This window comes from Typopeltis vanoorti, chromosome 5 (genome assembly GCF_054136105.1).
Source record: "Typopeltis vanoorti isolate ZY-2024b chromosome 5, IOZ_Tvanoo_1.0, whole genome shotgun sequence".
Classification (NCBI taxonomy): domain Eukaryota; kingdom Metazoa; phylum Arthropoda; class Arachnida; order Uropygi; family Thelyphonidae; genus Typopeltis; species Typopeltis vanoorti.
Genome location: NC_143553.1, coordinates 72,811,019 through 72,955,197, shown reverse-complemented (window position 1 = coordinate 72,955,197; position 144,179 = coordinate 72,811,019). Strand labels below are relative to the sequence as shown.

General features: G+C 35.6%; 1 protein-coding gene across 2 annotated transcripts; it reads right to left on the bottom strand.

The window, feature by feature from the left end:
• Positions 1-36,159: 36,159 nt before the first annotated feature.
• Positions 36,160-111,570, bottom strand: LOC150106526 (uncharacterized). Of its 2 annotated transcripts, XM_090392515.1 has the most exons (4): positions 111,136-111,570; positions 73,999-75,132; positions 46,007-47,231; positions 36,160-37,156 (listed from the first exon to the last, which is right to left on the bottom strand). In XM_090392515.1, the coding sequence occupies exons 2-4, from the start codon at positions 74,107-74,109 to the stop codon at positions 36,357-36,359; spliced, it is 2,136 nt and encodes a 711-aa protein (XP_090248641.1). In that variant the 5' UTR covers positions 74,110-75,132; positions 111,136-111,570; the 3' UTR covers positions 36,160-36,356. The 2 variants fall into 2 exon arrangements, with proteins under 2 accessions (XP_090248641.1, XP_090248642.1); XM_090392516.1 differs by lacking the exon at positions 73,999-75,132.
• Between the last annotated feature and the right edge of the window lie 32,609 nt (positions 111,571-144,179).

Genomic DNA, 144,179 nt, shown 5'->3' with positions numbered 1-144,179 from the left:
TCTATTCTTGGAGCTAATGTCTTGAATTCATATGGCCTTGCAATATTCTTCTTACAGTAATGTTGTTCTTGACATAATCTAACAAATTTTATTTTAATAGTGGAGTGTCATCCGCTCAATGCATGCACGAAGACGATATCCTGCAGCTGCCACGTTAAATGGATTAGTGTATGTCGTAGGTGGAGCTGACCACATATTTGGATCTTTCCACTCAGCAGAGCGTTACGATCCTTCAACTGACCAGTGGACTCTTGTTGCTCAAATGAATGAGGGCCGCAGTTCATTTGTTTGTATTTCGCTCAACGGTTTTCTGTACGTTATGGGAGGCTCCGACTACTTCACTTCTAGTACGAGTTCTTGTGAAAAGTACGACCCGAATAGCGATACGTGGATCAGCATCGCAAGCATGGCTGAAGAACGGAAAGACTTTGCAGCACAGGTAAGATAACAGAAGAGTAAATTGTATTGAGTTTAACGAAATAAAGTTACTGTTGCTTCGAAATACTTTCCCATTGACTTGCATCTCCTTAAGTAGAGTACCCAGAGTTTTCCGCCCCAATTTTTTGTTCTTTTTTCTTCTTTTCTTTTTTCAGTTAGCATTCTTTTGTAGTTAAGTATTTGATGAGGTGAAAAACATTTCCTTCAAATCCTATCGAACTGTCTGCAACAAAATACTAACAATCTCGCCTGTTTTCTTTGGGTGATATTCTGCAGTTACCGGGAAATAATCCTCTGGTGCAACCATTAAGATAAGCTTCTATCTACCAATTTGTAAACAAATAAAAAATTATAAACTGTTAATCTTATATGTTTATTAAGGGAGAACTTTACATTATTCATTATTCTAAAGTTACACGTAGACACAGCTGAAAAGAAAATATTCAATTACCATAGATTAACTACAAATGTATCGATACACGTATCGTGGATCAAGATCAGTGTAATGCAATTGGAAAAAAAAATTAAAAAAACTTAGATAAAAAACTATACTATTAGGATCCAGTGAAGTGTACGTGTGTGTGATTTAAAAAAAAAGCATATGGTAGAAACGTATAATAATAACTTTCCAGATTTTTGACATATAAAGAGTTTATTAAAGTTGAGATTTGAGCGATGCAGAAGTACTTCGGAACATTCTTTAAACGATGCTCATATTTATGGGAACATCTCTCGAAAATATGGTGTCATTTCAAATATGGTGAGTGCGTGACACATGCGCACTTCATTTGATTCTAATTATCGGCTTTCACCTCGCTGTCTCGCGACTTCATATAAAGAAAGATTTCATTCTCCACATACCTTCATTGTTGTTTAATTTTTTAAATTGCCAATTGTATTGCACTAATGATGATCTATGACACATGTATAGAAATATTTGTAGCTAATCTGTATTAATTAAATAATTTTTTGAACTATGAATACGTGTGACTTTAAAATAAACTGAATAAAGTTATAGGATCAACTTAAAGCTAAATGAAGAAACTGATTGTGAAGAATCTTTTCATTACAAATCTCTGAAAGCATGCGATCTTTTTTAGTTGTCTAACACACTGATTCCCCTCCAAAGAATAAAATAGATTAAAATACAATAAAAGAAACAAAAATAATTTTTCTATATTTTTCAGCAAAAACTTCTTAATGCTGCTAAAAACAGGGAGAAATATCGATACCACTACGTATTGGAAGATTTAAATCTTCAAATTGTGTGTGGCCACTGCTTCCAGCGAGTGATTCACATTTTTGATGGAAAAATATGTTGTGATCTGTTTTGTGTTTGCGATGTATTTAAAAACGACTGGACTGCTTCCATGCAACAGCGCCCTCTTATCATTCTTTCTTCTCATTGGAATTCATTATACTGGAAAAATGAAAGAAATAATAGCAGTAAAATTAAAAGAAATACAGGGTGGCCATAAAATAACTTTCCCTCTTTGGAGGCATCTGTAGCTAAAACCAATAAACGGAATGAGGCCAAATTTTGCATTGAGACTTTTGAAGGCATGGGGAGATGATTTCCGCGAACCACATAGACGATTATCAATGTGCTGACCTTTCTCGTGTACAACAAATTGCATCCGGTGTGCGACATGCTCTACACCTGAGCGTAAAGAGTCAGATTGGATGTTCATAACAGTCCGTTTTTGTTCGCTTTCAAGACATGCAAGTTGGTAACGCCACCAACATACACAAAGGATTTCAAGTACCCCCACAGCCAAAAGTCATATGGAGTCATGTCCGGGGATCGAGGGCGGCCATGCCGTCGGAAAGAACTGACTGATAACTGTCTCATTACTGAAATGCTGGCATAAAAGGCGCTGTACTGGACGTTCAATGTGTGGTCATGCTCCATCCTGCATAAAAATTATAGAATCCAAACATTGTCTTGCTGCAATGCAGGAATGTGGTCCAGGGGACCTCTGATAAATAAAACATTATTTTCTGCGAGTTCAATCACTACATTAATTTCTGTGTCTCTCGCAAGTTGTTTTAATTTAATTATTATTATTATTATTATTATTATTATTATTATTATTATTATTATTATTATTATTATTATAATTGAATGACGCGGCTGTCGCTTACACCGTCGAAATGTTATTATTCCATTTTATCTGCCTTTAATGTAATTATCCGCTTGATTTCGTCTCCGCCAGCGCCAAAATTTCCCCTATCGGCGACTTTTGGTACTTTTCTTTTTTTTTTTTGCGGAAATTATCTTCCTATGCCTTCAAAAGTCTCAATATAAAATTTGGTCTCATCATTCCGTTTATTGATTTTAGCTACAGATGCCTCCAAAGAGGGAAAGTTATTTTATGGCCACCCTGTACATAAAAAATCTTATCTCAAAAAAGTTGACTATTTGAAATATAATAATAAGATAGAAAAACTAACTACTACCGAACTAACTTCTAACTTCTACTGCATGCTTGCTTTCTACGATTCCAAACAAAAATCTGTATTTTATGCAGACGAATATGGGTTATCAATGGTGTCACAGAAATTCCGTTGCTCTTCGGTTGTTATCCTGTGAATCAAGAGCAAGATCAATTTTAAGTTTCCTAACAGTTAATGCAGATTAAAAGCAACATTTAAGCGCTCAGTTTACTCAACAGTAATCTGTCAATATGTTATAAATTGTACGTCATACAAACGCTTAAAAAAAAAATGTTTACTCATTTTACACGTTTTGTTTTATTGATTTCTGTTCTTAATATTATTTAATCATTCCAGGTGATCGATGGCCATATCTACGTTATGGGCGGCGCTAGAAACGGAAGAGCACTAGCTCAATGCGAATATTACGACGAAGTACTTGATGAGTGGTTTCCGTCAGCTCCTTTGAATTTTCCTCGTAGCGGATTATCAGCATCTACGATTTCGGGGTTGCCAAATGTTAGTGACTACATCCATCGCTGTTGAATATCTAATTCTTTCTCAAATTTAGAATTCCTATTTGAAATTGCCTTTTCTTGTAAGAAAAAAAAAATATTAAAAAAAATGTAATAAGATTGTACATGTGCGGGTTTCAAGAAAAAAAAAAATAACAAAGTTCCAAGTGCATAATCTTGTAATAGCAACTTTCAGTGCACACCAAATGGTGGACATTTTTAATTATAAAAGTTTGTAAAATTAACTTTTGCATTTAATTACAATAAATGATTTTTTTCATCTTAGTTGAAGCGTTTTTCATTCTGAGTTACCAAAAACTGAAAAAACGTTGGAAAGTGCTTGGCATAATTATGAAATGGTGACAATACTTGTAGTGTTGTGCACATTGCCCTTCGGAATGAGTCTTGAGAACAACCGGGAGGTGTTATGTCAACACAGATAGTGTGGAATATACCTGGGTATACAACATACCATGAAGGATCATGGGGGCATACATTTCCATAATTTAGAGGTGAGCTATTATTGTTTCAATCCTACAATATTCAATAACCCTCCAAAGTATTTCATTCTTACTTCTAAAGTAAACTACGAAAATATAAACACGAAAGCGAAAGACCTACAACCACTTGTGATTCAGTAAAGCATATTATTAAATTTTTTTCCACGTCTGTTAAATTCGCCTGTTTACTGACAATCAGTCCATTCTATTTTATTCTGTTCTATCCTCGTTTATATTCATCCATTCCTTTTACCTTGATCATAAAATCTCATCTATTATTTCATTTCTATTTTTTATTTAAATAAATTTGGTTTTTTTAATATTTAACTGGATGTTCAATTCACTAACATTTTCTTAGAACGACCTTTCAAATTAAAAAAAAATCGAAAATTATTTTAAACTTTTAACAATATATATACACATAAATATTGTTATGTTATCCATTTGTAAAGTTTTATAAATTTTGGATGCTTGACACCTCACGTTTAAATGCACTGTTATAAAAATGCTTTACGTGTCATATATTCTGTTGATTCTTGTCCTTTTACATCTAGAATATGAGGGTCTTCATGCTCACTATACTGACTGGAAAGTAAATCGTCTTTATATAATTCCATGTTTTACCACTACAGCACATTTTATGGATAATTTAATACTAAACCTACTCATTTTACAAACATAAAAGAACTAAAAATAACTTTTTGTGGGTGAGATTCACATAATATTTATTTTCAGTTCGGTAAATTATGAAGACTACAGCCGTGTTTGGAATAATTACTTTAATTTACCGACGTTTCGACCTTAATATAAAGGTCATCATCTGGAGTATACACATATATATACAAATACGAGCTATATTACATTTCAAACAGTAAGCCAAAGTGACAAGGATTTGATCAACCGTTATTCAACTGACCTGACCTCTAGTGAAAACTACATCAAAGCCATGTCCTGTTTATAATATCGTTAAAGAATAAATTCATATTAATTCATATTAAGACTTTTAATACAACAAAATTGGTGGCATAAGCAATGATTTACATAAGGAGGTTTGTTATATTAAAGCTAAGATCGTTGATTACTACAGTCCTAATTATAATTAACTCTCAGACCAAAAGGTTCAGTGGGTAGAATATGTGCCACCCAATTCTTAAGATTTTTAGACCACCACTGCTGTTAAGATTAGGGTGGTTGATAAGAATTTCACAGGCCTCCTTAAATTTTCTCTCATATCACGTTTTGGTGATGTAACAACATCTGCCTTTCCAGTCAATTCTATGTAGAGTATTCAGGGTATGATCAGAAAGGCCAGATTTACCACAGTTATTAAATTTAACATGTCGCTTATGTTCCTTTTTTATATAGGAATTGCGCGTCCTGTTTCACTTATACAGGGCAAATTACAGGTACAAAGAATACGGTATACTCTAGGGTAGGCCAGCGGAGGGAGTGAATCCTTGGATGAGTTGAGTAAGTTCTTTAATCATAAAAAAATTATTGTTTAATACTCACCTTATACAAATATTTTAACATTCTTTGCCTACCAGGTTCGCTAGCAAACTGTCTAGCTTTTTCAAGGCGTTGACGGAAAAGTATAAAAAATACTAGTAAATGCAAATTGAAAGGAACATTAAAAACGTTGTAAACACTCTAGTAGCTAAGGTTGCACGTTCGCGTGACAGAGACTGAGTGGACTTATTGCTCTTAATCATTATCACGAATGCGTGTTTGTTGTAAACGCATAATGTGATTACTAGCTAGCTGTAGTTCAGATGGATTTAGAGAGAGGATGAGGTTTTTCCACGAACTGTTAAGAATAGTACCCTGGTTTCTGTTGAGGTTTCCCCCAGTTTTTAACACTACTGCGGCTTCCTTGAATAAACGATGTCTATAATCGTCATCTAAATATGGCATGGAGCTATTTTGCCACTCTATCGTGTGGTTAGACGTACAGAAATGATGTGCTAAGCAGGAAGAAATACTTCTGTTGTGGTTTACATCACCAACGTGCTCTCTCTGTCTGATTTCCAAACTCCGTGAAGTTTGTCTGATGTAGGCGAGACCACAGGGGAAAGGAATGTAATATACTCCTGGATATTTGTAGAATGGCACCTTGTCTTTTGGTGATCCTAAAAAAAAACGTTTGATGCTGGTGGTTGGGTTGAAGATCGCTCTGATGTTGTCGGCTTTTATATTCTGGCTATTTGATAAGAAATTGACTTGATTAAGGGAATCACTACAGTAGAAATGTGCTGGGAGTTTGGTTCTTCTTGTCTGGGGTTGTCACCGTATAGATATTTTTTGATGATGTTCGGAGGGTATCCATTTTGTGATAATGTTTTGGCTATTAGTTAGTGAGATTTCAGTCGGTGTATCCTCTTCTTCTGATATAAACTTACGTGCTCTATTTTTCAACATATTGATAATGCTTAGTTTGTGTGTCTTGTGAAGGTTAGAAGTATAATGAAGGTATCTTCCAGTAGGCTTTCTGTAAATAGATAAATTGACACTATCTGATTGTCTTTTTATCAAGATGTCTAGAAAATGCAAATGGTTGTTGTTGTTTTCAACTTCCAGAGTGAATTTTATCTTGTTATGTATGGAGTTGATTTTATTCGCAGACGATTTTAGGTTTTCTAAGCTATCTTGCCATACAATGAAAATATCGTCAACATATCTCCACCATATAGATGGTCTAGGAGAGATTGTTGAGAGAATTTCTTTTTCAATTTTTTCCATGAAAAGGTCTGCACAAGATGGTGATTGCGAACTTCCCATTACTAGGCCTTCTAATTGTTGATATATGGTGTTATTAACCTTGAAGAAATTAGACTGAAGGTAGTGTTTACAGAAGCATATTGCATTCCTTGCTCTTGTGGTCTCGCCTACATCGGACAAACTTCACGGAGTTTGGAGATCAGACAGAGAGAGAGAGCACGTTGGTGATGTAAACCACACAACAGAAGTGTTTCTTCCGGCTTAGCACATCATTATAGACATCGTTTATTCAAGGAAGCCGCAGTAGTGTTAAAAACTGGCGGAAACCTCAACAGAAACCAGGGTACTATTCTTAACAGTTCATGGAAAAACCTCATCCTCTCTCTAAATCCATCTGAGCTACAGCTAGCTAGTAATCACATTATGCGTTTACAACAAACACGCATTCGTGATAATGATTAAGAACAATGAGTCCATCAGTCTCTGTCACGCGAACGTGCAACCTTAGCTACTAGAGTGTTTACAACGTTTTTATGTTCCTTTCAATTTGCATTTACTAGTATTTTTTATACTTTTCCGTCAACGCCTTGAAAAAGCTAGACAGTTTTTCTAGCGAAACTGGTAGGCAAAGAATGTTAAAATATTTGTATATGGTCAGTATTAAACAATAAGTTTTTATGCTTAACTTTCAAACGACCAAATATGTTTAATTTAAGTTCTTTAATTTTGCCGGAGGTGTAAAAGTGGCTTTAAGGTTGTATTTCTGTAGTACTCTGTTTACTTTATCTGATATAATGTATGAAATGGCTACAGTTTAATTGCAATAGTTTATTTTGGTTTTTAAATGGAGTATTGTGAAGAAGTTTGTTGATAGTAACTTGGCTGTAGTCATTTTTTCAGGAAGGTGTTGCTGATAACTTTTAATTCATGTTTAAGTCCTGTTTACTGGAGCAAATCTTCAAAGCCCTGTTTTTTAGTGTGTTAATGATCTCTAGTTTTTGTGCTGAGTGTGGGTAAGAGATCATGCGTGCGTGCGTGTGTGTGTGTGTATTGGTCAGGATGTATATGCTTACGGTAAACAGTGAAGAAAGGCGGAAGAAAGACGTGTGAAGAGTGTATCTAGATTTTTTTTTCCAAAATGAAGTGTGTTCTGACTTTCAATTCCAATTGTGAATTGTAAGCATTTGCGTTGTTTATTTTAGGTGGCGAAGGAAATGGTCTAATCATGGGATCATGACATGACATGACACCATGGGACCAGATAACAAAAACATCTTCAACGTATCTAAGCCAGACGTTTGGTTTTAAAGTAAAGGAATCCAGAGCACGCTGCTCAAAGGCTTCCATATAAAAGTTAACAATTCGGGGGATGGGGGATAACATCTGTGTTTTCTTTTTGCAGGTAAAAAGTATTTTGCCACAAAATAACCAGATCGTAGTACATGGAAAAATAATGCCGTGACATCTGTAAAAGAAGAATTGTATCATTGATTTGGACATTTGTGATAAGGGAAGAGACGTCAAAACTGACTAATAAATCATGTTTTTTAAGTGTGATGTCCTTAATTTTTTGTTTATGTTTAATTTTTAATTTATTTTATTTTCCAATTTAATTTAAATGTGGAAGCAGATATAAGTAATTTCATATTTATGGATCAAACTATAAAAAACACATAAGCCGGCTTAAGGAAGCATGTATTTAACAAGCAAACAGTCATCGCTTTAGTTGCTCCTCTTCATGCAGTATAGTATACATATCTTCAAGATTATGAAAAATCCTTACATGACCTAAAACATCAGCATCATTTGAAACCACAGTACAATCTTAGGCAATAAGCTGTTGAATTCGAACCTGTTTTGATTCAACGACTTATAATTATTTTTTAAAAAGAAGAAACCATTTTTATTGGCTACTTAATTTCGAAAATTTTGCATTTTTGAGTTTACTTATTGCATGCTCGCTGGTATTACTGAATTGAACTATTTTATGTGTACTCATGTTAACAGCATCCTGATAAAGAAATTAAAAAAAATTAACATTCTAATTTAAAAAATAATTTTAAAAGAAATAGTTTTATATACTTGTCGAGTTGAAGTTAAAGATTTCAATTCATTACCATCAGTCTTCTGATAGACACCACACAGGTTGGTGTGATTAGATTAAATACAACATGCTACACGATGAAATTTACATTATTACTAACTTCCTATTATTTCCCCCCCCCCAAAAAAATTATTCTGTTATCTGTGAGAATTTAGTGTTATATTTCGGTCTTCTGTGACTTTTCCAACCGTTCGCCCAGATCCTGGTCTTCCTTTCCTGGCATCAAACACCTGCCTTGCTAACCTGTCCTTTCCCATTCTGTTGAAGTGCTCGAATATTCTCGAATGCGAACAATGTCAGATACATTTTTAAAACGTGATTCTGCCATTAATTCCGTCTGTTTAATCCCCTATTTTTTCTCAAAACGTTCATATCTGTGGTCTCTAGTCTTTTACCAACTTTTTTTATTTCTATAATTATGCAAGACAATCCTTGTATGGTTGAAACGTACTATGACGGGGGGGGATCACATGTCGGGTAATAATTACAGAGCTGATGATGATGATGTAGTTTAATAATCATTTAGCTTAATAAAGGTATAATAATCACGAACAATAAAACAATAATAATATATATCACAGGTATCTGTTGTCCTCATCTTAATGAGAAAATAAATTGCATTCATGATTTTTTGACGTTTTCCTCTTTACATTTGAAGCATAGTGGAATTATGTGTATTGACTTACAAGAAGGGCATGTTTAAAATGAAATTATTAATTTGTTCTGGATTTTATTCAATCACAGAACTGGATGGCGAGTAATCGTACTGTGTATAAATTTGAAATTATTCGTAGCAAAGTATATTATTCTCCTTAATTTCTCTATAATTATTTTAATGATGGATTTCATGATTAAAATGATATGATACCTATATGACATCATTGCGTCTGAGGCAAAGATACCTTTTTCAAAAATTCACTCTACCTTTTCGTCACTGTTATCAAGGTGATTGAAAATCATGTGTTGATTAGAGATGTGATGAGTAATAGGGAGATAAGAACAAGACATAAAACACATCAGTAACCGCAACTGAAGGATGAACATAATTAGACTAATGATAATTCCGTCTAATTTTGTTCACTCTTCATTTTTTCCAGTTGAATGATCTTCGCTGCGCGTGCCAGTTTATTCAGGTAGGCACGTTTCTCTTCACCAGTAATTAGGTAAAGAAAAATGCACGCTTTGAGCTTAACACTGGAACAGTTCATGATGTAATTTCGTGATTTATGTCATTTTCATGGCTGGACAACTAAAAGATTATCTGTTGTTGATTAATGATTATGTCATAAAATGTGGTTCAAACCATATTATTGAAAAGAAGGCATGTATTTGATGATCGGTGAAAATAACGATATCATTAACCTACCCTGATTACGTGAACTTCTTGATGTACAGAAACGGTATGGAAATTAGATTAACCGTGTCGTAAAGTTACCTTTAAACTAAGAAAAATCGTGTTTGGTAAAAATTACGAAGAACTTTTAGAGCTATGAAAGAATAATGAATAAACCTTGGGACATGAAAAATTAATGTATATAAAAGCGAGAAGTAAAAGCGCTGGATATAAACCAATCATGTAAAAATTAATGAGTAAGCTTCGGGAAATAGAAGTAATAAGTTAAAAATTAAATTATAAAAATAACAGATAAAATTGAAGATATAAAAGCACTGAGTAACGCACAATAATGAGTAAAATCAGAGATATAAAAATTAAAGTATAAAATCCAAAATGTTGAAATGCGTAAAACCAAAAAAATAGACTAAGATGTGAAAGTACGTAAGCAATTTAGAAAGTTAAAAAGAATTACTTATGAAAATAAAAAATAATAATAATCCGATAATACTCTCAGCTACGTTTAAGTTCGTCACATATAAGATCTACCAATAATCCTCCAGACACTTAAGCAATTTACAATTGATACCAGCAGGCGAACCCTAATATCGGGTGTGTCCATCTTTGGCTTTGATTACTTCCTGCATCCTTTGAGGGAGGCTTCCCACCAATGTGCAGCAGACATCAGGTGGGATTTTTCTCCATTCTTCCATCAAAGCAGCACTGAGTTCGGCAACAGATCGAGGACGTGCTGTTCTGGACCTCAATCGCCACTCTAATTCGTCCTACAGGTGTTCGATGGGATTCAGTTCAGGACTCTGCGCAGTCGTTTAACAGCTGCGGCTATTGCCACAACGGCTGCAGCTTTGTGGCATGGGGCATTGTTGTCTTGATAGTATCACGGGCTGTTCCATACTTCACAGTGTAGGCAGCAACTGATTATCAAGGTATTGAGCTGCCTTCATCGAACCACAGACAACGACCAGTGGTCCACTCCAAACCAGCTGAATGTATCCCACACCATTACTCCTCCACCACCAAACTTCACTGCGGGTAGGATACAACACACTCCGGTAACAAGCGTTCACCAGACTGCTTCCACACACACACACACACACACACACACTGACGTCAGACTGGAACATGTGAACCTTGATTCATCGTTCCAGCGTACCGTTTTTCACTAGTCAAATGTCCAGTTTGCATGCTCTGCACCAGGTCAGGCGAACTGCCTTGTTCATTGTTGTGATGTTTGGCTTGGGTGCAGTTCTTGTCGTACATTATTAGTGCTCACCATGAGGTTACTGGCGTTCTGGAGCTCATCACAGATGATCTGTGCCGATTGTAGCTGGTTTTTTGGGTGCCATCCGTTTTAACACCCTCCTGTCCCTATCAGTCATTTTCGTCTGCCTCCCTGGGTGTTTTCCTGTACTAGTTATTCCAGAACGTGTCCATTTGTTCATCACATCGCCAACCGTTGATTCTGAATGCTCCAGTTGAGCGGCAATGACACGTATGGACATGCCACCAATGTGACAGCCCACAATGACCCCTCTCGAAGTCACTGAGTTTATGTCGTGCTGTCATACTACATGTATTCAATACTACGATGAAATACTGCTCCGTACTATATGTACATCGGTTTTTATGTTATTAACAAACCTTAAATGTTCCACAACATCAAATAACGGGGGTGTCCTTTCCTTCAATTTCGTGTAGCAGTAACACTTACACTAAGACATAATGCATTAGTATGTCGAAAAAAGTATGAATCCATCGATAAAACTGCTACCATGTAAAAAGTACTTCATTATCCAGAGGTGTTGCATATCTAGTCGGCTTTCATCCTTCCAGACACTGCAACAAAAGGCGTGAATCCATGCCAAGAGAATCAGCTTCGAGAATGCATCGGTCGTTCCCTTGCATAAGCATACTCGCTCGACCATCTGATTGGAAGATGGTGCAATTTTATTCTTTGCTTCCTATATTCATATACTTCCCAGCTCTTCGATTTCCGTACCACCCTTCTAAGTATCATTTGTCTCCTTGCTGTTAGCTTCCCGAGTCTCTTTGGCTGAGTGGGATACCCTTTTATTTTATTCGGTTTGATAATATTGTCTTCAGTTGATTTTAATATTTTTAATATTTAATATTACTTATAAGTAAATGAATAAACATTTATTTTAACAAGTAAATAAATAAGTATACAGTTGAATAAGTAAACAAACAAACAAATTACAGAATAAATTTATTTATTTATAAGGTGTTGAATAATTAGTTGTTTTTCCCAATTGATAATTTACATTTGATATTATCATGTAAAAATTGAATGCGATTTTTAAATGTCAAACTTTGTCTGACACATAATTTTTAAGCAACTTTCATTGATTTTTTTTTTTCGAAACAAAAATTTAAACTATGTTATTTATTGAATTAGTTCAAAATAAAATTTACTGATACAATTAATATAAATTTTTAAATGACATTATATTATTTAATAACCATTACATTTTTTTCATTCCGCAAACTAGCCCAATCCCGAACCCACGATTAGCAGACACAACTCTGCTCATGAAAATAATCACAATATCAGCAATATTTTATTCTCTCAAAATCAGAAGAAAAAAGATATTTTAATTATTAAAGTATTAATTTAATTCAAAATTGATAAGAATAATCAAATATCTCGAAAACCGTAAGAGATAATACGATACTATAAGTGAGGAGATTATTCATGTTATTATTGTCTAAAAATAGCAAAAGGGAAACTGGAAATTCTGCTGACAAGTTTTACGTTTGGACAGCTTCAAATAAAAAAAAAAAAACGATTTCTTATGAATGTTTATAATACATAAACTAAGCTATACACTTCAGTAATTCAATGCTCACGTCTTCGAATTTGGTGTATGAACTAGCCAACTTGAACACTTTTAAAATTCAGTGGATTTAAAAAATTCGAAGCTCTCTCTCTCTCTCTCTCTCTCTCTCTATGTGTGTGTGTGTGTGTGATTTCCAATTATTTAATCTGGCTAAATTTTAGTATACCTGAAGCAGTCTGTTTAATGGGATGATGGAATCTGCATAATAACGTGAAGATATAGATGACTTGCTACATCCTATTTGAATATCACATTTAAATCAAGTAGGAAATTTGGAGATTAATTAATTTCCTCAATTTAAACCATCGGTATCAATCAACAGCGCACGCTGCACTGATATAGTTGATGTTTGTTTTCTAGGCAGATGCTCTTCTACAGAATCGGAGACAGTAGAGAGCTATTTTCACATAATGTCCATCTAATAACCATTGTAGATTCTTCAACTTCCTGGTTGATTTTCTACAGTGCCGAAATTTCTTAATACTCTTACAAACATCCTATTAGCGTCTCGATACATCTTGACCGAGGAAGCACCCTCATATTTCGCCCGACTCACTTTTGATTCTCACACATCACTTTCATTTATGTGTTTCTATATGTGCGGCTTACGAAGAAAACAAGAAATAATAGATTCAGTTGAAATAATTTGAAAAAAAAATCCTCAGATCTCCGTATGAGACATCATAATGAGTCCATTTCAATCCAGGTAGGTGCTGGATAATAACTACAAAATAGATAGAATAAAAATAAGTAAATCCACTTTCTTTAGTCGTAACTTTCTGAAGATCGATCGGAAGTTTTTATCCTACTTTAACTATCATTCCTGGCAAGCTAGAAGTTTTATTGGTTTTATTTTAAATAATTCTTTTAAAAATTAGGTATTTATAGCAGTTGAAAACTCTGATTTTATATCACCCAACACACACTATCCGAATAGAAGAATTCATTCGCTGTCCAGGAAGAGCAAATCAACAAGGGTTGGTGTTCTCTACTCATAACTTCGAATGTGCATGACAAGGCTACATCAATTTCGGCTAATCTGTTGTCCAGTCCATGTTACTCATTCGCTTTCCAGCAAACTTGTAAATGGAGACATGTATTAATACGTATTGGCTCTTTCATTTTTTTTAAATTAGTGTTTGCTATTTCCCATCAATTTCTGAGAAAGAAATTTAACGAATTTAGAATAAGATCAGTTCACTTTTACGTTCTTGTTCGCTTTGCTGATGTTTGAATTTCAAATTCAAAGGCAATTTTCAATTTCAAATTGAATGCAAACCTGACAATTTCAAATTATCAGGTTTGCATTCAAAACAGAAACAACCCACCTAGAATAGCAGCAAGGAAGAAAGTATTATCTCAATTAAGAATCCGAGTTTATTCAAACTTGGAAACCGTTTGTCCATCCAAAACAACAAGGAAGTTTAAAAATCATTATTTATGAACAAAGTGAATTGTCATTTGCTCATTTATTAAGCCATTTTAGAATTATATTTGTAGAATATCGTAAAACGACTTTGTTTAGCTCTTGAAATCTTGGGAACGAAAAAAAATGGAAAGGAAAAAAATATCTTTGTAACTGGGATCATCCAGAAATCAGGAAAATCATAGATGGAAAAAAGGATGGCCTATAAAAATGGTTAAGCACAAACAAAATAGAGGACGAAATTGAATATAAACGCAAAACAGCAAAAAGAGAAACGCGTGAAAGAAATAGAGTTCAATGGAACAATTTCGTTACCAATTTAGAAAATAATATTTATAAATCTCAAAAACAAACACATAAATTTATAAGACACATGAATAATAACTTTAGAGAATTGATCAAGAATAATACGAAATTGAATAATAATAATAATAATAATAATAATAATAATAATAATAATAATAATAATAATAATAATAATAATAATAATTATTATTATTATTATTATTATTATTATTATTATTATTATTATTATTATTATTATTATTATTATTATTATTATTATTATTATTATTATTATTATTTGTCCAGCATTTACTCACCCACATAAAAGTTATCTAAATATCTGGCGTCATCGTTAAAAGCTTATGCGGGAAAATCTTCTTATATTAAAAACTCAACAGATTTTGTCTTTAAAATCAAGGACTTAAAACTCAAATCTTCTGACATCATGGTGAGCGTTGACGTGGTAGCCCTCTTTACCAACATTCCGACACAAGAAGTTCTCCATATTTTAAAGAACAAGATTAAATGTTCTCTCTCTCTGCTATCTCACAGTGTAAACTCTGGCTATTTTGAATTCAAGGTAAACTTTATAAACAGGTCAAAGGATTAGTTATGGGAAGCCCCCTCTCTCCTATAGCCAACATTTTTTTCAAGGATTTTGAACAAAAGGAAATCTCCTCTTTTAGTTTAAAACCAAGAGTTTGTCTTAGATATGTGGACGATATATTCCTCATATGGGAGCATAGTACTGAGAATCTTCACAGGTTTCTCAACCATTTAAACAACCTCCATCAGGATATAAAATTGACCATGGAGATTGAAGAAAATAGTTCCCTCTGTTTCCTAGATGTTAAACTCACCAAGACGCCTGAATCAATAAAAGTCTCTATATTTAGAAAGCCAACACACACGGACAGATATTTGCATGCGTCCTCACATCACCATCCAGCGGAAAAGTTGGGAATTATATCAACTCTTGCGAATCGTGCAAGATCTGTACTGTCAGATGAAGAAGAACTAAAAAAAGAACTACAACATCTTAAATGGACCTTTAAAAGCAATGGCTACTCTTTAAAAAAGTATCAACAAACAATTATCCCACCGTCAACGTAGCAACGTAGAGACACATGACGACTCCAAAGGTTATATCTCCTTGCCATATATCAGTACACTATCCAAAAATCTGAGTAGAATCTTAAAAAAATTTAACATACAAACGTGCTTCTCGACTCTTCCAAAAATAAGATCAAGTTTCAGCAACTACAAACAATCTCACAACCTTCTACAATTCCCAGGTGTATACAAAGTCACGTGTGAGTGCGGAAAACCTTACTATGGCCAAACAGAGAAATCTATCCTCCTACGTCTCGAGGAACACCAGAGAGACATTGTTTACAAGAGAACCAGAGCAACTGCCCTATCAGGCCATGTCCTGTTTTCAATAAACACGAACAACGAAAGCCGCCAACATGAAGCAAATTGGACAACAACTTCAAACCTACACATTTGCCATGATGAGGTATAACGCCGCATTGTCGAGTCAAAAGAAATTACCTTGGACCCTCTTCATATTAACAACAATCTCAGCTATAATTTGCCTGACTCTTTCAGCTCTACTATCAGATACTGGAGATCGCGTGGTTCCACACACGCACAAGTGTACAACAATAGAACTTTAACACTCTTTACCAACATTCCGACACAAGAAGTTCTCTATATTTTAAAGAACAAGATTTTAAATAAAATGTTCCCTCTGCTATCTCACTGTGTAAACTCTGGCTATTTTGAATTCGAAAGTAAACTTGACGGGTATAGCTCAAGTTTATAATAACTGTAATTTAGAGTCGAATATTATAGCTTTATAATTGTATAGCTTTAGAGTGTCTCAATGTTATTTTCAGTGTCTTTTAATATCTTTCTATGTTCTTAACGCCTGATGAAGTCAATCTCGACGAAACATGTTGCGTTTTCAAATAAATCTCAATTTGTTATAATTCTCGGTTTTTTAGTCAGTTTATATTAAAATTAACATATCCAACCTCCGAGTTAATAGTAATATATATATATGACTATTACTATTAACTCGGAGGTTGTATATATATATATATATATATATATATATATATACGTATAACAATAACCAAATTACAATGAAGATAGCCGCACGGAAATATGAATCACAGAACATAAATGCAGGTGCCCGACAAGGATGTAGTCTATCGCCACTCCTCTTTAATATTAATTTAATATGTATTAATAATAATATTATAAGAGAGTGGAGGAAAATATCCAGTTTTGGCATTCATGTAAATGATTACATCGACATCAATACAATTTTATTCACCGATGATCAAGTTCTAATTGAAGTTTTTTAAAAATTTATTACAGTGAGCAGCCTTTTCATTAAAAACACATAAAAACATACACATTTTGCTCCCAAACCAAGTCATGCATTAAAGCATGACTTGGGTTTTGGAAGCAAAATTGGCTCATATTAGAAGCAAAATTTGCACCAAGGATGATAATGATATAAAACATGTTAATTCATTCAAATCTCTAGGCTACCACTTGTCTTACGAAAGAGAGAAAGACATGCAACATAAAATAACCAGTTATATAGGAATAACAAAAACTAGCAATCAGATATTCAATCCAAATTTAATAAACAAGAAAACAAGAATAAGAATCCATAACTCAATAGTAAAACTTATCCTAACATATAGTTCAGGAGCCTAGACCATAACTCAAGCAGATAGAAAAGGACTGATAAGCTCTGAAATGAGATCCTGAAAACAGCTGATATAATAGATATAATAACATAATATGTAGTCTAAAACAAATATAATCTAAAGGAACTTCAGGTGATATCTGTTTTAGACTACATCGATCTTTATAGAGTGAGATGGAGACAATATACAGTAAAAATGAGGTGAAGGAAGATTCCCCGGAGATATACGGAGGTATCGACCTCAAGGGAGAAAGAATAGAGGACAGCCTTAAAAAGATGGGAAGAGATCGTAATAGCCCACTAGGCCTATTACTGGAAAGGAAGAAAAAGTTTGTTCATACATTAGAACCAAAGTAATTATAATTTCTTGCACACACACACACACACACGCACGCACGCACGCACGCGCGAAGTTTAATACCGCTTTATAACCTTTAATTTCTAACAAAAGTGTTTCTTCATTTCTGAAGGAAATGAGGAACTAAATGGATATGACGTTCACACAACAATAAAAAAAACCTCGATGTTACATATTTGCCATTATTCTTACAAATCAACATTGTTGTGCGTGTGTGAACAATTAACCTTAGGTAAATTGGCAAGCATTTCATTTTTATCGATTAATAGGTTACACATGAAAAATCTATGTGCTGTATTGTGAATAAAAATGGAAACAAATTCTGTACTTCAAAAAGAACCCTTAGGATTGAAAGCGCTTCTCGCTATTAATGAATTTCGTGAAGAAGGTTTATTTTGTGATGCTATATTGAGAACTGAAGACGGGAATACATTTGGAGTTCACAGGTGCATTATGGCCGCCTGCAGCCCATATTTTAAAGCACTTTTTACTACTAACTTCTACAAATGGGAACGTAAAGATATAACAATCCCGGGAGTTTCTGGAAAAGTCCTGAAGTGGATTATCGAGTATGCTTATACCCAACGAACCCCCGTCTCGTGGAAGATTGTGGAGGAACTTTTGCCAGCAGCTGATCAATTTAATATCTCCGACATTTTGCAATCTTGCTCCGATTTTCTGCAGGCCAATTTGACTCCAGAGAACTGCGTTGGAATTTGGAAATTTGGTCATGCATACAGTTGCTTATCACTGAAGATATCGAGTTTGATGTATGTATATTTTTATGCTAAATAACAGTGATATTTATTATTATTATTATTATTATTTTATTATTATGATATTTTGGGAACAAAGAGACAATAACGACTTTATATACACTGCGATGTCAGAACACAAAATACCGACAGCAAAACATTTATGTCACTATGCAGCTTTGCTGAAACATTATTTCGATGCCAACTACAGGACAGTCAGAAATACATACCGCATAACAAGACCTCAGACTACTAATTATATCACATATAAATACAATAATCACTACAGAAAGGCCACGCGAAACTTCTACATCCCAGACATGATCAACAAATTACCTTTTGAATACAGAAACCTTACAAACTACAATAGCATGAAAAGAGCTCTAAGGACATACTACGAACAAGAAACACGCACCCAAAATACTATACAAACTTAATGAAACACAATGTGTGTGTGTGTGTGTGTGTGTGTGCGTGCGTGCGTGCGTGCGTGCGTGCGTGCGTGTGTGTGTGTGTGTGTGTGTGTGTGTGTGTGTGTGTGTGTGTGTGTGTGTGTGTGTGTGTGTGCGTGCGCGTGTGTGTGTACGTGTGTGTGTGTGTGTGTGTGTGCGTGTGTGCGTGCGTGCGTGCGTGCGCGTGCGCGCGGGTGAAAATATCTCAATCAACGGCTACAGTGGAAATCAAGCCAATTAAATATAGATTTGATTTCATAGCTTCTCACCACAGCAAATAAACCAATAAGTAATAACTGGTGTCATCCTCAGATAAGCTCAGAAATAAGCTTCGAGGATGAAAGCTGAGAAAATACATTTCATCTCATCCAAGATAAAAATAAAATAAATAAATAAACAAAAAAATGTATCATCATGTAATCAAATGCATATAATGTACGTATCACATGTAAACAAATGTATGTAATGTTGTATTATAAGTAATGATAAGTATGTAATGTATGTATCATGTGTTATGAATTATTATAATTATTATTGCGAAAAAAATTTATTATTATTATCAGAATACATGAATGTATCAAATGCAAAGAAATGTATGTAATATTGTATCATACGTAAACAAATGCAAGTAATGTTGTTTCATATGTAAACAAATGTATGTAATGTTGTATCATACGTAATCAAAACTATGTAATGTATGTACCATATGTAATAAATTATTATTATTTAAAAAAATATATTATTGTTATTATTATTATTATTATTATTATTATTATTACAATTCATTTTTCTCCTGACAGGTATGTCTTGAAAAATTTTTCGGATGTGTTAACACTCAGTGAAGAATTCCTGGAACTTCCCATCGATGACGTCATTACAATTTTAAAGTGCAATCAGCTAAACGTGAAGGAGGAAAAGTGCGTATGGGAAGCCGCTGTGAAATGGTTGAACCACTCTCCAGAATGTAGGAAACAATTCATCGTCCCATTGGTTGAATGTGTGAGAATTGGACTCGTTGAAAGACAGTTCATCATTGATGACCTCTTAGACTGTTCCTGCGTAAAAGATAACAGCGACCTCCGTATGATATTGGATAATCTTCTTAGAAATGGAGCTATTTTTGCCAAAAAGGAAATGATGGAACCTCGAATAGCGCATGAATTAACTTTTGTAATTGATGGATGGACAGAACATCATGGAACAAATTCTGTCGAAGTCTATGATGTCAGAATGAACAAATGGCTTGAGGTAGGTTATTTCTTCCATAGTTTGAATCGCGATTTCTAAGCAGTTGTTTTCTATTGTCGAAGTGGATATTTTGTAAGCAATGATTTGATATCAATTTTTTTTTTGTTTCTACCATTTGATTATGGTTTGAATAATTATTAGAGTTAACAAACACATTGGCTATGTTTTTTTAAAAAAATTTTTCAAGGTTCCCAAAGCGAATGTGGCTGATGGACGTTGCAATCACGTATGCCTGGTTAGAGGATTTTACATCTACACCATCGGTGGAATAAGAAGGTCACGTTTCTTACGCACTTGTCGCCGTTTCAACACAGTAACTTTTGAGTGGCGTTTGATTTCGTCAATGAATGAAAAAAGGTGAGTACATAAGTTACGTGAAGTGTGGCTGACTGGATTAGTGTGTTGGTGTAAATGAGATTAAATAGTATTGGTAAATGCCCTTTCCAACTACATATATTCATTGGCTATGCATTCGTGATGTCGGCCTGGTTGGTCGAATGGTTAGCGTATCCGCTCTCCAGCCAAAAAGGCTGCCGGTTTGAATCCTGCCGTGGGCATGAATGTTTGTGATTGTCTGTAAAAATAGTGGTGGTGTACATATGAAGGTGGTTGCGGTTAGTGGAGTGCTGGAGACGGAGAGCTGAAGAGCAGGTACCCTCCCTCGATGAGTCTTTCGAATCCCTGGAGGTGCTATGTAATAATAATAACTTTAATATTTTCTTAACTGTGATTTCACATTTATGGCCATTATGCGTGGAGTATCTTCGTTGCGATATGTGAATATTTGTCGATTTCATTCACTTCCTCTTATTTGAAGAAGATATATTATTGTTTACACGCATTTCTGGCTGTGTATTTTGATCCAACGTCAGAATTATTATTATTATTATTATTATTATTATTATTATTATTATTATTATTATTATTAAAATACTACTCAATATGATCGTTTCGTCTTTTGGAGGAATTATTTAGTTTCATCTCAGATTTCCCTCTTAATGCGTTTTGTTCAAATAACCTGTCATGGGCAAGTAACTTGGCTTCATAAAAACCTGACTGTTAACAAGGCCCTGAATCGTATCTTCATAATCTTCAATACGTGTGAAGGAATGTATTCTTCATTTTGGCTTGTCAATTTGGCTCAATTAAATTGTTAGCAGGTTCCAAAGGAACTTCTAGCCTACACTTGTGAATTATTCCTATCACTCGAATCGAATACGGGATTTGAAGCAAATGTCAGACTGATGAATATTGGCTCTAATTGTATATCTAATTATTTTATATATTTAATTTAATTTAATTTTGTTTATTTTTTATTTTATTTGTTTGTTATTTATTTATTTATTTATTTTTTTGCAATTTATTACAGAGCGTACCATGCAGGTGTTATTCTCAACGATATTATTTACGTCATGGGAGGCGTTGATATGAATTTTGGTCTGCAAACAGCAGAGAAATATGACCATCGTATAAATCAAGTAAGTCTCGAAGTTGAAGATATAGTCTATAAAACAAATATTTAAATAACTCCTCTATCTCCTTTTATCTACGTAAGAAAACAGACGGATCCCTTCCGGCCTCACGTACTTTTAGAGCAGTAAAAAGGAGGTGATAAGACTTCATATATGAGAATACTTTACACCATCGTTTCTTAAATTGTATTTCTGTGGAATCCTAAGATTCCGCGAAAACTTCAAGGGGTTTCCCAGAGTATTTAAATATTTATAACTTGTATTAAATGTAGTTTCTGAAAGAAAAAAAAAAACTTCAGTGAATAAAGAAAATACAATCTGATGAACGTGTGTGTGTGTGTGTGTGTGGAGACAGTCTCCATTACTGTTAGAAGGTGTGATGCACTAGTTATTACGGAATAGGGAAGGCGTTAATCTGTAACTATTTATTAAATTTATTCACGAATATGATTTTGTAATGACAGGTGCCCCCGAGGAAGAGTTACTGTGGGTTTTGGACCAGTTCGGTTTCGGCCTATAAAATAAATTTTCTCTCTATGAATGAAGAAGATATGTTGGCAGAACATTCCACAGACATAACGTATTTAAATAACATATTTAATATTGAAACACACTAAAAGAATTGAAGAAAGAATAATATTAAAATGTGAAGAATGATTAATTACTTGAGAAATTTGGATAAAAATTCACAGCGAATATGGGCCTTTTAGTGAAACACTATTTAGGACCTCTCCTTACATGATTGCTGAGAATCTACTTTGACTTATATGCAAATAGATTCTCAGCAGCCATTAAATCCTTAATGAAACATTGAAATCGGTTGAATTTGAGGCCTGCTTTATTTCTAACAAACATTACATCAAGTGTTAATAATTTACGTCTTTCGATGCTAACTTATGTTTTCCTTGAAGATTTGTGTATTTACTGAGTGAATGATGTAGAACACGTATACGTTTGCTTATTTATAATATTGTGTATCATGTGGAAGAAAATACAGAGATATTCTTGGCAATGGAGCAGACTTTTTTTTTTTTTACGATTAGGTTTAAACAGTCGAATTTAATAAGATTTAAAAAGATTGATATTTTTAAGTTCACATATTTTTACATATAAGTTCACGTGCATTTTTAAGTTCAAAAAGGCATATTGTAAATTTGATTTTTTACAAAAAAATGTTACCTGTTATTAATTAATATTTTTTTGCGTATCTCATAAAAATTCCTAATGGTCTGGTTCTTTTATTAAACTGGATTTAACGAAGGAGAAAAATAAGAGTGGTGTTGTGTATTGCTACAATACTTGACGAAAGGGTTGCTACTGTGATTCTTAACAAAATCTCGAAATGTTTAGTAAAGACAACTACAAGAATTTCAAACAATCCTTACGAATAAGAACAACATTCCGATGTTCAAAAATTATCTTTTTTTTTTTTTTTTTTTTTACCTTTACCTTTACTGCTGCAGAGCACAGAATGTATATTTTTTAGTAATTGATCTATAAATATTTGAAGAAACCAAGTTTGCTGTTGTAATTTATCGATATACATACATATAATAATCTACTGAAACTTTTCATTGAATAGTGGAGCTTCATCAGCCCGATGCATGAAGAAAGACAAAATCCAGGAGCTGCTACGTTAAATGGATTTGTGTATGTTGTGGGTGGAGCCGACGACAATCGCTATCTCAACTCGGCCGAGCGTTATGATCCCTTGATGGACCAGTGGACTCTTATCACTCGCATGAGCAAGCGTCGCAGTTCTTTGGCTTGCATCTCCCTCAAAGGTTTCCTGTATGTTATGGGAGGCTCCAATGGCGCCTTCTGTTTACGCTCTTGCGAAAAGTACGACCCGGACAGCAACACATGGACCAATATTGCCAACATGACCGTACAACGGGAGAACTTTGCAACGCAGGTAAAAACACATACCTAGAAATAAAATTTATTTTAATGAAGCAAAATTTAAAACTGGAAAAGAGTTTTTTCCCATCGATCCTCAGTGGTTTACTCAAGAGTTTAAGTTTCCCGCTCTTAGAGAGCCAACAATCGTGATCTTTTAGAGAACTTAAACCTCCAATGGTCTGTTTCTTGAATTAATTTTGCTGTCTGAAACAGACTATTTGGCCATCTGGTGAGAATCATCAAAAATTGCTCTTGCACTAATCAACTGAATTCAAACTGTGATCATGACGTTTAGTAGACAAAACGATTCGCGACTAAACCACTAAGATTGTTCGTTCTCCTTCTTGAGTGTGCCAATGCTCATCATAAAAATGTCAATGCACACTTTTTCCTGCAATTTGCTAATAGTAATATAAAGGAGAAACATTTTTAATTAATGTATTATGAATTTATTAAGACATGTGTTAAGCTATTAATTAAATGAATCCAATACATTAAATAAAGACACTTTAAGAACATGAAAGAAATAGTAATATCTAAAAATGTGCAGCTATTTGGCCAATAGTGCTGCCTGACTCTCCAAGGGTGTATATAGAGTCTCCCCTTTCATTCACATTGGGATTCAAACTTACAGGCCTTGATTTAGAATCCCAATGGGGCATGGGAGTTTGTGGGAACCTTTAGACGATAAATGATTTTCACGAGCGGTGTGAACCTACAACTCCGATTACCGGAAGTCTGAAGTGGCTTGAAAAAGTATCATGCTTGTTCTGTGGTTTGTGTATTTACAGTACTAGCAGATAACCATAAGTTGACAACCATTTTTTACATGAAAAAAAAAAGAAAACAGAGATATTCTATTTATTTGTATGAATCCATTAAATGATCAATTAGATGATGCAAGCTAAAATCAGGACGCTTTTTGCTGTGGTTGCATTTTTTTCCAATTCGAATTCATCTAGCATCTGTCATGAAACACACTTTTTTATTTAATTATTTTTTGTTTAATTCTTTGGGATAATTTTTTAGCCTACCTGTTCATTTTTACTTTCACTGTTTTATTGTTCTTTTCTGTTAACATTATTTATTCTTTGCAGGTGGTCAATGACCAAATCTACATCATGGGTGGTATTGGTAGAAGAAGGGGAAAAATAACAGAATGTGCTTATTATGACGAGATCCAGGATCGCTGGTTTCAATCAGCATCTTTGAATATTCCTCGCTCCGGATTATCAGCCTGTACGATTTCAGGACCGCCAAATATTAGTCAGTACATACGCCGGTTTTGAAATGTGTTCGCTTGTTTCCTCAAATTGATAATTTCTATTTAAAATGATCTTCGGGTGTTAAGAAAAATTATAAAAATATAAAGAGGTTTTTTACACATGCAGCATCCGAAGAAATTAAAAAATAATAAGAGTTTCAAATTGTATAAATTCCCAAGCAACTCCCAGTGATCTCTTAAATAATTTTGTATTCTTTAAATTGTTCTTTTAAATTGTTTAAATTATTGAAAGAATTCTAAATTATCTTAACTGTTGAAAGTTACGTTAATAAATAGTTAATAAATAAATAAATAAAATAAATGATGTTGTATTATTTGGTAAGAATTCACGTTCGATATTGCATTTTTGCCAAACAGGATACTCAAACGAGAGCTTTTCAGCTTGACTAAAACGCACGTGCTTATCTGAAACTTCCAATGCTTTAAAAATCGCATGCGAACAAAACTGTATTTGAAATGTAATTTTTAGATTTCAATGGCCATTTAATTTCTCAGTTGATACGAAAATAAACGAGGCGATACATTTTGGTTTCGCGCTGTTTTCCAAGAAAAAAAAAAGTTAAATGCTCCTTTTTTTTTTTTGTGAGGGGAATTTAATAACTATTCCAGAGCTTTCCTAACAGTCGGTATCAACGATGTCCTCTGGTTGGTTGAAAACCTGGATTCAAATCCTGTAGAATTAGAAACATGACCCGTTATGAGGGATTTTTAAACTGAAGGTGATTTATTATTATTATATTAGTCTTATTATGTTGCATTTTTAACGGCTGAGGTTCTTTTTTTTTATCAAAGTTTCTGATTATTACCAATCATTGAAACATGTACGACATACCTCTAGGTATAACACTAGTCATTAAAAAAACCTGTTTTATTATTATTATTATTATTATTATTATTTTATTAGTGAAAGCCAACATTTTGTGTGTGTGTGTGTGTGTGTGTGTGTGTGTGTGTGTGTGTGTGTGTGTGTGTGTGTGTGTGTGTGTGTGTGTGTGTGTGTGTGTGTGTGTGTGTGTGTGTGTGTGTGTTCTTTCAATCTAGTGGTTGACATGGTAGCAATTCTACTTTATTAGGAAATTATTATAGAACAACTTGGTTTTCCTGTTGCCTTCTATATATGCCTACAACCCACACATACCTTCGTCAGACTTCCCGTGCTATTTCCTTAATGGAAGACACATCTCAAAGGTACCACTTTGAAAATGACCTTTTGAGTTTGTTTTCGGAACCATTATGTCATCTGTTAAAGCAATCATGAGAAAATGGTTCCACAAATGACCTGAAGAGTTTTACTACCGCTTGAAATATTATTTTTACGCAATGGAGAAAATGTATTGAGAGGAAGGAACATTATGTTGAGAAATGGGGTATGGAAATAAATTACAGACTTCAAACTTTGTTTATGTCATTCTTTTTGAAAGGAAGTTATCACAATGGATGCATAAGTTTCGGAATGTCCTCACATTCAGTGGTGTAGCTACAGTTTTTGTCGCCTGGGGAAGTCCCTGAGTTGTCGCCCCTTTCAATACACACCAAAAATACTACAAAAAGTCAAAACGACGTAGAGGGAAATAAATTAAAATACTATGTTTATTTTTGAAGTAAAACTTTAATTTCAACATTCTAAAATGTTATATTTTCTTGCTTTTCTGTTAGCAAAATCGTCGATGACATTGTCGAAGTCTATTTCATAGTAATGTAGGTAATTCTAATCAATTTTATTTAGAAAAACTCCTCTCACAACTAGCAACACTTACAGCAATTGTGAGGAAAATTCGCAGTAGTATTACAATATTTGGAACTGAGTTCTCGAGACTGTATTTGAGAATTAACTGCAAAAGTTCAAAAAGGTTCAAAGTGTCGCCTCCCTAGCTACGCCTCTGCTTACATTATATACTTAGTTATGAGATTATGCTAGTCTTTCATGTTTGGTTTAGTCTACCCACTTATCAAAAATTAGTGAGGTTCCAAACTTCTGACATACAACACTACGCTTGTGTCTGAGTTGTTTCAGTATTGTGCTCACAGAGGGCGTAGTGAGACAGTATTCCTCTATGATGAAAAGTAGCTAGCTAATGTCCTGATAACTGAACCGTTGAAGCCACATAAAATCAACTAAAAAAAAAATTGCAAAACAATATAAGTATGTGCTGCCATCTGATGACAGTGAAGGAAGCTATGATATCAGGACATTTATGATCGTGTCGGATTAAACAGATTCTTATTTGTAATGTTTAATTAAAACTATAGTATTTCAGAATCGTATGGGTTATATGATAATTCAAATTCGTTTGTTTTTTTCCAAGAGAGAAGGAATGGTATTTAGATAGAAACAATTTTTCGTATATAATATATTAAGGTATACATATCATGGGAAACTTCTCTGAAACGCAACCGTTCAATGAATGAATTAAGATATCAAAATCAAATAAAGAACTGAGGAATATATAAGAGCTAAACTGTTAAAGACTGCAGCAGATGAAGTGAACGAAAAAATAAAAATAAAATAAAGATAGAAAATAATAAATGCATGCGAGGGTAAGCGGCGTCTCCGCGGTTAGTCTAGTGGCTATTTTTTTTTTTTTTTTACGGCCTGTCAAGTTTTATTGACATTTATGATAAATACAATTTTAAGGAATTGCAATTAACTTGAAAGTTATTTCATATAGTGTTTGATGTGACAGAACAAAGCAGGAGGATAAAGAACAAAAATTCTGCAACAAGTGCAATAAAGGTAACATATACATTAATGCCATTTTGAATGTATCATTTGTTTTCTCTAATAGCTCGAAGGAGCAATATTAATAAACATTTAAATTATCTCCATTTTGGGGATTTGTATCAAAGTGACAAATAGAACACAACTTTTATATTATGCTAATATTTAATACACAGACTAAAGCATTTTCACAGCTTATAAAAAAATAATGGACAGCTATCAGACAGAACCTGAATAAGTGTATTGTACAGATTCAAGATGTTTAATGATGATACGTAATCACGTTATCTTACACTGATATACCAACAGGATTTAAAAGGCTTAAATAATCTTAATAACACGAAGGAATAAGGCATTTATACATTAGAATATGTATAAATTTAGACAGAAGTAAAATTATAACCCATCTCTCAAGTTTTTTTGAGATCACAATAAAATTAACATTCTAATTCAATATTAATTTATAGGAAAAGTTAAAATACAGACTTCAGTTGTATGAAACAGGTCTCATTTAAAAAAAAAGAAGTTAAAATAGAAATTTAACAAATACCTAAATTGATATGCTAAATTTTCATATATTCAACTAACAGTATTAATTCCTGCCTTTTCCTCTTTATGTTGATATCGTATTCAAAATGTTTATAGGAAAAGGAATGGTCTATGAACTAATGACACTTCGTACATACATGGGTACATATACAAGAGGGTTCATAGTAAAGTAGTTCACAGTCTTTATCACAACTGGATTTCAACTTCTGCTAAGGAAGTTTCATGTTCTGGAACTATAGAGGAGGAATGACAACCACCTAGCACTGCTGGTTCTATAAAGGCCACATCATTTGCAGAAGGTATGCCGTTATTTTGGGTTAGAAGAACTTCATCACCATCCACACCATTGTCCATAACGTCACACACTTCACTCATCATAACATCAGAGAGAACTTCACTTCTTCCTTCATTTATTTCAGCATTCCAGTCCATTTCATGCGCTTCGCAACCATATGCCTGGGGAAGGAGTAACCTGGGTTCAATTCCTGTCGCCGACGTGAGAAGTTTAAGGATCTTCCTTAGCCATAGCCAAGTTTGCCGGTCTTAGGTGTGGACAGCAGGGTTTTCCCCCCCAGTTTATCTGGGGTTTTTCATCCCGCAAATCAGCTCCGTGAACACACGGATCTACAGCCATAAATACTTAACCTCCCATGAGGGGGATCAACTCGTCCCAATAGGGACGGGGGAGAAAAGGGAGGAAACTTCATGTGAATAAATATAAATAAGGGTAAGCGGCACCCAGCATGCGTCAGAAGGAATGCACATAACTTTCGGAGTTTATAAGAGAAATAGTTTGGAGTAAAAAAACGTCGTGTGAGCATGGGGCCGATACCGATGGTTACAGTGTTACAGTTGTTTGAATTAAAAATGATATGATGGTAGAGTTTTCAGTGGTGAAAAAGAAGAATATTTTTCATCACTGTAAATTGCAGTTGTCACTTATTGTTCTATCTCGCAATATGCAGCTGATTTTTCTTCACTATTGTTTTTTTTTTTTTTTTTTTTTTTTTTTTTTTTTTTAATATTGGTCCTAAACACCAGAGAGTGGGAGAGTACAGAAATGCCGTGTGTGAGGTTCAGACGAGGGCTGAGATAGAAGTTTTTTTTTTTTTTTTTTTGTGAAGACTTGCAGTTTGTAGTTGTTTGAGAGTACTTCATGAGGAAGACTATTCCAGATGACAGAGGTAGACGGAATAAAAAAGAAAGACGAGAAGCAGGTTCTCTGTGTGTTTACAGTTGTACATAAAGGGACGTGGGTAGCGCAGCTGATACTCCTGTATTAACAATACAACAGAGAGTGGAAGAATGATGATTGCCGATTCACTGGAGTGACCATGGAAGTACCTGTAAAATAGACACAGGTTGAGGTTGAAGTGAATCTGTAAAAGAAGGATCATCTATGAGCCTACTTGCTCGAATTGAAGAATTTTGATGTGTCGGCGTGTGCTTAGCAAAGCTTTCTATAAATGGAGAGAGAGAGAGAGAGAGAGAGAGAGAGAGAGAGAGCTCATGTAGGTACCTAAAGGAGGGATTTCTATGACTCTCCTTCGAAACGAAAATATAACAAGTTAAAAGGAAGAGAACATTTATCCACACCATGCAGTATGTTCGACACCCCCAAACGACGAATCAGCCGAAATTTTGGTAACTTGTTCAACGTCAATCACTGATTTCATCGATACATCTTCCGATGAATCTCAGTTCGACACTCGCTGTGCACATATAAGGTTCGATACGAATTCTGATGCCTCTGTGGAAAGTAATTTCCAAACTCTCTTCCGAATCAGTAGAGTACGCCCACAGATTCGAGACCTTTCGACACTTCTGCCAAAAAAGAGAATCCATTCCGATAATAGGGTAATCAATCCGTCTTCTGGGATGAGTTTGTTTATCATTACAGGTCGGAAATCACGTGATTTCGCATGTTGGCGACCAATTCGTACATCTTTCATTTCTTTCTCCTCTTCAGCATGAATCGACTATTCTTGGCAGAAATCCAAGCGAAGCTCTACAAAGTGTGGGCGTACTATATCTAGTTGGTGTGTATCACGTGCGATGACTTCATTGGCTCGTTTATGTTGCGAAGCCATCTTAGAGATAACATTTATCTACGACTTATGGAAGACGAATTACCACTGCTATTCGATACAGTACCTTTGGCTAAACAGAGTCACTTGCGTAGTGAAAACTCATTAGATTCTCTTTGTCCTAGCTTCGGTCATGAAACTTTACAAAAATTGGCCATCCAGGTCTTCGGGCGTAACCTCGTTGAACTGTTGTCTGTAAGGGATGGATAAAAGAGTTGGTTTCCGAGACAAGACTTGACACACTATGTGTATTTCTCAATTGTCTTTTGGACGCTACAGTTCAAAAGAATAGTCCTAACCTTTGTTACCTGCGTATGAATGTATGTAATACATTCGCACCTGCAGGAGCTGTAAATTCTTAAATAAACATTTCACAATGTTTTATCACTGAAAACATGATGCCAATTTGTTTCATTAAAACGAAATAGTCGTAGCTCTTTAAATCATACGATATTGGATCTATTTTATGTTGTATTTGATACTCACATACATTCCCCAAATTATTCTTTCTGACTCATCCTGTTTATCTTGCAACGATATAAGGGAGTCTAAGGAAGCTTTATTCAGGGAAAGTTGCATGTTTTAATTTTTAAAATACTTTAAATTTGTGATCAAAGTGATATAAAATGACTGATAAATAAAAAAGAAGGGAGAATAGAAGAAAATAGATGAAAAATTATAAAAAGGAAAGTATATTTAAATCATCCAATATTAATCTATTTTATATTGTATTTGTTACGAACAGATGCAAAAAAAAAAAAAAAAAATCCGGGAAAGAAAGAAAACAGTTGTGAATGGGCATTTTGATCGAGAAAGAAAGAAAGAATCAAATGGTTACTTGAGGACTTGATTAAACTTGGAAAAGTTATCCTTAATATTCTTCCTCTATCTTTCTCTTTTGTTTCATAATACTAAATATTCTATCAGATTCGTCTCTCTCTCCCTTTGTCGCACGCACACACCCACACACCCACAACCACACACACACACACACAAATTTAAAGAATATTACTGTTCCGAAGTAATCAAAATGGGAAATTTGCTTTGTTTGTGTTAGCACTAATGGTTATAAAAATTTCCTTTAATCTCTCCTATGTTAACATGTTAAAAGTAATTTCTGGGGATAAGGTTTCTAGTAGCGAAACGTCATTAAATATTTATTACAATTAACCGCCAGCTGCTTTTCATTAATTATCTCAATAATTAATGAAAGCCGCAAAATGATCAAATGTTTCAGTCCAGTATGTAAAGATTCGACTTTTTTTTTTTTAGTTTAGTTTAGTTAAGGTACTAGAACTGTGCAAGGTGGCGTGCGGTATTAATGGTTGGATTCAAGAATATTTATAATATAGTGATTTTACAATATCGTCATCTGCTGACCAATGATCAGTATTGACACAGATTTGCGGCATAATATGAATATCAATCATAAATTTTTCTAACAGTGGGGGTCCAAACTTTTGTTTTAGGGAGAGAGGAGGAGTTGGTCAAATACGTATTAGGGTTTTTTTTTAGTATTTGTTTAATATTTGTCATTCTAGTTTGATGGTCTGATAACCATTCAGAACGTCTCTGATCTCTAAAAAAAACAGGCTATAAATCACTACGGCGATCGATAATTTTTAGTTACCCATATGAGATCAGCACCATGCTTGCTGGATGTCTGCTGTGGCTTGAGAAAGTACTATCTCTGGTAACTGCAATAATTATCGTATGGCACCGAAAGCTTCATATAGACCCATGTTGAAAAGACGCATGTTGAAAGCAGGAGAAGGGTAAATGCAGGTTTAAGAAGTAAGAGAAGACAAATATTTTTGCGAAGACATCCTTTTATTATTACTACTACTACTACTACTACTACTACTACTATTACTACTACAAGTAAAGAACACTGCCAGGTACTCAGGTACTCAGAAAACTCACTAAGGGCGATCTCCTCTAAATGAACTGATTAAACTCTTTCATCAACGGCACTCTCACCATCATCTTAGTCAGTGCGGTCCACACATCCGTCACTCTTCGTGCGAAAAGTTACTTGCTCAACCCTTCCTTCTGCATCATCTAAGGATAGTCAATTGCTCTTATTCTTTGAAATACCTTTCAGCAGATTACAGTTCCGATATCTTCTTGATTACTCATCTCTGCAGCTTTATAATGTTTCTTCATTTTTTCGAAATCCAGGCAACTAATCTGTGCACAGTAGTTCAGGTGTTATCTGATCAGGACCTTATATACCACCCCATCCTCATCTCTGCTACTCAACATGCTCATTATTGCAACTATCATCCTGATTGTCTTTTCCATCTTTGAAATTTGTCTTCAAAACTTTACCTTTCTATCGACCATTACCACAATATCTCTCCAAACATCCTCTTTGAAATAATTCCTCTAAGATTTCTAAAAATGCTTTCCCTTACTACCATATATTTGTTTTCTCTGTTCCATTTATATTGCCATGAGGTTTGATATGAACGTAGAAGGCTCTTTCTTTCAGGGAACTCAGCAAACGGAAAGAACACACAGGCAATTAACAGAAAAAAATTATTCTCCAATAAACTTAGTTATTTCGAAAATAATTCAAATAATCCAATCCTACTGTATCAAAACTGAGTGGACAAGATTCGTCAGCTAACATACGAACTTCTTATCCTTTTCTTCGCTCCAGTCTTCCAGAAATATTCTGCATTTTTCAACTTCTAATTCCTCTGAGAATAACAGTGTGTCAACCACCTCGAAATATTAATTCTAATTATTATCATCATCAATGGCCCTAATAGGTACTTAGCGTTCACGGCCTTTCGAGTATCGTTGGATTTCATAAGTATAATTGCAGGATAAGATGGGTTATCACTATGCCTATAAGTATTCTTAATATGGAATTTGTGTATATTCTTCTGGCTGGTCTGAGGAAAAAATACCCGAGTTTCCAGGAGGAAAAAATTTTCCACCTCCGTATGAGACTGGATAACTCACCTTCAGTTAAAATCCCTGATTAATACCAATTCCAGCAATCAACTAATCTAACAATCTTCTAGGAGACTGGCATTTTCTCCATTCCTGATCCACCTTGTTCCATTTTACAGCAGCTCATTTCCAATAACCATATTAACACTATACTCTTATATTCTTCCCAGGTCGCCGCTCTGCTGGGTAACATACCAATCTCCCATCAGCGAAGCCACACCTCTCATAAACTGTCTTGCTGCCTCATATCCTAACGCTTTTCCCTCGTTCATCATACTGATTTGCTCACGTAACACCAACCTCTCTCCTTGCCTATATTATCTCCCGGTTTAAATGTAGCCCATCACCGGATATTTTTTTCTATCATGAAATGCACTCAGGGCATCAACATATTCCAAACCCACACATTCTCGCTATGATGTCATTCATTATTACATTGGTTTCCTCAGTTTTCCATTATCATAGTGAAGCAACACACTCACTGTCCTCAGCTCACACACTTTTCTGCACAATCTTTACCATCACTGCTCTCCAATCCTAAGCTACCATGTTCTGATTACGTGATATTCATATCAAACACGTTCACACGATAAACGCTCTATCGTTTTCCAAATACCATCCCGGTAGCCATTCGATCTGAAAATCTGGAATCATTAAATCCCCACACCTTAATTCGTCACAACCTCATTCCGCTGACACTGGAATTCTTCACTCACTTTTCTCCCAACTTTTTTTCGGTGTTCTAATTATTACTCCTTCTGTTCTTCCACAACTCCTCTTCTTTTTTCTTCTTCTTCTCAATCTTCTCAATCTTCTCGACCATCTCTCTCTCTCTCTCTCTCTCTCTCTCTCCTTCTCATTGCTTTTTCTTCCTCTCGCTTGTATTCTTTCATTCCGTTTTCTCTACTTTCTGCCTTCCATGCTTCCATACTCCACTCCCTCTACCTTCTTTCCCTTTCCACCGAATCTCTTTTCGATCTCCCACCTTCAGTCTGCACTCTCTACAACGTCCTGCTCATCATCCTTACGAACTTTCTCAATTTCGGTCTCCTGTTCATTTCATGCATTCTCTTGTCCACTCCCTTTATTCCCACTTGTACTCAATATACTGATACTGCACTCTCTCTCTCTCTCTCTCTCTTCAGCACACACACACACACACACACACACACACACACACACACACACACACACACACACACACACACACACACACACACACACACACACACACACACACACACACACACACACACACACGCAATTATGCGGAATTTTATATCTCGTATTATTTTTTTCCTCAACAGGAACAACCCTAGAACAAGAGAACAGTTCACATAATTTATAAACTTCACTGCTTAAGTCCAAGTCGAGTTGAATCTTGAACACGTATTCTAAAATCCTTTAAGCTATTTGATGCAAGCCAAGTAATACTACTACGACCACCGATATATTTAACTAAACCATTTTTTTGGAAGGCTGCGATTTGGAGTTCTGCTGCTTCATATTTGGTTTTTGTTTTTTTTTTTTTCCTTCGAGAGATTACACCCACCGGCAACTGAATTAGAAACTTTAATTTAACACCGTGTTGGACCTTCTTTAATGCTGTCAATACTAATCCTATTCAATTCCCTGCGCATAGTTCGGTGAGATATGGGTCGGAACAGTCTTCGTTAAACTCATCGGTCAATTGCTGCACTCAGGAATTTCTGTTTATCCTACAAGCCTTCTCAGACGACGGCGATCTCTTTCCTGACAGAATGTCTCAGGTCCCGTTTTAGGATCAGTTACGCCTCTTAAACAAGCAAACGTGGGTTATTTTTCTACCTCGTTAAACACCCAGGATATCTTGCTTTTTGAGAAATCAGTTCAGCTCTGCTTTTTTTTCAAAATCGTGGCTACAGTCAGACGGGCACCGACAATAAGCGCTTTATCGAAAAACATGCGGTGACGCACGTGAAAGCTATTTTTTAATATTCGCTGCGTAAGTGACGTTGACATAAAGGTTTTAATTCAATGGCCGGTAGGTGTACTTTATGTTGCGATACAAAGCAGAGCATAAACTTCTCCATATTCTTATACACTAAAGTATACAAGGGATATGGGGAATCCCGGATGTGTGGAACCCAGTACCAGGGACAAACCATCCATACTCGAAATAGATACTTCCTGATAGCCTTAAATAAGTGTATATAAATTAGTAGATGCAGAAAGTTGCAAATGCAATGATGCAGTTGTTTAAGAGAGAAAGAGAGAGAGAGATGCTGAAGCTTCATCTCTACACTACACAAAAAACGAGTTATTAGTTGTATGTCTGTTCTAATTTTTCCCTCAAATTCTGGAAAGAATGTGCAGATGAATAGAATATTTATACAAATATTGATATTCAATAATTTGATGATGCGAATCAACAGAAATAATAACTGCGTTGTTTCTTCATTAGAAATGTATGTTAAATCACGATTAATGTTTACGACATCTAGCGATTCTGGTTCTTTTATTTTTCATAAACTATTATTTCAGCCATTACTATTATTCTTATCTTGCCCGAAGAGATCTTAAATGAAAGCTGCGATTCACTAGATTTATTTACAGAAAATATTCCATCTAAAAATTTACGAATGACAGCTTTATTTTTCGTGGGCTGTTTTTACACCCGGGCAGTAGTAAATGCCATGTTTAAGATGGTTGGAGTAGGAAATTTGAGTTGGAAATGAATATAACTGCACGTAAAACAAGGTGTACAGAGTGTTCTAATTTTTGTACGCTACTTAGCGATGATACTACTTCTGGTCTGTCAAACTGCATTCACTTGATGCTAAAAATGACAAGACTAAGACACAATTTATGCTAATTATTATTTTTTTAATAATAATGTCACTAGCTTCCCGATTTTAGCCAATACCTGATGCAAGATTTTCATTTTAAATGACTGAACAATTTTCTGATGTTGTCAATGGATCATTTGTGTTTAGTTTTAAAGTCTGAAAAGGAAAACTCACTCGATTTGGTTTAAACAGAACAAATTATTTATTCGTTTTTGGAGAAATAAAAGACAATAATAATAATAACAACAACAACTTTTTGAATGTTAGGAACAACCGGGTGGTCACATAGGACCACATAGCTACCTATAATTGAGCAGTGGTGAAATAAAGGTTAAAACTGATATACACATTTGATATGCACATACACACATCGAGTCATGAAGAAGAATAGTCGACTGGAAATCCGCGTTCGACCCGCTTTTCAGATCGCTTGCTCCTCGTCATAAACCATTCCATTTCTAGCACACTGTCTATGCTTCTCCTATCGGGATGGTCGGGAGCGGGCATCCTTTGGTCACTACGACGCTTCGGAAGTTTCGGAGGATACTCGTGGGCCGGGGGAGGGCACGAACTGCTGCTGGATGTATTTTGCCTCTGTCGCCTCATACGTTCTGGTGGTCGGGCGGGAAGAGGGGGAGGTTGCTCACGATGCTGCCCTCTCTCGGAAATTAAGTCGTATACGATTTCTTCGTAGACATGGAGATCCGTAGCTGTGCTGATGCAAGGCACAGCTACGGCGCTGAAGTCGGCTCCAATAACGCGAGTCGGAGGTACGGGGAGTGAATGGGAACAGGCAAGCGTTCCCGAGACACGAGATATGTTGGATGCTGCTATGATATGTCCGCTTACATGACTGCTACGTCCTTCGCGACCTCTTACCGAAGGTGCAGCATGTCTTTCCCCTAGCGACCTGTAGCCTGAGCTTTGGTCCGGAGATGCTGCTACGTACCTGTCGGCTTCCGTTTCGAGTCGAAAGTCCTCGATCATTTTTAGCACGTGCATCGCCGCTTCGGTTAACCTCGTCCTTGCCGACTTCTCGAGTTTGTCGACTTCTGTAGCCATAGCACCACATGAGTCACCGCTAGGTGGCGCCTCGCTGTAAGACTGGAAACCCTGAGAATAGCTTGCATGGTGATAATTGGGTGACTGTCCTCTGTATTCAGCACCATTTGGATCTGCCAATGAAAGTAAAGAAGCAGTTAGAAAGGGTTCAGTGAATCAACTATTTTCAAACATATAATATTCGTTTGGATTCTGTACTAATTCCCAGTAAAGTAACACTTTGAATATGAAAAAAAATGTGGAATCTGCATGGCAACATTGAGTCTTAGCCCAGTCGGTTTCAACGAAGTCCTTTTGGATGAAAGACCATGTTTCGAATCCTGTCCAAACGTGAACAATCTTTTTTTTTTTTTTTCTCTGCGCTTTTTAACTGAGAGTGAGTTAGTCGATCTCCTATGGAGGGGAAGGGTTTACAAGTTTTTTAAAACAAGCAAACCGGCCAAAACATACATGATTTACTTAGGTATAAGACTAACCATCTTATCCTAAAATTAGGATTACGAAAGCTAATCTGAACAAATCGCAGGCTTCAAGGACCTGTTGGATATCATGGATAATTAATATTAAAAAAAATAAAAAATAAAAATCCGCTAACGCAATTTCTTTCTATGGCCATTTCGATCATTGCTATTATTCTACCTTGTTCGAAGAGATCTCAAATTGATGCAGTGGTTACGCACATCTGCGGAAAATATTCCTTCTGAAAATTTGCGAAGGAGAGCTTATCTTTCGGAACCTGCTTTTGCACCCATTTAAGATTGTTTAGTTTCGAATTGGAAAGAGATTCGAGTAAGAAATGAATATAACTACAAGTAAAATAAGGCGTACAAAGAAGTGTTCTATTTTAGTAGGTGCCTACTTGGTGATGATATATTAATAGCGAGCGCGTTTTCTTCATACTTCTATTTCCTTGGCATTAAATCTCCTTATATTTTCCAGCATATTGGAAACTTCATTGCTATCCAAATGCAGTGTTGTCTTATTTCTTTCGATAAAGATCTCACTTCCTTTCCCTTACTTTACCTTTGATAATATCCAGACAAGATCAAGTTTCTCTTCTTAGTCTCCGACTTGCACCTTTTCCTGCACAAAGACATGAATAGCCTCCCCAGTCACAAAAAAAAACACTCGGTATCCTTTTCTACACAGTTCACTAGTGAGCTAACCTGTACAATACTGCCATTATACAAATTCAGTTTCCAGAAGTATCACAAAAACAGCTTTCGTAGTTCAGTAACGGTAATGCTCTTTGAAAAGAAATTTTCGTGGCGGACGTGGAAGAATTTGTATTTTTACAATACAAAATAATACTTACGAACTTTTAAATACCATTTCCTATTCGATGAAAACAAAGATACTTCACCTAGTTAATCTCTAAATGTTTTCATTTAATTCATCGTACAATGATTTACTGAATACGAATAATGCTAAAATTGATTCTTTTAAGTAATAATTCCTGACTCGATAACTTAATGAACTTATACTGTTCTAGCGCTGCACAGACTTTGGGAAAAAATTCCTTAATAATGGAGAAAGATTCATTGAGTCTCTTTAGGCTGATACAACACAATTTTCCTGTTAACGTTTCCTCTAAAGAAAGGAAACCGCATTTTGTTTACAATTTTTTTTACAATCAAGACAAGCCTTATAAACTCAAAGAGCTATCACGTTCGTCTAGAGGAGGCTTTTACAAACATCGATGACCAAGAGAGAAGATTGTTCAAGAAGACAATGAAAACCATAAATATATAGATAGTTGGTTAAGGAGAAAGAAGGAAACTGTTGATATGTTTTTGAACTGAAGATAGCGGTAGTGTCTGGGGAAGACAGAGTGAGGAAGGCTATTTCCAAACACGGGGATAGACGAAATGAAAGAAAAGGACGATGTCAGTTTGGTAGTTATGAAGATGGACAGTAAAGGGATATTGTGCAGCAGCTGCTTGTATTTTTGACAAGTTTGAACGAAAATTGAGGAATGATAGTGACCACAGACAGAGATACAGAGAGAGAGAGAGAGAGAGAGAGAGAGAGAGAGAAAATCATGAAGACATTTCTGTTCATCTTTAAGACTGATATATACTTTATAGTGTGTAGTTCTTTCTGACATTACATCGCGTGCTTGGACATTAAAACAGCTTCGATTCTATAATGTTATCGAAAGGCAATAACTCTGCAAGGACCTACATCAATGAACTTATTAATGATTCGATGCTGTGTCCCTTCCTCTCGTTAGGGCACTAAGCAATCGTGGCGCTTGCTCCCAGTTTATTTATTTATTTATTTATTTATTTATTTGGCCGATTTCCTTCTCTTCACAACACGATGATGATGATGAGATAATATTCTCTGAAGGAAAAACTTAATGATCACTTATTAGTATTTCTATCTTCTAGAAGCGTATACCTCTCCAACGTTTTCTAAGCATCTTATGCTTTACAAGACACACAGGACTGTGTATTGTGTAATATACGCATTTAATGGGTTGGGTACGAGAAAGATGAGATATAAACACTTGATATCGTAATGATTGGCGCTAAAACCAAACAATAGAAATACGTATTGCCGTGACCCTCCCTTTGAAAGCTAGCATTTCAGGACAGCTTAAATGCAAGGCGGTGATGGAACTGTGTTAATACACTCACCTGGGCCACATTACTAATGGTACTTTGATGATTTTTTAATGGTTGGAGTGATTCGATTCTTTGTTGATGCCGAGATCAAAAGAGCTAAACTCATTGCCTCTGGACCTTTATGAATTATTTACAATCGCTCATTTAAAATGTTTTTTTCTCTCTCCTTATATGTGATATTCATTCCAACTTCTGCAGATTCTTAATTATGAACTACCTAATTCAAGTAAGTCAGTTGCTCCTATGAGTGTTCATTAGTCGAGTATCATTTTATGCTGAACAATAGTTAGTCAAAAAGTTTGCATTATATTTCACGTTTTATGGACAGCGAGCAACTATTAATTAATCAGGTTTTGGTAGTGGTCACAAGAGTTCTTAATATCCGATGGATGTTAAGAGCTCTGATGACAGGGTAATATTTCAGACAAGTGATTTGCGTATATAATTTTCCTATAATAAAAATTTACATGAAATCATTAGAAGGATTTTTTCAAAGTTTAAAGAGATCAAATTACATACTAAATCTTTTTTCTTTATAACTGGAACCATTAAGAAACATCGTAAGAAATACAGCTCATCGCGATCACAGTTTGACCTTTAAATTTGCCCTGAATGCAAATGAAGCTATCTTATAATAATAAAATGGAAATAAAATGATATCGAATGAATGGAATGGGTCAAAAAGATCCTCTAGTAAGCGATATACTGAATAATGATGATGCCTGTAGTAAAACGCGAACATCTTATCACCTAAACTATTCAGTGGAGAAGGATAAAATTGCCTCTTACTCCATTAAGCTTAGATTGCTCATCTTTCTGTCTAAAAAGATCTGAGTGTTTTGATATCTCACATTTGAAACATTCCTCGTATTGTTGAAATTTTATCCATATTAGCATCAACTTCGAAGATCTCAAAGTATCGCCAAACGATTGAAAAGCTCGTGGCTTTATTGCATTGTCAGAAAATTATAATTATTTTATTTTTTATGATAGTTATGTTTGTAGATAATTCATTGATATTTTGAAATTTATTAACTTCAGCATTATATTTTTATTTATTTATCTAAAAACGCCACAAAATTGTTGATTTCTTTACTGAGAGGACTTGATATCCTTGTTTATTGGAATCATCGATCCAAATTTTGAACAAGACTTCTGATTTACGAATATATAATTAATAAATTCTTACATCAGCCCGATGGCATAGTAGAATTTATGCATCACCTATGTACATCAAATATTGGTATAATTTAAGAAAGGCAAACTGGCTCGTTGGTCAGAGAAAGCAAGTCCATCACCTCTGTCCAAGATCTACTAACTTATCCTTGTTAGATTATAAAACTGCTAGAAAATTCGTGATATTTGCGGGATGAAAAACTTTTCACTTGTATGAGACACCAACTAACCCACCTTCAGTTGAAAAGTCCTCATAAAGGTGTTTCGTGTTCTAGACGAGATTCGACGATGCCTTTTTGTCTTTCCAACCAAAGGACATCGTCGATATCGACTGTACTATCGGAAAATACGTTTTATTGAAAATGCTAAGAAAGCGTCATGACTCCTTCCGATGCAGTCAGACGAACCAACAACAACAAAAAAAAATTAACAATTTTTTGAGAGTGTGGATTGTGGATGACTCATAAAAATGATCTCTTGTGTTTGTGCAGGTAGCAACTGAACGATGCCCTTTCATTATGCATTCCAATTGCACATGTCATGCACACATTTCATTGTATTTCCTCCTGCATTTATATAGATGGCTTCTAAGACCGTCTCTAAGGTAATGTCAATCTTTCATGTTCTTCTCGTTACACATCTTTCTGACCTCACCCTGGAAATAAGTGTGCCTTCCACGAGGTCATAATCTTTACTATCTCTCTCTCTTCAAAAAATTAATTACCCAATTAACTTCCACAGATTGCTGTATGCAGAGAACCAATTAATCTATGACATTGTGGTATGCCATCTTTGTCAATAAGTTTATTTCACTTATTGAAGAAGCGAAGTTTCGCCAACCCCGTGTGTTTCTCCAGTTAGCTGGTGAACTTGGCTACAAATTACAGCACCAAACAATTCTCAGTACTTATAAATGTAGTCATAACATCCTTTTAAAATGTTTTTTCATGCTATGAATGGATAGCATCACGCCATTTTAATTTAAACGAGCACAGATCTTCTCTGTAAATTCTTTATAAAGAAAAAAATTGTTTTGTTTTTTTTAATTACAAAGTATCAACGAAGAAACGCAAACAAATGCCAGGCAGGAATTCCATCCAAGGCACTTCTTGAACTAAGTTGATAGCAAAATCATATTTATATGCCATTTACTGTTATCTTAGCATGTCTTTCATTCATTTTCTTTTAAATAGATTTGCAGAATATGATTGTTTGAATACTGTACGGAATTAGTCTTTGCTTTAAGTGTTACCTCATATACTGAGTTTTGGTATTAAATATCATTTTGTCTGCTTATCATCAATGGCATAACGGATAAATTAGGGACTTTCACAAATAGTAGGGTAGTCCTTCCAAATATAAATACATCATTAAGGAAGACAGAGAATCTTATATGTTAAGAGCAATTCAACAGAGAATTTGCATTTATAAGCATATTTCCATCTTATATAGAAATAATATTCAATCGCTCGTTGCAACAATTTTAGTCACAAGTTCTTCAAACGTCGGGAGCACTGTGTGCCCCTCCGCTATGGTACTCATTTTGATACAGTAATAACTACATTGATTTTTATTTTTTTTATTTTTATTTTTTAAAGATTTTAAAGTCACTTAAATATAGGGCTGAATCACGATGGTTTTTATTTTTTTCAATAAAGCGCGTCTGTAGTGCATTCAAAAGGACAACTTGGCCTGTTCTTTGCTTGGAAAAAAGTTGAGTTTGACTCTCGTCATGACGAGAGGAACTTTGATGAAGTCTTTCTCTATTGAAGTTGATGCGATGTTATTAGGATTTTTTCCGTCCCTAAAATGGGTAGACTGGCCGGAGAAGACATGTAGTTGGTAAATAACGATACAATGCGGTGAAATAATGATGTGTGTGTGGGTGGGGGGAGTGGATTAAGGAGAAGCCTTATCATAGGACTTCATGAGAATTCGAAGTAATAATAATAATAATAATAATTCATCAATGTTAGTATTAATTTTAACCACTAATGATAAAAAATGAACAATGTATGCGAGAACATGACACGTAAGACATATTGAAATACTAAAACTGAAAAAAAAATCGCGTAGTGTTATTGTGGAAGTGAATGTTTGTTTTCGCTTTTGACTTGATGCCAATTCATCATCGCATAGAAGATGGCTTATTCTAAATCGAAAATTCTTCCTATGATAAACATTATTCAAGTTTTGTGTCTTTTATCAGTTTGAATTATTTCTTTAAGAAAATATAATTTCCCATGCTTGTCTCAAATCCAGATGAACGCAGTGAGTGACAGTTCTTTCATTTGCCTCCCGAAACCAGAGTGTTTAAATCCCACAAATTAAGCATTCCTGTCAGAATAACGCACGCACTTTACAGACATAATACGTCGTCCTCTTCAGTCAAGCTGATTCGGCCATAATTCGAATTCTTTCAGAATGTCGGTGATATCGTACAAAACGTTCATCTCTCGACAGAGACATTTATATTTATCTAAGGAGAAATTCATTCTCCTTAAAAAAGTCAAAATCTGCACTTAAAATTGCATCAAATTTGAGCACGGATTTTCAAATATCTTCCTTCCGTCTCTCTCTCTCTCTCTCTCTCTCTCTCACACACACACACACGATCCTAGAATTATTTACATTGTAACTTGAACTTCCCAATAATTTGAAGCAGATTTTTTGAATTCAGTTTCTTCAATCTGAAGAGTATTTTACAATAAATGTGCTTCGTCATCGAGGAAAAAAAATCTTCAAAAGAATACTATGTTGTCTAGTTTATTGTTGTTCTAGCATCTACTCTTAAATTCTGTTCTTCTACCATTGTTTTACTCCAAGCATTTCTGTAATTCCCAGTCGAGTGAAATTTTTCATGTATGCGATTGATTACGTTTTAGTATTCTCCCAGCGGAGATACGTGACTAACGTTCGCCTTTTATGCACACTTCCTCGTGAATTCAGGATTGTTTTCGATTTTAAGTGAGATGCAAGAAGTTGTTTTATTCGAGAAAGACCACAGCGAAGCCTGTCTCTAGCACTCTCAGTTTCGCTAATATCTCAAATAAAACATGGAGGTTTTCCCAATAAGTCGAAACCAACGACTTGGTTTTGATGCTGTATATCTCAACAACCATTCTAAACTGGGAAAGACAATTTTTTTTCAAACACCCTTCCGAATATTAAAGATTAATATCAAACACAATCATCTTTTTCACCTGGTAAAAACATATCAGCAAAGGATGTACAGAAATTACAGAATCGGTTTAAATTAAGAAAGTGGATCACATTTAGAAACGCCAAAAAAATGTTCAATCGTCTTTTAATTTGTCTTAATCAAAAAATGCCCTTGTGTTGGTAACTTCAAGCTTCCCCTAAGATATTATTGTCGGAGATGTAAATCGAATTGGCCTAGAACAAGTAGCGATATTGCTTTTAATGTCTACTGAAAGCCACACATTCAGAAATATATATTTAAGAAGCAGTGACAGGTACCTAAACTATGGGCATTCTGATCTCTTCATTTCCTTTACTTACACTTTTTTTTTTTTTTTTGCAAGGCAGCGAAATATATATGTTTCTTAGTCAAATATCTCTTGATCTAACATGACTGACAAAGCTTTTAACGCCTAAATAACAAAATTACGGGTTACAGCTTACACTTAATTGAGAAAATTAAGTGTAAGCTGTAACCCATCGAATTTCAGAACAACAGGACTTATACACTCTCAAATTGATATTATCTGTGCAGAGTTACCGAACCTTTAGTCCGTCCACACTTCATCGTACTAAAATATGCGATAGGGATAGAAAATGTCGTGGTGAAATTCACACTAAAATATTACATAATCCCCCCCCCCTTTTTTTTTCTTTCAATCTTTACAAAAAAAATATGCTCCGTGAACAATCAGATCCGAATTCTCCTTGCATGATAGATTAAATGCATAAAACAAATATCTCCAGGGCTACTAAAAGAGACACAGGCTGGATATGACAGATTCTTCCTATCAAGGAAGACATGGAGGTGGTGGATTTATAGCCAAGATTAAGATGCGCATTAGAAAATCATATCAACAAAATGAAGTTGACAATAGAATGAATGAAAGGATTGAATTTGATAGTTTGAATTACTACAGAAGTAAGACCATGAGGCTGAATCTATTACTTCTATTAAGTGTGTGCAGTTCCGGCCGGTTTGTTTATGGAATGAAAAATCCCAGTTCGTAAGATTATTATTGTTAACTGGGATTACCGCAGAAGCAACGAAGGCTATGAAACAAATGTATTTTGAATGTTAATATATTTAGGATTAAAGTCGGGCTCTTGTGGGATGTAGTTATTTTACTCATTGGCCCAATGAGTGGGACGTCTCTGTTAATTTATCCAATAATGCTCTTATTCGTCTTAGAAGATGTGTTTTTCATTTCTGGGAGGATTCTTCAGCAAACTGAATTACCATCGCTTCCAAGAAAGAAAGTTGGACTCTTTCTGTGGCGAAATTTGATTATACTACAATATCAGTGAGTCGGAAGTATAATGGTAAACCCAATAGTATTATTTACCAAAAAAAGCACTTACATGAATGCTATTAGTGGACTGATTCCATAGAAAATGAACGAAAAATGATTATTTTAAAGACAAAAAATCTTGCAAAACCATATAAAGAAACACCACTAACTAAATAATAAACATGGTATTCGTTATTGAAACTAAATCCTATTGAGGAGCAACGGTAAAAGAAAACATCAATCAAACATAAATTTCCAGAATTTATGTACGTGAATATCTCAAAATTTACAGAAATTACATATCGCAATCTGCTTCTTAGTTATCTTTTGTGGTAAGGATAGAAATATCTGATTTGCTTCTCTTTTATACAGTCTCCAATTGGACCAACTATGAGAAGATCATAGGCTACACGTGCACAGAATTTCACAATTAAAGTGAGAAGAAAATGAAGTGAGAACTGAAAAATGTTTATTAAAAATATACTAAAATATATTAATTTTGCCGCCTTGTTCGGAGAGTGGTTAACGTAATCGCTCTCCAACCAACAGGGTGCGAACTCAAGCGCCACCATGGACATGAATATTTGGGATTGTTGATGAGTGGAAGATGATTTTACCACCTGATGTGAGACCATCTTAGTAAGAGAAGTAATTAAATTCTTACCACTGACTTTGAGACCGCTCACGATTCCTCCTGAAGGTGTTCTTTTAGTCCACGTTGGTATATGGCGACATGGATACTCCTCCATCCTTTCCAGATCATAATATTCCGCGTCGCGATACAGGAACCTCTGTCTTTCCTGATCTCTTCGAGGAATGGAACTCGACGTAGAAGGCGCTGCAGCATCTTCAGCGCTGACCGCTGCACAGAAGATGACGTTATGGGCCGAACAAGTCTCTCCTTGGTCACTGACTGTTGGAGTGGTAGCTGCAGAGCGAGGAAGACGTCTTCGGGAGGGACGAAATTCCCTGTTATTTCCAAGAAACGATTGCCTCAAGTACATCAGATGGTCGAGTGCCACGTCGTTTAACCCAGAAGGGACTTCCGGACGTTCGCATCGATGCCTTGAATGATGTTTCCGGAGAACCGCCGTTCCGAGTCGAGTACCGGAGACATCACGTTTTGGACTGCCTCTGTGTCGCCTTATCCTCCGTCTATGGGCCGACGTGGACTCGATCGTGTCGTCACTCGTGTTTGAGCTGCTCCGAACCACTTCCGGTGAGCCAAAACTGTCCACTACTTCCGGAGTAGTACAAAGACTCTTATAGCCGCTATCAACAGAGTTCGATCCGGCATAACCGGCCACTGATTCTCGATCGCTTCCAATGAAATGGGGATGTTGAACCGGATGGATAACTCGAGGTTCGTCACGTTTTCGAAATTTGACTTCTTTGTACATCATGTCAAGGTCGGAGTCATCAGATTGGGCGGGATTCGTGGTCAACGTACTTATAGTGTCTAGCAAAGGGTTGAATGTCGGTTTGCCACTATCTGAAGTCCGGCCTTTACGACCTGCAGAATCGCTGGTACCTGAACTTTCTGACCCGGATGTTGTATGCATTTGCATTCTCTTTGGCAGGCGCGTGGCTTGGATATGTTTCATTCGGCTGTCGGGAAATGGAAACTTTGTGACTCTTTTGTCAGGTGTGCTGCTACTGCTCGAAGAAGGTGGAGTGGTCTGGGAGCGTGCATCCTTCACTGGCGGAGGCGGTGGTGGTGGTAGTGGCTGGGATGGTGCGTCGTCTTTTTTTCCTGCAGACGATGAAGAAGTAGTCGTGGTGGTAGTAACAGCCTTGTGTCCAGACTGTTTACCAAATACTTCTTCAAAGACAGCATACATCTGCCACATTTGGCGTGCCACAGCATCTCCTTGGAGGATGAGCTCGACCTAATAGCAGATAAAAATAATAAATGAAGAAAAAAAAATTTAAAACGTATACTGATACTTTACAGATATGGAGCATTATGGAAAATGTTTCCGAAAACAGACATTTATAAAATTAGGAAATTAAGCATCTAATAAAATTGTATTACAATTACTTACAGAACACTGAACATTTTGATAGCAAATATCCGATAACCTTTCTCCAGAGAGGTTTATCAGGCAAACGCTACATATAATGCGTTTAACAGACAAGTTCACTATCTTTTCAGAAATAAATCGTGTAGCACATTGAGAATTCATGTTTAAGGCACCTGTAGAGAGTGGATTTCTGGACCGACTGTAGTTGCTTTGTAAAGAAAATAATAAAAACGAGGTTTAGGAGTTTTTTTCTGATTTTGCCGACCAAATCACGGTTTTCACAAAGTATTTATTTAATTTTGTATCAGTATGGAAGTCAAAGCTCTCTTGAAACGACTCTTCTGGTGTTTTGACGGTGTTTGAATAGTCTGCTGCATCATAAAAAAATGATAGCATGAGGTTCATTGATAAGAGGCAGTGAAGTGTTAGCATTCGGTACTGTATTATTATCTTGAAGGTGGGCACCATACAGTGGTCAACAGTATTGCTGGTTGGCTAATGCTTTTACATACCGGAGCCATTTTTTTACAAGGTTTGAAACTGTGTAATAGACCTGAGAACATATTTCGTATATGGAAAGCTAAAATTGATACTTCCTTGATATACCCGTCTGGGCCACATTTGAATCCAAGATTTCGTGTACTTTAAATAAATGTCTGGTCATTTATAAAACTGAGTAAATGCTCCTTATTAGCAAATTTAAGAAGTATGCATAACCGTTCCCATAATGACCTCTGTGGAGCACCAGATGATGATACCGTACTCTAGATGATTGCTGCTGCATGCGTAAGTATATGAGGTGTGAATAAATGGGAGAAGTATAATTATTTTCCTGGTAGATAGTGCTAACAGCAGAACTGTCGTTGCGTGCTGCTGTGTCCTTTGTATGATCCAGAGGTTCAGTTTATGTGTGTACATAAAAGAAGTTATTCTTTCATAAAAATTGGATATATATACACTTATAATACGAGGAAATACACCGCTTGGAAAGAAGTCAACAGACCCCCCCCCCACCCTCCCTGTCAAGGTACATCGTGCCAGGTAACCAGTAACGGCATTTGTAGCAGGTTAAAATTGAGGAATATGATGTTCCTAAGTCAGTGCAAGTGTGATTGGATGAAAACGATGCGAGAAGGGAACTGACGGAGTTCGACAAAGGAATTGTGATAGGATGCCATGTTGCAGGCCTATCGTCCGCCCCATAACAGTTCAGGATCTCATTACATGCCTATAGGAAAAAGGTCCAAAATTCCAATTGATCGCTATCGTACGCTTGTGGAAATTATGCCCCATAGGATTGCTGGAGTCATAGCAGTCATGACAAGTTAAATGTTCTGTGGATAAATCATTCAGATATAATATTAAATAAAAAAAAAGTATTATTAATTACTATAAGATTTTAGCAATTTAGTTTGTAATTGAAATTATTAAATGATGCGAACTACCGATGTGTCATTAGTACATTGTTATACTAATGATAATAACGAATAAAGGGCTTATTTTACATTATGATTTTAAGATATTAAAATAATTTTATCTACATTTTATGCAACTGTTTCTTCGTATCGTAATTTACCAGCTGCATTTTTTTTTCATTTTATTTTTGTTTTTAGCGTAGTTTCATATTTTATTTTTCTCTTAAAAATCCATTTAGCGTTCTGTGACGTTCGTTGGATTTAACGTGAAAATATCCGATTGACAACTGAAAAAATTCATCCCACATTACACTTTATGTGCGCGACCGAATTCTTACTTTAAATCATCACTGACTATGCACTTCCAGTAAAGGATTATGACGTCAAAGGTGCTATGGAAACATCAACTGATCATGTGCTAACGCAAACCATTGCATCCTAAATTGACAATACGTGTCATGAAAGAACTAAGTGGAAGAATCTTTGCACAAAAGGTACATGCAGATGATTAGTTTCTGCGCTGTTATTATCCATTAGGAAAAATATATATGCTGTTGTTTATTTATATATTATTTGATGGTGTTAAGTGACTTTTATATATTGAATTGAACAAACCATTTTAACAAATCTTTTCATCATCATCATCATCATCAAATTCCTGCCATGTACCCTCAAGGGGTGTGCAGGATATGATAGTACTACATGAAAAAAATTACATCATTACTAACTTCCTATCTACAATTTTCCTCCAAATCAGTCTGTTACTTGTCAAGACTCCAACATTATCAGATCTTATATTTCTATCGTCTAAGGCACTTTGTACCGTATCAATCCACCTATATCTTGGTCTTCCTCTGGGTCGTTTTCCTGCCAACCTGGCAGAGAACACTTGTTTTGCTAATCTTTCACCGCCCATTCTGTTTAAGTGACTATACCACCTGAGATTAGCTCTGCTAACGCATTCCTGGAATGCTGACAATGTCAAGTTCTTTCCTCATATCCTCATTTTTAATATGATATTGCCATTGATGCCAATCTGTTCATGCCTCTAATCTTTCTCAGGACTCATATCTGCGGTCTCTAGTCTCTGGTCAAGTGTTTTACTTCTGACCCAGTTCTCAGATCCATAAGTTAAAAGTGGTTTGAAAACTGTCTTGTATATAGCTAATTTAGTGTTCCGACTAATTTCTCTCTTATTCCATATGAATTTATTCATTTGACTTTCTACCATACCAGCTTTGCTGATTCTGTTGTCTATTTCCATATTTAATTTACCATCTTCACTAAAAATTGTGCCTAAGTAGCTGAAATGTTTCACTTGTTCTACAGGTTTTCCATTCACAACACAGTTGACATTTTCAATGATTCTGCCTATTTTCATTGTCTTTGTCTTTTTATTGCTGACCTTCATACCATATCTATTACAACAGCTATTCAATTCAGTCAGAGAATCTTGCAGACTTGTAGCGGATTTATTTAGAAATATAACATCGTCCGCATGAAGCAAAGAGCTGACATTAACATCTCCAATTATGATATCATGTTTAATACCACTTTCCTTCACATTATGAAGGAAAGTGGTAACAAATCTTTTTAGATTTTTAAATATATATTTTAATGAACAGGTTGAATGCATTTGCAGTATAATTGTAAAGAATGATATTCCTTTAGAATGAGTCAATTACCAGCCGTTATTCCAATCCTGCAGCTAAGCCGACTTCCCTACACTCATTAAAGAATTTCTTTTACTTCAAACGAAGTGTTCCTAATTTAATTTATCACCATTTTCAAAGTTTACGAAGCGTGCGAACTCATTCAAGTACTTGCTTTTCAAACTTTTGTTTGAATGATGCTCGCAATGCTTTTCTATTCACACAACAAGAAGAAGCGACATGAATGACAGATTCTTTTTTCTTTCCTACTTCAAACTCCAATTACAACGAGGTGCTCTTTTGCTTCTTCGAGAAGTTTTTTTTTTCATCCACATTTTAATTACTGTAATTAATTATCTTCAAGAAATGTAGCTTTTGTATTACACAACTCCTTAAGTTAATTGTCTTCTAATAACAATCGATACATGGAAACAAAGCTAGCATTTGAGGTTTAATGAGTTATGCAATTCTGCTACCTCTAATTCAATTAAGAATTTTTGTTCTTAATTACTTAAGATATGGCTTTAAGGCTTTTATTGGCTCAAAGTTCTAGTATACGTGAAGGACTGATTTTGCCCCTTAACTTCACTCATTTTTAAGAGCTAAATAAACCAATCCATCAGGATTAATTGCATATATTAAGCGTGGATTCATTTCGATAGGGTTAGAGGGAAAACGCTCAAAGTATTTGCTGTCTAAACGTTACGCGACTGGTAGTTCAAGTAAACTTTGTGAAGGAAATTCTTAGAAGCATGTCAACTAATAGAAAGTCCTAAAGTTCATTTCGAGGTTCGATGTGCGCCTTGTTTCTGCGAACGGATCAATACTTCAGTGTAACATAAAATACAGCGAAGTGAGTCATGCAGGTGAATCATTTTTAGTCGATCGTTAAAACCTTTAAACAACCGACAAGGAGGTCGTGTCATTGTTCATATATCGTATACGAGTGTGAAGTTTTTGTTATTCCATTTATATTTTTAGATCTTGCTTTTTTTCTTTTAATAACAAGTTGTTCGGTTTGAGTTTCTTGAAGATTTAATCTCTTTATTCATCTATTTTTTTTATTTTAATTTCAAACATACATAACTAAGCAAAGATTTTTTTATTATAAAAAAACAAAATGAAGAAGCACATCAAACCCTTATTTCTAAATGGCAAATGTAAATATTAAATGCTGCACGCACCATTGATTATATTCAAAGAAAATACACAAACTCAAGCATTTCCTCCCAATCCCCCCCCACCTAAGTTTCAATTTTTATGTAAAGAATTTTTAAGAATGTCACTTTGAAAACAACAATCAACTAAAAAAAACGAGGTGAATATGCCACCCTGTAAATAAAGGGTTTTTAACACAAGACGAAAATGAATAGATTTATTGCTCATCCAACCTTTTTATTCCTTCTTTTTCTGAACTTACCAGTTCAGACTGGTTATTTTATAGTGGCGTGTGTATTTGTGTGTGTGTATATATATATATATATATATATATATATATATATATATATATATATATATATATATATATATATATATATATATATATATATATATATATATATATATATATATATGAATACTCATTTGAGCACTATTGTTAAAGTAAAATCCTTGTTCCTCAGAGATGGATGAATCTCTGAGAAAAATTGCATAAATGCGCCAAATTGTATAAAAATACGTTAATTTAAGGTAAATCATTAAAATAAGTGTTGTTACAAAACTATTTATTACTACATGGAAATGTATCAGAAAATATTTACAAATATCAGGAGTATTAATAGCCAAGTTGTAGGGTTCAAGTACTATAATCAATATAACTTATTGGAGGGGCCATGTTCTTACACCAAACTGTTCATGATATTCAAGAAATATCAAGGAGAGTAAGCCAAGAGTATACTTTAATACCTTTAATTTTTTAATATATACTTCAATAACATCATAACGATCAAAAGCAAAATATTTGGAATACAAGTAAACCAACAAACAAATTAAGTGACATCATTAATCACAAATGACTTAGACTTATACTTAATCACAAATGACTTATACTCTGCTAGAAGAGTATTTAAAATATTAAAATCATATGAAGTTTTAGGGTGTTTTGTAATATGAAAACATCCAGATAAAAAACAAATGTGTCATTAAGGAGTAAAATAGTGATTAATAATAGAATACCGGCACAAGCAAATATATTCAAATATATCATATGAGAAAGTAAAAGAGACATATAATATATTTAATTTTGTTAAAATAAATGCATAATAAATAATATATTTTAACCATTATATTTAATACAAAAACACAAAAGAAACAGATTATATAATATTCTCTTCAAACGAATATTACTGGTGGAAGTAAAATATGGATCTTAAAATTTAAAAAGAAAATAAAAAAACTAATGAAAAGTGCAAAAATGAAATTTAGAGAAAAAGTTAGAAATTTAGCGACCATAAAAGTGATGAAATTGTACAATGACTAAATATAAAAGCAATAAACTATTATAACTAAACATGCCTAAACCGAATGCATTATGCCGTCAAAATTAGCAAACAAAATATAAATGAACTGAACAAAGAAAATTTGTCGTTTCGAAATTACAAGAGAGCAGCTATGAAGCGATGAGACTAGTGTATGTTAGTGTATCTTATGTGGGGTTGACTGTGTGGTTTCTTCCGGCCAATTTCTTGTTTTGCAGGGTGAAAATCCAAGTTGCCAAGAGAGAGAGAGAGAGAGAGAGAGAGAGAGAGAGCCTATAACGACCGCACGGTACGATAAAGAAATGAAAATTGGCAGATAAAGAAAGAGCATGCATGAGATAAACTGGCCGTTTGGTTAAATTGCGTGATGAGAATCCGTTGAAGTGAAAGTTTCCAACTAAATCTGTCCAGCAGATATTTCGATGAAAATTTTGGAAAAAAAGAAAGATACAGCAATTGCGTATGAACAAAAAATCTTCCGCTTATAATATATAAAAGAAACAGTACTTGGAAATCAATTCTTTATTTTTGCAGTAATCCCATCATTCCTATTGAGACATTAACCCTCGTTGCAATTATTAATTATTTTATTTTATTTTATTTAGTGATTTTATTCGAATTCTTTGATAATTTTCTTTTTAAAAGTTGCGTATGTGGTGTGCGTTTCTGACCGTAAAAAACTACAACAGACTGCTGTTGTAGTTTTTTAGTTTTGCCAGTCAAGCCTAAATTATGGGAAATAAATTCTTTCTGCACTTGTTTTACTTAACTAAGTTTTAACAAAATCAGAGTGAACCGTTGAATTATGTTAAAGTGAGATAATTCCTTAATTTTGTTTTCAGTACCCAGAGGATGATGATGATAATGAAATGTAACGACAGAATAATATCAGCTAAGAACGTTTTCAGCTAGTGGCCTTGATAATCTCTCTATCTCTCTCTCGATCATTTAGAGCTTATGGTATGCAAGTTTTTTACCTTCCCAACAAAGTTTTTTCCACATAGAAGCACTTAAGTATTTAAAGCACACAAATTAGTTTCAAGAATCCCTTAAGCCCTTAATTAGTTCATCGAGACCAGATAAAAGTTTCGTGGAATTTTGTTTTGTTAAACACCTTAAGAGAAGCGTTAATTTACTGTCTCAGGATAGCGGAAAACACGACGATGGCGAATAATTATATACGGTATACTCTAAATAAAGGTTTTAATAATCAACATGATTTAATATTTGTTCGAAATACATGTAAAAGAATGAATTCGTGGTTTATTTGCAACGTTTGACAATATGAATCTCTTGAGAATTTTGAAATAGTTTATAAAATATTAAACCGCTCTCAACGGTGAAGGTTATTGCAGGATAAATAACCTAGAAATTGTCAAAATTTGAGTGAGTGAGAGCAAATATTCTGGGAAAAGTTCCATGCAATTACGACGGAGTCAATTATCATCATGAAACAAATTGCACAAATCAACCTCCTGTGGAGAAGCGTATGCGACTGTCCAATTTTAGTAAACTCCACCCTAGAGAATGAATTAGCCAGAATACGGTTAGTCCCACATTGGAATTCAAAGAACGGCATTGTCACATGGATAACAGCTCTGTGAGCAGACTGGTTGCTATGTTATATTGGGTAGTAGTTTTAGAATTTTGTAATATGAAAACATCCAAATAAAAAAACAAATGTGTCATTAAACATGAAACAAATTCGAAAACACAGTGTTTTTGAATCTTCTGAAAACTTTGGAATTCTATTTTATGCTCCACTGTGGAGGGGATGAAAAACAAAAGTATGATTATGTTACGAATAAAACACACGTTATTCAACAAAATACATCTTTTGTAGACTAATGCGTCATGTTTTATTTATTCAAAGCAAAATTTCAATTATTTGTAGGCATGTTTTTCTTTGTTTTCCATTACCACTTTATTTTCACGGAATCACTGTGTAAACCGTTGGCTTTCAAATGGTGGCCCAGTAAGTTCTGCCCTTGCTTTGCCAATAACAGGCTTCGGACCAGAATCGTACCATACCATGGATTCATGGATTCATTACTAGTCTCCACAGTAAGTGTCCAGGGTACGTTTGGCTCACCCATAGTGTATATATACTACAGGTTTTTCATCTTTTGTAGGTTTCGGTAATCTAAAAACTATGTTCTACAGCATACATATAATAACAACAGACGTCAGTATGCCTTGTGAACACATCTTTAAAGAAAAACCAATGCTATTCGGAGAGAGCTGTCGACTGGCCTCGATTTTCTGCTACAACAAACTGAAACGCTTATATGGTAACCTCCATATACTGCGGCACACCATTCTAGATTCATGGAGGTAGAAATCAAACTGTACATAATCAAAAGTAACCAATCAAATATCTTTATCACGGTAATTTGTATTCGCGAACAGAATACTTAAGCAGTGATCAATACACTACAATTACATTTATGACGGATGCATTACATATTAACGTTCAGTGCAACAATAATGGTGAAAGAGGACTGATACTCACGATTAATATTCTTATTGTATGAATAGAAGACAGGCCCACTTCTCCATAATTTAAAAATATCTTCGATAAGCACTATGAGAAAAAATATGTTAACTTCCTCTAATGTACGAAATCTGATGACGAACTCATGGCTATTAGCTGGACAAGTGCAGATACCGAACATAGTTAATTTCCATGAATGATCTGATGTTAATGATAGAACTATAGAGGTTGTAAGCGTCTCAGAAACAGTGCTTGTTGGTTCTAAATGCAGTGGTATCTCGCTAATTTGAACTAATAAAAACCGTGCTCGTTCGGATTAGCGAAAAGTTCGAATTAGCGAATTTCCCCCAAGAGACGACAATAACTAGCGTTTAAGACAAAAAATAATGAGATGCTAATGGTACATCAATTTAATTCTGTAAATAAATGAAGTAACTGATAGAAAAAAAGCTATTGTACTGTAATGTAAAACAAAAAAAAATAATACAGTACACAAGTTTATTATTTTAGTAAAAAAATTAGTTTATATGTACCTGTATTGTTGAGGATTCTGATTTAATAAAATTGCATAGTTCAGTACATAACTTAATTTGCGTAAAAAATACCACTTTCTTGTACACAACACAAAAAAGTTTCACAAAATAACACAAAAAAGTTTTTTTTTTATTTCTTTGTAAAAAAGTCACTGATTTTCTTTTTTCTTGGAAGCTAAACTTTTTTTCGAATGCTTCTCGGAGCTGCATTAGCAACAAAATTTTGTGGATTTGGGTATCATTCTGCATTCTATACACATATTAAAACTGTCAGCTGCCTCTTCATGTTTTACTTTTTTTTTCCTTCGAGTTCTTTATCGTCATCATCATCATCATCTTCTAATTCATTCTGTAACGTCATCTTTATAATTTCAGCATCTGATTTGATTTCGAATTTACTTTCGGTTCTACCTGTAATCCATTCCGTAACATCTGGATTTATATGTTTAACCAAATTATGCACGTTTTTATTTCCTCTTTTTGTGTATATTTGTGATTCATGCCGCAATACAGTACGTACTGTACAGTATAAAAAGAGAAAAGTGAACACAAAATAAATCAAAATAGGCCTCCAGTATAACCGTACAATCGACAGTATGAAAAAAATACTGTACTGTAATAATAATAAAATAAATAATAATAGTTAAAATAATAATTATGAAATAAAAATAACAGTACACAAAATAATAATACGTAATAAATAAAACTTTTTTCCTTTCAAACTACAGTTCGGATTACTGGAGGGTTCGGATTAGCGAGATACCACTGTACTTTAAACTGGTTTTCTGAGGGGAAGTAATACATCTTATATGTAAGTAATAATTGGATTTCCTCCTGCAAAAACAGACAGCTGGCCAAGAACTGAGAGTGGTAAACATAAAATTAAAATTAAATTTATAAGAACACAAATAGCTTGGTAACAGCTGTTGGGCTTAATATATAAGAAGGATACAGAAAGATGATTGAGGGTTGGAGAGAAAGTAGAGCAACTGGGACTCTGATTGGTGAAGCATTTTGATGAAAGGATTGGCTTATTACTAGTCTTCGATACTTGGGATTACTTTTTGCATGGGAAGTACTATTGTCACTTGTCTTAGAACTCCGAAATTCTCTTAAGTATTTGAATGACATAATCAAGTACATGATTGCGAACAAAGTACTCGTAATGTTTGAGTCTGCACCCTGCACCTAACTATTCTACAAGTACTAAAATGATAACGCAAATTAAAAAATAATAAATAATTCTCAATATGATGCAAGAACATCATTGTGCTGAATTGTTACATATGCAGTAAAGTGCTGCACGAGTAAAGAATAAGATACTGCACATATAAAGAAAACATAGCCACAGGCCTTTTGGTTATGCTGTTGTATTTCTACATATAGATTCGCTTCTTGTACTATCTCCTATTAAAAAATACATCGATGAAATGGAAAAGTGCGCACAGCATTATTTCTCCTAATCTTCAACATGCTCACAGAACTAGAACTACGTTCGCTATGAAAATGGAGGTTGCAACCATGATTAGGAAGTGTATTAGTGAGATGGACTCAATTCTGAGAACTAGAGTTTAAAAAAAGCAAAATTAAGGAGTTTTTTTAAGTGGTAGAATAGTCAAAATAGTACTTGGACTTCATAAAAATGAAACTCTCATTCCAGGACTCTTCAGCAAAAACAAGAGAGTCCACACTCTCTATATATCCTTTTTTATTTCATTCTCATCCAAGAAAAATCGAATTCTTGTAGTATATTAGTACAGCAGTGTGAACAGATGGTATGTTGGAGAAACCTCCAGTAAGGAAGATGGTATTTGCTTCCTAGCTGGAAACATTTTTTTTTGTTTGTTTCTAACAATCAAAATGACTTGGAAAGGGATACACAAACATATATGCCGCAGTGGGATTTGAGCCTATGACCTGTTGATGAAATGGGAAAAAGTTTGGTAGAAGATAGAAAAGAATTCTGAAGACTTGCACTGGAATTTTCTAGAAATATAACATCATCTTCAGAAAGAAAGGAGTTAAACTGAAATCCGCAATATTGACATCGTGTTTAATGCAGCATTCCTTCATAATGCGATACGTAGAGATGATTAAAGTAGTGGAGAAAATTTGCACTCATATCTTACACCTGATTTTATACATCAAACTATGTTCTTGTACCTCCTTCAATTCTTACTGTTTCTCACAATATAAATAAAGACTACTATATGTATTGGTCTGTGTAATGTCTCTCTCTCTCTCTCTCTCTCTCTCTCTCTCTCTCTCTCTCTCTCTCTCTTACCCCATGCTTTGAAAATCTTTTCTCTTAAACCAGATCCGCACAGTATAAATACAAATGCTGGTTACATTTTCATGATTTTCATCTATCTGTGTTAAAATGAAAAGCATTCTATCACCCATTTGGCCCGAATAAATATAGCTTCTTCTTCCTGGAATCTCTCGTCGACAATTTTTCTTAACCACTTTCCAAGTATACTTACATAATCTGACGTAAATCACCCAGTAAGGAAATTCCTCTGTAATTCTCACATTCAGTTTTATTTCCCTTTTTATATATTGGTACTATGAGAGCTCTACTCCAATCATCAGGAATTCGTCCCTCTGTCCAGGCCTTCTGAATTATGAAGTGTAGCTACTGTAAAACTTTTATGGCTCCATATTTGAGCATTTCTGGTGTCGAATATCATCTACTCCAGCTGCTTTTCCACATTTTTAATGAATTTTTCTACCTCAAGTACTGATATACTCCTGATTGCATTCCTCTTGAACATTTTTTACTACAGTGCAGTCACTTCTTATCTCATTTAATGATCTTCCAAAGTAATTATTTCTCTATCTTAAGTTGTTTTTTTATCAACTCTGTTATCTCTGATTCCTTTTACATTCTTTTTTCAACTAAACAGAAGTCACAGGAAAACGTCCGTAAGAATATACACTATCTGATGAAAAATATCCGGACGCCTGCACATCCCAACTCGCACTCTAATACGAAAGGTATTAATATGGAGTTTTCCCGCATTTTGCTATAATAGTCTTCAATCTTCTGGGAATGCTGTGCACTAGATTTTGATACGTTGTTGACTTGTTCCATTCTTCCAAAAGAGCATTAGAGAGATCATTTACATTGGGCGATTCAGTCTGGCTCATAATCGGCGTTCCAATTCATTTCACATGTATTCGATGGGATTGAAATCAGTTTGATCTCATTCCCTTGTAAGTTTGCTGAAGTTGATGCATCGCTGTTTCAACAGGAACTTTTTCATGTTGATATAAACAATAATGACATTCTAGACAATAGTCCGCAGCGTTAAGATTCCCAGTCACTGAAACTAGGGATTCCATCTCGAACCATGAAACACAGTCCGAAGCCATAATACCACCTCCACCAAACTTCACAGTTGGCATAACACATTCGGGGAAGCAACGTTCTCCTCGCATCTGCCAAACCTTGACTCGTCTGATGGATTTCCAGATGGTGAAGTGTCATTCATCACTTTAGAGAAATATTTCCACTCCAGGGTCCAATGACGGAGAGTTTTACCCCACTTAGCCCGACTCATGGTGTCATATTCTTCAATTCCGACGAAAGGTTATGGTGTTGGAGTTACTTGCTTATAGAGTCATTTCGAAACTCGGTATCGAGTATTTCAACCACCGATTTTATGCGGCTTACCAGATCGCGATGCTTGCTGACATTTTTACTTCACAATAAAATCACTTACAGTTGAACTGCAGCGGAGCAGAATTTTCCCCAACTGAATTGTTGCAAAGGTGGCATTCTATGATAGCGCCACATCGAATGTCACTAAAGTCTTCAGTAAGCTCCATTTTACTGCTAATGTTTGACTATGAAGAACTGAACGACCACGTGCCTCCTTTTATATCTGTATGAGTTATGGTTGTGATTCATATATAGCCATATCCACTGCTAACAGGGGATGTCGGAGTATTTTTAATCAGTTGAGGATAAATATCAAGAAACACGCAAAATGTTCTGTTTATTATTTTTTACAGAGTGCTTAGCTTCCTTACACTTCTCTCCGTGTTCTTTTACAGTATCTGCTGTCTGACTTGATAGGAAATTATGATATACTTTATCCTTTTATTTTTCTTAGATTGTCTCTTTCACTTTCTCGTTTCACCATTAAGTTAAGATTTCTCCATCCTCACAAACATCTTTACCATATTCCTCCCTGGATGAATCCGTCAATGTTTTCTTTAGGCTCTGCGAATGAATCTCCAAGGGCTGGTTCTTGTTTTCTAACTCTTTCATCTTCTTCAATAATATTTGTGTATTCGTATCTATACTTGACCGCTGAAAGCTGATCACTTGTGTTTTTTTTTCAAAACTTTTTTTTACACCCTTTTCTTGTCAACATGATAGTCAGTTTCATCTTGCTCAAAACTAAGTGGCGATCACTTCATAAGCCAGCAAAGGTTGGTCAATTGGTAAAGCCTCTGCTACTAATGACTCACGAAAAGAGTTAAGCAAGTCTGAGCGCGTTTAGTAGTTGGAGGGGATCAGTCGTTTGATGCTGTTGACACACTCTCCCTCGACGAGTCTTTGGACTCCCTGGAGGTGTCACATAATAATAATATCTCAAATCGTCTAAATACTGTTGTATGTTGAACCAGTCAGCATTCCATTATTAATAATACACAGTCAATAATATCTTTATTTTTTTTGTGTTTTCTCCTCTTGTGAATTTGTGCACACTTTTGCGTTGAAACATGGTATTAGTGATGACTAGTCCGTGTCCCGAACATAAATCCAGCAGATACTTATCATTATTAGCTTTGCCATTCTTTCCGAATTTTCCCTAAACATATTTATATGTTGGAGATTCATATCCTACTCTGCTGTTCATAATTCCAATAAGGACCAGCTTTTACGTTTTATATCGGCTGCCTTTTCTAACGACGAGAAAAATTCCGAATCATTTTGAACTCGCTAGAAATGTTGACTATATGCATCGATATTACAACAAAAGTCTCTTTTGATTGAGAAGACCTGGTTTTGAAATTCCCTCTAAATTACGATGAACATTGTAAAAGAAAGGAATTAGCTCTTCCTATCAGAAGTGACAAGGTTTTTCATCAGGGAGAGAGAGAGAGAGAGAAAGAGAGAGAGGCAAAAAGAAAATTAACAGCGCTATCTAGCAGCAATGAGTTAATAAAAGCGATGTTTACTTGTAGTCATTGAGTCCAACGCATAAAAGAAGTGGAATGAGATTAATCCACATATAAAATATGCATTGTTGTTCTATGTTACATAAACTGAATAAAGATTCATTTCTGGTTTTGTGTCAAACCTAAAACCTAGATGACTGCAAACATAACCAGCGATGATATACATACATTTCCTCAGTATCTAAGAAACTACGTTTTCTTTTTCGCTTCCTGTGTTACTTTACACTTAAACAACTACTGACTCCACACGTCCGTCCGATCACTGAATACTGGGGCGATGACCTGATGAACTCCCTAAAAATCCTTGACTCAGCACAGAAAAGAGCGGTTAGGTTGATTGATGATCCATCTCGCGCCATTTCATTCCACTCGGTGTAATAAAAATATTAATTTCCTGCTGCTTGCATTTGTTATACATGTTTTAATGGTTACCGTTCATACGAAATTACATCGTCAGTTCTTAACTTTTCTCTAAATCTGTTGAAATATTTGTAGATTATACTTTCCTTCATAGTTATCTTCTAGATTTGCAAAACAGACTTCTTTCGTCCACTGTCTTATGTGACAGCCTCCTTTTTGCCTAAAGAATACCACTCGGGTCTGAAAATCGAATGTTAATTCAATAGGCTTCTTTTAACTGCTCAACTTTTTTGCACGTCCGCGATGCTAGTTACACGAGCTGCTAGTTAAGTGAAATTACCACAAAAGATCTGTTTTCAGTTGGAGTCAAAACTGGACCTTTAAATTGATGCAGTCTTTAAACTACCGGGTAGACTTTCTATTTAGTAAAAGGGCTATGTTATTTTCAAAGGGCTGTCAGTTTTTTTTCACACATCACTTTTATTCTGGTAAAGTTTGAACCTTTCTTTGTATTTACAAAGAGAGCTTATAAATAGGAAGGAGTTTTCTGAGTAATAATCTCACTAACTGAATGATTTGTCATCACCAGAAAAATAATAACAGCATTTGGAAGATCGCACATTACAGTGAGTTGCATGATGGCTAACCAAATCTTTATTTCAAAGTTGAGTGCATGTTTTTCAAACACCAATGCTAGAATCCAACACGCAAGACTACCAAGAATCCACTAATGAACATTGACGTCATTGATATCGATGTACCTTTTTTTGTGCCACCTTATCTAGCGTATGTTTCATATTTTGTGTCTGGGGGGGGGGGGGGTCTCGGATGATGGCCTGTTTAGCATCTGATTCCCGAAGGTCAAGAATGTCCTACTTATATCATTGCAGGGGGGGGAGACAATCATTTCCTCTTTCCCTCTCATCATGTCTTGCTTCTTTCAACCGCAATCACCTGTGCCGCCAGCAAACAATTGGTGCATTTCTGCGTTCCTTGCACGTGCCTCTTTTGCTACCCTTGTTAAAGTAGCCAGGACTATAATTGCATCTCGCAATTGACGATACCACAAGGGGTGTCATTTCCCCGGTATAGTTTGGCGACCTATAATGACTGGACTAAACGAAAGAGAATGTAATCTATCAGAGACTCTTCATTCATCCTACCATGATGTATCACTCAGCCACGCCCTCTAAAGTCAGCTCTTGGAACTAGAGCACAGCAGATATTTCCGGAGAATAGTTTCTAGAGCTGTAGGGGATGCTAAATACTCCATGAGAAAGGGAAAAGAAACTTTTTAAAGATTTTATTTATTTTTTATTAAAAAAAACAGTAAATTAATGAACTTGATCTTTTTATAGATTTGCGACAATCTTGAATTTCCATGCAGTTTGTGAAACACAAGTTGCTATAGCTACAGCAATTATACAAAAAATATTCCAGGTTATCCGATGATGCCTTACTAAATCGAAAGATGATTCTGCAGAATCATAGAATTAGCTTCACCTGAAATAACTTATCTCTCGAGATGAAAAATCTACACTTTTCTGACTGGAGATGAAATATATGTCTATAGACTTTGGAATGGGATCAATTGTTGAACAGAAATATTAAAGGAAACCCACAATATAAACATCTGTACATACACAAAAATGTCACCTTATAATTTTTCATCAATGTTACGAGATTTTTATATTTCCTCATGGATAGAAATGGTTAAAATATTCTTGAACATGAACTGAGATAGTATATCTAAAAAAAAGGAGAGTTAACTGGTTAGCGAATATCTGGATACGTCTCACTTATATTAGCTTTCTACCGAAGAGTTAAATGATGGATTTTTATTGGTAAAAGGCAACAAATTTAGAAGGAAGGACCACAAATTTCAACTTTATAGAAAATCCAGAAGTTGTTGAAAATATTGGTAAATTATTACGTTAAGTCCGACGTCAGTTAAAAGCCTTGTTTTAATGATAAATCTGAAAATATGCAGGAGTAATCCAATAGAATTGGATTAGTCCTACATCCACCAACGATATGTTTCTTTATGTGAAGTTGAGATGAATTCCTTTGCAGATAAGAATAAAAGTAGCTTAGTGAAGGGCAAACGATGCAAGAATCAACAGTCTTCTTTGTCAACTCCACGCTGTCTCGATTAGCTCATCTTCCGTATCACGGAAACCTAGGAAAAACACAGACGCAGTAATAGGATGTGCAACACGAAACTAGGTCACGCCGATGGACTTTCAGAGGTCTCAGAGCAGATCGATAACGTTGCCATTACAGGCGCGTGCATCGACCGGCGAATGCAGCGATGTAAAAGGAGACGCAGTACAAGGTGATCTGCACCAAAAAGTGTGCGATTCAAACGATGATAATATGTGCCTTTATAGAGCCTCGTGAGAGTTCTGGCACCTCTCTTATGGTGCTGTTGCTAACCGGTAATATTCTTTAAGAACGAAAGTCTTCCATTCAGTCATGAGTCATTCTTGAACACCACGGATGATTGGAAATAATAAACCGAATAAAAATATTAAAGAATATTTTATTCTCGAATATTTTTAATTGTCATGAAAACGGGTTAGATGGTTATAAGGAAGGTGCGTGATTTCATTTGTAAATATTTCAGCTTCTAATTATAATTGTTAAATATAAAGTCATACATTGGCAAGTTATTAAGAAAATAAAGAAATGAATTAAAATTATGTTATTGCCGCAATCATGAAAAAAAAAGTGGGGAAAACGAAACACAAAGCTAAATAGGAATAAATGCGACTCACAGCAACACCATTAGTACTGTTGTCGTGAAAGTTGTAAGAAATAATGGAAAAGGTCATTTTTTATCTATCGATGGTTTATACCGCTTAATGATCCCAAGGTAGTTTCTTATTGAGATTAATAGTGACTTGTCATTGATTAAGATTGCCAGCAGAAACAACTCATTTAGTGGGCTGAGATAAGGGTACAATTTGACATATTGATTTATTATAGGGAAGTTGTAATTAATAAAAAAACAAGAAAAACAATATTTAGGTAAGTTTTATTTTAGATGTGGGTATGGAATACAGATCTAATAAAGTGCCGGTTTCTAAGAAGATGCCATTTCATCGATCTCCATGGAGATTTAGAACTTTTATGGACTCAATGAGCTTGTTTTTCAAGTAGATAAGATGATAAATGAAGCAGAGTTTTAGAGCCATGTCTACTCATTTCAAATTAGCATTCTGTTTGCCGTGAAAAGTATAGAATTCAGTGTTGGAAGGATTGTTTTTCAGGCTATTGGTTCAGAGAAACAGTTGTTATGGTTCTGGACCCAATATCTATCAATGCTATAATACCTATCATGTTATGTTTCCAAAAGTGCACGCGCACAAACATATATCCACTATGAGGACCCCCAAGTTGCAACTCCGTGTTGCTAACCAACAGTCGGTTTCTCACAAACAGTGTGCGCGCGCACGCACGCACGCGAAACTTCTGGAGCTGAAGAATCTTTAATGTGTCTCTCTCGCTAATCCCACAAAAACTTCCTTTTTAGAAATGTTCTTTAATTCATTGAGCGCCCATTGATTCCTACTTGACTTCAGAAACCAGAAAGATTTTGAAGAATAATCAGTGGTGAAATCAGCTTCTTATTGTATTTACTAAAGCAACAACTAATGGAATTTCCACTGAGTCTTCATGTACCTTCACTTTGAGATTAATTTTGTAGGAGAAAATCTCTTTCTATAGTCCAACAAACCAGATCTTCGTATGCTGCTGTCCGACAAACTTGACAGTTTAATGGAAAACTGAAATCTCTACTTGGATAAGAAAGAAAGAAAAATAAAGAATTCAGTCTAAAGCGAAATACTACACTGTCTGTAACCAAATATTTCATTTAAAAGACACGGACCAGGAGACGAAACTCAAAACAAAATACAAACGACAATCATAAGCGTCTTAAGTCTTTGTTTTACAAAAAAGACTTTTTGTACCAAAGAGAAAAAGGAAACTAATAGGAAAGAGAATTTTCGAAGAAGAAATGCGAAACTACGCCTCTATTTTTATCAACGCTTCTGAGCTTTATCCATCAACAAAACCGTTGAAGGATAAAACATCCATAATTGTTCCTTTCTTGATTTATGATTTTATGACCGAATTTTATAACCATTTCTTCGTATCAATAGTTCATCTAAGGAACGTGGATGATCTTTTATTACTGTCCTACCTTACGCAACCATTTACGTATGATGGGAGTTTAATATTATTTGACATTTTTCATATAAAAATAGAACTATTATCTTCATTCCTAACACATCCTGTTGGAAAAAAAACCATTAAACCAAGTTAAAAACTATTTCACTTTGTGGTATGCCTAAGCACATTGTTCAACTTTTTTTTTTTTTGCATTATTTATAGCAAATGTTACACGAGAGACATAAAGATTTACAGTGCTCTGGTGACCGCAGCGGTAGTGTAGAAAAGAAAATTATTGATGTTCCTCATAAATGACTAAGGCATGTTGTTGCTGGGCAATACGGAGATGTGGAAAGTCAAAACCTATTGCAGAGGATGAAGGCAAACAGAGATGAAGAATGAGGCTATTTTATAAAGAAAAGTAATAAGTTGTACACAGTAAATATTATGACCTCAATGGTCTAAAGACCATAAGTTAAACGGAAAGGACTTGGGGTGGGTGGAAAATGCATATTTCGAAAAAACGCACGCGCGCGCGTGTAGGTGTGGGTAAAGTAAAAATTCAAAATGTTCTTTTTATGTTTCTATTAGAAATCTGTCTGGTTAATTGTGTAAGACCGCTTTCTAGGATGTACCCAAGCTAAGGGCCAGCCAAGGATTGTCTGACCATTTTTTATTATTTTATTTATTGTATTTTTTACATAGACCAGGAATCCTGTTCTAGAGACCAAACGTAGAATGTTTGTCATGCTACTTCGACAAAATTATCGATCAAACTTGATGTTTTGCAATTTGAAGATGTTTCCGACACTTCGACTTAAATACTGTAAATGGAACATTACACAAAGAACATTTTGTAAGAAGTGGTTTCTGTTGTTATAAATTCAGAATCTGTGTGTAGCCTATAGTATGCTGTACTTTCTGAAATCAAAAATATGAATGCATAAGGTAAAATATATTTTAAACATTTCATTTTTACTCGGTGTTGTGACAAAAACGTAAGCATTCTACCACTTAGAGCACGAGTCCATGTTTTCAAGGGTTAGGTCGGTAAGTTGGCACGAAAGGATGGGCACTCCAAAAATGTGGATTGCACCCATTCAAATATACGCAGTAAACGTTCCTGACCACTGCGTTTCTAATTTTATCTTAACTTAAGGTTAATCACCACAAGTGTTGAAGCTTCCTTCGATGTTGTTGTAGAATTTCATGAAATGGCTACATTGAATAGTTCTATTCTTGGATCTACTTCTCATCGTCTTAAATTATATTTGTCTCATCAAGTAGGATTCTGATTGAGCCTCTTCTTTTCAAGTGTGGAGATCTTCAAACAGTCAGAACAACCTGGAACGCAGTGATACCCGTAACTGTACCATATGCCAGCCTGGTTGGCCGAATGGGTAGCGTTTCCGCTACAAAATAAGTCGTGGGTTCGAATTCCGGTGTGGGTATGGATGTCTGGGAAGCGAATTTCATCTCTCAGTATGAAACCACCACCTCACTGACTGAAGGGAGGTTTATATGCATTTTTAATTCTTCTGGATTACAATCGTAGATCTGTTGATATATACGGTATGTTCATTGGGTCGTTTTGCTTTACCTGTTTGCGGGAGAACACACCCGAGTTAAGGAATCAATAACAACGATGTTCCCTTTGGTTGGTTGCAAAGACCTCAGTTCGAATACTCTTTCGGACACGAAAAGTCCTCACAAAGATTTTTCGTGTCCTAAACAGTACTTGCACAATCAAAGGGAGATATCGTTGTTAGCCACGAGATACAACGGGGCGGTAGGGTTCACAGTTTCATGTTGCAATGTGGCTTATTCCTTCATGCATACCTCCTAAGAATAAGGTTTGATGTTTTCTCTGTAAGTAATGAAAAACGCCTAGCATCTCTATGTTTGTAAATGTACATCACACATTCACTTTTGAGGCTTCTGTTTCTTGATGTAGATATTGATTGGATAAAACTAAAACCCTAAATTCTACAACTGCGCTTGTTGTTGCTTCGTCTACAAACAACTTTCTTTACGACACTGTCTTCTTCGATGTTTTCACAACTAATTTAGCGATTTTTTTAAAACTAATTTTTCTGTTAGTTTCAGCGATATGGTGAATGATTTTTTTTTAAAGTGTGAATAGGGTTAAGCTGGATTGATTAGAGTTGTTGCCAAATCGACTAACATTATGAGGTCAGAGTATGCCCATTAATTGCATTTATTCTGCCTAATTGGTGAGATGAAAAACTTAAACTTCAATGGGAAGGGGGAGGAAAATCCAGTTTTGTAGACAGTCGTGGATGAGATAACTAAAAGTAGGAAAAATCCACGAAGGTGAATTTCTTTTCGATTATAAAATTCTCGCTCTTCCTTCATAATCCAGGTTTTATCCAACCGAAACACAATCACATGTCGCACAGTCCTCTCAATTGAGATACAGCAAGGTTATCTTAGGAACGATGAAACTGAGTAATTGAATTCTCCTCATTTCTCTTTACACAAAAATCACCGATTCATATTTTGTGTACTGTAAAAATATACAGCGTTTTGTTAAACTGTCGCCATCTTGCCATCCACTGATTAGATTCAGATGAGCTAGAAAGTGAAAAAACTTTTTGAGTATCTCAATAACTATATTATAGCAACTATCAGATGCAAATCATTTCAAATTAGATTAAATGTCTGCATTTAAAATAGCGACACCCTTTTGTCAAGATAAATATTAAGAATAATAAAACATCTGACATTTATGTCCAATCCGATATGCATTAGCAACGATGATAATCTTAATATTCATGTTAGATGTGTCCCGAATGAATTGTATTTATAGTTACAATTCTTTGCTGAATAAAAGAAGAAAAAACAAGGCGTAATCGAATCGCAAAGTTGTGACTGATCATTCAAGTCGTCCAAGAGTGCGAGGTAACTGCGAGCATATCGCTGAACGCACCAACTAGCAGTTCCAAGAAATACCCCATAGTAGGGTATATGTAAGTTCTGTTCGCTACAAACTTGGTATTAACTAGGTCTACCTACTCACTGATGAGACCTCAATAAAGGTTGAAACCGGTCTGGGTAGTGATCTTCTCTCACTCATAAAGTAGAACAGTAATACAGCTCCTAGGAGCTGGGTTTCACATTATGGGGAAATATCAAGAATAGTGATCGGAGCTTGCTCCACCATGAGTTGCCTCAGTGTTGCACTCCCTAAAGGGTCAGTTGTAATACACTATCCAGTTATTTGCTTACGCTTGGATTCTCCGAACTTTATATATTTACTATATTCGGCATGAAACTCTTTGAGTTTCTTATTCGGCTATGAAACAATATGGGATGTAATATCCCTTAACTTAAATACCCTTATCTCGTTTAGGCACATTTTCCTATTTTCAGATTCCTTGAGATCAACGGATCTGTAAAAATATATGGATCATGATTCTGTAACTATGAATTGGATCTTACAGAATCGCAATAACTGGTAACTGCTTCCCTGTGGGTGGTAATAGCATTCTGCTATGCCAAACTACAGAAGCGTATTTGCTTTGCCCTTTCATTCGAAGTACTAATTGCACACAGAAATTCATAGAAAAACAGAGAGAGCGATTTACTGTCGTTCTCAACACTCTTTTCGTATTGGCGTATTTAACCAGTTTGCACTAACTTACATATGGCTGACTGCTTGTGCTGAACACTATGGATAAATCTTTATTAACTCCCCCCCCCCACACACACACCGCCAGAGTTTAGTAACAAATGATCACTGGCGTAATAATTACTTGTAGTTTGGTGTTTCCTTTCTGATAGTTGGTTGGAATTTTTTCCTATTAATTTACGAAGTAATTTACAGAAGTAAGCTACGTTCTATCGATCACAGGCACACAATCTGATGTGGCATCATTCTTGTAGCTATAAGTCTATAGAACGATTAGAGGCGCGAAATGTGTTCATGAGATCATTTGCTTAGGGTTTATAGCCAGTCGTTCTTGGAGACTTCAACGGAAGGAATAAGCCAAGGACGTCAGAAAGGTTAAATTGCCAGTCTTGTTTTATAACGATTATTACACTTCAACTACCATTATTACCGTGTCGAAAGGATTTAGCGTCTGTTTTTGGTTGATGGCCAAGAAGAGCTAATGGCGTCTTATTTTTATGTGACAAACCAGCGGTTTTATAAAATCGATTCAGAATGATTTCCTTTCCATTCTTTTTTTTTTTTTTTTTTTAAATAAATCACAAAAAATTAGGCAATATATTTTGACATCCGTACTTTCTTTTCTTAAGTCAGAACTCCAATTATTGCCATTCAATTTCGTTTCTATCTTCAGTTCTAAAACTTAAAGATGTTAAAATTTGTTTCGGGAAAGTTTGGAGGTTTGACAAATTTCGAATTTCTGATACGCAAAAACTCAAATTGACATCAGAAAACTTTGTCGGAGAGTGATAACGAACAGAAATATTTCTATCGCGATAGGAAAAGACCTTATGGAACTATCGAAAAAAAGACTACAAGAAATAGACGAATGTCAGATGAATGACCGAGGGTGATTAGTTCAAGGTTTCGACACAGCGTTGTTCGTAAGGGGCAAATAGTTCAAATTCAAGGTCATTCTTGTGTTTTTCCGTAAATGAAAAGTTATACTTTGCGGTCCTAAGTAAAGAACTGCGGTTTTAAGCATGTGACGTAAGCTGATTGACTTTTATAAAGGAAAGTCAAGTTGGAACGTAGAGAGTGTTATCTGATGAGATGATGGCATCTTCTTCACCACAGCCAATTAACTGTTTAGGTGACGAATGATCTCACTCCATGCACAATGAATGTATAACTTTGTAAGTTAGAGAGAGAGAGACGCTTCCTGGTTGTTATAAGGGGAAATCCCCCAGGCTACACTGGGAGACGCCAAAAATCCTGTTTCATCTTAGTATGATTAATTAAGCTTGATGATGGTTAATCGAAAATTTAAATTGGTATACAAACGCAATTAAATATTTGGTGCTTAAATCTTTATCTTGATTATATCAAAATTAACTATATTACATCCGAAGAAGGTTATTAAAACGCACTTCGCAACGTTATTAAATATTTTATCATAGTCCTAGCTTTGCGGGATATTTCTTACGAATCTATTTACCGTTGTTAAGAAGGAGATTGAATTGACACTAATAACAAACCATTAACTGAGTACGCATGCCGCGTGACAGATTTATAGAAGTGAAAGACAGCGATTTAGTCAAGAATAAGAAGCTTGTAAATAGAGGACACAACTTCTTCATACTCGGTAATTTTGTGTTACAGCCTTCTGACTAATTCTGACTCCGTGTTGGGAGGTCATCAACTCTTGATGTTCTGCTTAGCGTGGCAACCAACTTACTTTTATGAAGCGATTTGCATAATCCTTACACATTAAGAGCACGTGAAACATTAAATGTTAAAACCCAGGAGCAGCTTTAGTAATAACTAAGTATCCCATAAAATAATTTAGTGGCAAACCTAATGATCCGGTGTAGTTCTCGCCAAGAACTTTCTGCCGTTAAACAAGAAATTGAAGACCATTTTACGTTTCCATAACGCATTCCCATATATAACTTTGAAGTGCTTGGAATTAGAACTTATATTAAGATAGTGTTATTTACTTAAAACGCTTGCTTAATGTTATGCCATGTCAAGAAAGAATGAAATACGTAGATATTAAATCTGGTTGGGGATTTAATAGATGAAAGCACATAACCAATAAATGAGGGAAAAAGTAATGGGGTTTTGAGGTTTAAAAAAATGAAGGACATGCTTCCACGAACTCGTGGAGTTCGCTCTATTGGTGGCAACTATAATGTCAGTGGGTGTGACATTTGTGCGGATAAGAAAACGTTGGAGACCACATGATACAACGAAGCACCAACTCTTAGGTGATTAATTATAAACTTCTATTTAATTGCAATGTCAACATACGGCCATGGTTAAATCATGGGCGTAGGCGTTGATAATTCTTTTTTAAACTGTATTTATGCAGGTGGAATTTCTTCAATCATTACGAAGGCAAGGCAATTGGAGATTTAAAATTAATAAAAAAACAATGGAAGAAAATCACTGGATTGGCTAACGATGAAATAACAGGAAATGGCTAATCCCCAGCTGAAAAACGAAAGGTCAATTTAATCATTGGTCTTTTAGTCATCAAAATCTATTTGGTCTTGTTATGTAGTTCGTATGTGTAGCGCATGCTCAGCTCTCAAGTGGAGGAATCAAGGATATTTTCGATGACCGAGAAAGAAAGTTTATATTATTATTACATACATTTAAGAATTAAAATTAGAATTAAAAATAAGAATTAGAATTAAAATACATAAAGAATTAAAATCCAATAACTATTTTCAAATTTACAATAACTGATATATCGTCGTATCAGTTTCAAACCTAAATAAGATGAAATCAGTAAAAAAAAATCATGACTTATTCTCCGGAATAAGTCATAGTTCTGGATGAAAATGAATTTTATGATTCTTCTTATGATTTCTGAGAAGAAAATAACACGAACACTTTGTCGATGTAAACTTATTACAGTAATTACTGTAATTGTAAAAAACAATTATGAATAAAAGAAGGCGGCAAACACTAGAAATAACCTTTCCGAAGCGTTTGATGTTAAACATTGTTTTACAACAGTAAAGTAACACGCACGAACACCTTAAATTGAGCCTTTGCTCAGAATTGATGATGTTCGCAAGAGGGCGAAGAAGAAGAATTTCATTTTATGGGGGTCATTTTTAGTTTTTCCCGGTCGCACTTTGACACATGAAGATGTTCGCATTTCCTTGATAGGCACGTTGCCAAGTTATAAACTGCAAGGCTCGCTATTGCCTGAGTCAATTTATAATTACCCGCTGACTTTTATGAGTCTTTTCTCCTATAATTATGTTGGAATAAAACTAAAGAGAATTAATTTTCGGAACCACATTAGGGCCCCTCTATTACTGCGGGATGTACCAACACTGACTCAGCTGGGTTTGGGCTGCAGCGGATGTTGAACTTGAGGAGAGTTATAATTAATATGCACTTGGCAAGAGTTGGGAAAATATTTCGAATTCCTCGACAACGAATGATATCCGTAACCATTTCATTTTGTTCTACTAAAATGCCTTCAATTTTCGCTTCCCAGTGCAAATTTTAGAGACGAATCAGATTGATTTTTTCATCTCGTCTTGGTTGTATTTCATTTATTGTATTACCAACCAATTCAAAGTCATTCTCAATATTTTGTGAATATCTTATAACTTTATGTTCGTTTGGGGTGTTGGGAAGATTTTTGGTTTATTTTTAAGCCATTTTGAAGTTCCCTTTTTTCACTTGGCTGAGTAAAATGGTAAAATCCAGCGAATATTTAGGGATGACACAATTGATTTTTTTTTTCTCGCATCTATCTCGAAACATGTTTCTTGCATTTTTTTATGTCTTCCACCCACGGCAGGTTTATTTGCGAACCTGTAGTGCATTCGTAGGTAGGCTAAGAATTTATTTTTATTTATTTCATGTATATATTTTTGTATTTATTTATTTTTTTACACAGTTCGGAAACCGTGCTCTATAGACGAAACACAGAACTATTTCAAGCCACTTCAGGCCTCCAATAAGGTCTCACACCGAACGATGAAATTCATCGTTCGGTGTAAAGTTTTAACACGTTGATCGATTATTGCTCATTTGATGAGGGGGATGCCTCAGATTTATATACGAACAGAAATTAAAGAGAAAAAACATGATAAGACAAATTCGTGCTCGTAAAGAATTTAGCGTAACAATTAATATAAAAAATGAATATTTTGATCTTCTAGAAACCTAACGAGATCAAACTAAATCGGAATCATTTTCGTGTTCAGCACGGGAAAATATAGGAAATGCTGATCAAATGATAAGAAAAAGGAAGGGAGGGTTAAACTGAATTGACAACACTTGATAAGTCGTTATCAAGCGTTGTCAATTCAGTTTATTTTAAATTATATGCAAAACAATGTTCAATGTATTAATGGAGTAGTCTCTAATATTACAATAAAGCTCTTACAGAGACAATAATAGTTGTTATAATAAGAGACATTATAATCTGTATTCTTAACTGTTTATATAGTATTCTGTATTATACATAGAAATAACATTCGCTATTAATAATATAATATTTGTATCTACCATAGCTTTCATCATAATTAAATGTGAATTTTGTGTAAATATTGTAATCAATCATTCAAAAGGCCATCGCAAAGATAACACTAACCAAACGTTTTTTGGCGAATGTAAAATTCTTTCTAAATACCATAAATAAAATAATAATGACAATCAAGTACTTACCACGCTTTTCCTAAGGGTGGCTAAGAGTTCGTCCATTTCGATGTGACTGAATCTGCCTTGCTGGGCCTCCCCACACATGCACTGTGACTTTGTACGGAGAGAATTCGGCATCGTGTTTTGCCTCTTCGATGTTTAACCTTGGGATGAAGAATAAGGGGGCACTGTCTTCTCAGTAGCGCGCGCGCACATACACACTTACATACATGCTCGCTCTCTTTCTTTCTCTCTCTCTCTCTCTCTCTCTCTCTCTCTCACACACACACACTCGCACACACACACTCTCCTTCACTTACTCCCTTTTCTACTTATCCATTGGATGGCATTATAAAACGTTGCGAGAAACTATCCCCATTTCGGAGAACACACACATGGAGCGATGACAGAATCACAAACTAAAATTGGCCCCTGTTCCTGCAGGCGGTCAGCTCTTGCACTGGTTCCCACTGTGGATCGGTGGAGTTATAAACACATACTGACACAAGTACACAAACCCGAAAACGGACAGATAGTTGCTCATCAAAGACTTGATCTTTTTTTCTTCCAACCCCATCTCTCTTGCAGTTCATTCTTGATTTTTTTCTTCTCTCTCTCTCTCTCTCTCTCTCTCTCTCTCTCTCGCTTTCGCTCGCTCTCTCCTAACTTCCCCGCAGCTGCGCGCGTGGCGTTCCAAAGTTTTGACGCCGTACAACAAATCACCTTGAAGTGGTCCCTCGCATTCCTGTGCCACAACTTCTCATCGACCAAAATCTGTCATTACGCAGTGGCCGCTCGCGAGTGGCTAGTATTTCCAGCGTTTCTTATCGCACGTGGGGATACGAACACAGGGGGTGGGAATGGACACGCCTCACTCTGCTCGAATTACTGAATGCGGAGTACTCTTCGGTCCCGAGAAGCAGCAACAGCATCTTTCCGGAGAAGCTTTTTGAACGGGGCACTTTTCTTGGCGATTAACTCTTTAGGACGCCGTGATGGGTTCCAGTGTGTGTGTGTGTGTGTGTGTGTGTGTGTGTGTGTGTACGTGCGTGCGCGCAAGAGGCCTACGTTAGGGAAGCCCGTACTTGCCTTGACCGGAACAGACGTAATTATTATGCTGTCCAACAACACACGTGGCTCAAGGTTGATGTCTGCTGCACCCTGAAAGGCGGGAAAAATTCCTGAATTAAACATTGAATTTTTAACATTGCTTTGATGTTAGTTGCAAAAGTGTGACGTTGTCGCTAATGCTGTATTACTCTCCTTAATGACATTTTGTAATATGTGCGCATTTTCAACCATAATAGCATACCTAGTGTCTATTTATGTATCATTTGACTATTTATGATCACGCAACAGTTATGTGCAATGAAAAACAGTCAAAAGCGATTAAGATAATGATATGTACAGTTACTACCATGTGGATAATGCGTAGAATATGTACAGCAATACACTAGTGGGTATATACGCACTTACATTAATCTTCCCAAGTGACATAATCCAGCTGAGATAATGATGTAGTCGTTAACAAGTATGTATTTTAAAAGCACTATTAAAACAGCAACGTCTACAAATCCACGTTGTGTTAAAGAGGAAAATATTTAACAATAGCATATATCAGATGACCGTCAGTAGTTTAAAACGATGTAATAGATCAAGTGTGGTTTGCATAAAATAAAAACAGAAGTCATAGAAATTACATCTACATAAGAAAAAAAATTCATTATAACAGTTATTTACTCAAGATTAACAAATAGATATAGTCATTCTTACCTTACTGATACGCAGATATTACATATAGGTGGAGAATCGTCCCTATTATAGGGATGGCTTTCTCCACCCACTTTTATACGTGGTAAATAAGCACTCATTTTAAACAGATGACAGCAATGCAAGAATGTCGTCTTCTGGTTTCGAATTGCTCTACTTAAACAAACGAACATAAACCGGTTAACTAACTTTCATTTCGAAAGTCTTAGATCAAGGTTCTTTGATCCCCAGACGGGATTTGAACCCACTTTTTTTCCAAACAAAGGACTTCGTCCTTTGTTTTGGACGAATTCCTTTAAAAATGATCACAATGAGAAAAATTCTTCCCATATTAGCATAAATAGAAATCACGAATTTTTTATTAAGGATAAACTATTATAAAGTCTAAGGAAAACAGAATAAGTAAAGAATGCACGTTATTATTATTATTATTATTATTATTATTATTATTATTATTATTATTATTATTATTATTATAAAGAATGCAAGTTATAATCAGCCTGTAATTATTAAAAAACGAAATTTTAGCTATAAAGTCGCATTATCCTCCAAAAATATTGATAAAACGAAAATAATGTCACCTGATCTTGATTGATCGTTCTAATTACTAGAATACAAAAAAAAGGGTCTTTAAATTCATAATTTTTTTAGGGACAAGCATTGTGAAATATTATATTATATAACGTATAAATCTACTGTTTTTATCTTCATTTACTTGTATTTATGTGGTCAAGTGCTGGTACCGAACGAAGAGCATCATGGTTTCAAGATAACACTATTGCCATAAATAAGTGACAAATACAGCACTTTGAGTTTCAAATGAACCTCGCTATTTAATATTTATGTTTAATCAACCTCGCTAGTTAATATTTCAGTCCAAAAACTGACTTTTGTTTCATCTTTAGATTTTTCAATTTAATCAAAAGCAACAAAACATATGAAGGAAGGTGATGGGAAGAATAAACAAAAGGCACGCGCAGCATTTACGTTGCGTACTATTTACGTATTGCGTATTGAATAATTATTTAAATAAAATTTTAGTTGTCCGGTGTAGCCAATACATCGAGAAAAAAGAAGAAAAAAAAAGCTGAATAAATGGCGATCTGACAGAAATCGGTTGCCTCACCAGTTGAGTGTGCTATAACCGGATAATTGGCATAGCCACCTGCACGTAGTCCATTCATCATGAAGAGCATCGGAGGAGAAGCGATATCAATAACTTCCAGAAAGATCTCCTATATTGTTCCGTACATCAGGGTTATCTCCACAGATAGAAGCAAGCAACAGTAAAAATAGTATCGAAAACAGCACTGACGCCAAGTTTTGTATAAGAATCGCTTTATATATATATATATATATATATATATATATATAAAGATAAGCCGAAATTTGAAACGTTTTTATTCACGTTTTTGTCTTACCAGCCCGGAACTCGGGGCAGTTGGGCGCTGTAGGCGCCAGGTGACGCGGAGCTACCCCTAGTATATATATTAAATACAAAGAGTTTTATTTTATTTTCATGCCGAAAATTATTTATTATTCAAAATATTTCTCATTTCTTCCTATAACACACATCTAATTCAGATATTAAAAAGAATAATTTCTGCATTTAAAAAAAAAAAAAGTAAAACTCAGTAGAAAGCAAGCAGCTATATAAAATTAAATTATCTTTCGGACTCTTGGCCCAACCACGGGACACTTTGCCTTCATTATCCTTGGTCTAAAATGTTTCCCTACTGGAAAGACAAAAAAATGTTTTTTTTCCCTTCTGCTAGAAGGAAAAAAAGGTACAATGACCGCTGTAATAGTTGGAAAATATGTGAGCTACCCCACAAGTTATCATGAAGGATTTGATCAGATGTACCGAAGTTTCCAATTCGTAGGGAATCCCATTAACTAAATATCTGCAGCTAGTACCGCTTTGGATATTTCTTGTAGCAACAATAAACGGCATCTATTGACCAACAATAGACGGTTGTGTGGCCTGCGAATCAAAATGCCTACCAATCAAACGAGACTAAAGTTTGAAGACGACAACGTAAGTTGAATCCGGCATGTGCTGCCTTTACATTTTAAATTGGGGGCAAATTTTCGGCCTCAAGGACTCACTTTAGTGAGTACGGGCATCGCAAACCCGAGGTACCTGATGCTGGACCATGCCTTACTTCACGTAATATACATCTGTTACATTATCTGTAGACTGGTTCCCCCCCCCCTTCTTTCTTTGCTTCTTTCTTTTCTTCTTGCCCCCCCCCCCCCCCAATGCTATTTGAGTATTCGAGGGCTAGGGGTGAATCTTTCCTATTTTGATATTTCATCTTATCTTATGTGGAAAGGGCCTCTGCGACCCTGCCACTTTCTTCTTGCAGTGACATCACTCCAAAATGCTAATATGGTTGTGCCTTATAACACATCTCATGTTGCATCGGTCGTCGCGCAGAATAATCAGAACTGCGTTCAGGGCTTAGGCAGAGGGTCCTGTTCGAGAAGTATATTACACTCTCCATCAAAAGTCAGTGATAGTGTGAATGAGCAACCCAGAAGGTATAAGATTAATCTTAAAAGGGAATTTTACATAGGCACATGGAATGTCTGGGGTCTACAGATGGGTACTCTTAAGACTGTCTGTAAAGAGATGGATAGGTATAAAATTGACATCCTGGGAATTACAGATACCAGATGGAATGGAGAAGGTCACTTCAAAAGACAGGATGGTAAGCTAATTATTTACTCAGGTGGTGACTCAAAACATCATGGGTTGCTGCGATACTGAAGACAGCTCGGGCAAAAAGCCTTCTTGGTTATAACCCCATTAATGATAGGATACTTTCTATTAGACTTAAGGCTTAGCCTACCAATGTATTAATTGTGGTCGTTTATGCACCCTACACGGATAGTGAAGGGTACATAAAACGCACCCTTCACTATCTTTCATAAAATTCCTACACGGAATTCTATGAAAACTTACAAACTGTTTTGGACTGCCAACCAAGGAGAGATATACTGTACATCTTAGGGGACTTAAATGCAAAAGTTGGAAAGAGTGAGAGTCAGGTATGTGGCAGTTTGGTCTGGGTGAACGTAACACCCGTGGCGAAAGACTGTTGGAATTTGCCCGTGCTAACAGATTAGTTATTACCAATACCTGCTTCTAGAAACATTCACGACGGACCTATACTTGGACATCTAACATTGATAGGTCAAGGCACTAGATTGATTACATTCTGGCTCTCCTGCGGTGGAAGACAAGCATCTCTGATGTACATACTTTACCTGGAGCAGATTGTGGTACAGACCATCAACTAGTAAGAGCCAAAGTAAGACTAAGACTCCGAAAACTTCCAGGTCAGGCACATCCTACTAGATTGGATGTTAGAGTAATTCTTGGTTGGATTCACAGAAGAAACTTCAACTCGATTGGATGATTTTTTGGAGACCAATGAGGAGAACTCACCAGAAATGCTTTGGGAAGGAGTTAAGGTGATAATACAGGATACAGCGAAGAAGTATCTCGGCTCAATAAGAATACCAAGAGACCCATGGATATCAGATTCAACATGGAATTAATCAAAAGAAGGCGGTTAGAAAAACAAAGAGACACGGGTATGACTGAAGAATACAAAATATTACATAGAGAAGTCAGAAGCGCCATCAAGCAGGACAAGGAAACGTTCTATATTAATAAATGTGAAGAAATAGAGTTCCAGATGAGAAGGTACAATTGTGAATGAACGTTTTATTTAATTCGTGACTTAAAGGAAAAGTTTAAGCCCAAATTGAATGTCATAAAAGACAGGAATGGAGCATTACTAACAGAAGAATTGGAAATCAAAAACAGATGGAAAGAATACTGAGGAACTGTACAGCAGAGTGGATAAAGAAAATGTGGAGCCCTCTCACCAGGAAAATTTTGATTTGGAACCTCCTCCACTTAGGCATGAAGTTGAAAGAGCAGTTAAGCAGCTTTACAGCAATAAGGCCTCAGATTCAGATGAAATCCCAGCAGAGTTAATTAAGGCCACAGGGAACGGAGGGATAAGAGTGTTTCATAGATTGATTACAAGGATATGAGAGACAGGATCATGGTCTAGAGACTGGAAGAAGTCAGTTTTCATACCACTACATAAGAAAGGCGATCTGAAGGCGTGCAAGAACTATAGAACTATTAGTTTGATATTTCATGCAAGCAAAATTTTATTGAAGATCATGCTAAATAGGATTGAGGCCAAAGTTGAGGCAGAGATGCCAGGGAAACAAGTAGGTTTTAGGAAAGGTAAAGGCACCAGAGATCAGATCCTTTGCCTTAGATAGATCATAGAAAAATATAAATAATTCAGACTCCCACTGGTAATGTGTTTCTTAGACTACTCTAAAGCTTTTGACTGTGTTGACTCTGAGCATGTGAAACTGTGGGAAGTAATGAAAAGAATGTGTTTTCCTCAACACACTATCAAGTTGATAGCCAACTTGTAAAAGGAGCAAAAAGCCACGGTAAGAACAGGTGTTGGATTGACTGATTGACTTCAAGTTGGAAAAGAGTTAGTCAATGATGTTTACTTTCTCCTCACTTGTTTAGTATATATGCGGAGGAGATCATGAGTGAAGCATAGGATGAGCTCAGGACAGAAATTAGGATAGGAGGTAGATTGATCAGTAATCTGAGGTATGTTGATGATACAGTACTCCTTATGGTATGGAAGAACTAGGACTAATTCTTGACAAAGTTGACAAGATCAGTAATAACAGAGGACTCAATCCTAGCAAGACAAAGATTATGGTTCTCATAGGAAATACAAACAGAGAAGCTCTTAAAAAACAAGTGCATCTTAATGGAGAAAGAATTGAGGAAGTCAGCAAGTTTGAGTACCTGGGATCCATTATTAATGTGAAGAATTACTGTTCAGAAGACGTCAGAAAAAGGTTAGGAATGGCTAAAACAACAGTCAGATCCATGGAGATAGATCCATCCTTCCAGATTTCTAGACCTGTCTAGAAATCTGGAAGGATGGATCTATCTCCATGGGAACAAAGTTGAGGATATTGGATGCAGCTGTTTTTCCAACAGCGATTTATGGATGTGAGACTTGGAACCTAAAAAAATCAGATAAGAAACGGATATCTGCTTTTGAGATGTGGTGTTACAGAAGGCTGTTGAAGATATCATATACTAAAAGGTGTACAAATTAATGGGTGTTAGAAAAGATCAGTAGAACTTTAAGGCTCCTTAAGGATATTGAAAGAAGAAAATTAAAATATTTTGGACACAGAAAGGATGGACTTCTCAGAATTGTAATAGAAGGTAAAGTTCCTGGAAAAAAAGGCAGGGATAGACTATCAATGAGATGGATGGATGGTGTGTGTGTGGAGTGACTGATCTTCAGAGAGTTGAGGCCGCCAGAAAAGCAAACAACAGGACAAGGCCTAGTGTGGCACATCACCGAGCATTGGAGTGACCATACGGCATCTGTAGATGCCCAGTGAACACAGAGAGGCAAATTTTATAATTGATGTCTTTGGTTGGGAAGGGCAACTTGCTGAAGTAACAGTACCATTGCAAGCAGTGCAGCATTATCCAGAATGCAACGTTTCCATAATTCTAGTAATATTGATTTTAAAAGAAATGGTTCAGTTCAAAAGCACGAAAATCGTCCACTCCACATGCTATTCCACAATCATGATTTTCATCTATGTAATGTAGTCTTGTACTATTGCAAATGTAAATCGGGATTTGTAACGTTCTATACGCTCCCGCGATATTCATGCAACGAAAACAGACTGCAGTGAGATTCAAAGAATCCGTTTCAAGTCTTGAAGACTTCAGTTTTTTTAGGTTCATGCGTCAATGCAATCAGTGTTGAGAACTAATTCTTGTCGCCATGTTGAAAGTCATTAAGTTCTCTTCCTCCGTGGGCTAAATATTTTACTGCGAACTGAACGTGGTGCTTACCAGCTTCTCCTTTCTATATGCATCTTAGTTTAATTCGTTAATTAAACGAACCTTCGTCACCTACTAAGTCACATTATACAACTTAATTGTTACTATAGTATTAGTGGAATTATAGTGGCATATCGTTTATACGGTATGAGATGTTACCCCAAAGTGGAATGGTAACAAGACGCGTGTATGTATGGTTACACGATTTACCATCATCATCAAGTATTCTTGTATTGATAAATATTGGGTTGATTTGTTGAACGTCGCCATTATTGCTTACATGGTTGCATATAAACGTGGTTTAATTATTCTGCTGTTTTCTAATAAGCGGAAAAGGACCAGAAAAATCACACAGAGTGGCAGAAATTATTGTTTCACTTCTACAACGTATCAATGCACCCTGAATTATCTATATAAGAGTTTTTAGTCAAAAATAATAACCTTCGATCACTGTATATCCTCCACATTCCCTAGAGACTCTTCCTCAGACTGCATCTTTTCTAATCGCCTGTTAATGGACAATGTTTTGCTAATTTTATCTCTACTATCGCATCTAAGCTAATATCAGACAATTTAATGCGCAATCCAGGATCCTAGTTCTTTTCATCAGGTGTTCTTCCTAACTATTTTCTTCCCACTATATCGCTTGTTCTAACATGATAACGATGTGATTCTCTCTCTCTCTCTCTTGTTTTTAGAAATGGATTATTATTATTATTATTAGTAGTAGTAGTAGTATATAACACCTTAATGAAGTCCCAGGACTCATTACAAAATGTCTCTATTACTCCGCGACTATTCAACTTACAGGCCCCTTACATCGGATCCTATCGGGAGTCAATTGAAAAGACTTAATTCTCTTATAGATAATGTATCTTATCTATATGGGATGAGGAACAAAAGAAAAAACTTAAAACCTTCTTCGGTCGTCCACCTAGATTGTATAGTCTTCCAAACGTTCATAAATCAGGTATTCCATTGAGACCAGTTGTAGATTTTATAGGTTGTCCCACTTATAAAATTTCTAAAATTTTATCAAATTTACTCACTTCTTCAACTAGAAGAACTAATACTCATATAAAAAATACTTTGGATTTGAAAAATAAAATTTCGGATCTTCATTTGGACGTTTCGGATATTATGATTAGTTTAGATGTTGTTTCATTATTTGCTAATGTTCCTTTATCTGAGCATTGAATTACTGCAAGAAGAATTTCCTTCAGACATTGTAAAAATATTTGATTTTGTAATACATTCTGATTATTTTTCCTTTAAAAACAAGTGATATCAACAAATCGAAGGAACAGCAATGGGCAATCGTATCGTCTTTCTCCTGCTATCGCTAACTTCTTTATGGAGCACTTTCAGCAACGTATTCTTGACATTTCTTCTAGACCTACTCATTGGTTCAGATATGTAGATGACATTTTTGCTATCTGGAATGGCTCTTCTGATGAACTACAACAGTTTCCCTCTAAATTAAATGCACTTCATCCAAGGATCCAGTTCACCCTAGAAGTAGAATTAAATAAGCAGTTAGCCTTTTTGGATCTTTTAATTCTTCGCCAACCAGATGGTAGTCTACATTTCTCAGTCTATAGGAAGGAGACTCATACAGGCCATTATATCCATGCTGAATCTCATCATCATCCTAGTCAAAAGGCAGGAACTATTAAAACCCTGGTTCATCGTGTCCGCTCCTCTTGTTCTTCAGACGATCTATTAAAGAAAGAATGGCAATATGTTATTTCCTCTTTTTTTTATCTAACGGATATAAGAATTTCTTCACCAAAAGAGCTTTGAGTAGTTTTGATATGTCTTCCTCTTCAAATACAGAAGAAATAACGAGTATTCCTATCCCTTATGTGCAAGGCATTAGTGAAAGCATAGCAAAAGTTTTAAAACCACTAAATATTTTTTTTGCCTTTTGACCATTCAGAAAAATCTCCACCTTTCTCACTTCTCCAAAGGACAAGCTTTCTCATGTCAGTTATCCAGGTGTCTACCAGATTCCTTGCTCTTGTGGATTATCGTATTTCGGACAAACAGAAAGATCTGCCTTTATTCGGCTAGAAGAACACCAGTCTTATATTCAATATCTTGAACCTGAACAGTCTGGACTTGCGGAACATGCCATCAACACTAGACATAGAGTTCATTGGAACAAGACAAGAGTCCTTCACAAAAGTCGGGTCCTCATTGAACGGCTTTATAAAGAAAGAAACATGTGAAACTTTATTTCACTCTCCTAACTTAAACAGATCCGATGGTTTACGTCTATCCCTTTTGTGGGAGATAGTATTTATAAATCAGCTAATCTTTCCTAACTTTTTTAATTGTGTGTGTGTGTGTGTGTGTGTGTGTGTGTGTGTGTGTGTGTGTGTGTGTGTGTGTGTGTGTGTGTGTGTGTGTGTGTATATATATATAATTTATTTTAAAAAAAATTTTTAAAGTTAGGAAATTTATTTAGGCGACGCCTTTTGGAATTGTCAGTTATTGTGTAATTAGCTTTATTCATGTAGTGAAGATGCTTGTGATACTCAGGCGAAAATTATACTAATAAATAATATTTTACGTGAGTTAATTCCGTTATTATAATTTGAATTATTATGTCTACTCACGGTATTTCCTTACTGAAACTTATTGTACACTACATAACATGGAACAAGACAAAAGCCACTGTCTACATTACATCATTTACTGTACAATATTTATTATGTGTTCTCTCTTGATATGCATAGTTTTGTTATTGGTGTGCCTTGGTATATTCGGCTTTTAGAATCCTTTTCGTTTCTTTTTCATAAATCAGTAAATAAAATAATAATAATTTTAAATTTCCTGAGAAATTATATTGTTAGTTTAATCCTTTATCCAAAATATATGCAAACAAAGTTTGCACGTGAAGTATCTTCACGATTAAGCTACTTGTATCGAAGCTGATGACTTCACATTAATTGCCACAGAATTCCATAATGTAAAGCACACATCCATTCGGAAGTATAATACGATACATTATGGGAAGAGCCCAGGCCGATTGCAACCTTGGAAAGTTTAATTTAGTTTCTAAGCGGAAAAACTTTCTAAAACAATATATTTTTTTTTTGTTACTTTCAACTGTTGCAATATTTGGATCATAATTCTTGAATTTCAGAAGAAAATTTTCTACATAACATTGCAAATTCGTTTGAAATTAAAATGATTTGACATCTATCAATTCTTTCCATCTTGATTTAGTTTCACGAAGAAGCCTCAGTTTTGTTTGAATTACTTAAAAATTACATTTCTCTCGACTGTTCTCTGAGATTTTGCACGTGAAATTAAGTTTATTTAAATATAGAGTTAAGTTACCGTGATTTCGGTTTTAAAATTCCGATCTTGCGTATCATTTATGAGATGAAATTTCATCGTGTGGAAATAAGCTTAATTAGTGGCTTGTTGTTTTATTAGCCACAGTTCATTGTGATAATTTCATTTACGCATATTAACTTATTTTTACAGTATTACCCAAAAAAAAAAAAATTGTGAATTTTCTAAACTTACCAAGAGGTAATATTATATATGATGCAAAATCAAAATTAGACAGGTTTTATGTTTGGCGAAGAGTGGACTAGGATTTTAGCTTGGTAACTAATTATCGAGAAGTATTCGACACTCAAGTGTGCTATCTCCGCTTATCCCTTATAAAAACAGCTTACCAAGGAAATATGAAGAAAGCAATCTTAATAAAATAATAGCACTAAAAACGTTCTAATTCTAGCATCCTATTTTATTTTTTAATTCGTGGTTACGAACATCTGTACATGATAAAACTATGACTTATTTATTGTGTAACATCGCACCAGCTGGTAATAATGAATTTAGCCTTAGCCTGTCATTATATATAATCGCATGAAATATTCCACAATTTAAATACATTTGTTTCTCAAAAATAAATGTATTATGTACTATTCTTGGAGTTTCTGCTATATTTTCCAGAAATTCAGAAAAGGGACCACACTTATTATTTATATTTAAGTTGGATAGCTGAATTGGCTCTCTACGGTTCGATAAACGAGTATAAAATGCCTAATGGAGTAACGGTTGGGTGAAGAATTCGCCTGTGAGCACTTGAAGGTTGGTCCCACTTGACGATCATTCATTGCAGTGCAATGGTCCTCCACAATTGAGTTGGCGATGCGATATTTTTCCTTCGGTTTGAAATACTTGGGTCGAATCCCATTTAGGATGAAAAAGAACCTTTATACCCTTTAACCCCTCAAACGTTCACCACTCCCCAAGTGGTGAAAGTTTTTCCCCCTCCCGGAAACCCAGATCTTTCATCTAAATACTCCCAACGGGTAATAAAGGAGAAATTTCTCTACTCTGGTGATAAGATACCGCGAATTTTTGTACAATTAGCTAGAGAACGACTATGGACTATGTTAAGAACTATAATTCCCCCCTCCCGGCACTTGTATTTTAAGCGGCGTTTTTCTTTATATTTCTAGAACTGCTTCGATTCTTTCTACAAAATTTGTATGATATGAAAATTTCATTATGAAAACATTGATCTATGTTTTCATAATGAAATTTCCTTTCTTTTATGTAGTTTTTAGCACTCATATCATGAGAGCCATCGAACCCGCCACCACGACCTTCTGAATGCCTTTTTTTAATCGACATTTTCTGCTGTGTTCTCCTTCCATTTCTTTTCAAAATTTTGGTGACAATTTTGCTGTTTTTAACAATTCAGTGAAATCATACACAGTTGGTGCGAGTGCGTGCGAAGGGGAAAAGAGAGAGAGAGAAAGAGAGAGAGAATAATACAGTAATGCAATCGGATATTAATAAAATAACTGATCAATGAAAATAATTAATCACATATGAATATACAATGCTTCTAATGGTGTTTCTGAATAATTTTATCATGACGATTGCAAAGATAATATGTACTTTTATTCATCACGTATAGTTTATTTATTTATTTATTTTTTAACAGATCTCGTAGTATGTTTTTGTCTGGCAGAAAAATTGCTCTAATATGCAACTCATTTCATGCAATATTTTTGGAATATATATATAAGCATAATTACCCTGCAGCGTAAATTTTAGTGTCATTGTAATCTATGACTTGAACAGTGAGTCATGATATGATATGAGTCAAACGCAATTTTGTTTGAACGTGGACTTTGCAATTTTGTTTATGACGTCGTCATTCAATGCATGTTTTAACAATTTTCATATATATTAAATATCATTTCAGATGAATTTTGTTGTAAATATGGCATTCATTTCTTCAGTAACAAATTTACGATATCAATCGTGTTGTTTAAATATATACTTTTTGATGTTAAATTCGAGGACTAAGACAAGTCCTGGTCTTTTCACAAGTTGCATTAAAGGGTTAAGATTATGGACTCAAGGAAAGCAGAAAGATGTGCCTTCCGACAATTCTGTGGTATAATGTGAACCACGGAACCATATTTATGATTGATTATTGTTTCTATTTCATCCAGTGTAAACCACTACCGCGCTAAAAATACAATATGCCATCTGAAAACGAAACTAGTGCCATACTGAACTCGTTCCTTTACCTTTGAATCACATTTGTGTTAGCGTCTGAATCAGAAGAGGAGAAGGAAACTGAATTTTCAGTGACTTTATTCAGAATGCAAAATGAAATGACGAGCAATAATCTAGAATCTATTTTAGTTCAGTTAGTATTAGGAAGTATCTTTTGACTCAAAGACGTCCTACATCCCAAGTCCGAGCACACGTTTCCTAAAACAAACCAGTCAGCACAGAGCACTTAACAGACAACAGGATTCCTTAAGCTTAAATAAAATCACTGGAAATCACTAGAACACACACACACACACACACACACACACACACACACACACACACACACACACACACACACACACACACACACATACACCTTTAGCTGAGTACAGCCATCGAAGCCTAATGCATGTCCAGAATCAAGTGATAAACTAGATGAAAACAGCAAACAAAAAAGAACCAAAATTAACAGTATGACAAAAGCTGGCTTTCAGACAGATAAGAATAATTGATGCAGCATGCAATTTTATTAATGGAGCAAATCGTGCATTAGCCTATACGCTCAAGTCGGGAACAAGAGATTGATGTCACGTGATGGGGGAGAGAAAGAACAAAGGAATAAGCATGAACTCTTTGTTGAAATGAACTCAACCCAATAAGCTTTTCTAACTGCAATCCACTCACGTTATTATTAACTGCCTCTAGAGATTAGACACACCTAACTTTAATATTTTATCTTCATGTTTGCTAATCTAAGTCAATTTACCAAGCTAGATCATTTTTTTTTGATTGAACTACAGCAGTGTAATCTCAAAATTTATTAATCTCTTTGATTTTTCTTTTTGTTTAATTTCAATTCCTTTTACTTGAAAGAGTCATCCAGGATGAACATTGTGCGAAATTTGGTGAGAATGAAGAAAGATTGATTTTTAAATAAAATAAACAAATTTCTAACGCTTTTTCGTTTCGACAGTATTCTTTTAGCCCTGAAAAATTAGCAGACAGACAGTCTCCACCCTCTCACCACTACAGATGTTAAAAGGTTCACAGGGCGTGTGAAACAGCACATGATGTTCCTAACTACTATTTCTTTCATGTACTTGTTCATGCCTGTGCTGTGTATGTGTGGGTGCGTCTTTTCAGAAAGAAGTAGGTTGTAGGTTCGATTTCGGTCATCGATTAGGAAATTTTTGCAGACTTTTCTTTCCCATGGACGTAACCATAAATCTACATAGGCCTCCATTTTTATCTTATTAGATTACAATGTTTTTCTCACACTGTTCTTCATGTAAAAATAGTCAGCATTTTGCGCAGGTATGACTGTGCAAGCTGAATTACATTCAAGATAAAGTGCTTAATACATTCAATAATACAAGTAATGTGTAACTGCAACCTAATTTAGCCTCTTGAATAATTCACAAACGTGTTCCACACTTATTGACTACGAACTATAATACGATACAGATATGGCATTTGGCTTTCAGCTTATCGAGTTATATTCAGATTAGTAAAGACACACACATCCTGCCGCTGACCTGTTCTATACGGATCTATAGATCCGTATAGAACAGGTCAGCGGCACCAAACAGAATATATATAGAATTGTATAGGTTTTGGTATAGGCGGTACCAAAACCTATACAACCTGTGCCCGTGACATTCAATTATAACCAAACCATATGGCCCACATATATCTCTATATTCTTTCTCAATCCTCCTCTTCTACCTTTTACGGTGTCGAGATTTCTTATTCTTGCAACCGTAACCGTCTCGAGGATAAGGTGGTTAACCCTATGCCTCTCGTGTGTGTCCCATGTCTGTAGATGCGTGTGTTCAGGGGCCGGTTTGCCTGTTCTGGGAGACGAAAAAACCCTAGTTTCCAGGTGAAAAATCCTCTACCTTCGTATGAGACCGGCTAACTCACCTTTCGTCGAAAGATACCAGATAAAGGTTTTTCACGTCACTGACAGGAATCGAACCCACGTCTTTCCGACCAAAGGGCTTCGTCTATACTGACTGAGCTACGGAGGCTCATGTCTCTATATATGTAAACATATGTAGACACACAATCTCTCTTTCCTTAGTTTTCAAGAATCGTACTGGGTTGAAAAGGATAGAAATACTGTACTTCGAAATATACTATGTTGACAAAAGTATTTGGACACCTTACGTGCCATGCAAATTTCGAATCTTATCACATGCAAATATTTCAGGGAGTGTCTGCGTAAGTATGGTAATAAAAGTCGACGAGCTCTGTCTCGGATCAAATCCAAATCCAAACGACGTTTGGACGGTGTCTTTCACACCTTTCCTTGACCGTAGATGCGTGGAAAAAGGTTCTGTGGAGCCACGAATCACGCTCCCAAATGTTTCACTCTGATGGTCGTGTTTGAATCTGGAGATTATCCGGGAAACGGTTCCGGCAGGACTGCATCATTCTAACTGCCAAGTTTGGTGGAGGTTTGGTAACGGTATGAGTGTATTCAGTTGGATAGTGCTTGGTCCATTAGTGAACATACCCAAAACCATGATGTCTGATGGCTACCTGAACATCCAGGACAACTTCATGCTTCCGACGCTGTGGAAGTACCTCGGTAATGACTGTCTCGGCACGACATTGCTCCATGCCACACTACACTGCGTCTCCGAGACTGGTTTCCACAAAACAACTTTGAAGTGATGGACTGGCTGGCTCAGAGTCCTCATCGAACATCTCTGGGATCAGTTAGAATGCTGAATTCGCTCCAGACCACAGCCACCGTCATCAGCAATGGGAATAGTTTTGCGCGAGGATGGAAGAATATTCCTGTTGCGCTGTATCAGAAATTTGTTGAAGAAATTGCTTCAAAGAGTAGTTGCTGTCATTCAGGCCAAAGGTGGTCCCGCTCGGTACGAGAAATTAAATTAAAACGCTTTTTTTTTTTTTTTTTTTTTTTTTTTAACACAACTAGGTGTCCAAATACTTTTGTCGACATAGTGTAGTTCCCATTCTGGCATGAATGGGGGGGGGGGGGGGGAATGAATGGGTCAAATGATATGGGGAGGGCAAGATCAGTTGGAATCCTTCCAGAATGACAGATCTATACTACTACTACTACTAATAATAATAAAAGTATTTGGGACAAAAGACACAGTTAAATAATATTTCCATGAAAACAAAAGTTCTGTTTTCGGAGGTGCACGCTCTGGGTTCGAATTCCGTCTGAGATACGAAGAACCTTAAAGGTTTTTTTTATTATTATATTTATTTTTTATTATTTATTTATTCGAAGGTGAATTAGCCGGACTCTTACGGAAGTGGCAAGATTTTTCCTCCCAGAAACTCATGTTTTTCATCTCACGAAAGAGGCAAACCAGCCATAATAACAGACGCAGCTTATAGACATAACACTGGTCTGACGCGAAGGTTTAGTTGTTCGGACCGTAATTCCAAAATAACCACAACCACTCTTTGAACGCAACTTATGCCAATATTCATGAATCGAAAAAAAAAAAAAAAAAGAAAGAAAGAAAGAAAGAAAGAACGAAAAGTGCATGCACAAAGCACTAGTTAAGCTACGAAAAGATATTTCCTACATATTGATGACCCAATATTGATTGGAATTGATTGATGGAACCAAGTGATCAATATTGTGTAGCCAACCGCACGATGTGCACACTGCGAGAAGCACGGGAATGATTTACGATTCCATTAACTACTGTGTCAAATGATATTGCGCGGCGAGCATCAGGCTTCAGATCTAGGAGCTGAGTGATATTGCAAAGGATGACAAGTGGTACTCGACAGGTCAATGTCCAGATATCATCCAGGTATTATAACTATGGTGCATTTTTGTAGAAGAGTAACCAAGTCAAGAAAATTGGTTGAATAGGCTGCATGATAGGTTGAAACCAGGAAACTAGATGATATCCAACAATAAGTTGGAATGAAAACCTTCCCTTCTACAAGTAACAAACAGCTGCCTTGGAAGAATTAACATGTAGCGAAGATCAGAATAAGAGACAGAATACAAAGAATCTGCAGCACATGTTAGCTGTTTTATAAACAACAGTAGGCGATATCGAAGTTGAAATCCTTTTTGATATACTCCGCTTAAGTATTCGTTTCTACTTGACACTTGTTCATATTGATGAGAGCATTGCACTAGGGATTTAAAAAAATACTATTGTCGATATGAACTAAATCTAAGTGTCATCGTAGTATAGTCTGCAGTGGAACATCCATTGGACTGGAAAGTTGTACGTTTAGAATTCCATCTAGAATACCTAGGAACAAAAAGGGCCAACTAAGGTGCTGGCTTGGCTTGGCTTTTTACTTCTGCAAAACAGAACACTGCCAGAAATTAGACTCATAAGAAGCCAAAATGGGTGGTCGTAATATGCTATTGTGCTTGCCGGCCTGATTGACCGAGAGTTTCTGTATCTGCTCTCCAGCCAAAAGGCTGCGGGTTCGAATCCCGCTATGGGCATTGATGTTTGTGATTTCTGTGAAAATACTAGTAGTAGTGGTGGGCAGTAGATAGCGTTGGTGTAGATGATGATGGTAGTTGAGGTTCGTTGTAGTTGACAAAATGAGTGGTGGAGACAAAGCGCTGTAGTGTAGGTGCCCTTCCCTCGATGCGTCTTTGAACTCCCCGGAGGGATCATATAATAATAATAATAATAATCATAATAAATGGAAGATGAACTAATATTTTTAAAATTAATATTAGTAATAAAAAAGTTAACTCTAGCCTGAATATATTGGGATTGGTTAGAATTATAAAGAGGAAAGTCAGAGAAAAATCATTTCCCAGGCTCTTACAATGGTGGATATGCTCCACTATCCTAAGTGGATTTAAAAAATACTCATAATGGTTCACATCTAAAATGGGATTTGAACCCAGGTCTTTCCAACAAAGTCCATTGTCATTTTTCTTAATAAAAACAAAAAAGAGGGAAAAATTTTATGTACTGTGGGTTTAGAATCTTTTATGAGTGGAAGTCGAAGAGATATAGAGGCCTGTTTTTACTGATATGAAAGAAATAAATTATTTGCAAGTTACACGCTGCTTATAGTAACTGATATCTCCTTAAAAACTGAAGAAAAAAAATTGTTGATTTTAAATATTTAGCTTCCTCGATCTAAATACCGACAAACAGTAGAAACCAGCAGGTCCGTCGCCAGATTAGATCGCGCCCTGAGCCAAACAATTAAATATCGCCCCTGATTATTACAAGAGAAACATTAATGCAAAACGATTACATAATAATATTAATTAAATGTTTACTTTACAGGGATATCGCACAATAAAACTGTTTATAAGCTCTTCTAAATTTAAATTATAAGCTATTTCCACCTCTATTGATATAGTTGCTAGACCAACCAATCTTTCTTGGGTCATTGCTGTTCGCAAATGATTTTTAATCAGTTTAAGCTTGGAAAAACTTCTTTCTTACGCTAACAGGAATTTTAGCGTAGCAACGGCGCCTACCGCAATATGGCGGAACAAGCGCCCTTATTAAGCCGCATCGTGAAGCAGGTTGCCTCTATGCTACACCCTGTCGACGGTACTGGAAACAAGATTGCTTGGAGTAAAAATAATAACAAAAACAGTAGCAAAAATTTGACGGGAAAAAAAAACGCATCAGGAAAGAGTGCGGGACTATTCTCAAAGCAGCATAAAGTACTTTCGACGTTCTCTATCTAATCAAATTATGGCTGAAATAGAAACTATTACATGAAGAAACGAAAAAAATTACGTTCTAGTTAGTTAATTAAGTCCTCGAAGACAATCAAGGGTTTCAGTTAAAAATTGTAGCATATTCTTTTGAAAAAATAAAGCTGCAAAAAAGTACTGGAGGAAATATGAATACTGCATTAATATAATACTCTTAATAAATAAAGGAAAGGATCGAATTCAACAACGTCGACTTCATTCACGTTAAGAGCAGCAAAGAACTAGTGAAGAGAACAACGAAGTGCTATGTTCGGTGTCATTCCCTCTGTCTGTCTAACCTTATATAGCAACAGGGTATGTGGATATAAAAAAGTCCATCCTTCCTTCTCTTTCCAAATTACCACCACCACTTCTAACTGTATAATTATGCTTGAATTTTGCCCACCTATCTCTGTGTCTTAAGATTGTAGATGTCGCTGCTGCATAATATAATCTTATCAGAATGGCCTCAAGCACCGTAACGGTCACCAGTACAAGTAAACTCTCTAATTACTACCATTACCTGTCCATTAAAACTACCTGGCGTGTGCCCATTAAGGCAAAGGTCGATTCCGAGTTCCACTGCCAGGGGCCATGTTTTGTTCCAACACCCCTATTCTGCATCTCCTTGTCAAATGCCGGCGTCACCAGCAGCAGCTGGTCACAACCATAATAATAGCAGCGGGCCAGTCGGGAGGAATTTGGGGTCATGACACCTGCGTTTTTGCTATCTCCTCGCCCGCCTGCAGTTGTAACAGGTAGCCAGCCAGCTGTTACCTTCGTCCCATCCCTCCAGAAACAGGGCACTGCCGACCTCTCCTAGATCCCAAACATTCTTTGGTAAACACACTGCCGGAATGAGCGGAAGGAAATGTGAATAGGGTTTCCGTTCTCCTCCTTTGAGTGGAAGAAAGGAATGTTCTTCTCCCCCCCTCCCACTTTACCCTACCCCTCATCCGGAGAATCTATCCAGGATACTTGGAGTAAAGCACATGTTGTGAACGCTGCATGTGGCAAAAAAGAAGTCCCCGCAGAGACTTTCTTTTCTTTTTTTCGCCTACTTTTTCCTCTTCATTACCTCTTGTTTTGTCAAGGTTCAGCAACTCGAGTCCCTGCACTTCGTAGCGAGAATAGAAATCAACAAAGAGTTCGCAGTCTGTGTTGTGGGTTTAATGTCTTCGTCCTTCCATTCGAAGAAAAAGGAGTAACCAGAACAACAGGATACTTGTTTATCCAATCAAAAGCGGGATCATTAAATGAAGGTTTTGAAAGCCTGAGCCTTTTTCTTTTTTTTTTTTTTAAATGGTTTAACTCCAGCGTTGCTTCACCAGCCCTTTTATTGACAATTCCAGTCAATTAGGAATTCTATTTTCCTGTCGTTCCTATTCAAATTCAAAACACATCTGAGATAACGAGCACGTCTATTCGGTGACTGGCACTCCACTGTTTTCTATAAAGGTGTAAAAAGTTGATAATTAAAGTACACGAAGACACGACCGTTGAGTAAATTAAAGCTCCCCAAGCAATGCTTGCTCTAGTTTAAAAATAAATACTCTTCACTCAGTACAAAGATCCATGGTGATAATTAGCAAAAGAGTTCGATTTCATTATTTTTATTCCATTTTCCGTTCATAAAATTTCCCAATTCTGTTGCTACTTTCATTTCAGTGGTTGCCAATATTTAGCGGTTATTTCGGTGTTACGGCAGATCCTTCGCAGAAGACAGTCACTTGATTAATTAGTATGAATGTTACTAATGAGCTGAACTGCTGTTTTTTACGAAACAAAACTGCACTTCCCAGATTATAACCACAATAATTAGATCAAGAGTGCCGCAGTTAGAGAAGTCTGATTTGCTCTTTTCTCTTTTTTTTTTTTTTAAACACGAGTCAGGTCTCCATAGTTCATTTTATAAAAGAAATCCTTAGCTAATTATGACACCACTTCAATTCACTTAGCTGAGTTCCTCCTTCCATATCTCCATTATCGACCTATTGGAAAATAAATCATTTGAAGCCATTCAACTAACTCTCTGATGATAGTGATACGGAAGATCGCAAAGCTGAGAGTTTTTTTTTTTAAAAAAGCTAATGTCAGCGTATTTTTTCTGGCTTATTTGAATTTTTATTTCTTTATTCTTTCATTAGTGAGGAAAAAGAATGACCATTCTTTAACCCTTGATTATGGGGAATCGCTTTAAAACTCTTTTATCATCGTCGAATATTACGCTAATAGAGTGCAGGATCTTTTTCTATTTAGTGTCTTACTTTAAGCATTTTCAAAACAGGAAATACATGTATTCCTACGAAAACACAAAATTAGTTTCCGGTTAAGTAAGTAAATTATTTTATTATTAATTTTGAAGCATTTTTTTCAAAAATGCTTCAAAATTTTCTAATTTATTTCCGCCAATAAAAAAATAAGAAACACGATGGAAACAAGAAAAACAAATCTAAAGATCAAACATATTTAGATTTGTTTTATAAGCTTAACAGGATGAGAAAAACAAACTTTAGACATTGATTAAACATGTTTCTTCTCTTTATTTCATTTTATTTTTACCCATTTCACTTTTTTCCCTTTGCATGAAAAAGCAAATTCGAACCCCCCCCCCCCTCCCCATGGGCATGAATGTTTATGATTGCCGTACCAATTCTGGGTAGACCGGGAGTTGCGACTTAACCACTTCTTCTAGAAAAGATTTCACTCCCAGCGATGCTATGAGATACAAAAGGAACTTGTATGAGATACGGCGTCCAGGACAGCAATGGGACCAAAAATATAAAATGAAATAAAATAAAAAATATAATAATAATAATAATAATTAAATAAAACTCTACCAAAGTAATACTCAATTCGCACAACTGCTAAGAATCATATTAGCGTGGGCTTTGGAAGAGATACTTGGTTTAAAACTAACTACTGCTTTATTGTCTTTCTTAATTTCAGATTAATAAATGTTCGCCAAGAATTTTGTTCACCTCTTTTCTAATATTTTAAGTTTTTCATAATCATCAAACAAGTCAAAAGCAATTTTAAATACTTCATATTATGGACCAGATATCTTTAATTACCAATTTCTTGAGTCCCATTGTTTACAATCAAAATACTTATATGAAATCTTTGAACTACGTAGAAATTCGATTACATAATTTAGTCGTAATTGACAATCAGATAAATTTTCGTCCAATTGTAGAATGTGAAAATTGAATTTGAATACAATGGATCTATCTTTAAAATAGAGGGCAGGAAAGAAAAGAGCGATATGTTCACCTTTAAATAGACTCCATTATCTATGATGATGATGAAAATTTTATTAGAAAAAAAAAACGAACTTTTCATATTCGAAACGATCCCTTAAATCATAATGTACTTCTCATTGTAATTACCATGTCGCAAAGGGTGTATACAGCTGGCCGAATGGCTCGTTCCTTCCAAGTATTATATTGTATTGTTTCATTTTGAACTAGTCCAAAGATTGGCAATTTATTTTTATTACTTTATTTATTTTTTTTTTTTTTGTGGCTGAAAAGCCATTATGATAAAAATTACATTCATTCGGATATTTTGAAAGCAGTCTCCCCATCTCCCCCCAGGAAAAAATGCAATAACAGAAATACAAGATATTTCTGATTTAAATATATAAATGTGTGTTTACCATAAAACAACCATTTTACAATAATAATAATAATAATAATAATAGAAAATAAGCTATCCTACAATTCTTTTTCATAAAAAACGGGATGGGAAAAAAAGAAATCTAACTAATCTCTGAAGAGATGCAAAAATTTCTCAAAGAGCCGCGGGTTGCCGACCTCTGAGTTAGCCTTCTTTTAACTCTGGCAAATTAGAGCATGCGGTATTTGCCAGTAAAAGGGATTTAGTCGCTCGACTTGTCTGTGATTTTCCAAATGTAAAAGTGATTTGAAAGAAAACAGAATTCTCATCGAAGTTTTGGATTTAACTTGGAAGTAAAACTGCTTCAGAAATGTTCAGTGAGTCCATCATTACCACGCTCAAAGCAAGAAAGTCAGACAACTTTGATTGAATTGAATTTCAACTTGATTATGATGACTGTTTTCTTTAATTTGTACATCAGAAATTTGTAGATATCCAAAGTATCACGATCAAGTATAAATCATACTTTGCCGTGACAGATCATTGAGCCTAACACTCCTAGTATCCATAAGCATGATTTATCCCAGCATTGGATTGCTCTCAATCAAAGGAATCTTTGGGATGATACAAAATTGCTGTATCGAATCATCTTCAAATATGAACATTTGTACAAAGAAAGCTCCTTAGCCTTATTATACTTGTCCAAATCTCATTGCAGTGCTGTTATCAGTATTTTGCATTCCCACTAATGGGCAATGGCCTCTTCGAATTTTCTGCACTGTTCTTCCTCACAGTCGTCCTAAGATAGCCGTGAGAAGGAAGAGTGGAGTTAAAAATGAAAAAAATAAAAAATAAAAAATCCATTTGGCAGGAATTTTTCCATTTTTAATCTCGCGTATGGGATTTCCAATTTCAGTACTGCTGATCTTTGGAACGGTTTCTGTATTATCCAGTAACACGCTTGTTGTAGCACACGGAAGTTAGTTGAAGTTAGAGTATAGTTTCTTTCAGAAATTACTTGCGACGCGATTTCCTCCCTCTACTGTTTGTGGGTTCCCCATTTTCAATTGTTGGTTGACAATCTCTTTCTAAGAGACTGCCTATCATTTGCTATTTGTAAGCTAATATTTTTCCAAGGCATCGTTTATTAACGCAGTGATTAATTTCCAAGATTTGGAAATCATCAAATTCCAAAAGCATAAAATAAGTTTCCTTCCAAAATGATTTCTATCTTTTAGTCCCTAATAGTGCTTAGTAATCTAGCAATAAGCACTTGAAATTAAAAGACAGTCAATTTTTAAGTGCAAAGTACAACCAGATGTCTGAATGTCCCATAATTTTATGTTGTTTCCATACACGAGGAGATGGTCAATCAACCCACCGTACCAACGCACTATAGGTTGACTAATGGATGGGTAGAGAGAGTTGGGAAATGAGAAATTGTTCACGTTTGATTTGAAGGTTTGTGTATTGATTGTATTTCTTGGGAAACGCATGAGAGGGGAGACCGTTCCAAAATACAACAGTAGAAGAAATGAAAGAGAAACTTATTTTGTAAGTCTGGAGTTTAAGTGGATGCCGAGTGGCAGATTCATACGTGTTTCAATGGATTTAGTAGAGTGGAGTCGATGCTAGTTCACATCAACGATTACAATGGAAATGTTTATAGAAGATGATGCATGCTGCAGAAAGCAAATGTATTTGTGCAAGTAGAGTGAATGGGTAAAAGAAGAGTCATTAATCAACCCAGTTCTCTTCTGTAACGAGTCAAGTTTTTCAGAGGCACCACTCCAAACTTGAGAGCATTGTCTTAGTTTACCACAGACAAAAATTGGAAGATACTTTTAAACAAAACACATCTTATCCATTTGTAGTTGATTAAATGTTCAGTCTTTTTTACTGGTTGTCGATTTTATTTAAGTTACAAAAAAAACCAACAGGATTCTATGCGTGAAAAGAATTAATATAACACTACACTGATGCCATTTACGTGGGACAATTGATGCCATTATTAGGCGATTAGATGAAATTTCTTCATCGGTCAGAAAGTAAAATTAGTGCAATCTTTAAATGCACTCAAATGGTTAAGGAGATTGCGAATTGAGTTGGGTTCATTGAAATTACAGAATAACTAAAGCTTTGAAGATGTTCTTTAGTAGGTGTGTCTGTTCTAGAGGATGAAAAACTCCTGCCGCCTCTTTATGAAACTACCCTAATTCACCTTAAGTTAAAAAGCTTTTATAGAATCTTCTTGCGGAATAGATAGGGTTCGAACCGAAATCTTCTTCAAACGGAAGTTAAATTTCACTTTCCTAACGATATTTGTCACTTGCTACGAAGGTGAAATACGAATATGAAACTAGTAATTTCTATTTTTATCTGCAACTTTCACATCTGTATAGGGAAACATTGGTCGGTATTTTCCCAGATTTGTAAGATTGGTGTCATACCTAACATTTGGGACAGCAGCTATTTATGAGAAGCTAAACAGAACTCCCCAAGATTGCCGCTCAAACTGTTTCTCAATACAATACAAGTTATCAGTGGCATCAATTCAGCACTAAAAAGGCAGCATCTGTGGTCTCATTTGTGTTAGGCATATCATAGTTTAGCAATCTGTATTTTGGAAAAAAAAAAAAAAAAAAATTTCGTTCTGTTGAAATATTATTCCAAGAATAATCTATTTGTGTTTAGATTATTCCAAGAATAATCTAAACACAAATAGAGCAAATAATTATGCATGTAACATTTTTCTCGTTTTCAACTTGAATTTTTTTAAAAGTTATTTCATAAAAACTTTAGAAAAATACTGTCAGTGAATGTCAAACCAATTCGTGTCGCAGTCAGTATGGATTTGCAGATTGTAGTCTCTTATGTCTGTGTAGCCTGCATTTTTTTTATATTTTTTTTTTTTTAGACTAGCCAGTAGCCAGTCTCAAATGGAGCTTTTTTCTATAGCACACTAATAGGATTTTCCACATGTCAGAATACACGCGTTTTGGATTTTACATTACGTTAACCACTCTACTGTTCCAAGACTTAACAGTTAGGAGGTGAAAAGCTTTTTTTTTTTTTTTTTTTTTTTTTTTTTAATACTCCCAGAAATTCGGTTATTTCGTCTCACAAAATAGGCATGCCGGTAAGAATACAAGCAATTAACAGACATAATACACTGGGTTTCTCTATAGCTTTCGTTCCTCCGGCATTAATTCAAATTAGTCATTACTCCTTAATCAGGTCAGCACTTGTTAATACGTAATCTTTCCGCCTGTTATTTCTGCTGCTCTCGTTGGGTAGGCAGCAGTGTTGTGAGTGTGTTATTATTACCGACTTGAGCAAATTTCAGTCTTCGTGTTCGCACATAAAGTTAGTTTGGCCTGAGTTAGTAGGAAATGGGTAATTTGTATAGTCCAAACTATTGTCGTTCTAAGCCGATTTAATTTTCTCCTCGAGATAAGGACGATAATAATAATAATAATCTGATATAATATCCTGTCATGCTGCACTTTATAACTACATTCAACTGCCAAAGCAAACCACTTTCGTCTTCAGTTGCCAACTTGACATTCCAAGTCAGTGAACGCACTGTCAATCATAAACTTCGCGCATAAGTAACGAAACGACTGCAGAAAATCTCTCTCTCACACACACAAAGTGCGTTTCATAATGGCATTCTTGTATGACAGCATTCATCATCTCACAACTTTTAACCTAGAACCGTTTTGAACGTATGTAGATTTTTTGTTTGTTAATTTTACCTTTAAACCAATAGAATAACAAAGAAAAAGAAAAATAATTCAAATTGTTTTGTGAGTTATTCACATACGGCTTCATTTTGACGCGGTATGGTCACTCCTCCCGTACCTCAATGGGAGGTGGGCATCTGCTACCCAATCATCCTTCCTCCAGAAAGGATGATTGGGTAGCACATGACCTTTCCACAAAGGAATTAGTAGGACAATCCCAAACATCCATGCTCTCCACGGGATTCGAACTCATGGTCTCTTGGCTGGAGCCGATACGCTAATCACTTGGCCCACCAGGCCAACTGCAATCATTTTGCCAAGAAAAATTATTTATAAGGAAAAATGTCATAAAGCATCTTAAACCCGATACTAGTTTAGAAACGAAAATGACTGCATTACAAGGATACCCATTTCACCATATTTCCACGTTTTAATTATTACGTGCAGTGTAGTTTATTTTGACCAAAATTCATTCTTTTCGTGTTTCAATGTTTCTGTTGTTTTTGTGAGATTACGTGATCGCGCCTAAATAACAGTAACTTCACTTCAACTAGCTTCTATTGCGTTCCTACCATTTCCAGCGTTTCCTTCTCCAAAGCGGAACTCAGGGCATATCGCCAGGATTGACGCTTGGTGATACGTCACGATATGGTTAGAATTAATAATTTGGCACTTACTTTGTAAATATTAAATTTGGAAAGCTGTAACCTAAGTCTGAACTAAACCATTGTTATGTGAATCTGCACCAACGAAAGGCTGTTACAAAGTTAGATTTTTAGTTTATAGTTACGTTACATTAGTATTAGTACCGTAGGTGAGGCTATGGATTAGATAATCAGGAAACCTCGCTTCAAATACCAAGCGAATTGTTTCAAGCGCTTCAGACTTTCAGTGAGCAAGGTGGCGAGTTGTCTCACAAAAGGTGGTGAAGTTCATTTGTTACCTAGATATTTTGTCACAAAATATCCATGTTCAAGGTGGGATTCTAACCCACAGCGAATTCTTTAGCGAAGCCGGTTAGTTGACTGACTGCTGCACGAGGGATGGGGGGAGTCTGTGCCTACAGCCAGCCCTCAGGTCAGTTTTCACGTCTCACTTCGCATTTCTCAATTCGAATTCTCAATGTGTTTTGATAGCTTCTAAATACATGTTCAGTTCCTAGATGATGTTCTTGATATTTTTCTCAAACTTGAAATCCTTGTCCGACTTTCCGTAACTTCCTCAATTCCCAATCCTTAAACCATCTTTGACCTCATGCACTCAGGCCTCGTGTTTCGGGCCCATTTTCATGTTCGATGTCCCTGGTTGAATTTCATTATATGTTCTCAGACCAACTAGTCTTTTGTTGTGATGAAAATCATGGCTTATTCGACAAGCAAAACCATGTCCTGTCCTTATGAGATGGGCTTAAACATCTTCAGGTGAAAAATATTGTTCAGGCCAGCGACCAGAATCGAGCCATTACAGTGCTTCGCCATTATTATAGACACGACAGCTAATGGTGAAATTATTAAAGCCTAAGTATGACATAGGGAAAATGGAAACAAAATTCTATAGTTTTTCAACGAAAATAATAATGATAATAATCGAAGCTCCCTCTATTTCGCTGTAGCAAACATCAATATATATATATATATATATATATATATATATATATATATATATATATACACACACGGTACTCGTATATATTAATATGAAGAAATCCAAACATAAGACTGCATATTCTTAAATCAACAGAAAAAAAAATCGAAAGTCAATTCTTAACATTAACTACGAAGTTTGGTTTCGTTTTGAATAAATAAAACGAAATCAAATGAATTATATTATATCTTTACTGTGTGCATTACGTATTTACAATTTACATGAGTTCATTTTAATATTTAAAGTAATATTAGGATGCTTACCTCAAGTCGTTAGGACAGTTTTGACGACATCACCTTAGTTTCGTTGGCTACTGTCCCCTTCAAACAACAGTTGCACGCACACGTGAAGGTGTGTAATCATGGTTGCTTAGTAACGATGTCGCATGCACTTGGTGCCAAATGTTGGAAAGTGACGAGATTTCTATTCAATGAAGGCGAGCACAATGAAATCTGTTTCAGGATGTTGTATAACGCGCCCAACTCTTGCAGGCTAATCTTCGCAACGGCGATTATGTCCGTTACGCAGTTGCTTGAAGGAGAGAGAGGGAAAGAGATACTGTGAGAGAGTGAACATCATCGACACATGCAACATAAAGGAGGGTGGATGGCAGCGAATACAAGAGAGCGCATCGATCAAGATGTGTACGGTAGACGTGCAGAACAGTTCCACTCTCTATCTGGGTTAGGTCTGAGTTTATTATCTCGTGCCAGAGAAAAATATCAGGATTTGCTTTTACAGGTAATATAAAGCCTGTATTGTTGGTGCCGAAATTTTACTTTGCTATGCGTAGAGAAGGTGATGATGTCAAATTTGCTCTCATAAATATTAAAATTTAGACGAAATGCATCACATCTATCGGAAAATAAGGCTTTCTCACGTCATTTTTAAATTAGAAAAAGATAATAAACACACACACACACACACTAGTTATGCTGCAATGACTTTTTATTTAATAATGAAGGAGATATGAATCTTTTGATGTTTAACTGCCAGTAAGCGAAACTACGAACTCGGACTAAGATCTATACTAAGAAAAATAGCCGTTTGGCTTTCGATCTATGACTTTTTATTTATTTCGTGGCTAGATGAAATTTGCAACACTGTATTGAATAGCAATATTTTACAATGACGTCACTAATCACCATAGCAACTAAATAAAAACCATTGGCTTATATACTATAGACCAGTGCTTCACAAACTTATGGATGTAAAGGCCCCCTTGGTAAAAATTAAAATATTTCACGGTCTCCCATCGAAAAAAAATCGTAATACAGACATATATTATTATAATATTTATTGTATTTATATTCAATACAATTTATATTCAAGTTTTTGCGCTTGTAAGCTTTTTTGTCAATATTATCAATATCTTTGAAATGAAACGTATATGAATAAGCATACATCTAATATTCATTAAGCACCGAAACACGCAGGAAGAAAATTTGTGAAGAACACCAATGTGTGAATTTTTCCATTAAAATATAAAAAAATAACAAAAAAGCAATAATAAATAATAAAAATTAAATACGTTTCTTTTAAGATTAAAGAAAGAACTACTTAGTCTTAAAACATTTTAAATTTGATTTCATTATTTCACGGCCCCCCCCCCCCTCAACCAAACTTACGGCCCACAGTTGGGAAGCGCTGCTATAGACAAGTTTATTTATTTGTTATTTAAAATATCGCATTGTTTAGAATCATTTTACACATCCTGCCAAAACTGAAGCGACTTGACAAATTTTAAAAGACATTTTAATAGAGATATTAAATGTAAGCAAATCTGATCTCCAGCTACATTCTCAAATAGAATAAAAGCAATTATAGAAATCATTCCAGTTGTGTATCTAATAGCATTCTTTTACAATGATTTTACGTCACTGATCACCACAGCAACTTCATAACAACCACTATTGGATTATACACAGTTGATTTGTTTGTCATTTAAAACGTTGCACAGTTTCGAGTCACTTTACTTAATCCTGTCAGAATCCTTCCGATTTTAACTAAAATTGCAAATTGATTTTATGTTTGAATCGTTTGCCTAATTTTGTCAATAATAATGGTTAAGTAAACACATCAAATGTTAGTAAAGGTAAACTAATTGGCAAAACAAATCGAAAGAATGCTTATGCATTTTTAGAAACATACCTATTCCCATCAGCAAAGGATAGAAACTAAACAAAGAAATAAAACAAGAAAAATAAAAGACTGTACAGGAACGAAACCTAGTTTCTCTACGGAAACGAAGTGGCTACCCGTAGATTGACCGTCATTGTCACAAAATATACCGTAGATGAAATTAAAGAAATGACAGGAAGTATGAGGGTGTGGTTACTTTTCCGACATAAAATATCACACTTAAAAAAAGTAAGATTTTTACGTGTAGTCTCGACACTTTTTTTTTCTGTGAATTCTACTCACGTAATATAACTTTCTGGTAAGCTTAGGCTATTTAGAAGAGAGTGAATAAAAAAAAAGGGGGGGGGGGGTTCGTGATGGTTGAGGAAGATAACTTGTCATATTTAAATAATCACACTTAGAGAACACAAGCGTGCTTAGATTTTCTAACCCAGTAATTCGTAACGCTCTTACGACCCCACAGTTCCTACGTCAAATAACTCAAAAATCACTTGTGTCCTGCAGGTGACTGTGTATCGTAATTTCTAGAGACACCTGTCAGGGTTAGCAGCTGCTCACGAGCACAACGAAAATGTGTTTGGCATTATTACTATAAATTACCTGAAAGGCAGTAATTCTATACTTCTCGTGGATTTATTCTCGGGTCAAACTTCTGTGCAAAAATAATCTTAATCTGATTCTTCAAGGACAGAGATCATCTTACATCATTTCTCCTGCTTGTGGCCTCATTTTTTTTCCTTCTTCTTGCTTTAGGTCCTCTTGTTGGCCTACGACTATTTTGCTTTATCCTTTCCAACAACAGCTAATAACAATGCTTATCTTGGTGGACAGAAATGATAGTTATGATGTTCTATTACTGGTAATGTTCCAGTGTTCTAGTAGTTTTATTTCTTATAATAAATGTGGAACGAAATATTTATATAGTCCAGTAAATCCAAATAACGTACAAGAGGTCTACCATACCTTATACTATTTTAATTATGTTTGTTGGTGCTATTTTTTTTATTTTGTTTCATTTTTTACTTGTTTTTCTTTTTTGTTTACTTCTTTTAATTTTCGACCTTATCTTAAAAACACAACCTCGTCCAGCATTTCTTTATGATTCAGTTAAAGTTGCGATTTCAAGGGATATATTTGAAACACTCTAATAATTCGCAACTAAAACCATCCCCTTTTCTGTTGATGATTCACTAACTATTCCATATCAAATGTTTGAGAAGGCCCAAATATCTAGTTTGTAAATCCTTTCTTTCTTATTCCAGAGACCGAAATCTGGTACATTTGTCTAGAACGAGTTTGTTTAGCATATCAACATGCGATGAGAAACAATCCGAATGTTTTGATGATCAAATAATTATTTCAGGCCAGATTAAAACTGCATATTGTCTTGCTAATATCCAGTTTGTTTTTTTGAGTCATCGATAGGATTCTAGCCCATATTTTCTCCCTAGATTTGAAGAAATTCAGTACAACTTAGACATATAAGAATTCAACTGCTTGTTCCGTGTCCTTTAATGACAAGCCACAACCATAATAATTTTCTAATCTTTTATGATAACCAGTTCTTTGTGGAGAAATTAACTTTCCTTCCTCCCATAAAGACAAGCAAGCTGTCTGACAACACACGCATGTGATAAATATAACAAATTGAGATTCGGAAAGAGACATGACATCTGGATTGAATCCTCTGCGATGGGTTGCGACTTATGACAACTATTCGGTGATAATAGTGCTAGAAACAGTTGTTGACACTTATTCACTATGATTGTTTATTTTATTTTTTATTTTTTGTTTTGTACAACAGCATGTGTTCGCAGGCGATAATGTACACGATGATTATCACTCATCACCTAGGAGCTATCACTCATAACTCCTATGAGTGATAAGTCTGTGGTGCTTATTTGTAACGATATTATTCAACGGTTAAATAAGTGGATGTTGAGGGAAAAGAATAACTGCAGTTGCATAGATCGATGGACAAACTCTTTGGCACGCAATCAGCAAACCTATTAGGTCGCTTGTCATGTCTTGAACAGACATACTTCGTTAATAAGTCAAAGCCTTTGAAACTAATAATTTCAGCTAACAAACACGAAAACGAAATATTCTTATTAATGCGAATTCACATAAAAAAGAAGTAACAAAATAATATTTACTCTCCCATTTCGTATACTTGATCACTATAGGACTGTTTCTCATACAGGGAGATGCAGTCGGGGAAAAAAGTCCAAGCGGGAAAAAAAAAAAAAAAAAAATGTGAGTAGCCGTGTTTCAAAGAAAAATGTAATAATTATAAGCAGTATTAATAAATGGAATTTCAAAATGTCTACGCCGAAGCGGATTGGTTATAAACGGTATCTGCAATGACAGTCTTAGCTTATTGTACGATAAATAAATAAAGATTTGTGCTTGAAAAAACTGCTAAGAATTTCGAAGTATCGGCATACATAGGATGACAAAACCTTAAGCTCAAGTTTACCTAAGTATTATAATAATAGAAGACACACACACACACTCTGCCAAAAAAAGTCTTCTCTTAATGGTTATATGAGGTTTCAATTTATTCAGAGGCCATAGAAATCAAAAAGATAGAAGCAGATGTCGGAAAGTTACATCTTTCAACAATATGACAACCCTCGTTGTCATGCAGTATGCCGATATTTTGAAACTCAGCAGTTTCAGCCGCAAATGATGTTTGCTGTGTATTATCAGCTATTGGCCTTTTCAGGAGACATGTCAATCTTCGATTAGATTGACATAAACTGCATGAACTTTATGAATTGTCCACTTCCTATATAGTCGTAGGAAGCTAGTTAAAGATATGTACCCAATTAACTTTTTCCTTCCTGGTTTTATTATTATCATTTATTTAAATTTTTCCCAAATTACATTTATTTGAAATTTTTAATTTGCATAAAGTATACTGTACACATAGTTTCTTTTCTTTTCTTTTTTTTCCCTGAAAATTCGCAATATTATTCTTGAAGGGGAAATGATCCTGGCATTATATTTTCTCTGGATTCTCTCTCCACTTAGTATAAAAACTGTGCTAGCAAAAAAAAAAAAAAAAAAAAAATCGACTTTTCATAAATTTCATGCCAAAGATTTTTCTGCTTTTTTTTTCCCTTATGAGATGCCAGTATTATATATTATAAACCCTAAAGTAAAATTATAGGCATAAAAAAAATCAGTGAATGATATAAGATGTAGACCACCATATTTGATGTGACTATGTCTTTCTCTTGAGCAGCAACTGGCCAGCTTAAATTACCTATAAATATTCATAAGAAAAGAGCGAGACCTAAAGTTGCCTGATTGGTCTTCTTTCTCTGTCACCAGCAAAAGGGCACGTGCACTAAAATCGATGTTGGTTTCTTGGCAATCGATTATACCTTTAACATTTCAGCAAAATTTACACTGCCCTTCTAAGATATATTTCCACTTTCTCATTCTTTTCCTTGCTAAGAAATATTTTTAGAATTTCCCACTGTTTTGCCAACGCTGTGTAGAAGATGCCAACATCTTTAGGGCTGGAAAATAATTTTTAAATAATAGAAAACATTTATCTAAATTAAGATACGCATTTCCAGTATATTAAATCACAATCTGTAACGTTAAGTCATTATTGGGAAAACTTCATGGAAATACATTATGGTAAATACATATTAAATACATAATACTACTCTCTGATTATGGTGAATTAGTTGATCTCCTACGGAGAAAGCAGGGTTTTTCCTCCCAGAAATTCAGCCTTTTCGTTGAGTGGAACAAACACACTGGCCACAAGAACACAACAAACACACTGGCCACAAGAACACAACAAACACACTGGCTACAAGAACATAACAAACACTTAATTTGCAGATATAATATACTGTCATAATGGCTATTCCAGTCGCAATTCTGAACAGTTATCCTTATTTTCACTCAAGACATCCGATTGGGTGAGAAGTAGAATTACTTCTCATATGTGAATGAAAAAGTCATGAAGCCTTCTACACCATATTGTGTATTCTCAAGTCCCTATATTAGCCCTTGTATGAAACCAGATAACTTCAAGAAAAAGGATCTAGTTTTCCCACCAATCTCAGTGTTCTCAGTGGATAGGAGATCCCTCCTATCCACTGAAGACATCAAGAAAGTTCAAAATATTGTAATTGTAAGATAAGAATCTTATGTTTCCATTTGAAATCTTTATAAACAGGTCAAACTAGTGTCGGTCGGCGTAAAATTTCAATATGTTATGAGGAACATAACTAAATTCTTGTCAAGATAACCAAAATTGTTTACATTAATGTTCATAGCTATACTTTAATGCTATCTAATGCTATGAAACTATTAGGTTATTAGGAGACTATCGCGTTTACCTTTTTGTCTGTTTTGCAAGATGAAAAAAAAAAAAAATTCGAATAGGAAACTTTTCAATTAAAGGTACGTTAGTGTCGTCTCCGTACCATATCGGCTCTTAATTAGAAATCTCTCTCTCTAGAACTCTCGGACCTTTTAGTTAAAAAGTTTTCCCATAAGAGTTCGCTAGTCCCAGACAGCATCTGAATCCCGTAGTGTTAAGAACCTCAGCTTTTGTTCACCATGGAAGGGAATATATTATTTTTATTTAATGCTTATCAATGTGACAGCAAATGAAATTTTCACTGTTAAAACATTCCTGTCACAATCCTTTTTATTTTGTGTTAACTGAAAAGAAAAGAGTGGTACATTGTATTCTTTATTTGGACTCTGCCCAGTTTTAAAATTCTACATTTTATCTTTCCATTTGCGATAGTCATGGAGAAGCAACTAGTTTAATAAATAATGCCATTTTGGGAACAATGCCAGCATGCAGTCACTTCGTTTTATCTCTAGCACACGTTTTCATGCTTTTGCCTTTCTTTTCTGTGTGCATATAAAGAAATTCTAGGTGGTACGTTAATGTTAAATTCAAATCTGATATTTTTCGGACTCTTTTGAGTGTGTCGCATCTTATTTTGCCTTTTTTTTTTTTTTTTTTTTTTTGCAGTTTTGGGGTTGAACTTCGAGGGACCATAAACAGCAACAAAAAGTATACCTCTAAGGGGGATTTGTTACAATTATTTTTAGCAACTACTTGAAAATACGTACTAACGAATAAAAAAGAATTTTCGCTCATAATCTCTAAACAGCAAGCATGTGTGGAATTAATAAATTCCGGATAAGTATCTAAAAATTCTCATTTTTTTTCTTATTCACATAAGAAAAAAAAAATCACATAGCTAACCACTCGGGCCTGGTAGTCTGAGTCAGTGGCGCATCCAGAGGGGGAAGGGGCCCGGGCACCCCCCAAAGAAAAGGAAAAAACACTAGAAAAATTTCCAAAAATCTTTTCCTAATTCAAATTCATTTTTTTTTTTATTTATGTTGTGTGCTACTTATGAATTAGCGATCACTGCAGATGCTCAGTTATAGGTCGTATGCGATGTGGAGTGTGTATTCGCAAAACGTCTACTCAACTCCCCCCCCCCAAAGGTTAAATCCTGAGTGCTCGGCCCCCTCTAAGATTAAATCCTGAGTGCGCCACTGGTCTGAGTGGTTAGCGTATCCGCCCTCCGACCAATAGGTCGGAGGGCGGATACGCTAACCACGAATTCAAATCCCAACGTAGCTATGGTTGTTTCTGATTGTCTGATTGTCTTTAGGTGGAAGATGAATTTCACCTCCCGGTGTGAGACCAGGCTGTGAAATTCATCTTCCTTCCTGCTTAGTAGAGGCCTGAAGTGACTAGAACAGTTTCATGTTTCGTCTATAGAGCAGAGTTTCCGGATTATGCAAAAAATGAATAAAGATACAAAAAATTATAAAAAACCCTTAGCCAACTCATGATATTAATGCATCATAGACTTACAACCGTTCATGACTATTCAGATGAAATAAACGATTTGCAATCAGATTTCCGACCATCTTTTCCCTCTTTTACCTTGCGGTGTGGAGGGTTAGTTAATCATCGGACCTCAAACCGTTCACAGGATAAGGTGGTCAGCCCTACGCCCCAGTGTATCCTATGTCCGTAATGTTGAGTTCTCAAGCCCGGTTTGCCTGCTTTGCGGGATGAAAAAACCCCAGGATACACTCGGGGGGGGGGGGGGGAACCCTGCTGTCCACGCCCAAGACCGGTTAACTTGGTTATGGCTGAGGAAGATCTTTCAGCTCCTCACGTTACTGATGGGAATCGAACCTAGGACACTCCTTCCCCAGGCATATGGTTGCAAAGCGCATAGCGACTAGGCTAACCGCGCGGACCCATTTGGATATTAAAAATTAAAAATATATCAAAAACAAAACAAAACTTCAGGCCAATTGCACTAAGCAGGGATCTCATAACATATAAAGATAATCTCAGATATGTAAATAACAAAATTAACAGCTGACAATACATTCACTTCCTCGGTGGTTAAAATGTGTCTATAGAATTGTTTTCCTTTTAAAGGTCATTATGATTTAAGCCTGACACAACAGAGAGGAACACTAAACCCGAAAATAACGTCGGTAGATAAATATGCAATATACTTAAATATCTCATAAATCTGGTTTTAGGTTGAATTCAGTTTTACTAATTCAAAAGCGATTGGGTAGTATAGAAACTGAAGATTCCCCCTGCCCTGCTAAAGATCCACTTTCAACAAAACTTAGGGAATTAATCTCGTTCTACTGGAAACATTTGGCTACATTACTAGCACCTGGCTAGTGTTTGCGCTGATCTATTGATGGATGAAGGTATTAGGAAATAAGGGAGAAGAATTCGTTCATTAATTATTTTTTAAACATTTGAACGGGAAAGTTTAAGTATTTTCATGAATCATAAAAAAATCAGGTTTTTTAACTATTTACGATTCATAAAATTATTTATGAATTTATTTATATAGACTTATATAGAAAATAATTAGACTTTAATACATGAACATTTGTGAGCCTACTATAATCAAATTGTAGCTTTGCAAACACTGTAGCATGAGCTACGGTGTTTGCATGTACAAGTCAATGAGTTCTAACAGCAATGCATGCATATAATCAAAAAGAGGATGAAATTAGCTCACCTTTGCAATAAGGAAAACAACAGCTTTTCCTTTGGCCACCTGTATATTCCCTTTATTTCCCCCTATGAACCGATCAAAGTTTTATGGCCGACAGACCCCACCGCAGCGAGTTTCAGGCCCAGCATAATAACACTAAAGTCTAAATTCCACGTAATGCTTTAGACTGAGTCGGTACGAGTCCAATAAAGCTTTTGTCTACCTCTGAACGACACCCAACGTTCATCCATGACGCATAAACGGCTGGCCTATAAAGTACGCTTCCTCCTAACAATCGATACAACGGGAATGGGGGAGTGGAGGGGCTAATTCTCCCCCCGTTACGACGACGCGGAAACGGACGTAGTATCGATGCAGTCAAAAGATTCAGCACAACTGGAAACCGACGGTATATTTTCACGTGCGCCTTTGTGCACCCCCAATACAAGCGCCGACCAAAAGCAGGGTGACGTCTGAATGAGTAACCACGCGTGGCGCTCACGTGTATCTAGACTGCTCTTATCCCGAATCAGTGATAGGCAGGATTAGAGCTCGATGCTGCCTTGCATGCCTTTCGTCTAAAACAAATGTTGTGGAAAAACTATTTTAGGAAACGGACGGAAAAGATTACGGAGTCCGTAACAGTGGATGTCACTCGAGGTATTTTTAACCTTCTTGGAAAGCAACCTGACGTATTATGTCAACTTCTCGTCTTTAATGTTGTTCATGCAGAACGAACACTCTGCACACACACACACACACACACACACACACACACACACACACACACACACACACACACACACACACACACACTGAATGGTTATACGTGATCAAAGGACTGATAATTTCTGTCTAGACTGCAGTGTATTTAAGGCATGGGTTTCGCAGGAATATTTTCGGAGAAAGCTTTTTTTTTTTTTTTGTTCTTTCGGGGAATTGGGGTCTGAGAAAGCAGGGAACAGAAGACTTCAAGAGCACGAAAAATGACACAAAATAAGTTCCAACCGTTAGCGATAATAATAATAATAATAATAATAATAATAATAATAATAATAATAATTGATATAAAATAAATTATATACTACCTGTATAACCTGAGATAATAGTAAGTGGTAAGTTAATAGTAATAGTAAGTAATCAATTATATTAGTGAAATATTAACGTCTCCATTTAGGTTTAGCTAATCTCATTTGAAATTAAGATCTTGATTCCACAAAGCAAGCATGAATTTAGTCTGAATCTCCATATGATTAACAGTCAAAGATCGATTTAATAGGCTGAGTGTAGACATGCGTTGATCCTGGGACACTCCATGGAGATACCCACTAATAATGTAGAATCTAACTGATAAATACAACTGGAAACAATTAAGTAAAGCGCATAAAACTCGTCATGAATTTAAGTGATTTATTTCTTTTTTTTTCATTTGGAAAGAATTCTTTAAAAGCTTGCAAAAAATAAAATAAGTAAAAACGTTTGATTCAATACAAAGAGAAAAAGGATCGTTGAAAGTAACATTTTTGGCGTACCACAAATATTATCTCATTTTTTACCAACAGAAATCTTTTATGAAGGATCAGTGGGAAACTACTGGCTCACATAGAAATGAGAGTTCTCTCTGGCTGTACAATTATTGGGAATCTGTCATATCAGATATATGATTTGCATCTTCCAATAATAGCTTCAGTACCTTTCATTTATTTAGTGTCATGTCATCATCAGTATATAATACTGGACTCTCTCTCTCTCTCTCTCTCTCTCTCTCTCTCTTGTTCACATGCCGATTTATGCTTTTATTATGAATTAGCCGTCTTTGTTTCTCGTATTACCGATCATGATTGTTGTAATAGTTGAGAGGATCCTGCAGTTCCTTTAGAGCAGAATCTGATTAGGAGATTTTAACATGTTCTACAGGATTAAGCGTGGATTCTTATTTAGAATTCTGTGAGAGCATATAACTTCATGTGTTTCTTAGAAACGCTGTGCAAAGAAATTTTCTTTTAAATAAGGCATAACTTCATAACTTCGGCTTAGGAGACATAAGTAAAGTACATTTTTTAAAACATCGGAGTATTTTTGAAAAGGATCAGAATCTTTCGGGATCTGAGAAGGCTTCATAATTTTTCACTTTTTTTTTTTTTTGCAAGTATTAATGTCCAGATTTTGTTCTTTTAACAGAGTAGCGATGTGAGTGAAAATATCACGTGATCTTTTCATTCGCATGATAGTGAGATGAAATCCTTATATAAGTGCCTATTGTTTAAATACTAGACACAAAAGCTTGCTGCTATCATTATCGATGGGAAATTTGATCTTTTCGCGGCGAATGATGAAGAAGAAAGAAAGTTATGTAGTCCCTGTCGACTATTATCTGAACGATGATAATATCATAAATCTATTTATCACCAACAGAAGGTTAAGACTGTCCTGAGACATAATATATTCCTGATTATGTATCCGATCTTTTCATTTTAAGAAAGATGAACGAAGACATCTTTCTTCTAGGTGTCTGAAGGACAGAGAGATTTCTAATCCTGAAAGTTTGAACCAGACGTGAGATGTTTTCATACAGGCATTGGCATGCTTTCTCTCTCTCTCTCTCTCTCTCTCTCTCGATATATATATATATATATATATATATATATTTGAAATCATCACTATGTGCTTTGAGAATAAGTAAGTAGAAGCGCTTACACGAATCAGCTGTCGAACTGATTCGTGTAATCAGTTAAATGCATCCAAACCAATTGAAAATATTATGAGAGCTATGAGAACAATGTTTCATGTCGGCTAATTGCGTGTGTTCTTCTGGCGGGTTTTTGTGTTAAGAAAAACGAGAAGCTTTTGAATATTCTGCCACTTCTGTGATGAGACCAGCTAACACGCATTCAGTTGAAATTCTTATAATTCGATAATAATTAGCGATTTTTGTTTCACAGTTGTTGGTGTTCACAACTCGGGTCTGAACTATTCCAACTGTCACTGGAAAGCTCTACTAAGGGCAGAGATGTACTATAAATAATGTACACATGTAACTTGTGAATGGAAGTAATTCAATGTTCGATTATCAGTGGTTTACATGCCACGTTTTTACTAATTTTAATTTTATACTACCAACCTTAAAATAAAATCTTAAAATTTGATTCCAAATGTAATTAAGTGTACGTTGAAATTAAAAAAAAAAAGAAAATTCTTTGGATGTATACTCTCGTAACTCATTCGGTAGATGACTTCCTTTGGTTGAAAACATCTGGGTTCGAATCCTCCCTAAGATGCCAAGAACCTCTATGTGGACTTTTCAAATGCAGGTAAGCTGGCCGGTCTCATAACGAAAGGCTGGTAGCAGACTTTTTTCCCTTCCAGAAATCGGGTTTTTCATTTTGCAAAAGAGACAAAAACCGGCTCAACGAGAATTCACCAAAACGATAGACATGGCAGATTATGTACGCAGGATTAACTGCATGAATGCATTTATTAGGTTTCTTTGAAGCCAAGTTATTTGTCCGTGACAGGTCATTGAGCCTAAGACATTAACGGGAAAGGTGAACTCGAAACCATACTGTTTCTAGAAACAGTATAGTTTCACGCTTGTTTGAACTTACTGGTGGTATGGCCTATAAGAACTTACTGATTAAAATACGACAAAGAGAATACTGCTTATTATTTAATAAGATAGTTAAGAAATAGTTTCATGGAGAGACAACAAGAAGTAGTTTATACAGACTTCAAAGAATCGGGTAATTAAAAGACGTACTCCAGGTTTAGTTTAAGGCCTTTTTTATACGAATTTGTATGTGAACATTATTATTTTTTCCTAACTACTTTCTCTCTCTCTCTCTCTCTCTCTCTCTCTCTCTCTCTCTCTCTCTCTCTCTCTCTCTCTTTTTTTCTTTCTCTCGTGTATATGTGTGTGTGTGTGTATGTTTGTATTTCGCATGATACTTCAGAAGTGTATTTAAAAAACCCATTGACAACATGGCGACAAACTCGATAAACAACTAACCAATGTCATACTTATTTAAGCTTACAACAAGCTATAAAGTTGCAAAGCTAATAAATACATCTCATCCAGGATCAGTAGTTTTAAAAAAAATAAACAAAAAATTTCACTTGTAACTATGGTATTGTAAATACGTATAAAGCAACAAAAACTTTGGTGCAAAATTTGTAAAAAGTAACATTGAAATTTAATGTAAATTTCATTGTGAGTATATACCATATATATATATATATATATATATATATATATATATACAGGGTGTTCGGGATAAATTTGACAGTTTCGTAAGGAAAAAGAAAATCTTCTTTGTATCTATTAAATTTAATGAATTGACAAAAAAAACATTACAGGCAGAGTTAATTACAATACTATCAACAAGATTTACTCAAAATAACCACCATTAGCATCGATCACAGCTTCAATTCTGCTTCGGAACCTCGAACAAGCTGATGCTACAGTCTCCCTGGGAAGGGCCGCAAAAACTGTTTTAATTTTATCCATTAACTGGGCTTTTGTATTACTGGAAGTGCGATTGGTGTCTTTTTCAACTGCGCCCCATACAAAATAATCCATGGGGTTAAGGTCTGGGGAGTTTGCAGGCCAAACATTTGGACTGGTGAAGTCGTAGAAATTTTCAGACAACCATTTTTGACTTTTCCCAGAGGTGTGGCAAGGGGCCGAATCCTGCTGCCATACATACGGCCTACCATTGGCTACCCTTGTTATCCAGGGCTTGACTACAGTTAGCAACTCCACGAACAAAGCCCGAATTCCAATGCCAGGGTTCTTCAACACCTGTTCCTGCAGATTTGCGAGGAATTCTGCTGTACGAACGCAATTAGATCGTCTGCTAGGGATCTTTCTTCTTGCTACATCCTCGTAGTCACCATTGCAAGTCTCTAGTTCATGCCTGATTGTTTTTACTGTATTCAGGGAGCATTGGGCAGCAGTCGTAATATCCTTATTTTGATGGCGGGCACGAATCATCATGATACAAGTTATTCTCTTCCATGATTCAGGTGGGTTCCAGCTATCCATCCTTTCTGACATCTTGTATATGAATGAAGAAGGGTCCAAACTTTTAAATGAAGAGAAGTGTGTGTTAAACATGTAACTTACGGAAAAATATAATTAATTATAAATATGTCAAATTTATCCCGAACACCCTGTATATATATATATATATATATATATATTATATATATATATATATATGTGTGTGTGTGTGTATGCACAATAGACATATGTAGGTATATGTATAGAACATATGTATGTATATGTACACTTCTATCCAGTAATGCACATAGAATGAATGAATAAAATATGGTTGATGACAAGAGCATCATCATACTGGAATCAAAGACCCAGAGAAGATGGTAAGAGCTGGAAGCAATCTAACAGGCATAATATCTATCGTATACCTCACCTAAAATGATTCAATGTTTGTACTTACCGCGCATCCAGAAATGCACTTCATTCACTAAACATTCTCCACGTAAAAAATTATACATTACACTCTTATGTATCATATATTCACCCAATTTTCAAATAAATAACTAAATCTTTTCTCCCTGTTATTTCCCCTTCCCTTTGAAAACTCCCAGTATATAGCTGGTAAGTGCCTTGTAACAATTCATGTCGCGATCATATCAGTACTCTTCACTTATTTACAGTGCTTTGTAAATCATAGTGAGCTCACCAGCATTCCAGAAACCCCGATAGCGTTTTTGTTATCCGTTTCGGAAGCTTCTCTTAGGCTAGTCCCTCTGCAACAAATCCAGAAGACCGAATCAGTTCATAAAATAGTATAGGCGTGATCTAATGAAAACTTTGTACAGCTAAATGATCATTTTCTTATCTTTATTTGTCAATAATTATTGACAAATAATTCTAAGCTCTACAAATTTCAGCTAAGAGAAACGGATCTGTGTCTATTCTGTGACGTTTCAGGTACCTTGGAACATACATATCTAACCTGTCCCGCAAACAAAGTGATAATCACCAATGTCCTGAATACTGCCTCTAGCACCTGTAACTACGAACACAGCCAAGAAAGCCACCTGAATTTAGTCCACACAGAAGAAAACAGACACAGAACATGCAATTTCCTCTTCATCGGCGCTGAGGCCGTCATCTACAGCTTCTACCTAAAAAAGACAAGAAATAACCAGCACCCATCCATCACTAAATCTGCACAAACCCTCGTGTATATCCTCCGTCGGAAACTAAAAAGCAGGCTTTTATTGGAACTTGAGTACTTCAAAGAAACCAGAACTGTCGCGAAATTCATAGAGGAGTGGAATCCAACTGGTACCCTCTTCTGGATTGACGACGACAATACGCTTCATCTGAAAGATAACTCAGACCTGAAACTGAACTGTAAATTTTGAATTCATTTATTGCATTCTCTATTGTATACCCGAAAGGAAAATGTTTCTTTGTCTGTATAACTATATAATATATATACTTATATAGTTAAATATGTAAATAGTCCTTGTTACCTATCGTCTGATATATATTTTAACAAGTTAAATAAAAAATAAAATAATAAATAAATAAAAATAAAGTGCCATCACATCAGAATCATTCTTAACTCTTTATACCAACTTTGCATGTCACATGAATATTCACTTGGAAACCACTTGCTCTATTGTTAGCATATAGGTCAAACGGCAGTTTTCCAGGAAAGACACTGTACGATTTCACTGGTAATCCTCCTGAGAAATACAGTTCCTCTATATACAGCCATCTTTTGATATCTATTAGAGAGTTAATTTCTTATCCAATCAGCTAACCGATTATCCAGACCTAACTGCCATAACTTACACACCACCATGTAGTAGTGTGTCATGCTTTGCAAAAATCACTTATATGAATTACCTTTATTCGCCAATGAAGCCGACATATTATAAAATGTAACTAGATTACTGACACAAAACTTCCCTTCAACAAACCCATGCTGACTCTATACAGAAATAATTTCTTCGTCTACCTAATCTTGAGTCATATTCTTAATCAATCTCTTCAAAACTTTCATTCCAAAAATGAACAGACCTGTAATTTAATACATCTATTGCTTCTATCCTTATTCAATATGTGCGACCTTACCCGGAAGCGAGACTAACTCTTATTAAACCACCTTCCTTAGCATGTTTTAACATTTCATTCACAACATGTGACAAAATATCATCCAGCCCGACTGCTTTATTCACATCAAGATTACTTAATTACTTAAATACATTCACCTTCAGCCACCTTTGAAGGACTCTATATATAAGGACCTGAACGATATAAGCGTGAATATACGTAAAAAAGGAATCTCGAGCTGTGCTAACGCCTTTCATCTTGCTCTCGAGAAATAAAATTTAAAAACATCTATTTATGAAAAATCAATTAATTGAAGATAATAGCGCACGTGTAGGCATATATTCAAGTCACACTAAACCAAATCTAGATTATATATAAATATAGCCATATCCATATATTTGTATATGTCAGATATAAAAACTCAGACATCCTATTGATGCCTTTGTTTTTAACACGATATAGATAAATCTTGATTTTAATAAAAACGTTTTGATACAACCAAGAATTTTTTTATGTATTTTTTACACTATATTTTTTGCATTTTATTGTTCTTCGGCTATAACACCACCACTAACTTAGTTTGAGAAATAAATGACACGCACCCTGATCACTCTTCGCTTCATAGTATGGCAACAATACTGAAAGATTTGACGACAGGGTAAAAGTATGAGACTAGATAAAGGTTCCTCACATCATGGACGTGAATCGAACCCAGGTCTGGGTTCGATTCACGTCCATGATGTGAGGAACCTTTATTACCGACCAAACGGTTTCGTCTATATCGACTGAACTACGGAGGCTCTAACTATTAATATGAAGCGATTGTATAATAATACTGAATTTTATTATTAAAATCACACCGAAGTATCAGGCATTTTCCGGAAAACTAGAGTTTTACATTCCGCATGCAGGCATATCGGCCAGGCAAAAAAATTCTATTGGTTTGTGATAGATGGCGCTGTATGTAGATAAAAGATTGAACAGTGAAGACGTTGGGTTGTGTGGAGTGTTTTTCCGAGATAAGTCCTTTGATTCCTTGGAGGTATCGTGTAAATAATAATTTTAAATAATAATATTAATAATGATAATAATAATAACAAAAGCATGATACATTAATTTCTTACGTTTTTGAGTTCGTTTTGTATGCTCATATTGTCGAACACTAACCAATAACATTCAGTTGTGTGGCTTCTCACAGCTGAATAGCTTGGTTTGGAATTATAATCGAAACAACTAAGACTATGAGGTCAGCGTACTGTGTCTGTTGTGTCCATATGTGTTCTTCTGACCAGTTTACTTATTTTTTCCAAATGCAAAAATACGTTTCTGGGAGGAAAAGCCCATCTGCCACAGTATGAGATCGGCAAATTCGCCTTCAGCTGAAAAGTCCTTACAATAGTTTTCTTTGAGTTCCAGATGAGCTTTGAGAAAAAGGAATATGCAATGAAAAGCAACAAGGAGAAGTAAAATGTATGGTTAATAAAAACTGTAAGCCAATTTGCAACCAAAGTTCCTGCTCTACTAAATTAAGTTCTATGCTGAAATAAACTGTTGCTGACAAATTAACAGTTTTCCTCACTTATCTGATAATAAGTGAGGAAAATTGGCTCACTTATTATCAGAAAGTAGCTATAATCGCTACTGTAAGCTTTTCGTCTCAAATACAACTTGTCGATCAATCGCAAAACTGTAACAGTGTTTACAGACAGAAAACAGCTCATTACCTACCAGTAACCTCATGAATATACAAACGCCATTTATCAAGTTAAATGTCAAGATGGTTGCAACAAGTGTATCTTAACATGGTGTGCTTATATAAAAAGAAACTAGGAGTATTTCCGAACCAATAGTCTGTTTGACTATTGTATATTGTATCGTATTTAGTATTAATAATATTGTATATTATTAATATTAAAATTAAAATAATTATAAATATTTATAGCAAGCTTTCTGTTTCTTTATGGCAAAAAAAAAAAAAGTTAAACTAATGAAATAGAATTTTTTTCCCAGTGGAACAGGGATAAATCGCCACTCGTGTTGCGCGAATTAAAATAAGTTAACAGAATCATACAAAACAGAAAAGAGTAGGTCAGATTTAAAGGAATTTAGCTCCAAATATTTTTGGAGATTTTATTTTCTTCAGTCCCCCATACATAATTGCAAAATCAAATAGCACTGCATAGTCATGAGCAAACAATTAATGATCAATCAGACAAAAAAAGTACTTTAAAACAGTTTTTTTTTAAATAATCTGATTTATCATTAAAAAATGAATGATATAATTGACTTTTATCATTATCTTCATCCTCCTCAACCGCCTAAAGTGTGTTGAGGATGTTGTGAACAAGTCGGTCTACAGCCAAATCATTTAGATATTGTACGCAGTTCAATCCACTTATGATTTTGATGTTTTTATCCATTTTCTTCTTGATCTTCCTGGAGGTATATTTCCTTCTACTCTTCCATTCTGGAGAATTTCGGGAAATCTCTCAGTAGGTATTATGTATACATATGTCCATACAGCTTTTCTTTGATTCTTACTATTATTCGAATACGATTGTTAAATTCTTTTTTGTCTCTTCGTTGGTTTTCGCTTCTGTCGATACTGTTTTATTTATTCTCCTCAAACATTGTTTTCAAAACGCTAAACTCTGCTCTTTTTTTGTTTGATAGTTCAAGTTTAAGCACACCACAAAGAACTGGTAAGTATTCTTAAGCTATATACTTCGATTTTAAAACCAGTGGAGAGATGTGTAATTTTTTCAGTTATTTCTAAGGTTGGACATAACATATTAACTGAGATTTATGCCATATTTAATAGGTTCTTAGTAATTTAATTTATCTGTGATTAAGGTGACTAGTAATTAAATGTTTTAACCTCTTCCAATTTATTTCTTTCCAATTTCAAGTGAAATTCTCCCTTATTGCTACCCCTGTAGTCATTGTCTTGGTTTTGTTAAAATAAGATGCAACCTCTTCCCGCTTGCAGATACTCCTAATTTTCTTGAGATGGATTCTTTTACCTGTTCCACTAGACAGGTTACAGAGATTTCGACAAAAATGGTTAGAGCTCGTATTTGAATTGATCTTAAAAACTAATATATGAGTTTCTGGAATCTCAGCTATTCATGAACGGTTTCACTTGCAGTATGGTATTTTAGGTAAAGGACTTCATGATTCAGATTACCTACTCTAGATACCAAACATAGAATTTTTCCATGTTACTTTAGGTCTTCAGTAAGCTTAGACTATGGTTTCACATTAGGTGATTAAATTAAAAATTCATTTACAATCTAAAAAGATTTGCAAACATCTATTTTCATCGTGGGATTCGAACCTACAGTCTGGTTCAATTTTGTTCAAAAAAAAAAAAATCATCTTCTGGTATAAGCAACTCGATCCTATCTCTGCTGTTCCATTGCATCAGTTACAACATAAAAACCTTCACTCACAAAACGCTCATTAAATCAACAACTGCAGAACACAGGCTTCTGATACTTTGGTCAGAAGTATCAGAAGTTCGCTACGAATGTTTTAATTGTTGGCCAACAGATGGCGCGGCACTCTCGTGATGATATTAGTCCCAAAACTTTTTTTGGGACTAATATCAAAGTCCGCCCTTGTGAACCGCACCTTGGGCGTGTCTAAATGATGACCTATTCTTTGTAACAACGAATAGATAATATTACAAGAAATATTCTTCAGTTACAATTTTTCTCTGATTCTTATTACTAATCTCTTTCTAGTAAGAAGTCGGAAATTTATATACAATCATGCGAAAAGTTACGCTGTGGTATTATGTGAGAAGAGGCATGGGATTTTATTTAATATTACTTTGAATTTTTCAATATAAGTGTATAAAAAAATCCTTCTCAAGCAAAGGAGTAGCACATTCGAGTGTTATTTTCTTAAGATGCTTTCTCATGAACAACTGTATCTCTCCATTTTATTGTATTATCATCTTTTATATTGATGCATCTCCTCGTTAAACTATATTTCTAATTTCATTTTTGTTCAGAATGGACAGTTTCCTTAATCATTTTTCAAAATCACATTATATAAAACTATTCATTTAATACTGTTCTGATATTGCTTCACTTCTGTTTACGTTGGCATTATGTCAAGAGTGAAATGCACGTTAAATATATGTCAAATGCTTACTAATCGCACGCAACATTGGTTACAATAAGTGAAATCTGGCGTGCGTAAATCCAAATAATTGTTGTTGTTTGTTTGCTAAACTTGAAATTCATGCAGTCACATTCAAATAATGTATGTGTGAAGATGGCCATCTGTGAGATTAGCGATTATTATTATAGTAAACAGCTGTTGGAAGTTTTTCCACTTGGTTATACTATAAATTAGAAATGAAGTATCCAGGTAACTGGAAAGAGAAAATTTACAAGTAAGAGGAAGGAACAGCAATGGGATCTACCTTATCGCCAAACTTAGCCATTTATCTAGAACACCTGGAAGAAAAAATTTCACGTTTAATCCTAAACCAAAAATCTGGCTACGATATGTTGACGACGTCTTTGCTGTCTGGGGACATTCTGAACAAGAACTACACTTGTTCCTAGATAAAATCAACCTTCTTCATCCGCGCATCAAATTCACGCTAGAAAAAGAATCTCCACAGGGTATTTGGCATCATTATAAAATTTGGCATCATTAAACCATTAGCAACCAGAGAAATAACACATATTCTGCTCCTCCAAAGGTTCTTTAAACCAAGAATTGGAAATAATCAAAAATACAGCTTACAAAATGGATACAATCCATAAACAACGCAAAAATTCATCTGTCACTTCCCCACACATCAACCTAGACAAGAACAAGCACGTAGAATTCCTATACCGTATGTCAAAGGCACCTCCGAATGTCTTTCAAAAATATGAAGAAATTTAAATTGGCTGCTACCCACAAAGCAATCAACCAAATCCACAATTGGTTATCTTCTCCTAAAGACAAATTCTCACCTCTTATGCTACCTGGTGTGTACGAGTTCCCAAGCTCCTGTAAATTGTCCTACTATGGAATACTCATATATTTGTTTTTAAGATCAATTCAAATACGAGCTCTAACCATTTTTGTCGAAATCTCTTTAACCTGTCTGGTGGAACAGGTAAAAGAATCCATTTCAAGAAAATTAGGAGTATCTGCAAGCGGGAAGAGGTTGCATCTTATTCTAACAAAACCAAGATAATGACTACAGGGGCAGCAATAAGGAAGAATTTCACTTGAAATTGGAAAGAAATAAATTGGAAGAGGCTGAAACATTTAATTACTAATCACAGGTAGATCCATTAGCAAACGCATTTCGGAACATCAAGACCATATCCGTCTCATCAAACCGCAGAAATCTGGCCTCGCACAACGCGGAATTGAAAACCCAAACCATACGATACATTGGAAGAAAACCAAACTTCTACATAGATCTTCATATAAACATGAACCTTTATATAAAGAAAGTGCTGAAGGCTAACGTCACAGACCTAATTTGAACTGTAATGATGTTCTTACCATCCCTAAAATCAGGGAAATTGTCATCCTAAATTGTGTAAAATCATTTTATATGTCATCTCATTTTAATGTTTTTTTTTTTTCAGATATATTTTAATTTAATTCTATAACACGCTACTTAATAGAAGGATTCCATTGTAAGCATGCGCCCTAACTGTATGTAATTCCTAGTGTTGTTTGAATTAACTATGAAGATGTCCTATAATACTTAGGACGAAATATGTACTTATTAGAAATCTTATTACTGTGGTTACGTGTGTATGTCTAGTCCAGTGGGCTCCAAAGTGTGGTACGCGTATCCCAGGGGGTACGCGAGTCGATACGTGGGGGGTACGTCAAAAAAAGTTTTATATTGATAGGAAAAAATTAAGTAATTAATTAAAGATAAAGAATATTGCTTTCTTTCATCAATTAAACATTTATCTAATATAGACAAAGATGTTATAAAGATCCTGTAAACTTAAATTTACGAGTAGCTCACATTGGGCGACTTTGCACACATAATTGTCCGTAGCAAAGCTGTCATGTTTTCAAAACTAGGGAGTAAATCTTGACATTAGATACAATACAACTTTGAAAAACGAATTTCAACAGAAATCTCTTCGCAATTGGTGGATAGGACTGAAGTCCGAGTATAGCAATTCAGTAAACACAGCAAATGATGCACTCCTACCGTTTGGTTCTACTTATTTATGCGAGGTATCATTTTCTACAATGACAGGTATTAAAACCAAATATCGAAATAAATTAAACTTGGAACCAAACCTTCGTGTCGCAGTATCAGATGCCATCAAACCAGAATTTCAAGAAATTATGAAAGAAATGCAAGGCCATTGTTCACATTAAATATTGTAATAAATATGTTTGTAAGCTGTTAATAATAAAAATAATGTGTAAAAATATCTAGCTTTTTTAATTATTATATGATGATACAAGGCATATTTCCTCTTTATAATACTTATTACAATATATTTTTGCTCAATCAATTGGGGGTACGCGATCAAAAAAGTTTGGAGACCACTGATCTAGTCACATCATAGCTTTTGTGAAATCGAAACCATAGTCATCGATGCTATCAGTTTTTAATAATAATAAATAAATAAATATCCAGGGTTTAGAGCAGTGATGTCAATGGCTTTTCTGCTAGTGGGAAATTGAGGAAAGCGAACATTTTCTAAAATTATGGCAAGGGAAGTCTCAGTAATTTTCAGAAAAAGTTTTGCTAGGTATTGTGTAATTTTGAAAGATTAAATAGTTTCGTGAGCCTCCGTAGCTCAATCAGTATAGATGAAGCCCTTTGGTCGGAAAGACCTGGGTTCGATTACCGTAGGTGACGTGAGGAATCTTTATCTGGTCTCTTTCGACTGAAGGTGAATTAACCTGTCTGATACGGGAGTGGAAGTTTTTTCTCCCGGTAACTCGAGTTTTTCATCCCTCAAAACAGGTAAACCGGTCCCGTAAACACACACGGCTACAGTGATAAAATATCCTACGGCAAGAAAGGGAACGGGAAATCGCCTAGCTCATAATCATCTCCCTAGTGTGGTAGCATATAGCTACCCTCACGAGCCGCATGGCTAAGGGAATGAGATAGGACATAGTTTCACTCAAATAAACATTGCTTATGGCAGCAGTGATGCAATATCGCAAATGAGCATCATGTACAGAAACGCTTTATTTATCGTATTTCTTTATAATTTTATTTTCTCTTAAAAACTGCCTGGAAAGTTTGTTATTGTTAGAATAAACATTATATTATAAAAATTATCTAGTTACCGGGGTGTTTCAGGAGCAGTTTATTTTCACATCTTCTTCTTCAGCCATCAGTAATTGTACTTCTGTCCCATTCTTCCATCACAATGGCACTCAGTTATTTTAGTGAATGGTGTTCTCTTCCTCATCCAACGTGCTAACTCTTCCTAAAGTGATCTATAGGTTTCAGATCGATAATTTTTCTTTCCAGCCATTATTTGTTGGATTGCCTAGTTGATTAGCATGTTGATATTCAAGTCATTTCCATACAACCTTCGCAGAATTAACTAGAATGTCAATAAATGTCCATTTTCATTTTCCCCAGCAATGCAATCACGATTCCAAGTCCATATCTGGAAAAGCATCCCGACGTCATTAATAAGCACCAAGATTAGATAAATACTATCGCCATCATTCTTAACAGATGGGACAATACATTTTATACAGATTTTTTTACCAGCAGCAGTCGCCTACGCAAAGACATCCATCTAATTTTTTTAAAATGCGCAATAATTATTTGTCACTCATATCACTGTTTTCAATGACCTGATGTGTAAACTCTGTGTCATGCAAGTGGAACTCGAACATTGTATCATGTTTGGATATAGGCAACAGCCCTTTCATAGAAAGCAAGAATACCGACTTCCATGTGTAATAGTTTGACACGAACATCTACAGCTGAAGACATACCGAATTTCTTGATAAGAGCTCTATTGTTATCGAATATTGTAACAGCACAAACTACTAGACAAAGCAAGATACAACGGCAACACTTAGTTTAACACTTATAAATATACTGTAAGTGTTAAACTAAGGCTATGTACGGTATAACAACAGCTGTTTGTATTGCATAACAGGCTTTGAATTGGTTTATGGCGAGATAGAGTTCTTGGTAGTCTCCCTCATAGCCTTCACTGAATCTAAGCTCTTGCGCCTCAAAGTTGTAGAGTTTACGCGTGATAGCTACGCACTTGTTTATGCATTCCACTCATCTTGCATCAGTTAAATTATTGCATCCACGTTTTTAAAGTTGTGTGCCAAAACATACATGCATACCGAACTGAATTCCTTTTGGAGGAAATTCAGTTCACTGTGTATATTGCTCCATAAAAGCGAAATATTACTCCAAACAACACATTTCCGAGTAGTGCACACACTTAATCATGATTACACAAAGACAGTTTGAAAGTTGTGGTGTGATGTAAAAGATTCGCGATACCTACCTTGCAAGTTAAATGGATGTGTTTAGGTACAACAGCTACAAAAAAAAAAAAAAAAAAAAAAGACATTTCTCTCATATCACTGGTTGAGTATTGAGGTAGAATTATAGTGTGGGGGTGAATTCTCGTGGACTTGAATTGCCTCACAGGGCTAGAAAAATTCATACATAAGGTTAAGATTTTTTTATCCTTCGAAACAGGCAACTGCAACAGCACACAACGTAATTAACAGATACAATGAACTTGCGTTAGTAGCTTCCGGAATTCCATTGAATCAAACTCAACCCTCAGTTACCGAATTGTTATATAATCATTTGGTCATTGGCAGACATTTTACCAATGGCTAGACAAAAGTAGCTGTGGGAGTCACCACACGAATGATGTCAACTAGCAATGAACATCTCATGAGAGAGAGAGAGAGAGAGAGAGAGAGAGAGAGAGAGAGAGAGAGAGAGAGAGAGAGAGAGAGAGAGAGAGAGAGAGACTATTGGTTTAGATAACATAGAGATAATATGAAATAGAAGAAAGTGATAACATAAGCAGTATAATGATCAGATATGGCAGGTTTCATTGGAAATATACTGTACATTCCAGACTTACAGAATTTTTTTTATAGCATAATGGATTTTTTTTTTGTTATTCACTGGCCATTCTTAAAAAATATACACATCAGCATAATTTTATTTTATTCATTTCAGCAAAAACAATTAAAAGAATTTTTGATATCTGCAAGTTTAAACAAATGGTAGCATGTATGTTACTGTTAAGATGTCCAGTATTTCATTTAGATTGTAAGAAAAAGTATGCTCAGTTGAAACTCTTCAACATATAGAAGCAGGATCTGTATTTGAGCCATTATGACATTCTTTGTTTTCCAAGGAATTACCTCATGGACTAAGCTGAGAAACGATGATAGCAATATAATTATCATTAGTTTGAATGGAGTCCCCCATTTGCAAAACTGATAGGCGAATGTGGGACTCAATTCAAATAATTTTGATGATTAAGTTCAATTCAGTCAATTCACATAATTTTGGTGAGAACTCCTAAGATGTACAACAGCTTCGGAAATACATGCCTTTAAACAATATTAATAATTAAATATTAAATAATACAAAAAATCAGCTAACGCCTTTTATTCCCTTCCACAAAGTTTCTTAGCCTCTACAGAAGTATACTTGCATAAACCTTACCAAGGAGACTCAGTTAGGAAAACCCCACTGTATTTCCCACTTCTAGTTTTCTTTTTTTTTTTTTTTTTTTTTTAATCGACGGGAACTACGAGAGCTTCTACTCCAATCATCTGGAATTTAATTTTCTGACCAAGCCATCTGAAGTATCAAGTGCAGTGCAGTGACTGTCAATTTTCTTCCTTCTATACCTGAACATTTTTGGACGAATATCACCTACTTCACCTTCTTTTCCACATTTCCGATTTTCTTGTCTTTTTCTACTTCAAGTATTGACATGTACTCCTGACTGCATTCCTCCTGAAAATTTTACACTACCATTCCCTCACTTCTTGTTTCGTTTGATATTCTCTCAAAGAAATAATTTTCGACATCTGGAATATCTCTGTCTTCAGATTTCATGTCGTCGTCTCTGATTCCCTTTAGAGCTATTTCCTTCGGTTCTAAGGGTTCTTCAATATTTCAATTTCTGCAGAACATTTTGCAGAAATGTTCTGCAGAAATTGAATTTTTGATATTTATCTCCTATATTGTTATTGAATTCTGCTATGAATTTTGTTACACACTGCTTTTTTACTGTTCCCTCAGAGAATATACAGAAAAATCTGTGTATTCTCTCTCTCTCAGGGAATCTGCTGGTTGTAAACGCTTTCAACTTTTCCAGAATTGCTTACTTTCCTGATTCCCCCCCATGGAAATCTGATTTTCCAATCTTCGTAAACGATTTTATCACATTCTTCACAATCAGTCAATTTTCTTCAGAGTTTTCCTGTGCGTCTCAAAGATTTAGTTCATGTTTTCAAACACTTCCATTTTCTTATTCAATAACATTTGTATTTATTGGATTTAAGTTACTAAACTCCCGAAAAAAATAAAACTAAAATTAAAATAAATAAAAAAGTACAAGTGTTTTCATACTTTACAATTTATAACTACTTGTGAGTTGCTTCCAAAAAGTTTGTGTACTGAATTCAATGAGCATGTATAAAAGATTGACTTGCTACTGCTATGTATTGTGGGATGGTTTCGTTATGAAAGTGGGGTTGAGGCTATTTTGTATGTGGTCGTTCTTATTACGAACCACCAGTAGGATTTTGTTTTTGATTCATTGATTTTTCTTAAATTAATTGGTGTATTTTTAATTTATTATTGTAGTTGCTAGTGTATTTGTTGTATTATTCATTGCATTTAGCAATATAATAGATATATTGTTAATTTTGTTAAAATGGGACATTCTCGGACTGTATGCAGTTAGACGTAATGGTGAAGACAAGATCATTACATATCCTTAGGACAACAGATATGAATGGAACAAAATAGCATGGACGAAATTAAAAGACGCACGATGCTTAGATGGAAAGCATTTGGAAAATTACATTCAATATTCAAACGCCAACTATAATTATGCCTGAAAAGAAAAGTTTTTAACCAATGTATTCTTCTTATGTTGGCATATGGCTGTGAAACATGGACACTAAATGCAAAGGAAATTCAAAAATTAAAAACAACCCAATTTAGTATTGAAAGAAGTATGCTTGGTATCACAAGACTGGATCACAAAAGGAATATGTGGATAAGAAATCAAATAAAAAGAAACCAGTCTCTGACATCATACGAAGAATGAAACATCTGAAGTGATTGCGAAATAGGCTGGACATATTGCTCGAAGACAAGATCGAATACTGAACTTCTTTTATCCAAAGATGGATAAAAGAAGTTCAGTATTCGATTGGATTCCAAGAGAGGAAAAATGACCACGACGTCGACCTAAATCACGGTGGATTGATGATATCATCAGATCTGCAGGAGTGAAATGGGAAAGAAGAGCCATAAACAGTCAGTTTTGGAGTAATCTTGGAAAGGCCTTCATCTATCAGTGGATTGGCAATGGCCGATAAATATCTTATTATTAATTTTAGATAATCTTTAAAAATAACTTCAAAAGCTTGCCAGCCCAAAGTGGTGTCGAAAAAAAAAGTTAACGTAGACTCCGTACTTAATAAGATAAGGGAGGATAACTTGATATTTGAAATATCCAGATTAAAAAGGATTATTATGAAAGAGAGAGACAGAAAAAAGTGATGAAAGCATTTAAGAAACTAATTAATAATACAAGATTATATAATAATATAAGATTTTTTATTTGTTGCTTGGAAAGATCTTACCTGTTTTTTGCCTGCTTTTGTTTTGGAAACACCTATTATGTTGATCTGTTACTTATCCAATTCTTCTGTTAGTTTCATTTCTTTTCTGTTGGTGCTTCTTATGTTGATTGTGTCAATCTTGAACTCTGCTGATTTTGAGTTAGTGTACTTTCTGTGAATTGCTCTGGGAGTTATCAGTCTTAATCTGACAACCTGTACTTGGCCTGAATCTAGCTTTGTTATCTACGAGTTGAATTCACCTACGAGTAATAACAAAAATGGGAAGAAAAACAAGAAGCAGGAATCCGTTCAAGTAGGTACTTTAACAATAAATAATAATAATAATAATAATAATAATAATAATAATAATAATAATAATAATAATAATAAATATAAGTCAAAATTCTCTCATGAAACTGCGTTACCAACAGAGTCACTACTTCGAGCTTCTCACGTGAGAAAGCTAAAGATGTGACAGAGAAGTAGAAAAGTGGGGCTTATTTGAACTAATGATTGAAGAAGAGAAACAAAAGTGTGTGTGTGTGTGTGTGTGTGTGTGTGTGTGTGTGTGTGTGTGTGTGTGTGTGTGTGTGTGTGTGTGTGTGTGTGTGTGTGTGTGTGTGTGTGTGTGTGTGTGTGTGTGTGTGTGAGAGAGAGAGAGAGAGAGAGAGAGAGAGAGAGAGAGAGAGAGAGAGAGAGAGAGAGAGGGAGGGAGGGAGTGAACATTGTTAGCTGATTAACGAGATACGACAGTACTGAGTTAAGGAGGACTATGGAAGCAATGAGCGGACGGACTGTGTAGAAGAAATAGGTGTGAGTTTTTGGAGGTGTGAAGTCAGTTTGGTAGAAAAGACCTGTATGAGAAGGCGGCCAGTACTTCAATGGATTTGGCATCTGGAGCATGAAGAAATTATTTATTAGGCTCAGACTTAATGTAGCGAGTCAAGAAAACTATCATCGTGGGAGGAATGCTGAGAATGTCATGGACGACAGTTATGAATCTGCTGAAGAGATGGAGTTGTACGCATTCCGGCTTCAGACATTTTAAGTGGACCTGAAGAGGAAAAAGAAAAAATGCCAATCGATTCAACCCGACTGTTGATAAAAATATACGAAAAAGGTGATCTCATCGGTAGAAACTGTGGTTTTGTATCTTCAATGATTTTGGCTTCGAAACATCTCCATAAGTAACTGCTAGTTACTAGATTTACTGCTTTTCTATTCTTTTGTTGTTTTTTTTTATATTCTTCTCTTAACTTAAAATTTAAGATTACTTTACGAATTTAAATGGACGATCCCCCAAGTGAAAGCCTAGAGTTCGAGGAGGCGTTTACACTACAGTTTAGAGGTTTTTATGAATTCTTGCAGAAGAAATGACCCAAATTGCAAGTTGAGCGTGAGAGGCCAACAACCACTCCAGTCTTTGATAAGAGACCAAAGTCACAGACGTTGTTGTACTCACAATCCAGTTCATATTTAACCCATGCAAGCTGAGGAATAGAACGGATTTCGTTCCCTTTCGACTAAAGGGAACGAAAGTACATTCTCCATGGAAGCTGAAATAAACAAACCTAAGGGGAGTTTTCATCTATTTATTCTGCGAGCTAAGGAACAATGGACGGCAGCGGCCACAGCCTTCAAAAACCTAAGATAAATTTTATAAAATCCAAGAACACAGACAAGGAGATTCGTAAAGTCGGATACGATTACTGACATAGCGCACTCATTTAGCTTTTACACAATAAAGCATCCAATACCACATATTCAGTTTTAAATGCGAAAAAAATAAACAAAAGAAACTTCAAGAATAGTACTATGCGGTATAATAACAGAATTCGTAACCAACGAGGAAGTCACAAGACATCTCCAAAACCGCGGATTTTATACTTAGCCTCTGCTCTGAGTTGATGAACTGGCAATGGCTCTTTTCCAAGTGGAAATCAGAAAAAAATATCCAGAGATCTACGATCTAAAAACTTTCTGCGGCATGGCTAAAAAATCGAAACCATTACCACGGAAGGCATCAACTGGGCAATACCACCATTGTCAAACTTTCGACCACCCTCAACACTGCCTCAGAGCCGATTAACGCTACGATAAATTCAAAGGAAACTATTCCGATTTTTTGGCTTCCTGCAAAAATTCGAGTCAACTAAATGGGCCAACTGCAGCTGGCCACATCCGGTCAAGGGTGCAAGAAAATAGAAATAGAGTAAAGTTAGTAACTTATCTACTAAGGAGACTCGAACCCAAAGTCACTGAAGATATAATGAATCACAGTTTAAATGAGTCACTGCTACTGATGCGCGATATTTTGTAGTATTATTGTGTGTATTGCTAAATCATGAAAAGAAATTTACTAAAATAAAGAGTCAAAAGCTTCAGTTCGGCGATGCAAAATTATATAAATCAAGTGGATATTAAATCCAGTATTATTTCAAAGCGAATGTAGAAACTATGAAAGTTTCGTACGAAATTTGGCCAGGGAGCTTACGGGAATACACTCGCCGGCATTTACGAGTTACCCTAGGGCGAACGTTATAGAAAACATGATCGCTTGCCCAAGAGTCCACATATTCGCCTTATATTGGTCCATTTTGATAAGGTTTCACTGGCCTGACTGCTGTTTCGAACTGGTTGGTTCTCCTCAGAGACCAGGCAGAAACCTTAAGACAGCAAAAACTTTCGTTCAGTACTAAGGAACTCGAAGTGTCGGAGAGGTGTATTTTGCGTACACCTCGGATATGATTACTGACAATAGCGCACTCATTTAGCTTTTAGACAACAAACGTAAAACTTTATTGTAAAAGTATTTACTAAAATAAAGAGCCAAAAGGCTTCAGTTCTGCGATATGATCATCAAAAGAAATCCAAACAGCACCTGTAACTGTAGCAAAGGCTCACAACTGATGCTGATAATCCACCAATGGCACAGCAAAAAACCACTAACACCCAAACATGTACTTCGTAGATAGTCGTGGCTTCAAAACCGCCACAAAAAAGCCGAACCCCAGCTCTACGGCAAAGTTGCTATAGTAGCCACCACTACCAGCGAAAGGATAATCGGATTCAGCAAAGCAAATCCCAGCTAGAAACCACAAAGAAGTTTGTGAGACAAATGCAAACAATAATTACTGCAAGTGGATGGTTAATAAATGTAGAAGATCAAATTCTCTACAGATTGTGTTCTAGAATGCCAATGGTGTAGAGAACAAAATGCGTGTACTACAAGAAAATAAGACACGCTAGTGCTGTAATTAGTAAAGGGAGCTATGATTTCCTAGGCTAAGGCAATATGTTCTATAGTGTTCTATACCGTAATAATAGGTCAAAGGCCAGAGGGAGAAGCACAGTCATCTTTGTCAAACTCAATACAGAACAGAATGAAATCGTAAATCTCGCCACTATCAACATGGAAATCACGGGGGTGAATGCCCGAACAGCAAATGTTGGTACCCTGAAAATATACTCCATATATGACTCTCCAAACACACAACTACTAAAAGCAGACTTAACTGATATTCTAGATACATATCAAGCAGAGCTATTTGCAGGAGACCTGAAAAATAAGCAAGCTGTCTGGAACTGCAGAACTACAAATCGAGACGGAAAATCCAAAACGACTTTGCCTTGGCAAGGTACAGTATCAAAATCCGCCCTGATGCCTCTACATAGCAATACTACAAAATATCGCACATCAATACCAGTGATTCATTGAAACTGTGATTCATTGTATCTTCGGTGACTTTGGGATCGAGTCTTCTCTGTATGTAAGTTACTAAGTGTACTATATTTCTATTTTGTTTATTTTTTATTTATTTTCTTCTCTTAATTTAGAATTAAATAAAAGCGATGGAAGACCTCAGCTCTGACTATAAGCCAGTTTTCTTCCGTCTGGGTTTGCAACATAAAAATATTCCAAATCAGGTCCCAATCTTCAACTAGACAAATTAACAACAGCTCTACACGAATCTATTGCCCGGTTCTAACCATCGACTGAAAGGGAAAAAAATCGACGATTCAATTTTTGCGCTTGGAACAGGAGATAATAATTGCATTAATAGTTGTCGTAGCGAATGTACCGCACACAAATTACGATTGACTTTCGGATAGATTAAAAACATAATTCGTGAAAAGAACAGAGCTAAGCGCCAATACCACAAAACGCCGATCCCAGAATACTCACAAGCCGTCAACAGAATTATGAAGGAAGTTCGATATGCGCTTTAAAACTATCAAAATCAATAGCAGTCGACCAAACTTCACACACCTTAAACACAGAGGACCAGTCATTCTGAGAAATGCCCAAAACTCCATACAGAGACCATAAAACCCTCCCACCAATCATGGTGAATGTGATCTGGTTTACCATAATGTAGACAACTGGAAGATTTTGCTGACAGTCTAGAGAAAACAGTGTAGTCCAAACTACATCCAGGCTGATCTGAACTTAATCAGTAAAGTGCAGTGGCGCACCCAGGGAGGCGGCCAAGGCCCCCCCCCCAAAAAAAAGAAAAAGGATATAAACACTAGAAAATTTTCCAAAAATCTTTTCCTAATTAAAATTGATTTTTTTAAATTTATGTTGTGTCTTCTATTTCTATACTATTTGTCATGTATTGGCGATCACTGCAGATGCTGAGTCATAGGTCGTATGTAATGCGTAGTGTGTATTCGTAAATCGTCTACTCACCCCCCCCACAAGATTAAATCTTGAGTGCTCGGGCCCCCTCCAAGAGTAAATCCTGAGTGCGCCACTGGTAAAGTGCACACTTGGCACGCTGTATACGCTAAAATGCACAGCGTTCATTAACACTACCAACCGAAGTACTCTTCTTTTGTGCAAGATGATATTTATATTCATGTTCCTGAAAAGTTACCTTCATACAAGTTGATGAAGATGATGTTGATATATTCTAGAGATTTCTTTGTGAAGTTACTTATCTTATATATTGTTATGGATGATTACATTGAGTTTATTTTCTATTGTCATGTGCTCGTCAAGCCAGTTTGTTTGGGATTTATTATTATTATTATTATTAAGAGAGACCTCCAGGGAGTCAGAGACTCATCGAGAGAGACCACATACTACACAGCAGCTATCATACTTATTCTTGAATTCATTCACACTGCTTGCACTCACAACATCCAACGGCAATCCATTCCAATCACGCATCACATGAGAGAAAAATCTAGCCCTCACACCTTTCTTGGCGGCCTTCATTCTCGGCTTCCAAGGATGCCCTTTCGTCCTTTCCTCACCCTCCATAAATTGAAAAATTCCATCATTTGAAATCCTGTATGATCCTTTCAGAAGTTTATGTCACAATCATATCACCCCTCTTTCTCCTGTTTGCTAGTGTTGGCAGTCTATAAATTCTCAATCTTTCTTCATAATCAGTATTCTACAATCCTGATATCATTTTAACACTCTCCTTTTTACTCTCTCCTATATATCAGAATCACAACGGAAACCAGGAGACCAGACACCTGTGCACAACAGTCCAAGTGAAGTCACATCAAGGCCTTGTAAAGAGGCAAAATAACAACCTTATCTTTATATGTGAACATTCGTTTCAGCACTGCAATTATCTTTTGAGTTGTATTTGCAATCTTTGCCACATGGCCCCCTAAACTTCTACTTCCTATCTATTAACACCTCCAAGATCCCTAGCCTCATCAGTTTCTTCTAGCCTAATCCCACCAATATAATACGACATTGGATATCTAATCATGCCGAAGTGAATGATTTTACATTTACTGACATTGAAGTGACACCCATTTTCCCATGCCCACAGTTCCAGCCTATACAAATCATTCTGCAAAGACTGCATATCAGCAGCATTCCTGATTACTCTAACTATCTTTGCATCATCATCAGCAAATAACTATATGTCACTTGTCAAATCCTTCCCAATATCAGTAATGTACAGATTGAATAACAGTGGACCAAGCACTGATCCTTGTGGTACACCACTTGTTACTTTAAACCTTGCAGACTCAGTACCCTGTATACCACTTTTTGATATCTGTCAGTCAGCCATCCTCTTATCCATGATATATTGTATAACCCAAACCCATTTTCTCCAATTTATGCAGAAACATAAATTTGAGAAAATGGTAACATTGTTATAGAATGTGAGCAAATTGCTAATACATGACCTTCCAGTAAACCCATGTTGTTCATTGGAAAGAAGATAGTCACTGTCAACTCATTTCTGAATGCGGTTCGTGGCCAATTTTTCCAAAATCTTCACCACCACTCCTGAGATACAAATTGGTCGATAGTTGGATACATCGATCTTTGCACCACCCTTGTGCAATGGAATTACCATACATTCCTTCCATTCCTGCAGAATCTTCCCTGTTCTGAGACTCATATTAAACATCCTAGTCAAAGGAACGGCCAGTTCAGCTGAATACTCTTTTAGCACACGTGCTGATATTTCATCAGTCCCTATTGATGAATCCTTATTCATTTTGTGCAACAGCTCTAATACCTGGGACTCACACATCTGCGTTTCTTTATCTAGTGAACCTGTTGCGTTCACCAGGTTGATAGCTTTTAACGAAATGGGCACTCATTAACTGATCAACCTCTTTTGCATCTGTAACCCTCACGCCATCTGGATTTAGAAGAGTTATTCTTTCATATTCATTCTTTCTTTTACTTGCAGCATATCGATAGAATTCTTGTGGGTTGTCTTTAGTACGCAGAGCATGTTTCGTTTTCATAATCAGACTTTGCTTTCCGTACAACAGTCGTGACTATACTAGCCTGCTGCTTATAACGTTCTTAACGGACGTCATCCTTATGCAAACGGTATTCCTTCCACATCGTCCTTTTCTTATAAGTTTACACATCCATTTGACTCCTACTCTATTTATTCTTCGAACTCTCGGAACGCATTCTGATATCGCATCATTTAAGTATTGTTTAAATGCTTCCCATGCACTGTCGATATTCTTTCCACCCAGCAACCAATCCCATTCCACTGAACTCAGTATACTCCTCAGTTGGTCATAATTTCCTGCTTTGTAGGTCAGCATGTAATGTTTTCTGAATGGAACATTCATAAACTTAGTCATTTCCCAAGTGAGTACCGCATAATCAGTTACCAACTGGAGGCAGAATAGTTACGTCTTTAACTGAAACTTCCTCTGATACTATTTATAAAAACCGTTATTTTTTTCTAGCACTGCAATAATAAATAAATCCTCTAATGTCCTTGATATACCAAAAGAAATAAGCAAAGCTCTTTTCGATCTAACGTTTGGAAATAAATTGACGACGAATCTTTAAGATTTGATATAAACTGAGTTCATTTCTGGAGAGTGTTTTTTGAGTTGTGAATAACGTTAAAAATCAGAGTATCTATGTAAAAAAACAAAGAAAAACTACTTTATGAAATATATAATTTAAACCATCTAACAATTTTGACTCAAGGCAGTTATTACATGGTTAAACACTACCTGACATACTACTAAAATAAAATAAAAAAATTAGCTAATGCCTTTTATTCCGTTTAGGGAGTAGGCGAGGCTTTATACCCTATCTAGCTTTTGGAGACTGAGTGGGGAGTTCAATCACCACTAAGAAATTATTATTATTATTATTATTTTTTTTTTTTTTTTGTCAGTTGAATGATGACTGCGATAAAGAAGGACTGACATTAGTAGAAACAGTAGTGCATTCAGGATTTTATCTTGGTGGGGGGGCGAGTTCAGTAGACGATTTGAGAATACACACTATGCATCGCATACGACCTATGACTGAGCATCTTTCCTTTTTCTTTGGGGTGGCCAGGGCCCTTTGGCCCACCCCTGGGTGCGCCACTGAGTAGAAATAGAATCGAAAGTATATCATGCCTGTCCAAAGAAAGATCGTTATAGGTTCCATTCCTAGGTTGGGAGTGAATGGATGTCCAACCTCATTAAGCAAGAAACCCAGAAGAAAATCATGTGGAAAGAATATTGTGAGAATAAGAGTGCAGGGGAGTTATGAATTATACAAAGTTCAGGACAGAAAAGTAACGAGTATTGTGAGGAAAGCTAAATCAGAGTATGAAAAGAAATTAGCCATGCAAGCTAAAGGCAAGCCAAATAATTTTATCGTTATGCAGCAAGTAAAAGAAAGAATGAATGTTGAATAATAACTTTATTGAATGTAGGTGGTACTCGAGTGTTGGAAGCTAATGAGTGTTCAATTTACTAAGATATATCAACCAGGTATATGTTACATTGGATGAAGAGTTGAGATTCATGGAAATGAGCTGTTGAAGAGCTGTTACATAACGTGGATAAGAATTTTTCAACAAGGGCAGAAGGAATATCAACCAGTTTGCTAAAGGAATGGTCAACCAAATTGGCTATGTCTTTCTCATGTTTGTATAACTTGAGTCTCAGCTCAGGATGGTACCACAGGAATGGAAGGAATATATGCTAGTTCCATTGTACAAGGGTGGTGCAAAAAACTGATGTGTCTAACTCCTGACCTATCAGTATTTAGAGAAGTTAGTAAGAACTCGCCTACAGAAATGGGTAGAGAAACATGCTATACTCTGCAAGAAACAGCATGGGCTCACTAAAGGAAGGTCATGTTTTAGCAATTTGTTCATATTTCATAACAATGTTATAGCCGAGTTTGATAAAGGGAATAAATACAATATGATAATGTTGGATTTTTCTAAGGCATTTGAAAGAATACCACATGAAAGGCTGTTGCATAAACTGGAGAATATCGGATTGGAATTAGACTCTTGATTTGGATCAGATGATGGTTGACAGACATATATCAAAAAGTGGTTTACAGTGGATGTGAATCATCTGATAGATTTAAGGTGATCAGTGATGTACCTGAGGGTTCAATCCTTGGACCATTATTGTTCAATATATATATTAATGACATCAGACAGGGTCTAACATCGGATGTGCAATTGTTTGCCAATGATGCGAAGATAGACAGGGTAATCAGAGATGCTACTGATATTCGGCACTTACAAAATGATTCGAATCGGCTGGATATTTGGGCAAACGAAAATGGCTATAAGTGTAAAGTTTTGTAATTTGACGTGATTAGATTTCTAGTGGCATATTGGTGGAGAGGTATTTGAAGTTGAAAGGTCACATAGCATAAGTTGCGAATAAATCTCAAAGAATAATTGCGATGTTGAAGCAAACTTTGACATGTAAGGGATAAGGAGGTCATTTTGCCTCTTTATAAGGCTTTGATAAGACCACATCTGGATTATTCTGCATCAGTTTGGTCTCTCAGATTCCAAGGGGATAAAGAAGCTGCGGAAAGGGTGCAAAGACGAAGAGTTACAAAGATTATATCTGGATTATGGGATTTAGATGATGAGGACAGATTGCGAGTATGTGGATTACAGACTGGTTAACAACAGAAAGAGGGTGATATGATAGAGGCCTATAAACTTTTGAATGGGCATTATAGGATAACGTCTGATAAATTTTTTTCTATGTGTGGAAGGTGCGGAGAGAACATGGAAGCATCTATGGAAGCTAAACTTATTTTCAGGCAAGAAAGTGGTAAGAGCTAGGATTTTCTCCTAGAGAGCAGTGAGTGAGTGGAATAATTTTTCCCCTAGGGGTAGTGAGTGCATTTGGTGTGAATGAATTTAAGGGAAGGTATGACAGCTGGTTTGAGTGAATTATAGCCTCGATCGATGAGTTAGTCCTTGACTCCCTGGTGATCTCAGATAATAATAATAATAATAATAATAATAATAATAATAATAATAATAATAATAATAATAATAATAATAATAATAATAATAATAATAATAATTATTATTATTATTATTATTATTATTATTATTATTATTATTATTATTATTATTATTATTATTGTTCCGGGAAACTCCAAGGAGTCGACAGACTCATCGAGGGAGGCCCTAACATCATGTCAAGAACAACTATTCAACATTCACACAGTATCTATCATACCTTGCCTTGAACTCATTCACGGTCATAGCACCCACAACAGACTCTGGAAGCTTATTCCACTCATTCACCACTCTCCAAGTAAAGAACCTAGCTCTAACACCCTTGTCAACCACGCTCTTGCCCAGCTTCCATGCATGGCCTCTAGTCCTCCCACCACCAGTCATATTTTCAAAAATATCTTCTGGATCAATCTTATAAAAACCCTTCAGTAATTTGAATGTTTCAATCATATCACCCCTCCTTCGCCTATCGTCCAATTTCTGCAACCCACAAATCTTCAACCTATTCTCATAAGGTTCATTCCTCAGAACTGCTATCATCTTGGTCACTCGTCTCTGGACCCTCTCCACTTCCTCCCCATCACGAAGAAACCCTGGTGCCCATAACTGGGCACAGAAGTCCAGATGGGGTCTTATCAAGGCTCGATACAGAGGAACAACAACTTGTTCGTCTCTGCATGTTAAAGTATTTTTCAGAAGCCAAGTGATTTGGTGAGCTGTTTTAGTTACTTTTGCAATGTGCCCCCTAAACTTCAACTCCCTATCCACCAACACTCCCAAATCCCTGGCCTCATCAATCTCCTGGAGTATGGTTCCACCAATGCGATATACTGCTGCTATTCTTTTCACCCCAAAGTACATAACCTTACACTTTGCCACATTAAATTGACATCCATTTTTCCTAGCCCAGTCTTCCAAACTATCCAAATCATCCTGTAAAATTTTGACATCCTGTGCACTCACAATTGCTCTACCCAACTTTGCATCATCAGCAAACAAGTGAACACTTCCTCTCAGATCCTTTCCAATATCATTGATGAACAAATTGAAAAGCAGTGGTCCAAGAACAGAGCCCTGTGGCACTCCACTAGTCACAAGACGTCTTTTAGACTCCACTCCTGAATAAACCACTCTTTGATATCTATCCTTCAGCCACCCTCCTATCCATCTCACCAACCCTATATCTATACCCATCTGCTCCAGTTTACTGATTAGGGTCCATGTGGTATCCTATCAAAGGCCTTGGCAAGGTCCAGTAGTATCACTGTAAACCCATTACCCCTATCCGGTTCAGCCGTCACTGTGTTATAAAACGTGAGCAAGTTACTGAGGCATGATCTACCCTTCACAAAACCATGTTGTCCCCCATACAATATCCCATTTTCATCTATCCACTCCTGTATTCTTTTCTTGACTAATTTCTCTAAGACCTTGACAATGATTCCTGATATGCTAATCGGTCGGTAATTTACAACAGCAGTCTTGGAACCACCTTTATACAGTGGAACTATTTTCCCCTATTACCACCCGCTCGGGACTAACCCAGACCCGAGACTCAAATTAAACAAAATGGTCAAGGGTACTGACAATTCTTTAGCTGCTTCTCGTACAACACGAGCTGGTATACCATCCAATCCCACAGATGTATTGACATTGAGGTTATGCAATAGACTACTCACCTCCACTTCATTAACCACAATTCCCGTATAATCTACTGGTTTATTCGTTTCTGCAATGTCACCACCTGGATGATATACTCTTGCAAAGTGCTCACTCAGTAACTCAACTATCTCAACTGATTCAGTTACCTCCCTACCATCGGCATTCTTTAAAATCAATCTGCCATGTACATTTTTCCTTTTACTTGCTACATATCTAAAAAACTGTTTAGGATTCTCTTTAGCCTGCATGGCCAATGTTCTTTCGTAATCCTTTTTTGTTTTTCTTACCACACTCGTCACTCTTCTGGCCTGCGCTTTATACCGTTCATGTGCCTGCCGGACACCCTTCTCCTTAAATTCCCTCCATAGTTGTTTCTTTTTTTGCAGCTCAAGCTTAATCGTGTTATTCATCCATTTAACCCCTACTTGATTTATTATTCAGACTCTAGGTATACAGTCAGCCATTGCTTCATGCAAGCACTTCTTAACTACCTCCCATGCACTATCAACTTCTAGTCCTTGCAGTTGTACATGCCATGGCACTGAGCCAATCAAACTCCTAAGCTTGTCATACTTTCCAGCCCGATAATTCCACATGTACCCTGTCTTAATTGAAAATTCTACACCTTTAGCCACCTCCCAAGTTAAGACCCTATGATCACTCTCACCGATTGGTGGCAATGTGGTCATATTTGTTACAGCCAAATCCTCAGATGTAATTACTAGGTCAGGCACTCTCTGACCCCTAGTATTTTCCATTACATGCTGTCGCAGATAGTTATCCCTTAATAACCGCATAAAATCCAGTTCCTTCCTTCCGTGTGTCCTCTCCTCACTCCAATCAATGCGACCATAGTTGAAATCTCCCATAATAATCACCCTCCTTCCACCCATTTCTTCTATTTGCTTGTGCATACTGTCACCACCATCTTTTCCATCACCTGGTCTATAGCAGCACCCAATTGTATATTTAGTTCTGCTAGCCACAATCTCACACCAAATGGCCTCAAATGTGCTCTTTTCTCTATCCTGCAATTCAACTTCTATTCTCCTTGGCTGGAGCTCATCAGCTATCATCAACAATACTCCTCCCCCCATTTTATTCTCTCTGTCATTCCTGAACACACTATACCCATCACATTCAATCCCACTAGTTATATCATCTACAGTCAGCCATGTTTCACTAATACCTATAACCTGTGGTCTGGAAGTGCCAACCATGGCCAAAAACTCTTCCTTCTTGCTCCTAATACTCCTAGTATTAGTGTACATGAATTTAAGACCCCCATTAGCCCCAACCCTACCTTGATGCCTTATATTAACTATCTCACTCAGATTTGTTGTCCTTATTTGCTCTGGCATATTATATTCATTCTTACATTCAACTGCCTCCATAAGGACTGTATATCTACTCCCCCCCCTTAACAAATCTAGTTTCCCTGAATTTGCACATCCACTACATTCAGCAACACTTTCTCAAGTCTTCTTACACCGTAACCATTCAAATGCAAGCCATCCATCTTATATAGATCCTTTCGCCCATCAAACTCACTCCACACATCCACAAATTCCACACCACTCGTCATACATAACCCACGCATAAAGTCATTGCAATTATGGCCCTCCTTTTAAACATTTCACTGTCATACCGTGGCAAAAGACTAATCATTCTAACTCTCTCACTCTTTTCTTTTGCTACCTCAAACAATTCATTCAGGTCTTCTATCATTTCCATTTTATCTCCTTTCAAATCATTCGTACCTGCCACAACAATCATTTCTTTCACCCTTTCCTTTTGCTCTCTAATAGACTCAGTTACGTCCTTTATGGTTGCACCAGGTTGGTACGATTTTGTCAAATCCTCTACTAACACACTTCGTACTAACGAGTCTCCATACAGCACTCTATCCTTCATTTTGTTCATGTTCACATTCATACGTCTATTTTTCCTGTCATACCTTTTATTATTGGTTGGTTCATTCAGTCTACTTTTGTTCATGCACTCTAGCTGCTGTTTTGCTCTTTCTATTGCAGATTCTGGGAATTTTTGTTTCCAAATTAAATGCGTACGCTTTCTAAAACCTCGTTTTTCTGGTATTGATCTGTAAAAAACACTTCATAACTTCTTTGTTTTCTTCTAGAGTCCATTTTTTAACGTTTATTATTTTAACGAAAAGTCAACAAACTTCGAGCTGATTTGAACAACTTAAAGAGTTTTAAAGAAGGACAGCTGAAAAATAATAACATCAAAAACAAACTGATTAACAGATATAATTTGGTCAACAAAACAATTGCTGATGTTATTGAAGAGCTGAAAGAAAGAATTATAACGACTGCACAGAAAATTAAAAGATATGAAGCAAGAACAAAGCATTATATACAATATATGCAATTTGGACAGAACCAACGTCAGTTCTTTCAGTCTCTCCAGAGAAATACAAATGCAAACAATCATTCACCAGAAAAAGAAGAAACACTCAAATTTTGAAAGATAATCTGGGATAATCCTATCGAACACAATAAAGATGCCTCATGGATTAAGGAAATAGAATCAGAAATGAAACAAAAGCAGATGCAAAATGTCATTATCTCTAAAGAAATGCAATGCACAAGCCAGAAAAATTAAAAAACTGGAGTGCACCTGGCAAAGACAAACTACCTGGATTTTGGTAAAGCATCTAACCAGTCTACATCATCGAATGGCAGAACAATTTAATTATTTGTTGCAATGAGGCTCAGTGG

Bases quoted from the DNA above. Each gene is read 5' to 3' on its own strand.
- LOC150106526 (XM_090392515.1), bottom strand. From the start codon at position 74,109: ATGCCGAATTCTCTCCGTACAAAGTCACAGTGCATGTGTGGGGAGGCC. The intron at 47,232-73,998 runs GTAAGTACTTGA...ATCTGCTATTAG, and splicing joins CCACCCTTAGGAAAAGCGTG to GTCGAGCTCATCCTCCAAGG. The intron at 37,157-46,006 runs GTAAGAATTTAA...TTTCATTGGCAG, and splicing joins GAGCGGTCTCAAAGTCAGTG to ATCCAAATGGTGCTGAATAC.